The sequence below is a fragment of the Gymnoscopelus braueri genome (genome assembly GCF_963280865.1).
Source record: "Gymnoscopelus braueri genome assembly, chromosome: 23".
In the NCBI taxonomy this organism is placed as follows: Eukaryota; Metazoa; Chordata; class Actinopteri; order Myctophiformes; family Myctophidae; genus Gymnoscopelus; species Gymnoscopelus braueri.
Window position 1 is genome coordinate 1,455,866 of NC_137625.1, and position 144,179 is coordinate 1,600,044.

Here is a 144,179-nt window from a genome sequence, read left to right on the forward strand (position 1 = left end):
TGTCAGAGAGAGGTTTATAACATGTTAGAACTCTCTCTAACGCTCTGGACCACAGCTACTGTATGTCAGAGAGAGGTTTATAACATGTTAGAACTCTCTCTAACGCTCTGGACCACAGCTACTGTATGTCAGAGAGAGGTTTATAACATGTTAGAACTCTCTCTAACGCTATGGACCACAGCTACTGTATGTCAGAGAGAGGTTTATAACATGTTAGAACTCTCTCTAACGCTCTGGACCACAGCTACTGTATGTCAGAGAGAGGTTTATAACATGTTAGAACTCTCTCTAACGCTCTGGACCACAGCTACTGTATGTCAGAGAGAGGTTTATAACATGTTAGAACTCTCTCTAACGCTCTGGACCACAGCTCCAAACATGTCACATTGCATGTTAGTTGACTGTGGTTGAAGTCTGCTATGGTAATTATTGTTTGTTGTTGGAAGAGACTAAAACATTGTTTGTTGTTGAAGAGACTCAAACAGTCTTATAGTTTACATGGAGAAAGAAGACATTAGTGGATTTACTGTGACTGACTAGTCAGTGTGATCATTGTGTGATGTCATCATGTGTGTTTGGAGCTCTTTCTCTCGGTGGCATGGCGGAGGATTGACTGTGTGACAAGAAATTAACCCATTACGACCTGAGGCTGATTCTACAAATGCCTCCTAAATTAGCAGTTCTCACATTTCAAGATCCTTAAAAAAAAAAAAAAAACAAGCTCGGCAGTGCGGCACGAAGTGACGCACTGTGAGCTTGTATATCTGCTATTTTTTAATAGCCAACGCTAAGCTGACACAGATGCTTTCCCGTTTTTTCCTTAATTTTTTTATTGTTCAACTAAACCGTAATTTGCATTGTCTTTGTGTCATCACTCATCATTAAAGGAGTAGTTCACCCAAAAAATTACTTTCTATCCATTACACACCCCATGAAGCCTTGAATTCATGGAGATTATTAGTTTTTGTCTCATTCCTGAGACGATAATTGGATGACCGGTGGAGTCTCCTACTGTAAACTCCGCCGGTCATCAAATTCTTGTCTCAGGAATGAGACGAAAACATCTCCATGAATTCAATGCTTCATGGGGTGTATAATTGATAGTAAACAAGTCATTTTTTGGGTGAACTACTCCTTTAAACCTAGTGGGGCGAGAGAGAGAGAGAGAGAGAGAGGGGGTGTGTGTTTACTTATTTACCAGGAACAACACACATCAATCAGCATTTCAGTTTTCACATCAGCCTGTGAAACAATGTGTTGGACATACTACTTATAGCTAATTATACATATTATAATTATTATATTATTATAATTATACTAATTATATAGAGCTACTTATATCCTATAGCCTTGACGAGCATGCAGGCTTATGGAAAGGCTAAAATGTCATTTAGATGACATTCATTTGTAGATCTGGCATCCTATAGTTCAGTGGGTCTCAGGTCAACCCTGTAAATTACTTTTTCATCCAAGGCCCCCCTGAACTACATTGTTGCTTTATAGAACGTTACATTTATGTCATGTTACGGTACGTAAATATGTAAATATTTCCCCCTAAGATACAGTATGTGTCACGAGGACAACTTTAGAGAAAAGTAGTTTCCATTACGACAGACTGAAAAGAACTTCATAACCACTTAAACCCCAGCATCCCTATTCTGGGGGGAACATTCACCAAAAATAGCAGATCTACAAGCTCACAACGCGTCACAACGTGACACGCTGTGAGCTTGTATATTTGGCTATTTTTGGCAAGGAGGTTTGGTGGTCTGTCTTAATGAGTATAGAGGGTTTAAGTGGTTAATAATAATAATAATAATAATAATAATAATAATAATAATAATACATTTGATTTATAACGCACTTTACATTCTCACGAATCTCAGAGTGCTACAATTAAAAGCAAGGCATACAAACAGCATAGGCAACAAAACAATGACAATAGACCCAACTAGGCTAAACTAAAGGGCCAACATTTAGAAATTAAAACTCAGTACGAAAAACAAACAAAGTCCATGAAAATTAGAAAAATGCTTTTTTTAAAAGGTAGGTTTTTAGCCCATTTTTCAAAGCATCAGTGGACTGTGGTGCTCTCAGGTGGTCTGGGAGGGCATTCCACAGACATGGGGCTGTATGACAGAAGGCCCGGTCGCCCATGGTGCGGAGGTTGGTGTCAGGGACAACAAGAAGGTTGGTGTTGTTGGAGCGGAGGCTTCGGGTGGCGGGTTTTTGGGGTGAGGAGTTATTTTAAACTGAAGTTATATTGATAAATCCCAAATATTTTTAAGTATTCTGCGGCACCCCTGGACTTGTGCCACGGCACCTACTTTGAGAAACCCTGCTATAGTTAATAGTTTCAATGTAGGCCCTACTCATTATTTATGTTTCTATATACATAATAATAAATACATAATTACACTGAGGATTTTACTGTGAAGATTGGGACTCCAGAGATTAAAACATAAATAAAATGAAAATCTCTTTTAGAAAGGCTACTTTTAACAAAGGAAAAAACACAATGCTTTATTGCAGTGGTTCTCAAAGTGTGGTCAGGGGACCCCCGGGGGTCCTTGAAGAGGTTCTAGGGGGTCCCCAGCAGAAATTGTAAAATAGTTGAACCACCTTAACCTTGTTTTATTACTTTGTCTTTTTGAACAACAGAGCTGATGAGACGCCTTGAGGGCTTGTAGATCTGCTATTCTGCTAGGTTGCTGGTGTACTGGTGTTGTTGAACTTGTAGATCTGCTATTCTGCTAGATTGGTGGTGTACTGGTGTTGTGTTCGTCACCAGAGCTTTGTTGACAGTGTGTGCCCCCCCCCCCCCCCCCCCCCCCCCCCACACACACACACACACACACACACACACGCGAAAATGACACAACGGGCATTCGTGAAATGACAGGTATATGGTCATATAGCTCCAATTCCACTTGTCATATGAATAGCCATTGTCTACAAAATGGCGGAATACCGTTTGAATCAATTTGGCATCCACAAGAGCACCATCTATAAATGAGCATAGCATCTCTACGACACACACACACACACACACACACACACACACACACACACACACACACACACACACACACACACACACACACACACACACACACACACACACACACACAGTGTCGTGTCAGACTAGGAGAATGTTCAGAATGTAGGAGTGACTCAAACCTACTCAGTGACACCGTTGTCACGGCACAGAAAATACAGATGTACAAACTCACAGCATGTTGTGCTGTGAGGAGTTTGTAGCTTGTAGATCAGCTATTTCTGTTGTGCTGAGAATGTTTGGTACGCAACCACGATGAGACGATAAACGTGCCCTGGGCACGGCATGGCAGCACTGTGTGTGTGTGTGTGTGTGTGTGTGTGTGTGTGTGTGTGTGTGTGTGTGTGACTATACTTGTGAGGTCCAAATGTCCCCACAAGTATAGTAGAATTGAGAAATAGACATTGTTAGGACCATTTTCCTGGAAAAAATGATTTATGATTAAAAAAGTTTTTTCAGTTAGACTTACATTAGATAAAGATTCAGGTTGGGGTTAAAGGTTAAGGTAAGGGTTTAGGGGTTAAAGGTTAGAGTTTGTTGTTGTTTATTATTTGCACACACAGACTAAAATAAATATTAGTATTTGAAATGCTAGTAGAGATATGAAACCCTAGAAAAAGAGTAAATAAATCAAATCAGTTCAACCTGTACAAAAACAACACAAAAACAACAACTAAGACATAAGTAAGAGACATAAATACGATGACAATAAAGAACGATAATAATAAAAGAGTCTTTTATTTCGTTTAAATGAAATCAAACGTATCAACGCATGTTGTCAGGTGTTCCAGAGGCTTGGTATCTTAACTGTAAAGTGTCCTTGTGTCCTAAAATAAAGCCACGTAAAGATCAGAAGATATTCTACAAGGATAGTTGTGTACCTGATCAGAGTTATGTCTGATTCATATGTATAGCTGATCTACAAGCTCACAACACGTGGCAGAGTGAGGACAGGGTTAGATGAGGACAGGAGGAGATCAGGTTGTACCAGTGATGAAGGAGAACAGGTTCTATGTTGATGAGAGAGTCTTAGACCAGGAGTAGGTGTGATGTAATGATGTTAATCTAACAATGAGAACAGATTAATGAGGGTATGACAGCTTTTAAAGGAATGCAGTGACTCTATGGTTTGATTTTAGGTGTGTTCGGATATACAGCACTGAGCACACTGGCCAGTCGTGGAAAAAGTACTCAGATATTTTACTTAAGTTAAAGTATCAATACTGCAATATAGAAATACTCCATTACAAGTAAAAGTCCGGAATTCAAAATTTACTTGAGTAAAAGTAAAAAAGTATTGGTATCAAAATGTACCAAAAGTAAAAGTACTAAAATGTTTGAAAATAGCAGATCTACAAGCTCACAACGCGTCGCGATGCGACGCGTCGTGAGCTTGTAGATCTGCTATTTTCAAATAGCCTATGTATAAAATAGGGCTAAAGTGGTTAATGTATGTTTTATAATGTAATATATTTATATCGGCAAAGTAACTAGTAACTAAAGTAGTGGAGTAAAAGTATAATATTTGCCTCTGAGATGTAGTGGAGTAGAAGTAAAAGTACTGACAATTGGAAATACTCCAGAAAAGTAAAAGTACCTCAAAATTGTACTTAAGTACAGTACTTGAGTAAATGTACTTAGTTACTTTACACCACTGGCACTGGCCAATACAAACTAATACGTGAGTGCACTCCCGGTGCGCATTTCTGAACTCACCCGTAATGATATTAATCTAACAATGACAACACATTCATGATGGTATGACAGCTTTTAAAGGAATGCAGTGTCTCTATAGTTTTATGCCAGGACTCCGGTTTTGGCTTATTTTTTATACATTTTTTAGCTGTTTTTTTTTTATACCCCGCCAAAATGGACCACCCAGAAACCTGTTAGGAGCACGTTTCAGGCCATTTGGAGTCGATTGGTGGTACTTTGTAGTGACACTATTTTGAGTCTCCAGCCAGCTGCAGGCACACTTAAAATTTTGTAGGAATTTTGTTTCTAGTTATTATTATTATTATTATTATTATTATTATTATTATTATTATTATTATTATTATTATTATTATTATTGGATGGAGGGTTTCCAAAGATTGTTAATATTGTTAATATTGGACATTATTGGAATCAGTCTCTCAGCTGATGAAAATCATTTATCTTCCTGTTCTGTCTCCTTTGTCTTGATCTCAACAGATGACATCACATCTGTTTGATCTTTTGAAGCATTTTTCCCTGTGGTAATTTTCTTTTCTCACACTGTTGATCCATGTCTTATTTTTATTTCTTTTTTTAAGTGAATTAATGCAGATATTATTAGTATGTAGGAGTTCCACACATGTTGTTTCAGGAGCAGTGAGGGGTTCAGTGTCTTGCTCAAGGTCACTTGAGACAACACTGACTAACATAGGGGGAGCTGGGGATTGAACCGGTAACCTCTGCCTCCTGAACCACTGCCAACATATCACTGAAAATACACACACACACACACACACACACACACACACACACACACACACACACACACACACACACACACACACACACACACACACACACACACACACACACACACACACACATAATGATCTTTATTTTTTTCTTTATTTATGATCTTGATTTAGTACTTTTTCCACCACTGCCCATTACGAATGGGAGGGACAGACTTCAGACTTCACGTGAACGCGCTCCAATCAGTCAGTGAGTCTGTAAGGGAGCGGATTGGAATCGGGCCAATTGCTAGTCTCTGGTCCCGCTCCACCCACAGACCAATCAGAATCCTTGGCTCCTGGGAGTCATGAACCGATCCATTCACATGAATGGCTCGTGAATCTACGGGGGGGGAGGGGGGGGCACGTTCTAGCGTGCACGTGTGTGAAAGTGTGTGCACTGTACCGTACCGTAACTTGCACGTGAAAAATCACTGTCCACGCCGTCCTACTATAGCCTCCATGACACACTGCTTGCTGCCAAGCAGCACTCCTTGGTTTGGTATGCTGTGTGCTGCTCCTACTGTATGCAGTAGTTATAGTTTAGTATGCTGTGTGCTGCTGTGTTCCACATCAAAGTGTTCCTACTGTATATGCAGTAGTTAAGTAGCTGTAGGGAGGGCCCATACGGATGATGTGGTAATAAGGTAATACGTACACCGCACTGGTGGAAAGTAACTAAGTACATTTACTCAAGGACTGTACTTAAGTACAATTTTGAGGTATTTATACTTTACTCGAGTATTTCTAATTTCCAATACTTTTACTACTCCACTATATCTCAGAGGCAAATAGTGTACTTTTACTCCACTACAATTATTTGAAATCTTTAGTTACTAGTTACTTTGTAGAGTTTGATTATTATCACAAAACATACATTAACCACTTCAGTCCTATATACATTTCGGTCATTTGAAAATAGACGATCTACAAGCTCACAATGCGTCGCATTGTGAGCTTGTAGATCTGCTATTTTCCAATTTTTTTTTTTATACATTTCAAAACTTGTGAAATAGGACATTTTGCATCACGACTACTTTTACTTTTTGCATTTTTACATTTTGAATTCCGGTCTTTTACTTACAGAGTATTTCTACATTGCAGTATTGATACTTTTACTTAATTACAAAAATTTACTACTTTTTCCACCACTGGTCCACCGTCGATATTAAAATCCCAAATGTCAGCATCATTCATGCACACTTTTCCATGACACAACTGGTCAATAGATACAAGATTAAGATCTACAGTAGCTACAACTTGAGACATTAAAACATTAACATTTGACTCGAGATGTATGTATAATTAAAAACTAAAATAATGAAAGCCATGAAAAGTCCCGTAGGAGATGAGTCAAACTTCAATAAGCTTCCCATCTCTTCAACAGTAAGAGGTGGTCTCTATCTACAGTAGGTGGTACAGTAGCAAGACCCTCAACGTCTCAACGTCACAACACCAGAGGGATGATACAGTATGTCATGTTTCATATCAGTAAAATGCATAGTTATGGGTTAATCACAATTTTTCAGTGAATCATACCCTTATTTTCACTGCTAATGTGTTGTATAAGTTTCCTGCTGGTCTTCCCTACACGGGCAAGGCATTGTGCACAGTGTTAAAGGACCACTTCAGCCATTTTCAAACTATCTTTATAATATACATCTCGGCTACATTGAAAATGAGGGCCTGTCCCTCAACAGTTGCTCATTATAATATGGTACCATTTGTGTCTATTCTGTCTGTGTCTCAGGGGACAGCTGTGAACAGTTCAGAAACCCTACCAGTGACATCATCAGTATAGGTAGGTTCGGTCATTTCAAACAAGATTAAAAAAAAAGTTTGTTTATTTTATATTTATACAAGAACAATGGCTTCTATTATAGCATGCTAACTTTCAGAAAGAGAAAGTGTGCTGTGTGTCTTCCATTAGCTTGCAATCACCACTGAGGATGTCATTGGTAGGCAGGTTGCTGAATTAGGCAGGTTTGTGTGAGAGTAATCGTGGCTTCCATTGTGGTGACTCACATTGAGAGACATTCACCAAAGAGGGCTTGTCCCTTTAACACACTCACTGCCAAAGGGGAGAATTCTCCCCTTTTCAGTCAATGGTGTTTACTGCCAAAGGGGAGAATTCTCCCCTTTTTGTCATTTTTTTAAATTTTGTTTTTAAATTTCTAAAATGTTTCTCTAATTTTTGAGTATTAATTTTTTTTCGTTATTCACAACGAATTAGGAGATATAAAAAACAAAAAAACAAAACAAAAAAACATTCACTTCAATATAAAAAAATAAACGGACAAATAATTCACATTTTTTTCTATAAAAAAAACATTAAAAACGCTGGCAGTGGGTGAGTACATTATGAATAAATTCTGGCTGGCAGTCAATGATGAGCGGGGGTTAAGGGAATATAACCACTTCTGGTTCCGGGTTAATGTTGTTGTTATTAGTGCTGCCTGCAGTGAATGAATGAATGTATGTACCTACGGTGAAGTTTAAGTAAACTACCTCGACTTGCCTACGTCTCCTGTCTCGCTGTTTCTTCCTCCACATTGGTGACCCTGTGAATAACAAACATGTTTGACAACAACGACGCCCCTGCAGCGGACGCAGCAGCGCCCGCACCGAACGGGGCTAACAACGCAGCTAACATACAGGCTAACATCAACGCCTGCTCGATTTTTGGCAGCATAACTCACGGCTGCGGTTTCAACACATCGAAGCCCAATTCCAGCTGAGAGGAATAACACAGGATGTAACAAAATACCATGTAGTGGCGGCGTTGGATGCTTCGACGATGGCACGAGCGATGATGCTGTTGGAGGATCCACCAGCGGCCAGCAAGTACGATGCACTAAATACATTCCTTCTGAAACTTTACGAACTGTCAGAACTGGAGAAAGCGGACCGCTTGCTGTCTCTCAACGGCCTCGGCGATCGCAGACCGTCAGAGTTAATGGAGAATATGCTAGCTATGCTGCGATCAGCTGATCCCTCCTTTCTGTTTACACAACTTTTCCTGCGGCAGCTTTCAGTGCCGGTGCGCACAGCACTAGCCAGTTCCCCCCCCTCTCCTCCACCAAGGACTATCGCGGTCTGGCTGCAGAAGCAGACAGGGTTTTCCTGGCCAACCGGCAGCAGTTTGTCCATCAGAATCAGAATCAGAATCAGTTTTATTGTCACATCACAGGTTTACAAGGTAAAAAAGTGGGTGAAATTCTTTTTTGTACATCGTTCCCATCGCAACGTTAGTTTCCATAGAAAGAAGAGGGGGGGGGGGGGAGAAGAAGAGGGTGGGGGGCAGGTGGGAAGGAGATCAAAAACAAGAGAGCAACAGAAGGCCAGACAAGTTATCTACATATTTACAAATTACCTGAGATAATAAAAAAAAACTAAAAAAACTAAACTAAGGTGCCTGAGCATAGCAGCAATGTATTGTATACTGTGCATGTTATACTTATACTGTGCATGATAGACAATGGACGTTAAGGTGCTTAGAGGAAAAGGAGCACAATAAAAAAGACCCAAAAAAAGTCAGTGCGTTATACAAGGGATTAAGGTGCAAAAGGTCAGTGCGTGTCCACCTAGAGTGGACTGACCCTAGTATAATCCGCATGTAGCTCCATGAGGGAGTGCAACAAAAAGTCATTTGTACCTGGTGTAGTCCACAGGTGTGTCCGAGGGGGGGCTAAAGTCCAAGTCATTGTCCCTGGTATAATCCACAGGTGTGTTCAGGAAGAGCCAGAAAAGTCTGCGCCGCCTGCTGTCAGGCTGCTGAACTCATCCAGGCTTATGCCCCATTCAGCATTCTGACAGCGGCTGGATTGAAACTACACCAAAATCTGGTGGTGGAACTCTTGATACTGCGGTAGAGCCCCTTGCCCGGTCGCGGTCGTTGTAGGGGGTTGAACAGTCTGTGACTTGGGTGGTGCTTGTCCTTGATGATGCGCTTGGCTTTGACCACGCACCGCTTTTTGTACAGTTCCTGGAGCGCTGGGAGCTCGATTCCCATTATCCGCTCTGCCGATCGCACTACTCGTTGTAGGCTGACCTTTTCTCGGGCAGTGCAGTTCCCGTACCAGGCCGTGACACAGCCTGTTAGGATGCCTTCAACAGAACTGTTGTAGTACAGCCTGAGGATGCGACGTCCTACTCCGAGCTTCTTCAGGCGGCGGAGCCAGTACAGTCGCTGCTGAGCCTTTTTCCTCACGTGTGTGGAGTGCGTCTCCCATTTGAGGTCCTCCTCGATGTGTACTCCGAGGAACTTGAACTCGCTGACCCTTTCCACTGCAGCACCGTCGATGAGGATGGGCGCATGGTCTCTCCGCGGCCTCCTGAAGTCCACGATCAGTTCTTTGGTCTTGTCGACGTTAAGAGAGAGGTTGTTCTCGCGGCACCAGTGTGCCAGTGATTTGATCTCCTCTCTGTAGTCAGACTCGTCGTTGTTGACGATTCGGCCTATCACTGTCGTGTCGTCCGCGTACTTTATGATGGTGTTGGAGACATGTGTGGCTATGCAGTCATACGTGTACAGGGAGTAGAGGAGAGGGCTCAGCACGCATCCCTGGGGTGCTCCGGTGTTGAGGGTCAGGGGGTCGGATGTGATGCTGCCCATTCTCACCACCTGATGTCGGTTGGACAAGAAGTCCTGTATCCAGTCGCACATGCTTGGGTGTAGCCCTAGGTGTCAAGTATTGCTGGGACAATGGTGTTGAATGCTGAGCTGTAGTCCACGAACAGCATACGTACATATTTGTCCTTCAGCAGCTTGTTGTCCATGTGCGAGAGGACGGTGTGGAGAGCCATGGCAATAGCGTCGTCGGTGGATCTGTTTTTGCGGTATGCATACTGCCACGGATCCAGCGAGGCAGGTAGCGTGGAGCTGATGTATTCCCTCACCAGTTTCTCGAAACACTTGCTGACGATCGGGGTGAGAGCAACAGGTCTCCAGTCGTTCAGGCATGTCACTTTGGCCTTTTTCGGAATGGGCACAATGGTTGACATTTTGAACCCTGCAGGGACCACAGCCAGGGAGAGGGAGAGGTTAAAGATGTCAGCGAAGACACCCGCCAGCTGGTCTGCACATGTCTTAAGGACCCGGCCTGGAATCCCATCAGGTCCGGCTGCCTTGTGGATGTTGACCCGTGTGAAGGCTGTACGCACTTCTCTCTCCGAGATGGTTAGAGGAGGGTTCTCCTCTGCTGGTGCTGCTGATGGCCCCGCTTGGCTGCCGCGGTTGGAGCTGATCTCAAACCGGCCGTAGAAAGTGTTCAGTTCGTTGGGGAGGGAGGCAGGCGGGTTCACCTCGCTTCTGGTTCTTGTTTTGCAGTCTGTCAAGGTGTGTACTGCCTGCCATGTGCTCCTGATGTCGCCACTGCTGAGTTTGTCTTGCATCTTTTTTGTGTAGGCCTTTTTCGCCTTCCTGATGGCGCTGTTTAGGGCCGCGCGCGTCGTGTTGCGCGTTTCCACGTCGCCAGATTTGAAACCAGCGTCCCGTTCATGCAGATGTGCACGTACTCCGCTGTCCATCCATGGTTTCTGATTGGGATAGATCCGAACTGTCTTTTTTGGGACTATGTCATCTATGCACTTGCTGATAAAGCCAGTGACTGAGTCATGCGCTGCTGCCCCACCAGGACACCTCAACAACACCCCTGGAGGACTATACGGACACAGCGGCTGCGGTGACAGCCCGACGCCAACCCGACGACGGGCTCTGTTATTACCATGCCAGGTTTGGGGCCAAGGCCAAGCAGTGTCGCAAGCCATGCAGTTTCAGGGGGCAGGGAAACGCCAGGGCCAGCGCTCATTAGTGGCTATGGGCGCTGGCAAGCTGTTGTTCAGCACCAACTCCGTGTCTGGCTTGCGGCTGCTGGTTGACTCAGGAGCTCAACGCAGCATCTTGCCAGCACAGGCCGTGGACACCATCGCCGGCGGACATGGACGCCGCTAACGGCACGCCCATACGTACTTATGGCACCAGGTATGTGGAGGTGTGTTTTGGCGGGCGACGTTTCGGCTGGGACTTCGTTATGGCTGCTGTGTCCACGCCACTCCTGGTCGCGGACTTCCTCTGTGCTTACAGCCTGCTGGTTGATGTTAAGAACTGTCGCCTGATCGATGCCCTCTCCTTCGCTTCGTACCGCTGTACGCTAGGGGGTGCCGGAGCTCTATGCCTGTTAAACACGCTTGCCACCGGGAATCCATATCAACGCCTGCTCGCCGGGTTCCCTGACCTCACCACACCCACGTTCTCGTCGGCGGTGGCTAAGCACGGCGTGGAACACCATATTACCACAAGGGCCCTCCAGTCTTTGCCCGTGCCTGGTGCCTCGACTCGGCCATGCTGGCAATCGCCAAAGGGGAGTTTTCCACCATGGAGCGCCTCGGCATTGTGCGCCGCTCGAACAGCCCTTGGGCTTCTCCCCTACACATGGTTGATAAGGCTGGCGGGGGGTGGCGCCCCTAGGGTGATTTCCGTCGCCTAAATAACGCCACAACCCCCGACCGGTACCCCGTCCCGCACATACCGGACTTCTCTGCCCACTTTCCGGGCCCATCATCCTCTCCAAGGTGGACCTGGTGCGCGGGTACCACCAGGTGCTGCTCCATCCACGTGACGTGCCTAAAACAGCTGTCATCCCACCCTTTGGCCTTTTCGAGTTCCTGCGGATGCCTTTTGGCCTCATGGGGGTGGCGCAGACGTTTCAGCGCCTGATGGACTCTGTGCTCTGAGACATGCCGTTCTTGTTCGTATACCTAGATGACATTCTCGTAGCTCACCTCCTCACCATGGTGGACGGGATGAAGATCCACCGCACTACAGCGTACAACCCGCTGGGCAACGGACTCTGCGAGCGGTTCCATGAAGGCCGCTCTTCGGGCCGGCCTTACGGATAGTGACTGGGTTGACCACTTCCCGTAGGTCATGCTCGGTCTTCGCTCTGCCCCCAAAGAGGACCTCCAGGCCTCATCCGCCGAGCTGGTGTACGGCCAGCCATTGCGGGTCCCGGGGGAGTTTCTTCCGGAGGCCACAGCTCCCTGATTGGCCGCCTCGCATCGTACTGTGTCCCGGGGTGTCGCCGATGCCCTTATTCCCATTCCGTCATCTCGCCACTGCCTCCCCCAGTCCTACGTCCCCAGGGACCTGCCATCAGCGAAGTATGTCTTCATCCGGCACGACAGCCATCGGACTCCGCTGCAGGCCCCCTATGACGGGTCACTTGGACAAGGATGAGCCAGTTCAGTTGGCCCTACCCCTGCGGCAAGGGCGCCCCCCGCTTTCGGCCCCGACCTCTGACCCTGTCCCGGCCCCTACCGTGGCGCGGCCTCGGGTCCCACTTAATTCCCCTCCTGTTGAGCGCAGTCGCTTCGGCCGCTTGATCAGTCCCCTACCCCACGTTGACTTTAGAGTTTGTTCACTGAGGGACTGTGCTGTTGGACTCTTTACTGACTAATTATTTGGTTGCACTTTTTGTATTGGTGAATTCTGGGGGGGCCTGTGTGGTGACCCACATTGAGAGACATTCACCAAAGAGGGCTTGTAACTTTAAGAGCGGTGGTTAAGGGAATATAACCACTTCCAGTTCCGGGTTAATGTTGTTGTTATTAGTGCTGCCCGCAGTGAATGCATGAATGTGCCTACGAAGCAGGCAGGTGAACATTCTGTCCATTTTAAAGGATAACAGATGCAACCAAACAGAAATGTTCTTCTGTGTGGCCGCTCCTGTGGCCTGGGGATGACTGAAGAGACAGAGCATGGACATAGCAGGTCTTTTATAGTCTTTGGGGAGACAATGGCCAGGTGTCTCCCCTTCCCCTGATTGTCTCCGACTCCACCCTCCAACCCAGCACTGCAACACACATGATTAGGCAGCAGACACACACACACACACACACACACACACACACACACACACACACACACACACACACACACACACACACACACACACACACACACACACACACACCAGACAAAACCCTGGCAAAGGCCCCAGGGCCCCAAAACTAGTGCCTATAAATAAATGAATGAATATATTATGAAGGTGGACTTACAGAAATGAACCCCACTGAAAGCAGCTCACATCTCCATCATGCTTCAGCCTCACCTCCCATCAGCACCTGGTACCTGGAAGTCTTTAAGAGAGGGGTTAAGACATAAGAACTGGTACCTGGAAGCCTTTAAGAGAGGGGTTAAGACATAAGAACTGGTACCTGGACGCCTTTAAGAGAGGGGTTAAGACATAAGAACTGGTACCTGGAAGCCTTTAAGAGAGTGGTTAAGACATAAGAACTGGTACCTGGAAGCCTTTCAGAGAGTGGTTAAGACATAAGAACTGGTGCCTGGAAGCCTTTAAGAGAGTGGTTAAGACATAAGTAAAACGGATAATGTGACCACAGAATTAATTACATGGGGCCCTAAACAAAGCATCCGCACTATGCTCTTTCTAATGAATGTAACAATGGATGCATGTATGTATTGCCAGCAGATAAGTACTGTACGTGTATGTGATTAATTGGTTGCTTTATATGGAAAGATTTCATATTTGCCTATTATTGCTGCTCTCTAGATTTGAATCTTTGGTGGTTCTGTCCTTTGGTGAGAGATGGCAGCCCGGGATAGAGAGACAATTGACGATGGAAGTCTGGAGAACTGGAAAGAGCTGGGCTCAGGGGGCTTTGGATGTGTCTATAAGGCCAGCCACAAGGACTGGGGCTTTGACGTTGCCATCAAGCTGCTTCATTTTGGGTATGATGAATATGATAAAAAAAAAATATATATTTTATAGGAATGTTGCATAGCAACATGGTTGATTCTTTCACACTAATCAATGACATATTTCATGATCTTCAGTCCTATCAAAGTCAGCCTCACATAACTGGATTCTAACTGCTGTCTTTCTCCTCCTAAACTGTCTCCTTCCATACTGCAGCTCTGACACCTTGTCCACCGCTCTGGGGCGAGAGGCTGGTTACATGGACTCTGCTGCGTTTGTGCCCAAGGTCTATGGGATGTACCGGGGCATTCCCCCTGTCCCTAAGCTGGGCTGTATCATCGAGAGGCATGGTATAGTAATGGAGCTGATGGAGAGAGGCTCCCTGCTGTCCCTTCTGAAGGCCCTGTCTGGGCCTCCACCCTGGGCCCTGGCTTTCTGTCTGGCCAACCAGGTGGCCGTGGCCATGAACTTCCTTCACAGCAAGAAGCCACCGGTTGTGCACTCGGACCTGAAACCGGACAATGTACTACTGGATGCCCACTTAGATGCCAAGGTATGCGCACACACACACACACACACACACACACACACACACACACACACACACACACACACACACACACACACACACACACACACACACACACACGTGTGCGTGGGTGCGCACGCCCACGTGTGAATCCATTCAGGTCACTTTTGAATTGATTTATATCAATAAAGAAAATTGGCAGGAAAAAATCTAGAGGTCAAAAATACCTATTCTATGTTTCCTGGAACCCCTTTCTGAATTACTTGAAAAATATGAATATTCCCCCCAATCAATAGACTGAAAGGGTTCCTTGTTTACTGAGGGCTAAACATTTCTTTACTTCTCTCTATCTTTCCCCCCTTTGAACGATCTTTGAATAACCTTTTTGTACTATAATATCTGTCTCTGTTACTATGGGAGCTTATATTTAGGGCATATCCAGGTTTCTATGGTTGCCAAGCAAGAAACACATAGGCCATGAGCTTTTCATTCATTCAGCCTTTATTTAAGATTCTCGGAGAGATCATTGAGATTTTCAAATGTGATTTCAGTAATTTAGACCACACACTACTGATATATAGGCTACAAGAAAAAACTATTTTCAAGCGACAGAAACAAACGGATTTAGCCAAGAACTAAAACCTCCCGTTGTGAATATGATAATTTCCCTGACATCTCTGATTATGATTATGACTATTAGTATTATTATTATTATTACTATGCTTTATTATATCTATCATATAAAGCCGCGACCACATTTGTGTAAAATGCTGATTCTGAAAAACAATTAAAACAATATTTTAAAGCGCCCACTTTGCTCAACGTAACCTCAAGGGTTTGATTCAGATTTCAGACCATGATGCATATTGCCATGCCATTTGCCCTCACTGCTTCTCTTCACTGGGCTTCAATCAAAGCAGGAAGCCCTAAAATGCTCTGTTATCCTCTTTCTTTTAACAGATAGCCGATTTTGGCCTCTCTATGGTGTCCACCAGTGTTTTGAATACCAGCAACAAAGGTGCAAAAAATGGAAATGTGAGTAATGAAGTTAAAATTGTGATAAAGAAACTCAGGCTTTATCAGTTTATTCATGGTTGGAAATGGGTTTCAATACTTTTGTCCTTAAATGTAATCAGTACTCTAATATGTGTATAATGCCATTGCTCCAGGACTCGGTGAACATACAGGAGGAGTGTGTACGACCACCAGGTACGTAACTTAATATAGACAGCAAAAGATATTATTTAATTGTATAAATTATAATCATGTAATTAATTATATTTATTATATTTTCAATTACGCAGACCTAGCCTAGTGACACAGTGAGCTATCGGTGTCACTTTAGTGTCTGGGTACTCAGTCGGTAGAGTACTCTTTGGACCCTAAGGTCCTGGATTCAATCATGGGCACCGCCTACTCAGTTTATGAGTAGCAGATAACTAAGTACTGGGAGTACTGGGGGATACTGTAGGTGTTGCAATCCATCTCCCTGGGGGTCTAGTACAATGAAAAGGGGATAGAAACCCTGGTTCTTACTTACTTACAAATATACATAATTGTACAATTATGCAATTAATCATGTAATTACATGAATTATATTTCATATGGTATAATACGTGTGTGCTGCACAGAGTGGAGATATTATGTGATATTGTGGATAATGGCTAAATTAATTCACATTGCTTAAAGGGGAGAAAAGGCAATGTTGTCCATTTCTCTTGTAACCATGAGGTTGTCTCACATCATTTTAATTTCCTGGTAGCAGTTAGTTATTTGCCAGCATTTTGCGTGCTGTATATTCACATTATGTTTTTTAAGTGTCATTTAATTAAATGATATAGACTTGTTTGTCAATAGTAGTCATTGGAACTACTATTGACAAACAAGTACATTTTTAAATCTCTGTACTGTATGTCCAGGTCATGCAACCACAAAAGCAACAGAAGACAGACCTCCAACCAAACCAGTTCCACAGACAGATACACCTGTTCCACTGACAGATAAACCAGGTCCACAGACAGATACACCAGTTCCACAGACAGATACACCAGTTCCACAGACAGATACACCAGTTCCACAGACAGATACACACGTTCCACAGACAGATACACACGTTCCACAGACAGATACACACGTTCCACAGACAGATACACCTGTTCCACAGACAGATACACCAGTTCCACAGACAGATACACCTGTTCCACAGACGGATAATGTGACCACAGAATTAATTACATGGGGCCCTAAACAAAGCATCCGCACTATGCTCTTTCTAATGAATGTAACAATGGATGCATGTATGTATTGCCAGCAGATAAGTACTGTACGTGTATGTGATTAATTGGTTGCTTTATATGGAAAGATTTCATATTTGCCTATTATTGCTGCTCTCTAGATTTGAATCTTTGGTGGTTCTGTCCTTTGGTGAGAGATGGCAGCCCGGGATAGAGAGACAATTGACGATGGAAGTCTGGAGAACTGGAAAGAGCTGGGCTCAGGGGGCTTTGGATGTGTCTATAAGGCCAGCCACAAGGACTGGGGCTTTGACGTTGCCATCAAGCTGCTTCATTTTGGGTATGATGAATATGATAAAAAAAATATATATATTTTATAGGAATGTTGCATAGCAACATGGTTGATTCTTTCACACTAATCAATGACATATTTCATGATCTTCAGTCCTATCAAAGTCAGCCTCACATAACTGGATTCTAACTGCTGTCTTTCTCCTCCTAAACTGTCTCCTTCCATACTGCAGCTCTGACACCTTGTCCACCGCTCTGGGGCGAGAGGCTGGTTACATGGACTCTGCTGCGTTTGTGCCCAAGGTCTATGGGATGTACCGGGGCATTCCCCCTGTCCCTAAGCTGGGCTGTATCATCGAGAGGCATGGTATAGTAATGGAGCTGATGGAGAGAGGCTCCCTGCTGTCCCTTCTGAAGGCCCTGTCTGGGCCTCCACCCTGGGCCCTGGCTTTCTGTCTGGCCAACCAGGTGGCCGTGGCCATGAACTTCCTTCACAGCAAGAAGCCACCGGTTGTGCACTCGGACCTGAAACCGGACAATGTACTACTGGATGCCCACTTAGATGCCAAGGTATGCGCACACACACACACACACACACACACACACACACACACACACACACACACACACACACACACACACACACACACACACACACACACACACACACACACACACACACACACACACACACGTGTGCGTGGGTGCGCACGCCCACGTGTGAATCCATTCAGGTCACTTTTGAATTGATTTATATCAATAAAGAAAATTGGCAGGAAAAAATCTAGAGGTCAAAAATACCTATTCTATGTTTCCTGGAACCCCTTTCTGAATTACTTGAAAAATATGAATATTCCCCCCAATCAATAGACTGAAAGGGTTCCTTGTTTACTGAGGGCTAAACATTTCTTTACTTCTCTCTATCTTTCCCCCCTTTGAACGATCTTTGAATAACCTTTTTGTACTATAATATCTGTCTCTGTTACTATGGGAGCTTATATTTAGGGCATATCCAGGTTTCTATGGTTGCCAAGCAAGAAACACATAGGCCATGAGCTTTTCATTCATTCAGCCTTTATTTAAGATTCTCGGAGAGATCATTGAGATTTTCAAATGTGATTTCAGTAATTTAGACCACACACTACTGATATATAGGCTACAAGAAAAAACTATTTTCAAGCGACAGAAACAAACGGATTTAGCCAAGAACTAAAACCTCCCGTTGTGAATATGATAATTTCCCTGACATCTCTGATTATGATTATGACTATTAGTATTATTATTATTATTACTATGCTTTATTATATCTATCATATAAAGCCGCGACCACATTTGTGTAAAATGCTGATTCTGAAAAACAATTAAAACAATATTTTAAAGCGCCCACTTTGCTCAACGTAACCTCAAGGGTTTGATTCAGATTTCAGACCATGATGCATATTGCCATGCCATTTGCCCTCACTGCTTCTCTTCACTGGGCTTCAATCAAAGCAGGAAGCCCTAAAATGCTCTGTTATCCTCTTTCTTTTAACAGATAGCCGATTTTGGCCTCTCTATGGTGTCCACCAGTGTTTTGAATACCAGCAACAAAGGTGATGAAGGAGGCACTCTGTTCTACACTCCCCCAGAGGCCTTTGAACAGCACTACCGTCCTGTCCGCTCTTATGATATTTACAGGTAAACTCTTGAAGGAATGCTGTTGATATAGTCATTACATGTATTTATTATGTGAAAACAGTTTCAAACCTTTTTTAACATGTTTTTATTTAGTTACGGCATGCTCCTCTGGACCCTTCTTACTGGAAAGGAGCCCTATCTAGCAGGTAAACTATCCACTGTTTCATGTCAATGTATACAGCAGCACACATACAGTAAGTATGAAATGAATGGAGTTTGAACTAAGTGGTTGTAGAAAAAGGAATTTCAATCAACATGCTTGATTTGTGATATTTGGTAATGAGCCTTTCAACTATCTGTTTTTATTTGTCATATTTGCTGTGTAAAGCAATGTGTACGTTTTGAGAAAAGTGCTAAACAAATACAAGTATTATTATTATTATTTATACCACTATGTACATAACCACTATGTACTCATTCATAACTATGTATTCACATTTCGAACCTTACGCACGCATGTACGTGCACACGCACAGTCGCACGCACACACAAATATCTGTTTTGTATTTTTTGTAGGGGTAAATCGTGATGTGCTGATATTCAGGATTACTTATAAGGGAGAGAGACCTGATCTTCACAAAATTGATCAGAGCAAAGCAGATGGATTAGATGGAACATTCAGAGGTGAATTTACGTTCTTACACAGCGAGCAGGATTCAAGCGGGATATTGATTTGTTTTTGTCGCCAAATATATATCTAAAATACTTTGTCAAAATGATTTATACAGTAGTGTCCAAATTGTACTTTCTAAACTGATTTTTAAATTTTCATACATGTAATTCATGTGAAGGAATTAGACCTAGGGTATATTATAACTTGTTATGTACGCACAACATTAACGCTGCTACAGAGGTACATCATTCTGGTCATTTACATTGTCAAATGACTAAATATCTTTGTCCTGTCATGGTGGTTTTCCTTTCAGAATGCACAGAAGTGACAGGTCGTGTTTTTTCAAAGCATAAGAAGGGAATCAGAGCTGCTGTCAATGAAACCTTGACAACGTTGGTAGGTACACATTTTTCTAGCTTTGTTTTCAAACTCAGAACAACTTTTAGTAGTTTATTGATGGAAGCCCACTATAACATTTGAGTTTATGATTTATACATCTCAGAAACATTTGCATATTTTTCTTGCAATTGCCTTCCAACAAAAAATGGAAATGTGAGTAATGAAGTTAAAATTGTGATAAAGAAACTCAGGCTTTATCAGTTTATTCATGGTTGGAAATGGGTTTCAATACTTTTGTCCTTAAATGTAATCAGTACTCTAATATGTGTATAATGCCATTGCTCCAGGACTCGGTGAACATACAGGAGGAGTGTGTACGACCACCAGGTACGTAACTTAATATAGACAGCAAAAGATATTATTTAATTGTATAAATTATAATCATGTAATTAATTATATTTATTATATTTTCAATTACGCAGACCTAGCCTAGTGACACAGTGAGCTATCGGTGTCACTTTAGTGTCTGGGTACTCAGTCGGTAGAGTACTCTTTGGACCCTAAGGTCCTGGATTCAATCATGGGCACCGCCTACTCAGTTTATGAGTAGCAGATAACTAAGTACTGGGAGTACTGGGGGATACTGTAGGTGTTGCAATCCATCTCCCTGGGGGTCTAGTACAATGAAAAGGGGATAGAAACCCTGGTTCTTACTTACTTACAAATATACATAATTGTACAATTATGCAATTAATCATGTAATTACATGAATTATATTTCATATGGTATAATACGTGTGTGCTGCACAGAGTGGAGATATTATGTGATATTGTGGATAATGGCTAAATTAATTCACATTGCTTAAAGGGGAGAAAAGGCAATGTTGTCCATTTCTCTTGTAACCATGAGGTTGTCTCACATCATTTTAATTTCCTGGTAGCAGTTAGTTATTTGCCAGCATTTTGCGTGCTGTATATTCACATTATGTTTTTTAAGTGTCATTTAATTAAATGATATAGACTTGTTTGTCAATAGTAGTCATTGGAACTACTATTGACAAACAAGTACATTTTTAAATCTCTGTACTGTATGTCCAGGTCATGCAACCACAAAAGCAACAGAAGACAGACCTCCAACCAAACCAGTTCCACAGACAGATACACCTGTTCCACTGACAGATAAACCAGGTCCACAGACAGATACACCAGTTCCACAGACAGATACACCAGTTCCACAGACAGATACACCAGTTCCACAGACAGATACACACGTTCCACAGACAGATACACACGTTCCACAGACAGATACACACGTTCCACAGACAGATACACCTGTTCCACAGACAGATACACCAGTTCCACAGACAGATACACCTGTTCCACAGACAGATACACACGTTCCACAGACAGATACACCAGTCCCACAGGCAGATAAACCAGGTCCACAGACAGATACACCAGTCCCACAGGCAGATAAACCAGTTCCACAGACAGATACACAAGTTCCACAGACAGATAGACCAGTTCCACAGACAGATACACCAGTCCCACAGGCAGATAAACCAGGACCACAGACAGATTCTCCATCTACTACAGGCAGAGGTTCTACAGACCCTGCAACCACAGCTCTTCTCCATCCCACAACAGCTCCAAGTATGTTTATTTCTATTTACATTTGAATGTTGATCTGAAGCCTGAACAATACATTTCAAAACACAGTACTGTAATTACTCGTGCATATTTTTCATTTTGTCATTTGTTTTGCTCACAACTCACATGAATGAATACACATGATCTCTGAAGTCATGTGGTCCAGATGTATCCAGATGTTTGCATATTCCATTCTGATTAGCTACGATTGCTTAAAGTTAAAACTTTCAGGGCTGTTGGTAGAGCATTCCATTGTGTTGAACATCACATTGAATAACATCGAGGGGCCTCTAAAACAATGGTCGACCTTGAACTGGTTTTGAAACATTTAGAAACATCTTGAAAATATGAGTTTTTAATAATTTAGCAACGATTCTTCTCTTTTTGGGTCCCTGGCAAAAAATCTTTTCAGATAGACACCGTTGCCAAATAGAAATCAATTTGGGGGCCATTAAAATGTTTGAGAACCACTGCTCTAAACAATGCAGAGCCAAAAGTGATTTCATTTACCCTACTTACTTACCCTTACTACTTACTTAGCACACATGCTACAAATGGGGCCGGAGAGAGCAAGGGGCCAGCTTTTGAGTTGTATTGAGTCTATATAGGAAATGACAGTTCATATGAATGGCCTTTAGTTTAGCTGTTTTACCCCTGCTGGTGTCAGAAAGAATTTCTCTCCATTCAACTGGGTGGGTTTTTGCTGAACTTTAGATTAGATTTTATTACCTTAATAAACATTGTCATAAATACTATATGCTTCCAGTCGCTAGTTTAAAGTCTTCTTTCAATCACCATGATATGCTTTTTGGTAAATTATTGTCCCATTTATTTTAAAATTGATGATAAAGTAGGGTATGCTGTAGGAGGGGCGTGGCTACCATGATTTGATTGACAAGCTACACAACCAATAGCATTTATTCCCCACCCCCGCTCTGGTCCTAACCGCGACATACTAAAGCCTATACAACTTGTGCTATAACCAAGCCCCCCTTCTGTGGCCAACACGGAAGTGCCTCTGCACTTCTGTGGGCTATTGTTAAAACCTGTATAGTTTTTGACCGCGACGGAGGCGCGCCGTCTCAAGCGAACTTGAGCCATGTGAGGCACCACCGAGCGAGCTAAAGCGAGCGAGTCGCCGTGCCGAACGTTGCGAAGTTCGCTTGAGCCGACTCAGCGCGTTCGAGTTATGTACCGATAGAGTTATGTACCGATAGAGTTATGTACAGATAGAGTTATGTACCGATAGAGTTATGTACAGATAGAGTTATGTACAGATAGAGTTATGTACCGATAGAGTTATGTACAGATAGAGTTATGTACAGATAGAGTTATGTACAGATAGAGTTATGTACAGATAGAGTTATGTACCGATAGAGTTATGTACAGATAGAGTTATGTACCGATAGAGTTATGTACAGATAGAGTTATGTACCGATAGAGTTATGTACAGATAGAGTTATGTACAGATAGAGTTATGTACCGATAGAGTTATGTACAGATAGAGTTATGTACCGATAGAGTTATGTACAGATAGAGTTATGTACAGATAGAGTTATGTACAGATAGAGTTATGTACAGATAGAGTTATGTACAGATAGAGTTATGTACAGATAGAGTTATGTACCGATAGAGTTATGTACAGATAGAGTTATGTACAGATAGAGTTATGTACAGATAGAGTTATGTACAGATAGAGTTATGTACCGATAGAGTTATGTACAGATAGAGTTATGTACCGATAGAGTTATGTACAGATAGAGTTATGTACAGATAGAGTTATGTACAGATAGAGTTATGTACAGATAGAGTTATGTACAGATAGAGTTATGTACAGATAGAGTTATGTACAGATAGAGTTATGTACCGATAGAGTTATGTACCGATAGAGTTATGTACTGATAGAGTTATGTACAGATAGAGTTATGTACAGATAGAGTTATGTACAGATAGAGTTATGTACCGATAGAGTTATGTACCGATAGAGTTATGTACCGATAGAGTTATGTACAGATAGAGTTATGTACCGATAGAGTTATGTACCGATAGAGTTATGTACCAATAGAGTTATGTACAGATAGAGTTATGTACAGATAGAGTTATGTACAGATAGAGTTATGTACAGATAGAGTTATGTACCGATAGAGTTATGTACCGATAGAGTTATGTACAGATAGAGTTATGTACAGATAGAGTTATGTACCGATAGAGTTATGTACCGATAGAGTTATGTACAGATAGAGTTATGTACCGATAGAGTTATGTACCAATAGAGTTATGTACAGATAGAGTTATGTACAGATAGAGTTATGTACAGATAGAGTTATGTACCAATAGAGTTATGTACCGATAGAGTTATGTACAGATAGAGTTATGTACCGATAGAGTTATGTACAGATAGAGTTATGTACCGATAGAGTTATGTACAGATAGAGTTATGTACAGATAGAGTTATGTACAGATAGAGTTATGTACAGATAGAGTTATGTACAGATAGAGTTATGTACCGATAGAGTTATGTACCGATAGAGTTATGTACAGATAGAGTTATGTACAGATAGAGTTATGTACAGATAGAGTTATGTACAGATAGAGTTATGTACCGATAGAGTTATGTACCAATAGAGTTATGTACAGATAGAGTTATGTACCGATAGAGTTATGTACAGATAGAGTTATGTACAGATAGAGTTATGTACAGATAGAGTTATGTACCGATAGAGTTATGTACAGATAGAGTTATGTACAGATAGAGTTATGTACAGATAGAGTTATGTACAGATAGTTATGTACAGATAGAGTTATGTACAGATAGAGTTATGTACAGATAGGGATAGAATAGTAAATCATGTTTTGGCGAGAGAGTTTGCCCCAACTGCCACTCAAAGTACTCCTTGCACAAGTGTATCGGCCAATCACAGCGCGTCCTTGCACAAGTGGTATAGGTTTTGGGATGACGCGTCCTAACCAATAGCATTAATTTCCGGTTGCATAGGATATGACACGATATGATGTGATATAGAAAGATGGAGGATTTGCAATTGCTGAAAAATAGGCTTCATTTACGGTCTGTAGAGTCTATGGGCATAACTTTCTCCATTCTTTTTTACAGTCTATGGTACAGAGTGGCAATTAGTGAGCAACGCCATTGGCTGACGATCCATGGTCAATAAATCGAAATAATTGTAATGTTACAAACTGGTGTATTCATGCCCCACAGAGCCTTTAAAGGTGCTATGGCATGGCCCCAAAATATCATAATATGATACTGTACGTCATGTGTCTCTCTGAAAACTGTCTGAAAACAGGGCGGGACGTATCACAGATTGATTGGCATTTGCTCTGAGTTCACCTCTCGCACTCCCATCAAATAGACCAGCAAAATGAGGAAGTGACCTCAACATAACATGTCTATTATTTGTCATTTGTTGTATATAAAATAAATATTCCCCCTCAAATCTCTTAGTTACACCAACATCGTTCATGTGAAGTAGTTTGTTTATGCTTATTTATTGAAATGATAAAAGATTTTGTGCGCTGGGTGTCCGGCGGGGTAAGCCTGAACTCTGTCCGGGCTCAGGGCATCTCAGAGGGGACACAGAGGCTCTTGCTGACCGGGGAGAAATGCGGGACTGCCGCAGCGTGTTTCTAAACAAACTATTCATTTGAGCCAATAAATAGTTGACATAGTAGTTCAACATTGATTATTATAGACAGGGCAAAAACTATAACGATTTGGACGCTGTATGGGTCTCCGTCTCTCCGAGGGGGCTCTCAGAGCGGCTATGGACTCCATAAGTAGTTAGTTATAAGTAATAAAACAAAAGATCTACAAGCTCACAACGCATCGCAATGTGACACGGTGTGAGCTTGTAGAGCTGCTATTTTCAAATAGCCAATGTATAGGTTTCAACTGGTTACACTGATTTTGATACTAAACTAATTTTGCTGTGGACCCTCTGGAACCCCCTCTGAAACCCCAGAGGGTCCCCAGACCCCAGTTTGACAACCACTGCTCTAGAGCATTTTGTAAACAACTGGGAAGGGCCATGGGCAGTCCTTTCATGAGGAGGAGGAGGGACTAGGACAGGTGGGTGGTGCTAATGTGAAAACCAGATACTTAATGAGCTGGTGGGTGTGTCCACATGAAAACATAATGTTCACCTTCTGTTCACATTTTTGAAAATCCTCCTAGTACAATCATAATACCTGATGATCATGTTTTAAGGGAGGGGGGAGGGGAGATCACGGCACCCCATCTTTAAAAGAAAATAACAGATCTACAAGCTTGCAATGCCTCACAATGTGAGGCGTTGTGAGCTTGTAGATCATCTTGTTCTAATTACGTTATTATAGGTGGAAATGAGTTGCAAGCTTGTAGATATGAACAAAAAAGTTATTAAATAAATATTTAATTAAAATATTACAAACATTTTGTACATATTTTGTACACTTTAGCAGACAAGACATTTTTTGTAATATTTTAAGGTTTCCTTCCTCTCCTTCAAGAGAATGATCTGGCCATCAACTACGACTACAAACAGGATAGTCATACTTAGTTATAGGAACCCAGTTCAACATGAACAAAACACAACAGTAGCTTTCCAATGATCCTGCATTGCAATTCTGTCAACTTGTGGTCAACTTGACGAGCATCCACTGGGGAAAAAAAACCTAAATGACTTTAAGTTATAAAGTTAATAAAACAACGTAATAAGACAGCTGCAGTGGGCGTGTTCCATTCCAGTGACTAAAATGTGTACTTTTTAGTGTAGTAGATATTCAGGCGACCTTAAAAGGAGCACTTCACCCAGTTTCAACCCCATCATAATTGATCCACACTAATGCTCAAACAAAGCCAACAAGTTCAACCAATCATTTGATTTTGTAGGCAGTGGTTCCAGTAGGAGACACAAAGGAGACTATTTGTGTCTCCTGCCGGAACCGCTGCCGGTCATCAAATTATTGGTTTTAGGCTATATTGTGTACATGTTATTCAAATTTTAAAATGTTATTTTTTGTGGAAAAGAAAGCCAGATTCAATGGTCTCTGATATCGCCATGCCGGCACTTTATGTAGCTCAAAGAGGGCAGGATTCAAGCAGGATATTGTTTTGTCGCCAAAATATATCTAAAATACTTTGTCAAAACGATTTATACAGTAGTATCCAAATTGTACTTTCTAAACTTAAATTTGTCCAATTTTCATACATGTAATTCATGTGAAAGAATTATACCTAGTGTATATTGTAACTTGTTATGTAAGCACAACATTCACGCTGGTACAGAGGTACATCATTCTGGTCATTTACATTGTCAAATGACTAAATATCTTTATCCTGTCATGGTGGTTTTCCTTTCAGGATGCACTGAAGTGACAGGTCGTGTTTTCTCAAAGCATCAGAAGGGAATCAAAGCTGCTGTCAATGAAACCTTGACAAAGTTGGTAGGTACACATTTTTCTAGCTGTGTTTTCAAACTCAGAACAACTTTTAGTAGTTTATTGATGGAAGCCCACTATAACATTTTATGAAAAAGGCCTTACTTGTGACTTTATGATTTGTAACTGTACATCTCAGAAACACTTGTATAGTTTTTCTTGCCAACATACCAACACAAATTGAAAGTGTGAGTTGTGAAGTTAAAATTGTGATAAAAAAAACTCAGGCTTTATCAGTTTATTCGAAATGTGTTTCTGTACTTGTGTCCTTAAATGTAATCAGTACTCTAATATGTGTATAATGCCATTACTCCAGGACTCGGTGAACAGACAGGAGGAGTGTGTACGACCACCAGGTACGTAAACTATCTATTTAACTCCCATCCAAGGTTCCTGTAAACATCACAGAACACTATGGGCTCATTATAAGGATGGTTATTCCACAATCCATGATGTGATTCTTTACTTTAGTTTGTGTATAATGACTACATTAATTCACATTGCTTAACCCATTCAATCCTGGAACGATCTGTCATTTTAGATTTATTTGGCTATTCAAAAATAGCAGATATACAAGCTCATAGCGCGGCACCGAGTGCCGCGCTATGAGCTTGTAGATCTGCTATTTTTGAAAAACCGTGAACATTTGTGGAAATCTTTAAATATATATATTTTTAAAGCAAACATTTGTAAAATATTTAGTTCCAGGGACCCCCCAGAAACAAAAGATTTGAATTACAAATGTTCACTTAAAAATGTATATTCAAAGATTTGCTCAAATTGTCATGATTTGAAAAACAAATAGCATATCTACAAGCGCGCTATGAGCTTGTAGATCTGCTATTATTAGCTATTATTAGAATAGCCAAAGACATCTTAAAATGACACAGATGCGTTTCCTTCCCGGTCTTAATGGGTTAAAGAGGAGAAAAGGCTCTGTTGTCCATTTACCTTGTAACCTGTTGGCCTAAAATCATTTTAATTTCCTTAAACCAGGACCAATGCAGACAGATTCTCCATCTACTACAGGCAGAGGTTCTACAGACCCTGCAACCACAGCTCTTCTCCATCCCACAACAGCTCCAAGTATGTTTATTTCTATTTAAATGTTGATGTTGATCTGAAGCCTGGACGATTCATTTCAAAACACAGTACTTACTTGTGCATATTTTTTATTTTGTCATTTGTTTTGCTCAAAACTCACATGAATGAATACACATGATCTCTGGAGTCATGTGATCCAGATGTATCAATCAGATTTTTGCATATTCCATTCCGATAGTGTGTATTTCCAAACGCACTAATTTATGCATACTTTGTAGATTAGATCATGATATCAAATGACTGTGTCTGTGTTTACAGAGTCTGCAGTCAACAACTCACCATCAGTGCCTCCAGGGAGCACAAACAGGAAGGACTATTTAAAACGTGAGTACATGGTGATCAGTAAACTGCTTTTACACAAACCCTTCATACAGTGACATTGTTTGGATACCAGTAGACCAGTGGTGGGGTTTTGGGACCCCCAGGGGTCCTTGAAGGGGTTCCAGGGTGTACCCCTCCTCTCCTCTCCTCTCCTCTCCTCTCCTCTCCTCTCCCCTCCCCTCCCCTCCCCTCCCCTCCCCTCCCCTCCCCTCCTCTCCTCTCCTCTCCTCTCCTCCCCTCCTTAAGGTTTTTGGCATTTCTTAATACGTGAACATTCATGGAAAATATCTACAAGCTCACAACGCATCATGTTATGACGTGTTGTGAGCTTGTAGATCTTTTATTTTTGACAAAGAGATTTGTAGTATAGAGGGAAAACTGTAGTATAGAGCAGTGGTTCTCAACCTTTTCAGACCCGTGACCCCCCAAAATGATCATATTTGAACCTGGGGACCCCACAAAATGATCATATTTGAACCTGGGGACCCCACAAAATGATCATATTTGAACTGGGGACCCCCACCCTGACAAGCACTTAGAATCTTAGGAGTTGAGGCATTACATTTAGTTTGACTCGGTTCCACAGATAAATATTGTGAAAATAGCAGATCTACAAGTCCACAACGCCTCACAATGATCGGCTATTTTCACAATTCTAGGTATTAAAAAGTTATTAACTCTTACCCTGCCAGAGTTTTTTCAAAAAGTCTGTAGCCTCTGCCAGGGTTTTGACCGATTTTGGTACCTTTTCGCATAGCCACAGAATATTTTTCTCCAGTATGATTGATCCCAGATAATTTCTAATCACAGATGAGATTCAGGTGTGGTTTCACAAATGTCAACGAGGTCAATTTGACCTTGTTGTCATGTGTTGTTTGATGTTTGAAAATAGCTCAAAACCAGTAGTTTCAAACCAAAAAACATTGTGAATTGTTTGTCCGTTTCAATTTTAACATTGAAGTGGATGGAGCAGCAAATCTTTGGGAATTGTTATCTCCTTATTCGTTTGGAATATCGAAAAGGTGTCAATCTTAAATAATTAGAGAATTTTTTTTAAAGACGTTTTTAAACGTCTTTGGCAGGCAATAGCTGAAGGCCCAAAGACGTTTATAAACGTCTTTGGCAGTTATAGAGTTAAAATTCCTTAAATTGTCACTTCACTGTCATCTGGGGACCCCCCCAAAATCATGTGGGGACCCCCCCCAAATCATGTGGGGACCCCCCTGTTAATTAATAATAAATAATAACTACATTGGATCAGTTTCTTTTTCCTGTAAAGTAACAGTCTGGACTTAAAAGGTTTCTACCTGACAGACTATGTGTTGGAATAAGTACTCAGATTGTTTACAGGTAAAAGTATTAATACCAAAATGTAGAAATACTCTGTTAAGGTAAAAGTCCTATATTCAACAATTTACGAGTAAAAGTAAAACTATTGCCATCAGAATACACAAAAATAGTTTATTTTTCTACTTTCTACTTCTACTCCACTACATCTCAGAGGCAGATATTATACTTTTTTTTACTTCACTATAATTATTAATTTAGTTACTTTACATTTAGATTATTGTTACAAAACATGTATTAACCACTTCAACCCTATTTCATACTTCAGCCTTCAGCTATTCTAAAATAGCTGATCTACAAGCTCACAATGCATCACATTGTGAGCTTGTAGATCTGCTTTATTCAAAATACTTTGACACATTTTGAAAACTTCTGGAAAAATAGAAGTTGTGAAATGAGTACTTTTACTTTTAATACTTTAAGTATATGTTGATTACTTTCACTCAAAGAAAAAGACTGTAACTTTTAAGATTTATTTGGGCTATTCAAAAATAGCTGATATACAAGCTCATAGCACGGCACCGAGTGAGCTTGTAGATCTGCTATTTTTGAAAAATCGTGAAGATTTGTGCAAATCTTTGAATATATATATATTTTTAAAGCGAACATTTCTGTAACTCAAATCTTTGCTTCTGGGGGATTCTACAAATGTCTCCTAAATCCTAACAGTTTTCTGAAAAACTTATGTTGCTATAATATCAGTGGTTCTCAAACTTTTTCATATCCCCAAAATTATATGTATTTGGCCGTGGACCCCCATCCCAAAATATTTTGTTCCAGGGACCCCCATGAAGCAAAGATTTGAGTTACAAATGTTCCCTTTAAAAATATATATATTTTCAAATATTTGCACAAAATGTTGAGGATTTTTCAAAAATAGCAGATCTACAAGCTCATAGCGCGGCACTCGGTGCTGCGCTATGAGCTTGTAGATCTGCTATTTTTGAATAGCCAAAGACATCTAAAATGACACAGCTGCGTTCCAGGCTTTAATGGGTTAAAATGATTAAAAAGGGTGGGGGGGGGATCATGGTAGTTTTTTCTCTCTGTTTGTTGTGAGGATTTTACAGTTGCAATGATAAAATGCCTGTTCTGTTATATGCCCCCCCACCTCACACACACACACACACACACACACACACACACACACACACACACACACACACACACACACACACACACACACACACACACACACACACACACACAGAGGCTAAATGACCTCACTCACTGTGTCTTCATTAAAATTTGCTGTGGCAAAAGGATTACCCCAAGCCGTTTGCATTGCCTACGTTGCATTAGCTAGCATGCTAGCTGATAGAAGGCTCTGTGTGTGTGTGTGTGTGTGTGTGTGTGTGTGTGTGTGTGTGTGTGTGTGTGTGTGTGTGTGTGTGTGTGTGTGTGTGTGTCACTCAGTGAATGATGTATTTAATGTTTATTGTGTTATTTTCTCATCAGATTTCTCTCATCTCAAACTGGACACAAACACAGCACGCAGCACCCTCTCTCTGTCTGAGAACAACATGGTGGTGACATATGACCCATGGAGGATAGGTCCTCCTCCTCCTGATCATACTGACAGGTTTGATGTGTCACAGGTTCTGTGTACAGAGGGTCTGACTGGACCCTGTTACTGGGAGGTAGAGAGGAATGGATGGGTTTCTATAGCAGTGACTTATGGAGGAATCAGTAGGAAAGGAGGTGGTTATGACTCTCTGCTTGGATGGAATGATAAGTCCTGGAGTCTGATCTGTGATGATGACAGTTACAGAGTCACACACAATAGTAAGGAGACTGTCCTCCCTGTCCGTCCCTCTAGGCTCTCTTGGTACTCTAGGCGCTCCAAAAGAGTAGCAGTGTATCTGGACTGTCCGTTAGGGAATCTGTCCTTTTATGAGGTCTGCTCAGACTCACTGACTCACCTGTACACCTTCACCTTCCACAACACATCCTCTGAACCGCTCTATGCTGGGTTCAGGTTACACTCCCCCTGGTCCTCCTCCTCAGTACGTCTGTGTGAGCAGAGATAGAGTCTCTATGTGAGGAGGACACCAGGTCTCCATGGTTACTCCACATGTTAGTGACTCTAGGGTTGATATGTTTAACTCTTTCCTCTCCTACTGCTGTGAGCATGTTGTTGGTTGATTACTTTACTCTCATGCTGTGGTGGGAAAAGTACTACATTTGTTTACTTAAGTAAAAGTATCACTACTGCAGTGGTGGAAAAAGTACTCCATTTCTTTACTTAAGTAAAAGTATCAATACTGCAGTATAGAAATACTCTGTTAAGTAAAAGTCCAGAATCCAAAATTTACTTCAAAATGTATTGAAAGTACCAAAAGTAAAAGTATAATGTTTGAAAATAGCACATCTACAAGCTCACAACGTGTCGCGTATTGAAAAATGTAAATACTCCACTAAAGTAAAAAATCCTAAAATGTGTACTTGAGTACAGTACTTGAGTAAATGTACTTAGTTACTTTCCACCACTGCAATACTCCGATGTAGAAATACTCTGTTACAAGTAAAAGTTTGGAATTCAAAAATGTACTTGAGTAAATGTACCAAAAGTAAATGCAGAATGTCCCATCTAAAATGTGTAAAAGTATTTTAAAAATAGCCGATCTACAAGCTCACAACGCGTCGCTCTGCGACGCGTTGTGAGCTTGTAGATCTGCTATTTTCAAATAGCCAAAGTTTAAATAGAGCTGAAGTGGTAAATGTATGTTTTGTAATAATAATCAAAATCTACAAAGTAACTAGTAACTAAAGTTTTCATATCATTGTAGTGGAGTAAAAGTACAATATTTGCCTCTGAGATGTAAGAAGTAAAAGTATTGAATAATTTAAATACTCCACTAAAGTAAAAAAAATCCTAAAATGTGTACTTGAGTACAGTACTTGAGTAAATGTACTTAGTTACTTTCCACCACTGCTCTCATGTTGAACTTTGTAAATCACTCTGGATTCAAACATCTACTAAATGTCTGCATTCATTCATTAATGACATTCAAATCATTCATTGTTCATCTATTGATTCATTATTACATCATTATGTTGTTGTTTTATTTGCATATTCATTCCATATTATTCTCATTCTTCGTTGTGTTATTGTATGATCATCTGATGTTTAATTGTTTAATAAATGGATTCTTAAAAGTCTGATATTGTTCTATATATAATATAATATTCATAGTGTTGTCATGACAACATGGCCTCAGCTCATTGGTCATGGTTGTTATTTCATGATTACAAATGTAGAGTAATCCATTACTGGTTGATTACAAATATAATGTAATCAATACTATTATTCAGGGGATATTAGCAGAAAGATTTCCAATCTTGGAATAAATTCCTTACCAAAAAAAATCTTCACCAATGTGTTTGTAAAGGTGTCTAGTAACACATCTCACAAAAACTGAAATTCAGTTTCCCTAGGAGAATTTTTGACAGCTGCTGAAAGTTGGGGTACCCACCATTTCCATGCAGGGCAAAAAAAAAAAAAAAGGTAGGGTGTTTTTATGATTCTGAATCCATTGCAAGCATTTGTTTTGCACCAAAACCACTCCTTGGGCTACAAACGGCCATAGCCATCCTTGTCCAGGTATACTTTTTGTGTAAAAAGCCCATTGAGATTGGGCTGTTTTTAGCCCAAGGAGTGGTTTTGGTGCAAAACAAATGCTTTTGCAAGTACTTTTACTTTGATTTTGAAGTTCACTATTGACTCATTTTGTCCACACGGGGGCGACAAAAGACCGTTGAATAAAACAGATCTATAGACCCCTGAGAACCAATGCTCTAGAGAGCACTGGTTCCCAAGCCGGGGCTCGGTATCCACAGGGGGGTCCCCAAATTATGTTGGGGGGTCCCCAGATGATTGGCTTAAAGGAGCAATTCACCCAAAAATATGACTTTTTTTTTTTTACTATTGTAAAAAGTACTCAAATGTTTTACTTAAGTAAAAGTAGCAATACTGCAAAAGTCCAGAATTCAAAATTGACTTGAGTAAAAGTACCAAAGTATCAAAATGTACTTAAAGTACCAAAAGTAGAAAGTACTAAAATGTTTGAAAATAGCAGATCTACAAGCTCACAACGCGTCACGATGCGACGCGTTGTGAGCTTGTAGATCTGCTATTTTCAAATAGCCTATGTATAAAATAGGTCTAAAGTGGTTAATGTATGTTTTATAATGTAATCATTTATATCTGAAAAGTAACTAGTAACTAAAGTTTTCAAATAATTGTAGTGGAGTAAAAGTACAATATTTGCCTCTGAGATGTAGTGGAGTAGAAGTAAAAGTACTGAAAACTGGAAATTCTCTAAGAAAGTAAAAGTACCTCAAAATTGTACTTAAGTACAGAACTTGAGTAAATGTATTTAGTTACTTTACACCACTGGTCCCCAGATGATTAGCTTAAAGGAGTAGTTCTCCCAAAATATGACTTATTTTCTACCAGTTTATCACACACCCCGTGAAGCATTGAATTCAAGGCGATTCTTTTTCCTCTTTTTTTTTTGACACATTCCTGGGACAGTAATTTGATGAGCGGGTGTATTTCCGGTAGGAGACTCAAAGAGACTCCTTTGTGTCTCCTACCGGAATGAGACAAAAACTAAAAAAATCTCCATGAATTCAATGCTTCATGGGGTGTGTAATTGATAGAAAATAATGTCATATTTTGGGTGAACTATCCCTTTAATGTCTAACATAGTTTTGTCACTCAACAGTAAACAGATATACAGTATTAAGTGTATATTCAGGGTATCTGCACATTTATAAAGATACTATTTCATGACTTTTAAGACCCTTTTAATTCCTCTACAATGAAAACAAAAATAAACTAATGAGAATATTACTACGTCAAAAGAAACCAACAAACGTTACTATATAAAGGAGATTCAAACATTGGCTAAATTGTCTCAGCCTCAGCCAAAAGCCTCAGCCTTTTCCAGATTGAATTTGACTTGAGACACTGGCATTGCAAACATGTTTACTTTCTCCACTTGTGCTGCATTACAGTGCAGCTTTCAGACAAATGCCAATCAAGTTGCTCCTGGGTCTGGGGCACATGATGCCAGCAGCCCACCTAGTGAACCTGGGGGGCTACAGGGTTACATCGCCAGTGTGGATTTAGACCCAAGACAACATGGTTAACCCATTTAGACATCTGTGTCACTTTTTTGGATTTGAGCTAAAAAAAAAAAGCATTATTTTTTTGGCTATTTAAAAATAGCAGATCTACAAGCTTATAGCGCGGCACCGAGTGCAGTGCTATGAGCTTGTAGATCTGCTATTTTTGAAAAAATCTTTGCTTCTGGGGGGTCTCTGGAGGTAAGTATTTTGAGATGGGGGTCCGCGGTCAAATACATATCATTTTGAGGGTCTTTGACATGAAAAAGTTTGAGCACCACTGATATAGAAACATAATTTTTCTTCAGAATACTGTTGGGATTTAGAAGACATTTGTAGAATGGGCTTCAGGTCTTAAAGGGTTAAGGCCAGTTATACCTTTTCCCTTCCACTTTGGCAGATGTTAGTTGTCGGTGATAAGCCATGACGCACTGTTTCTAAATTCCTGTGTTCCTGTGTTTGATGCCAGCCTGACAGGTACAACAAAGGAACAAGGAACAATGTGAACTGGTAGATGTGCCAATTTCACTATTTGTGAACATATCTGACAGTTTCGGACAAATTCTGAAAATGTACTTGGTAATTTGTCATTTTGAATACTTGAGTATTTATTTGAGTACAGTATATACTGTACTTTGCCCACCACTGCCTGAGGGTGGCTCTAGTCTACTAGAGGAAAGGCCATATGGTTACCAAAACCGGCTGAGTTCCCCATTCAGGGAGAAGGAAGGTTCACAGCAAATGCCATGGCATTAGCAACAGCAATATTTCTATATATATATATATATATATATATATATATATATATATATATATATATATATATATATATATATATATATATATATATATGCGTGGGTTGTATTCCTGTCACCATGCACTGGTTTTAATGTATTTCTCTCATGAAATATCCATCTAATAAAGGCTTTTTAAAAAACCTTTTCACCAGAAGAGTGCCTTGGTTTTTCCTTTGTTGTACCGTTTGAGTCCCCAAGCAAAGAGCACCTTCATGACACTGTTTTGGGGACTTCCGAGTCACTCCAGAGACTTTTTCTTTTAGTTTGTTGTTAGGGACCAACATATTGTGTGCAATAAATACAACAGTGGTTCTCAATGTGTGGCCCGGTGACCCACAGGGGTGCTTGAGGGGGGTCCAGGGGGCCCCCAGCAAAATGAGTTAATATAGCATCAACATCAGCTTAACCACTTTAAACCTGAACCCATTTAGACCAGGAACGCATCTGTGTCATTTTTATGTCTTTGGCTATTCAGAAATAGCAGATCTACAAGCTCATAGCGCGGCACCGAGTGCCGCGCTATGAGCTTGTAGATCTGCTATTTTAGAAAAATCATGAACATTTGAATATTCTAAAGCGAACATTTGTAACTCAAATCTTTGCTTCTGGGGATTCTATAAAGGTCTTGTAAATCTTTATCTATATCTGTATTTAAAACATAAATAAAAAATAACTTATGTTGCTATTTATCGGTGGTTCTTAACCTTTTTCATGTCAAGGACCCCCAAAATGATATGTATTTGTGAAAATATTTTGTATCAGGGACCCCCAGAAGCAAAGATTTGAGTTAAAAAAAATGAAGAAAATAGCAGATCTACAAGCTCATAGCGCGGCACTTGGTGCGGCGATATGAGCTTGTAGATCTGCTATTTTTTAATAGTCCAAAGAAATCTTAAAATGACACGGATGTGTTCCTGGTCTTAATGGGTTAAGTACATCCTCACCATCTTGAAAAAAGTGCAGATTTTGAACTACACAAATCTTGTATGGGGGTCCCTGGCACAACATCTTTTCTGATGGGGGTCCACGGTCAAAAACATATTCATTTGGGGGTCCTTGCACAGTTTGAGAATGGCTGTAATAGAGCTATAGTGTTTTTTAAACACTACACATGTTTTAATGTAAACATTTCAAAAATGAAAACAGAAAATGTTTTCAAACATGTTTAAAAAGAATTTCAGAATAATAGTTAAAAAAAAGTCCATACATTTAAGCGGGTCTACAAGCTCACAACGCAGCACATATAGCGATCTTGTAGATCTGCTATTTTCACTATTTCTAAAATAGGACTTGAGTGACTATAATGTATTTTGTCTAATAAGGTTGGGGACCACTGTACTGTAAGAAACAATAATAAAAATGTCTCAAAGTAAAAGAGCCATAAAGTCGTCATAGAAATGATGACGCACGACACACGTGTATGAGTCAGGAGATTTGTGATGCTATGACACAGTGACCTGTATCTTGCGTCATGACCCACATTTTACCAGTGGTGGAAGTATTCACATATTTTGCTTAAGTAAAAGTAGAATAACCACAATATAAAAATACTCTGTTACAAGTAAAAGGCCTGTGTTCAAAATGTTACTTGGGTAAAAGTACAAAAGTATTGGATTCAATACGGGCAGGCAGGCAGGCAGGCAGGCAGGCAGGCAGGCAGGCACACGCACGCACGCACGCACGCACGCACGCACGCACGCACGCACGCACGCACGCACGCACGCACGCACGCACGCACGCACGCACGCACGCACGCACACACACACACACACACAGTTTGCAGTGCTAAAGTCATTATTCAAGGTGGAGAATACATACGCCCTGTTTCCAGATGAATCCCACTCCCTGAAATCACTGAAGAAACCAAATGAACGTATTTGCTGCATAAATCCAGGGGGCGGCTGTCAGAAACTGCAAGCTTCATTCCCCCTCCGCTCCACAAGGAGGCGCCACAATGGGGTTCAGTGGTACCTGTGGTGGTGACCTCACTTCCTCCCACTATAAAAGCAGGACTGGATTCCCGTTCTCCCCTTGTCCTTTGTCTCCAAACACATGCAGCCGGCCTGTGTGTGTGCCGTGTGCTGCTGATGTACTGATGTTTTCCATGCGTCTGTTAAAGCTGCTATAATGTAAGTTCCAGTGTTTTACTTCTAGTGATGTGGATTATATTTAACCCATTGAGAAATGAAGCCGATTCTACATGTCTCCTAAATCTCAACAGTATTCTGAAAAACGTATGTTTCTATATCAGTAGTGCTCAATCTTTTTCATGTTTTTGGCCGCGGACCCCCGTCAAAATATTTTGTTCCAGGGACCCCCAGAGGCAAAGATTTGAGTTAAAAATGTTCGCTTTAAAAATATATATATTCAGATGATTTGCACACATTTTCACGATTTTTCAAAAATAGTGGATCTACAAGCTCATAGCGCGCAGCACTCGGTGCCGCGCTATGAGCTTGTATATCTGCTATTTTTGAATAGCCCAAAGTGTAAAATAATGCTTTTTTTTAGCTCAAATCTAAAAATAACACAGTTCCAGGTTAAGAAGCTTAATGGGTTAAGAATTGATGAACTTGAGTTATAAGGATATTTAGACGTGTTTAATATTATTATTATGAAGTAAATACTTGGCCAATTATTATTTAGATGATATACAATACCTTCATGTATAATATGATTTAAAGGCCATATTTGTGTTTCATATTTTATCTGGCATGATATTATAACTTGTTTCTTTGTGTCTTTGTCTAGAACCATGGCAATCATCATGAAACCCAATGTCGACAGTATACATCATTATCCGGCTAAATAAACTGGATATTTGATTGCAACCTTTGTTTCCTGGTGGTTTGTGGCTCCAGTTTGAACTTTAAATCCACACACACACACACACACACACACACACACACACACACACACACACACACACACACACACACACACACACACACACACACACACACACACACACACACACACACACACACACACACACACACACACACACACACACACTCTCTTGTGAGAGTTGAACAGAACTGGTGTGTCACTGCTGTCGTGATTTGCTTTGTCGTGATTTGCCACAGGCTTGTTCTTGGAAAAACAGATCAGCAGTTGAATACGAGGTCAAAGGGCATCAATTTGAAAACAAAGTGACGAGGTGATTTCTTTACAAGCCCTCAGTCGGCAGTGTTGCCAGATTTTGAGAGAAATGAGAAACCAGGTCTAGGAAAACAAGCCCAAAAAGAAGCAACTATACTGTAGATCACATGAACGCTTTAAACCCATATACATCGGCTATTTGAAGATAGCCGATCTACAAGCTGATAACAAGCTTTTATTTTCTTCCCTTTTCTCCTTTGTACATAATAGTTGTTTGTATGTATTAATGTCTTAATATGCTACAGTATGCCATGTTGATGAATTGAATACATAGGACCACAATGGGAACACGTCTACAGGACTTCTTTGTGTTATCCTTTTAGCCTAAATGTTTTACTGTAGCCTACCTCTGTGTGATCTACATTTATGACTAATAAAGTATTGCTTGTAGTACCTCTAATAAAACTACTTAGTTACTTTGAGAACCGCTGCAGTCAGTGGTGGAAAAAGTACTCAAATGTTTTACGTAAAAGTATCAATACTGCAATGTAGAAGTACTGTTACAAGTGCAAGTCCAGAACAAAAAATGTACTTGAGTAAAAGTACAAAAGTATTGGTATCAAAATGTACTTAAAGTACCAAAAGTAAAAGTACTAAAATATTTGAAAATGGCAGATCTACAAGCTCACAACGAGTCTCGATGCGACGAGTTGTGAGCTTGTAGATCGGCTATTTTCAAATAGCCTAGGTATAAAAAGGACAAGGTGGTTAATGTATGTTTCATAATGTAGTAATTTATATCTGGAAAGTAACTAGTAACTAAAGTTTTCAAATAATTGTAGTGGAGTAAAAGTACAATGTTTGCCTCTGAGATGTAGTGGAGTAGAAGTAAAGACAATTGGAAATACTCCAGGAAAGTAAAAGTACCTTTGACTAATTCTCTATCCAGGACGAAATACCCGAAAATTACCACGCCCTTTTAAAAATGACCATAACCGGTGAACTATTTCCAACATGGTAAACCGTTGGAGCTACAGATTTACTGAGATGCTCAAAATGATCAGAATACTTATGTTTAGGGAAACATAGTAAAGTGTAACATTTCTAATTGGATATTTTATGACAGAACAGCTAAAAGAAACCGCTAAAAACGTATTGCAGTCCAGGGCCATAGTTGCGCGAATCAATCTAAAAGCACTACATTTGTCCCTGATGTAACCCAGGGCATGCTCTAATGATTTAGCAAGGGTGCCCGAGCCAACGACCTTCGGGGTCATCATAGTGGCCAAATCCAATATGGCTGCCACCTGCCAAAGTCTTTGGCTATAACGTTTGAACCTAAAGCCAGATTCCAAACCCGAAAATCTCGGCCACTCGCTCACTCCCACTCGGTCACTCCGACTCCAAACCGGATGTGCTAAATTCCAATTACTCAGTTGCTTCTTGGAGGAGGCGAGTGGAGTCGAGTGGAGGAGCCGAGGAGGCTCTCTACTTCCGCATTTAGCGAGTGTACATCAAGTGTAGGCTCGACCACTCTCCACAGCTCCTCCGCGGCAGACTTCCGCATCACGTGTACACGTTTTTTTTGTTTTTTCCCTTCTCCCGTGACGTATACATGGTCCTCCTCCACATGTGGCCACACAAACAATGCTTGAAACCCAAAACCATGCCCTGAAAACACCGGCTGCCCCCCCTCGCCCCCGCCGATCACTCGTTGCCCATCTCTCTCACACACACACACACACACACACACACACACACACACACACACACACACACACACACACACAGTGTAAATTAACTGAAAAGACGCAACAAACCACTGGCTTTATTGCTTTGTATGATATAAAGTATAATACAATTATATACATTGTAATATATTGTGCACACTTATACTGTCTCAAAAGCTGATGCCTCAATGCAGTGCATGGACTACTAGCTATAAATTACTTTGACAAAGATTATGTTTAAAATAATGTATTGTATTTATATATAGACTGTATATAGGGTGACTATATTCTGAATTCCCCAAAAAGAGGACACTTTACGCTATTTAACTATAGCCGTACTCATTCAATTCTGAACCGATTCTTAAATTTTAAAATTCTCTATTAGCTGTGAAGGGTCTTCTTTCATGTATATCAGTCATGATTTATTTCGCTATCAAACAATATCAAGCAAAATCACAAAATCGTCTGAGTTTTATTCTTTTTTCTTCGTCCCAGAAGTGGGGAGGATATCACCCAAACTCTCAAAACCCCGGACATTTGAAGGATTTTATAAAACCCCCCCAGACAGCCCCCCAAAAGAAGATATGTCCGGGTAAAAGAGGACGTATGGCCACCCTGCATGAATGATGTAATTCAGAGTCAGACATACTCTGTAATATACGGTGGCTGTTATAAGCAGCAGTGCCGTGCGGGACTGCTGCGGGGGGTGGGGGGTCTGGGGACTGTACGAGCAAAAAGAGGGACGGGTCAGTCAGGATTTAATTCATAAATGTAAGTTTGCTCATCCTGGCGCTTCGTTCACTATTTCAGGAATAAATGGCTTTGCACAAAATGTTAACTATAAAGATAACAATGTGGCCATCCACATTGATGAATTGTCTATTCTTATATTCTGTATTATTCTATACCTGCATATTATTCTATGCATATATATTATTTTCATGGCAATGACAAGCGATCGGCTCGGTTGCCTGTGTTGGCTGTGTTCCAGTGATCCAGCTGTGTGAGACGTCATAACTAAGTGATCGCGGAATTAGCCGTCGCTTTGAAATGACGCGCTAAGTGCAGTCCGATCCTTTGAAGCCAGCTGGTCGGCCACTCGTCCTCGCAAATAATCCTCGGCTCCTCGCAGGGGCGGGGCTTAGGCGCGAGTGGAGGAAGCGAGGAGAGTGAGCGAGTGACCGAACTTTGGGGAATGGAATCTGGCTATAGACGCCTCCTTCGGCTCTCAGGCATTGGTATCTCGGGCGCCATTTTAGCGTAGGAAAGCTTCCCTGAAGCTTCCGCGTGTGTCACAGAAGGGGGCGTTCGGTAGGCCAATCAGAGGCAGGTGGGGGCGGGACAACTAGATTCCAGACAAGTCTTAGAAAAGACACACTGTGATTGGCCAGTAGTCAACGCGCTGTGAGCGCTGTGATTGGCCAGTAGTCACTTTGAGTGTCCGTTTGCCTACGCGAAAATGGCGGCCGCGATACGAGTTGCTCCAACGAACTGCAGAGGCCAATGAGGTATCTAGGTTTCTATATCTATGGTTTGAACCACATGAGCTACGAATGCCAACTTGGTGTCTAAATCATGTTTTTTGACAATTAGAAACATGTTTGAATGCTTATCTTTATGATGTAATCTATCTAGAGGACACTCATTTGATTATCACAAATATGTGATATATATGCCACTATGTTATGAAACAACCAATGCATCCTACAATGTAATTTTATTGAAACAATATAATGATTTAACTCAATAGAATGAGTAGAACTCATTCCTAATGATACAGCTAGTACAGTATGTGCAACAATGCTCAGCATAAAATGTAATACTATATAGTATTACTATTCTATACACCATTGACTAGTATGATATCATACTAGTCAAAGGTGTATAGAATTGTTTATAATATGTTTATATCACATTATGGTCTTGGTGTTACAACAGCAACAGCTTTAATGGCACCTGCAAGATCCAGTAAGGTTCACAAGTCTTAGTAATGGAGTCCCAGTACCACCCCAACCTATTGAAATCTGGGATATTTTGTTGGACGGAGGTTGTCTGATCCAATAGAAGCTGGTCTGAAGCAGGTTTTACATGCTGAATCAGTGCAGCTTGGGTGAGAGGAATGTTCGTGAGGGACTGAGAAAAGCCACTGTCAGGATTCATCTACTCTGCTGTGGCCACAGCTCTTGCTGTATATGATGATGACCATACACTCCAATCTTTGGACATGGACATTGGAGTTGATCTTTTCAGGCTCCAAGGTGAGGGTGACCAGGGTTTCTTTGAGATACCTGTACTCCTTTTCCCATAGTCAGGGAAGGCTGATGTTGGTCAAATGGTACCAAGTGTCAGAACCTGGGAACCTTGCTGGACCCATCTTGCAGATGCCAGTAAAGCGTGCGCTATCGTCCTCCTCTGTGGCTGCAAAGGTCATTTGGTGGTGCAGTACTGTATGTATCAGTTATTGCAGAGCTGTTCTGTTGTTGTAGTAGACAAATTCCTAGCAACCATAAGTTGTTTAGCAATTAACTTTTCTGATTCTAATTTAAACATATTGTTCAAATTCCATACACCTTTGACTATTATGATAGTGTTCAATGTATGCTGAGCAATGATGTGCATAGTGTACTGGCTGTTGCTGTGTATACTTTGGGTTCTATAGTCATATTATTATTATTATTGAAATTATTGTTTCAATAAAATGACATTGTTTTCTCCAGTTTGATCTTAATTTGATCTCATTTCTCTACTGTATACACTCAATCTGGATGAAACGTTATGTTACATAACATGTTTGGTATAGTGGCCATATTTGTAATAAGCAAGTCAGAGTGATCTAGATGGATTCAATCATAAATATGAGCATTCCAATGTGTTTCTAATGCTCAAAAAGCATAGAGTAGACACCAAGTTTGCCAAAAATGACAAAGATTAAGGTAAGTAAAACACATTTTCAAAACTAATATTCCTTAGAAATATGTAAAGTAGAGTCCAGCCACATCCAGTCATAAAGATACGCATTCCAACATGTTTCTAATTGTCAAAAAACATGATTTAAACACCAAGTTTGCATTTATAGCTCATCTGGTTCAAAGGTTATAGCCAAAACCGTTTTTTAGCTGTTCTGTCATAACATTTCAAATTAGAAATATTACACTTTTCTATGTTTCCCTAAACATAAGTATTCTGAACATTTTGAGCACCTCAGTAAATCTGTAGCTCCAACGGTTTAGCAGATGTTGGAAGTAGTGCACCGGTTATGGTCTTTTTCGGGTATTTCGTCCCGGATAGAGAATTAGTCAAAGGTCCTAAGTTGTTCCCTGGGGTCATATTAGCCAAGAACAGTTGAGATATTCTCTCCTAAATTAAGTGCCTACATATCTTAGCCAGGTCCTCTACTATTGGGAACCCATGCAGATTACAGCTGGTTTTCATTCTAGCCCACGAATCAGGGACTACTTTAGTCCTGGGATACCAGATGAATGCATTTTACTAGTAACAGGGCCTTTGTTCAGAGCGACTGGCCTAAAGTATTATGAAAACCTTCCTTTCATCACACATACATTGAGAAGTAAACTCCAGTCGAATAGTTAAATCACAGTTCATTTATTTTTTTGTTTATTCAATTCATGATTTTCCTTTCTCTCTTTTTTGTCTAAAGCACTTTGAATTACATACATTGTATGTATGAAAGGTACTATATAAATAAATATATGATCACATACATAATAATAATACAAGTGTACATTTTGACAGAGAGTCATCGAATGTCTTAAACATTGCAGATAGAATTCTCTCTCTCCTCTCTTTCATTCTACCTACTCAGTCAATCCATCCATCCATCCATCCATCCATCCATCCATCCATCCATGTGTTGATTTTTTTTTTTATTGTCTTTTGAATAAAATTCAATTTAGTTTGAGTCATATTTTAGTCATCTGAAATGTTTTAGTTTTTGTCTAGTTTTAGTCGACGAAATATCATAAGGTTATAGTCGACTGAATCTACAGTTGATTTAGTCGACTAAAATGTATTTTGGTGGTGCCTTGATGGCGTCGTAATCAGTGTTGGAAAAGTTACTCAAAACCAGTAATATATTACTTACTACATATTACTTGTTTAAAAAGTAATATCTTTACTTTACATATTAATCCCTGCCAAAAGTAACTAGTTACTTATTACTTTACTTTACTTTTTTTTCTCGCCCCCAGTAATTGCATCCTTTCTCCCAAAAGTCTGACTTTGCATTTTCAACATTAGCAGTTGTTTTTTTCTCTTTTCTGCAGCTTACATTGTAAAATCCTCATTGTTGATTTAACTCTAAAAAGTGTTCTGTACACATGACATGATGGGTCCATTTGGTTCCATTTGTACACTCATTTGAATTTAATTAACGCTAAGACTTTTACTGTGACTATGAATTGAATACTAAAGACCTCAATGGAAGGAAGGGCCTTTTAGACAAAGTATTTTAGATGTGTGTGAACGATAATTCACACACAGACAAGTGCGCACCGTTTCCGTATCCACTCTAGAGTGTAGACTTAAGGCGGTTACACACCGGCGAATGTGCGAATATACGCAAAATTCGGACTCGTTCCGAATAATTAAAAGACGCTTTTTCGCTTCGCTTTTCCGCTTTTTCGCGCCATGTACGCTTGCATTGACTTTATAAGGTTTTTAAAAAAAGCGTATTATTCGCACGAAAAAATCGCCCCGGTGTGTAAGGACCTTTAGACCGGATCAGCAGCCTGCAAAGCAACTCCATCCCATTCCCAACCAGTCTACCGTTATATCAATGGACCAAAAACAACACAGGATCAAATAAACACACTCAAGCCCAGAGTACCACCAAGGCTCGTGAAAGTAATTAGTTACTTTACTAGTTACTGGAAAATAGTAATAATATTACTTTAGTTACTTTCCAACACTGGTCGTAATGGCTGATTTTACACTTGGTTGCATGCGGAAAATAGCCGATCTACAAGCTCAAAACGCGTTGCGCTGCGACGTGTTGTGAGCTTGTAGATCTGCTATTTTCAGAGCACAACACCCGAGCGCAATTAAACCAAATGACTTGTCTTTTAGTTCTACTGGATCTCTTCTCCACTAGTTCCCTCACTAGCATTTTAGTCTAGTTTTTATTTGTTGACGAAATATATTTGTTGTCAATATATTTAGTCTTAGTTTTAGTCATCATAGCTTTGTTTTTATTTAGTTTTTGTCAGTGAAAAAAGGTAGTCGACCAACATTTTTCGTCAGAGTTTTAGTCGACGAAATCAACACTGCATCCATCCATCCATCCATCCATCCATCCATCCATCCATCTGTTCATCCATTCATCCTTGTCTTTTGGGAGTGAGGGAGGGAGGGAGGGGGGGGGGGGGGGGTTCTCCTGGCTCTCAGCATCCGCGCTCGGGGACGATGCGACACTTGAGGATCTTCAGGTAGTTTTGTACCTTGTCCGAGTCACGGCGGAAGCAGTAGAGGAGGTCGTAGTCGCTCATGAGGCGCCACTCGCCGCTGTTCCACAAGGGGACCAGGGGGGCGCCGGGCGCCGCCAGGCCGTTCTCTGAGGTGCCAAGAATTCCCAGGTTCTGCATCTGTGGGAAAAGATAGTAATTGGTCATTTACACAGGGTAAGAAACAACAAAGCTGATTTGGCTTCCCCCTCCCTCATGTGACATTCTGTTTTGGGTTGTGCGTAGCGTACACGATCTCTGAACGCTATACAGGGAACTACTGTACATCCTAGTGTTGATTTTGACGGCACATTTTGATTCAGTTTTAGTCATAGTCGTTTCAATCCCATTCCATTTAGTTTTAGTCATATTTTAGTCATCTGAAATGTTTTACCGTTAGACTAGTTTCAGTCGACTAAATATCATAAGATTATAGTCGACTAAATCAACTGTAGATTTAGTCGTAAAATGTATGTTGGCGGTGTCTTGATGGTGTCATTATGGCTGATTTTACACTCGGTTGCATGCTGAAAATAGCAGATCTTGTAGCAGAAAACTTGTAGATCTGCTATTTTCACCATGCACACCCCAGCGCAACCGAACATAAAATGACTTGTCTTTTAGTTCTACTGGATCTCTTCTCCACTAGATCCCTCACTAACATTTTAGTCTAGTTTTTATTTGTTGAGTGTTGACGAAATTGTCAATATATTTAGTCTTAGTTTTAGTCATCATAGCTTAGTTTTTATTTCGTTTTTATTTAGTTTTCAGCAGTGAAAAAAGGTAGTCGACCAACATTTTTCGTCATAGTTTTAGTCGACGAAATCAACACTGGTACGTCCCCTGAAAGACGATTCCGGCGGAAGCTGTCATCTGTTCGTAATGTCCGTTCACGAAAATATATCTTTAAAATATATCTTTAAAATATATCTTTTGATTTTCCATTTCTGATAAGCAGCCAGCTACGTATATATGCTTAAAATGTATGCAACTGCCAAGACGAAACGGAAGCAGGGGGAAGCGGGACATCCGCTCTCCTCCCCCGATCGTTTTCAGTGCTTCTGTTGTAGGCTACAGACTGTACGACGCGGGAGCATCTGAAAAGTGTGAGTCAACAGTCTGGCTCCAGTGACTACACCGTCAGCAGCAGAGAACAATACATCCTTCATGGGTTAGCAGTCCACTTAGACGTCATTTAGATACTACGCGATTTTACGCAAGTCTTCTCTTAACCCGTTGAGTGCCATAACCGTAGATCTACGGGAGGAGATTTTTTTCTTTTTTTTTTCTCCACATGGGGCGCTCTAACGCAACTTTGGAATGATCCGCGGACCCTGTAAAATGGAATGGACGGATGTGAATCCTGGCCAAAAAACCTACCTCCCGTCCACTCCCATTATAGGATCTTGAGAAAAAGCTCCATATTTCCATATCTTTTTACCGCGGTGAAAACGAGCCATTTTCTACGGGCGATCACTCTGCAATGGCGGATCGCGTTAGAAATTGTATTGTTCCAGTACTTAGTCGGGACCCGCCTCGACCATCGCGCACGCAGCCTTCTGGGTCTGGGTGCTCATCTGGGCGCGGTCTGGGCCCAGCCTATGCTAGGGTTCTGGCTACGCCACTGCTGTACAGCTTGAGTACCTTTTTGGACACTTTCTCCACACCCCTGCGTAGCTGGTGCACCATGTCGCTCATCTCCAGGGCCTTGTCGGAGCTGAAGCTGTTGGAGTTGTGTTGGTGGGCCATGTTCTGGTGCAAGTGCCACAGAGGATCCTTCCATGCCAAAACCCAAAAGTAGCCGTAGAATAACCTCTGTCAGCTCTCCTCTCTGTGGGGAAGCCCATACAGAAAGTTTTTTTTTATAATGAATCCATCTCTATGGAAACTGTAAGTCAGTGATACTCAAACTCAGGCCCGCGGCACAATTTTTACTGGCCCGCCAATCAATCAACCTGTCTGTCATTTAATATCACTATAAATTGAGTACAAAGGACCACAATTGTATTATTATTGTCGCATTCCTAAGACAATAATTTGATGACCGGTAGCGGTTCCAGTAGGAGACACAAAGAGTCTCCTTTGTGTCTCCTACTGGAATCATCAAATTATTGGCTTAGGAATGCGACAAAAACAAAAAAAATATCCATGAATTCAAGTCTCCATGGGGTGACTAATAGATTTTTTTTTGGTGAACTATCCCTTTAACGTTGTCATTTTATCAACTGGCCCCTGGCCCCTTGCCAGTTTTTGTAACGTGGCCCACAGGTTCAGCTATTTGAGTATCCCTGCTGTAAGTCATATATTACACGTTTGGGAACTTTAATGGTCAATTATTGTTTGTGTTTGTCTTTGAGTCATTCACTTGACTCACTCCCCAGACCCTCTCAGTGACATGCTTTCCTCCGGCGATGTCGGCCAGGTTTGTTGGCACGCTAATCTTTTTCTCTATGCCATTGGTTCTCAAAGTGGGGTCTGGGGACCCCCAGGGGTCCTTGACGGAGTTCCATGGGGTCCCCAGCTGAATGATAGATTAGGAACCAAATATACCTTTATGGGTGATTTTCTTTGGTTAAAATAAGTGATCATTCTTCAATGATCTGGTCTGGTTATCTGCCAAAGTGGTTACCGTAGTAGTGTAGACTCTACCAGTCAACATCTATGTATTGTGTTCATTAGTTTAATGATGCAATGACTGCAGTGTGTATCTCTTTATTTTCTATATTTGACAGGCTCGTTTAAGATCCGGGGAGTGGCCAATCAGTTTGCCAGGAGAGAGAAAGGCGTCCACTTTGTCACCATGTCTGCAGGGAACTATGGGAAGTCTTTTGCGTACGCCTCAAAGCACTACGGCTCCAAAGGCAAAGTGGTGATGCCAGAAACAGCTCCAACATCCAGATCCTCTCTCATACAGGTCAGGGGTTAGACTTGATCTACTGGTAAAATGTAAACTGTGACAGGGACACTGTTTTGTCCGGTAGGTCAGTCGGTAGAGCACTAGCCTTTGGATCACTAGGTTCGTAGCCTCGGAAACCCATGCCTTTTTTTTTTGTTTCAAAAGAAAAAAAGGCTGGGAGAACCTTGCAGGAACGCTGGTCTTAGGACCTTGTTATCTCCTAACCAATCAGAGTGCAGAGGGGCGTCGCTCTCAATTTGGTGACGTCAGCTTAGGGTGACCACCTCCAAACAGGCCCATTGAGGGACAGATTAACCCGTTTCGCGGGACATCGCGGGACGCATGCATGCGTGCGCATTTCTTTGCGGTTCTGGGCGGATTGGGTTCGTTTTTTTCGCGGTTCTGGGCGGATTGGGTTCGTTTTTTTTCCAGTTTTTGGTTTCTTTATTTTGGTTTTAGGGTTAGGATTAGGAGTTAGGTTAGGGTTATGTTATTTAATTCATATTTTTGCCTGATTTTACCAATTTATTATCACAAAAAAACAATTTCTGCCTAATAAAATATTCAAACAAAATGGGTTTATACTAATGTATTTTGTGGATTATATTAGACAACAACTAGACCGTTTCTCAAATACTAATCATTGTTTATTATAACAAACAACAACTGGAGTGTTTTTCAAAACATCACATTGTTACAGATCGCCATAGAATAAAGTAGCCTACAGTAGCCTACTGAGAGAGAGAGAAAGCGAGTGAGTGAGTCAGCGAGAGAGAGGGGGGAGACTCACCAGATCTGTATGATAAGCCATGCTGCATGTTATGGTAGACACTGGTTACCTCCGCTGCGGTGACTTTATCTGTGTTGCTGTCTTTTTGTGTTGAAAAATTGCTTGTCAAGCTAGTGTTGGCCTTTCTTTGCTGTAAATTTTTCTTGTCAGCTTCACCGTCACCATGCCTCTTAATATCATTCTCTCCTCCATGGGTGATAGTGAAGTTCCGACGACAAATCATACACTCTTCCTTGTTTGGGTCGTTTGACACAGATATCAACCATGTATATTTACTCTCCCAGTCTGAGCAGAGCCTTTTTTTCTTAGCAGCAGGAGTTTCCACTGTTTCCTCCATTTTCGCTTTGTATTTTTGCCGCACAGCGATGACACTAGTCCGCACTGTTGTACCTGTGTGTGCGTGAGCTGCCTGTCAGCTGTGACCTGTGGAGTGTGGACGCAGAGTCGCGGATGTCCCCCCCAACCAATGGCGTTCCACAAATACATACAGCATTGACCAATTACATTTATCCAAGAATAGTATTTCACAGACATAAGAGGGTATTGCAAGTTAACTTAAAAATGTAATTATTATTATTTATTTTTTTATAAAATAAAAATATTTTTAAATGTTTTTTTCCCCATAACTTTGATTTTCGGGACATTGCCCTGCTTGTGCGGGACGCGGGACAGAGGGTCCAATTTCGGGACTGTCCCGCGAATTTCGGGACGGGTGGTCACCCATTGTGTATGTGTGTGTGTGTGTGTGTGTGTGTGTGTGTGTGTGTGTGTGTGTGTGTAATCTCGGCATCATTGTAAATGAGGGTCTCCCTCAATGATCTCTCCGAGAATCTTAATTAAAGGTTGAATGAATTTGCCATTAGGCAATTAACTTAAAGTAATTTTTTAATGAGATTGTGTTTGTGTGAAACTCCTCAGAGTTTCGGGGTGGAGGTGGAGAGAGTGCCCACGTCGTGTCTGATGGATACGGTGAACTGCTGTGTTCAGGGGAACAACATGACCTTCCTCCACTCCTACGATGACCTGGACCTGATAGCAGGTCATGCCAGATAGGGTCACTACAACCACAATCTCATACTGTTGGCCTCTGAGCAGCTCCACTGGAGCGTTTAGGGGTTCAGTGCCTTGCTTAAGGGCAGGTCTACAGTGTTGAGAGGGAAGGGTGACACTAGTGTTGGTCATTCGCTACCTCACACAGATTGTTCCTGCTGGTCCGGAGATTGAATTGGGAACCTTTTGGCTACTCTAACCTTTTTAGGCCGCTGCTACCCTACATGTTTGTTTCTTAAAACTGTTGTGTGTTAACACATTGAATGCCAAAAACGGTCCGGACCGTTTTTGAGGGTCCAAACGAGAAGTGCCGAAAACGGTCCGGACCGTTTTTGACCCAATTCTATTTTTATACATGTGGGCCACGTGGGGCGCTAAAACGAAACTTTGACATCACCCAAGGAGTTTCTGAGAAGAAGAGGCTGGATGAGGCTCCATGTCAAAAATCCTTCCGGTCGGCGTTTTCAATGTTATCTCCTTGACTAAAAGCTTAATAACTCCATTTCTTTTTAATGTGGTGGAAACTAGCCGTTTCCGATCGGCGATCACGCTGCAATGGAGGATCGCGTTGGAAATATTATTGTTCCAGGCGTTAGTCGGGACCCTCCGCCGTCTCGCACGCACGCTTTGTTTACATGCACTTCCGCGTCGGGGCTTCTGCAGCACGAAACGTATAACGCAAGTGGATGGAAGAAATGCAGGCACTCAACGTATAATATTTTAATAAACCTCTGGCACCCAATGTGTTAAAGCTCTTTTCAACATCGTACGACGGAGCATATAGCCCACTGGAATTTCATTCCAGTGCGCACTTGATAGCTCGGCTGTGTTGATGAGACGGTGCCTCTAACTCAAAGCGCTGCTACTGGGACTATTTAATGTCTCAGTGAAAAACTCTTCTCTTTACAGGGAAACGGATAATAGCGAAACATTTTTATTATGAATTGCTCCACAATATGAATACATTTGGATGTGTTTTTTTGATAACTGTTGTATAATCGCAATATTACACTCGAGGGTGTGCTTTACCTTACATTATTGTCACTTCTGTGATGCGGACGCGGAACTCGGCTGCGCCTCGTTCCTGACCGCATCACAGGCGTGACAATAATGACGGTAAAGCACACCCTCTCGTGTAATATTGCTTAATTAAATGGGGGTCCGTAGCCTAATGCATGTCAAACTGGCGGTCCTTGAAATTAAAATGGTTGAGAATCACTGCTAGAGCCGTATTATGGGGGTCCGTAGCTGGCATATCATTTCAAATGGGGGTCCGTGGGCTAATAAGTGTCAATTTGGGGGTCCTTGACATGACAAAGTTTGAGAACCCACTGCATTAGACACAACATCCATTCTGTTCTACCCTCAGCTTATTACTGTAGTATTGTTTTACACAATAATGGGAATGACTTGAATATTGTTGCCACCAGTAACCACCATCCACAGTGGAAATGTACAGTATGTGAAGTCAATACTGAGCCCTGTTTTCATGGATTTTATATTCATGTTGGCCTACCTCTGTCCTTTGAGTGTGCCTTTCTTTGTTTTAATTCTCTTATATTGCACCCACAACAAGTGTCATTTTAATTTATGCTCTTAATGCAAAGATTGACTGAATTAACGTTTATGCTTTATGTTCATGTTAGAAGTTAAGAATACATTACTTTGTGTTTTAATTTGAAGGAGACTGTCAGACTGATGATTCATCTTTAATTTTGAAACATTGTAAGAATGACAAACCGGAACACATTATACAGTAGACTGTACATTAGACATGACATCCATTCAGGCACTTGACAGACAGTATTCTATACATTAGACACAACATGCATCCATCCTTTGGGAACTGAATAGACCTCAATGAAGGTTTCCTCATTCACACCTGGAAGGGAGGGAGCAATTGGTGGAAGTAAACGGCACCCAGTCCCCCCCCCTCCCTGTGACTTGTGGTGTCCCACAAGGAAGTATACTAGGACCTTTACTGTTCCTGATATATGTGAATGACATGTCATCGGCCTGCGACTGCAAGCTGTTCCTGTTCGCAGATGACTCGGCCCTGCTAGTCTCGGACAGGGACAGGCTGCAGGTTGAGAAAACTCTCAGCTCCGAACTCAACAAGATCTGCATCTGGCTCTCTGACAACAAACTTTCATTACACCTGGGTAAAACTGAATCCATCCTCTTTGGGTCCAGTCCTAACCTTAGCAAGGCAGAGAGTTTCACGATCAAAGTGGGTGATGATGTCATCAAAAGAAAGGATGAAATTACCTACCTGGGCTCCATCTTGGAGGCAAACCTCTCTGGTAACAAAAACGCAGAAAAAGTGATCAAAAATGTCAACCGAACAACACGCTATTTGTGGAGGATTGATCGCCTAGTCAGTAAGAATACTCTGAAGATTCTTGCAGGGGCCCTCATTCAAGGTCATTATGATTATGCATGCACTTCATGGTATCACAACACCTCCAAGGCCTTAAAAACAAGGCTCCAAACATCCCAAAACAAACTTGTAAGGCTACTTCTTGGCCTCAATCACAGAACCCATCTAACCCCTGCTCATTTTGCTAGGATTGGATGGCTTAGGGTTGAGGACAGAGTACAGCAACTTGCTATGGGCCTGGTCTTCAAGATACACCACAACATTGGGATCCCCCTGTATTTGTCAAAATACTTCAAAAATGTTAATGAAGTCCATGATCATAACACCAGAGGCAGCTCCACTGATCATGTTCAACCCAGATTTGGCTCAACTAAGGGTATGAACTCGTTCTCATGCTATTCATCAAAAATGTGGAATGCCCTACCAAAAGGAGTAAAGGAGTGTAAAACCCTACTCACTTTCAAAACTGCCCTAAAGATACACCTTCAGGAGGCTGCAATTCGAAAATGGCCCCTGTCTAAGTCTTAACCTACCCCTCCCTACCCCCCCCCCCCTCCTTCATTTTCCTCTTTTGTATATATATATATATATATATATTATTTTTTTTCTCTCGTCATACCAGTAACCTGAAAGCTGATTGTATGACATTCTGTATAGTAGTGTGTATATCTGCCTGCCTCTTATATTTCATCACGATTTGTGTGCATGGGGTTCTCATCTTAAACAAGCGTAATGCTTAATGAGGGTTTCCAGTTTAGTAGACCTTGTATTGTGAATTTGTACTTCCATGTACTGTTATGTACTGTCATGTACTATTCTCATGTCTTTCTAAATAAACTACATCAATCAATCAATCAAACACAGTACACAATACATTAGACACGACATCCAGTCAGACAGGAGGCTATACATACATATATCCCTCTATCACAACTAACTCTAAATGCCTTTGCAGACAGGGTGCGATTAGTCAATCAGTTTTTACCGCATGCGAATAGACGCACGAATCACACTGGGTTCCATTGAAAAAAATAAACCGCATCGCTTCAGCCACTTGCCGCACGGCAAATTCGGAGCCGGTGTGCATGAGGTCATAGAGAACCATGTGTTCATTTAAAAAAAGATATTGTTCGTTTTTTTCGTGCAAAAAATCGCCTTAGGCCTTAAATGTAATGAGTTTAAATGTATGTACCAACAATGTGCACCTGTAAAACTGTCAAATATTAACAAAGTTCTGCTTCTTCTGAATGAGGAGAACCAATAAGCCATACAATGAACATTGTGTTCATGTTATTTGTTTTTGAGAACTAAACTGACTGTAATCATTGTGTAGAAGAATAAATCCCATGTGGAACTGTCTTAAAATAATACTTAGTGTTTAAGTAGTGCTAATAGTGCTTCAGAGGGGGCATGCACATCAAATAAATTTTCAATTTCCAGGAACATGTACAGTATATCAACTAAAGAACAGGGAAAACTGTTGCGCCATTCTTTGTCCTTTGGTTAGGGTTGGTCTCAAAAACATAAAGGAAAACTGGCAGAAAAAGACTCGCTCACTGCATAAAAATGAAGGAAAACTCCTTTGACAGACTTAAAGGGCCATTTCACCCCTGGACGTCTTTTAATGAAGTTTAGGAGTCAAGAAACAAGATCCTGTTTTTTTTGTGTGAATAATCTGTGTTTTTTAGTAATCTTCGCAAACGTTGTGACGTTATTTGCGTCATGAGAGATAGGTCTCATTCCTTTCCGCACTACATGTCTCGGCGTGTCTCAGTCAGACCAGCTCAAAAGACAGCCCCAATGGTGTGTCCGTAACACTTTGTTCAACCTTCTTTCCCCACTCGGCCACTCCCATTAGCTGTGGCCAGCGGGCAACCCCCCTTGCAGAGTGTGGCATTACTTTACCTGAGTTATCTTCTGATAGTTGTACTTGAATGTTGACATGAAATAATAATCCTGTGTAGTGTTTCATAAGCGCAAGCTTGAAAAAAAAAATACAGCGTGGAGTGGCAGCGCTGGTAAACAAACACCGTCACGAAAGGCTAGGATCATAATACCAAGGATGTGACAGTGATGTCAATACTATGCGACACGGAAGTGAAACTGCATAAAGATACTAAGGATTTGCAGGGATATGACATCACTAACGAATCCTTGGACATATATGTAACTAGTTGAACGTGTGCGAGGACAGCCAGTGTTGCCAGATATTGTGAGAGAAATAAGCAGCCAGGTCTATGAAAACAAGCCCAAAAGAAAAATAACTATGCCAAGAGCACTTTACCTAGACATGGGATATTATATATTTGAAAATTGCTGATCTACAAGCTCACAACGCTTCGCAACCCATTGTGAGCTTGTAGATCTGCTATTTACAAAAAAATCTTGAGGGGGAAAAAGTCCAAAATGTGGATTTTTTTTTTGCAAAATATTTTTATTTGCTTTTCAAAATGTGGAATATTTTGGACACATATTTGTTAGGGGCTCCCTGCCACAAATTATAATTTCAGATGGGGGTCTGTGGAAAAATACATGAACATGTTTGAGAACCACTGGTTTAAACAGCAATCAAAACATTTGGAAACAAGCCCAAATATCAACTACATTTTAGAAAGAAGCCGCTTATAATAAGCAGACATGGCAACACTGGCATGCTGTTTGGATGTTATTGTTGGAGATCACACCCACATGCCACCTCCCCTGCCACAAGGAGGTGCAGTGCACCAAAGCATTATGGTCATTGTAGTAATGCAGCAGTCCAGTCAAACCCTAGTCAAACACACAGATTTCATAATTCTTCTGGCCATAGGTTGCAAATTTTAAATTGCGCTACTGTTATCTACTACAAATACTATTACCATTGAGTGATTGCAGTTTCTTCCAGGGGTGAAATGCTCCTTTAAGAAAATATACTTTATTTTATATAATGCTTGTGTGTTCGGTGCTCAAAGTGATTTAAAAAAGCACTATGAGCATTATAGCACTGACGAAGGTCCTAGGACTGAAACGTTTGCTTTTTTAAATCACTATGAGCACCGAGCACACTATGAGCATTATATTAAATAAAGTATATTTTCTTAAGTCTGTCTAAGGAGTTTTCCTTCATTTTTATGCAGTGAGTGAGTCTTTTTCTGCCAGTTTTCCAGTTATATTCACTATAAATGTTGAGATAGAGCAGTGGTCCTTAAGGTGGGGTTCAGGGACCCTTAGGGTTCTTTGAGGGGGGTCCAAATGGATCCTTGCATCTCCTAAACCTGAGAATACATATCATGTGACCAAGTTACATCTGTACATTCTCAGAGTTATGGAGGTCCTTGAAATCAAAAAATCTCACCCTGTGTGAAGTGGGCGGTGTCTTGCTAGCTAATCACAATACTGAATGGAGTCAACCAATCATGTACAAAAAATAAATACATTTATTGAAACACTCTTTATGATGGAAGAAACCATAACTTGAAAAAAACAAATTTATGGTTTCTTATATAGGGCTATGCACATGTGTCATGTGACACTGGCCAATCACAGTCCTGAATAGACTGTGATTGGCCAATCACGGTGCAGGGTTTGTTGTACAAATATTCAAACCTCACTTGTACATTTTTGGCCAATCACAGCGCAGGATTTGTTGTACAAATATCCAAACCTCACTTAAAAATGTGAGAACCATGGTATAGAGAGGAACATGCCTGCAGTGAACAGGTATCAACATTTAACCTCTTGAATAAAATATATTTGCCTCTTTGTTCTTGTCCAATGTGTGAAGAGAAAAACAACTCAACCAAATACAATAGATGAAAAACATACCTACATACCTACCTGTAACATGTATCCCCCCTCATACTGTATGTGTGTGTGTCCAGCATTTTCAGTAAAACTGATTGATTAGATTTTCTGCATGACATAAATTTAACAGTAGCTACAAAGTTGCACACTGTATGCGAGAGATTCATTGCAAGAGATTGGACATGATTCACGTTGACACTTTGTAGCCTGTAATTTGTTAACAGATTATGTCATTGTGACACACAAAAGACAAGAATATGATAAATAATCGCGTAATTCCACAGTCCACACCCTCTTCTTCTGAAGAACCTGTAGAATGCGTTTCACTTTGCAGGTTGCAGATCCGCTCTGGGTCTACAGCAGATATTGCAGCAGATACGGAAACATTGAGTACATGTACATCAGTGGGATCAATACCATTTTCGGGGTTTCTGATCCAAACAGGGATGACATAGCTTCCACTACCACCATCAAAAGGATAAAGTGAAACTGGATAGGTCACACCCTTATAGGAACGACACAAATAACATCACGTCCTTGTCCTGAATACAAATTGTCACTTTATAGCCACATAATATTCACATTCTGTGTGACTCAAGTCTGCAAAATATGCACATAAGATATGAAAAAAGAGCTTAAGCTTTTTAATCATGGCACTTTACTTCACTGTGAAGCTTTTGGGGCTCCTACGATGGCAATGTCAGTAGGTTCAAACAACATTGGTTTGGTTGGGTGTGAAGGAACAGCATCGCCTCAGCATTAGTGAGGGTTTAAAACTCTTTTAACTGGCCTTTATATCTTGCAATGCCTTTTATACCTTATATAAAGCACTTTGAATTGCCTGTGTTCTATACAAATAACCTTGCCTTTCATGTGTAAAAACGTACAGTTTTTCTTCTAAATGAGCATGGCATTAATGTTTCCAGCTGCTAGAACAACCAAGGACTGCTAGAACAACCAATTCATTACATTTTAACTAGAAAATGACTTCAGCCAGCCATAGACATAGCTCTGTTGTCTGGCTCTGATACCAACACTACTCAGTGCTTGCAGGGAATCAATAAACCCCTTAACAGACGACGTCACACTGATAAGAACCAGTATGCACGCGCAGGCCGGCACCAAATGAAACCCATTCTGTCAGGTCTCGCTAGGACGCGCCTCACTAGCCAACACACAAGAGGAGGTTGAATGAACTGAAACCAGCGAAACCCCGAAACAATATGGAATTGATTGCATGAAACAATCATCTATGCACGTGCAGTCTCAATGTTGGTAAACAAATAGTCCTCTGCTGGAGAGATGGGGATGTTGCACTATAATACACCTGATTTCCAAGCATCTTCCAGTGTGACTGAAGGTTAGACCGTCTAAAATGTAAACCAGAAAAGTTCTGCATCTCCAGGACTTTAGACATTTGAACACAGACTCATTTAGACACATTACCCTATTCAACAGAAGACATGGCATAGGGTCTATCAGGTAAACATCAAACCTAGCATCTGTCTCTAAACTATCTAAGTAGCCTAATGTTGTGGTCAAGAAAGTTGCCTTGATGGCGTCATAATGAAAATAGCCGATCTACAAGCTCATTGTCTTTCAGTTCTACTGGATCTCTTCTCCACTAGTCCTTCCCTGAAATTATCAATATATTTTGTCATAGTTTTAGTCATCATATCTTAGTTTATATTTAGTTTCTTTGTAGTCAGTGAAAAACGGTAGTCGACGAACATTCTTCGTCATAGTTTTAGTTGATGAAATCAACACTGCGCTGTAGCTGGAGTCTGGAGCTACAGTGATGGGAGAGCTCACAGACCCCCATCTGTGACCTGAGATAGATGGGGGCAGAGGCAGCATTTCAGAAAAAAATTGAAGGTGGGAACAAAAAAAAAGTAAACACTTAAGCCTTACTTTTAACCAGTTTAAACACCATGCATGTACTTTGTTGACCGGAGTCCCCCATGAGTTTATACTACTGTCTAAATCAGACAGATCTGCAAAACATAATGATGGGGAAAATATTTATAAAGGAACAGAATTTGAGGTTAATGAGACACACCTGGGACCCCAAATGTTGCCTCTGTATGGATATCTGTGGTACAAGGTGCACTAATGATGAAATCAGCTGTGGTAGTATGAATCCCAGAATACACTTGGATGTCCATGGCACATAGTTTCATGTAGGTCAGTGGCTATAGAGGGATGCCTATTAGAGAACATGCAGTTGTTATTATTAGACGAGCAGAGGCTAAGGCTGAATACACCTGCATGGACCACCTTAAACCACACCAAACACATGTAAACTTGCTGATATGTGTCCTACGCACGCGCACACAAACAGACAAACAAACAGGCTACTGTTGGTCTTAACTTTGTCACTGGACATTAACTGTGGACAGTGATAGATCTACAGCAGGCTATAATATGTTGCTCCAGGACTGTACCTGCTGTTCCTGTTTTGTCTTTTATTTATATGAGCACCAGCTATCATTCACCAGTGTAAACACACTACACACTGTAAAAGATCCATGAGTCCCTTAGGAATTGTGACAGTGTGACCACACACTGTCACTGTTTGGACATGGCCTGTCAATGGTGCACACTTGTAGGGTTATGGACAAACAGAAAAACCACAACAGCAGAGTTTAAAGTTCTTTATTTAAACAAATCATTCTCTCTCTCACCGTGGCTCTACTGGATCCTAAAAGAGTCAGGGTGGGGTTCAAATTGATTTATAGGTTTGTCAGGAGACACACCTGCAGCCACTCATTGGGACCAAATTGGACCAAACCATTTGGCCTTGGGAGCAGGAGTGTGTTGCCTGTGTCAAAGTAGGACACGGAATATTGCATTGAAGGCAAAAGCAGAGATCTACTGGTTTGGAAAAACCAGAGATCTACAAGTTGAAATTGAATTATGCATTGTGTTTCATGTCTGTTGATAGCATAAACGGAGAAGTGACTGTATCCAAAATCACCCTGAATGTTTGGTTCACTCTGGTGGGAGGAGCCATGGGGCTACATAGGGGTGAGCTCCTCACTCCCTGTCAGTCTGCTTCTGTTGTCTGCTGGGAGAGGTGTTCAGCTTGAGGAGGTTTCGAGTCTCTAAGGAGACGATTGTCTCCTTTTGTTATTGCCATTCTCACTTGTACACATGACCCTTTGGGGGAAATAAACCTTGTTAAAACTTGCCCATCTGCGTGCTTTGCCATCCTTGATGAACATGTCTGAAAGTACTTGAAGTACAAGGGTTACTTACTACCCTCACCCAGTCTGGGGTGTGACATTTGGTGGCAGTGGTGGGATGGCAAGCCGCAGAGGTAAAACGAATAAAGCTGGCAAAGTTCGAACAAAGTTTGGTTTAAGATCTCAAGTGTCGGAGGTGGCAATTACAGAGGAGACTGAGGAGGGAGCCATTGGCGGGGCCGTGACGATGGCGTTCGACGGGGCGGCCGTGGCAGAGGAGCCTGAGGGAGTCGGGTGGTACACAGAGGAAGAGGAGAAGGGTTATGAGGGCTTTGGGGCTAGACCAAAACACTATAGAAAGGGGCACGGTAAAGCGCCAGGTGAACCTTCACTGGCATCCATGTTCAAAGACTTTTTGATTAGTCAGCAACAAAGGGAAGACATTTTGTGCCGTGAACTCCAGCAGTTAAAAGCTGCCATTACAGTGCCTGGTAATAACACCGTCCCCTCACAATACAATCTAGGTGAGGTTGGCCAAAACACTGTCCCTCCCCTTACCCCGAATCCTCCATCTGCTCAGTCAAGTAGCTCCTTGCAGCCTGTAGCCAACATGCACCTGCGAAAAGGCCCAAAGATGCTCCCTTTCCAAAATGGGGAGGACCTAGAAAATTTCCTTGTGCGCTTTGAGCGTATCGCTCGCACCTGGGGCTGGCCGCAGTCTGAATGGGCCTGTAGACTAGTTCCACTCTTATCTGGGAAAGCCCTTGAGGCCTACTCCGCAATGGAGGAAGATGCGTCAAACATCTATGCTAACCTTAAAGAAGCCCTCCTTGCAAAGTTTGATATCTCTCCGGAGACTTACAGACTCCAGTTCCGATCAACACATATTCCCCTTGGTGAATCTCCCAAGGAGACTTATAATCGACTCAAAGGACTCTATAGACGATGGATGAAACCAGAGCAGCGTTCCAAAGACGAAATTACTGAGCGGATCATTCTTGAGCAAATGCTTCGCATGCTTCCCACCGAAATGAAGACCTGGGTCAAGGAGCACGAGCCAGAAGATGGACTTACTGCCGCTAAACTTGCGGCCCAGTACCTCAATGCTCGCAAAGGTCTGAGGCAAGGCAACCGGTCTGAGCCAAGGCAACCGAACAGGGTAGGAACCCAAGATGCAGCTGACCTGCCACGCAGAGGAGGGGATCACAGAGCAGGTGGTCCAGTGGGTGGTCAAGGCACCTCGGGGGAGACGAGAGGGTTCTCCAGAACAGGTCCAGCGAAGGATCTCATATGCTACCACTGTCAACAGCCAGGGCACCGGGCCTCAGTCTGTCCCTTGAAAGGGCCCAAACTGTCCAGTTTCTGCCATGTTCCACATCCATCCGTCCCAGCATCAGTTGTGGCACCTGCCCTAGCACCAGATCCTGATCCTGACTTAGAACCTGACACTGAGCCAATTATGATGCCAGCTCGTGTTAATGGTCATCAAGTGCAAGCACTGTTGGACACAGGTAGCTCTATGACACTCCTTAACCATTCCTTTGTCTCTCTTGGCAATCTTGATTATAAGCATGCTACAGCTATCCAGTGTGTTCATGGTGATCAAAAACGTTATCCGGTGACTGATGTGACCATCGTCATTGAAGACCAGGCTTTCTTGCTCCGTGTTGGGGTCCTTGACAATATGCCACATGACCTGATCTTGGGTAGAGACTTGCCCATTCTGAATGATCTTATTCGTCAGGCCCAACAGCAGCGAGGGAAGAAGTCCGGTTCAACCACAGCCAAACAAGAGGCTTATGCAGTACTTACCCGTTCCCAGACAGCCAAGCTAGGACTGGAGCCCCTTCCGGACTTGGATCCTTCTTTATGCCAGGGTGGACAGAAGGGACCTCAGAAAAGCAAGCGCCAGCGCCGCCTGGAGAAGATCCAGGGTACTCCACTGTTAGGTGATCTTTCTAACTTGAAACCTGATGAAGAGTGGCAGGTACCTGAAGATATTCGAGAACTACAAAAAGCTGACGCCTCACTGGCACCCCTGTTGGCGAAGATGAAAGATGGCACTGTCACAGTTCAACCCGACCAGAGTGAGAAGTATCTCCTGGAGGATGGAGTCCTGTATGTAGCGGCTCAGCCAGAGAATCGCTTGGTTGTTCCTACCAGGTATAGGCCTATTGTACTCCATCTTGCTCATTCCATTCCCTGGGCTGGTCATCTTGGGCAAGAGAAGACTCTCGCTCGAGTCAAAGCTCGTTTCTTTTGGCCTTTAATGGTCAAAGATGTCCTTGAGTACTGTCAAACTTGTCCACAGTGCCAGAAGACCTCTCCGAGACGACCTGAAAGAGTTCCACTACTTCCTCTTCCTGTCATTGATGTTCCCTTCCGGAGGATTGCAATGGATATCGTTGGACCACTGGAGAAAAGCAGTGCAGGCCATGAAAATATCCTTGTTCTCTGTGACTATGCAACCAGGTTTCCAGAGGCCTTCCCACTGAGGAGTATCAAGACACCTAAAATAATCAATTCACTTGTCCAGTTCTTTTCACGAGTCGGTATTCCTGACGAACTTATTACGGATCAAGGCACTAACTTTACCTCGACACTTATGAAGCAGCTCCACAAACAATTGGGCATTACTGGCATTCGCACCACCCCCTATCATCCACAAACTGACGGATTGGTGGAACGTTTTAACCAAACGCTGAAGTCCATGCTACGGAAGTTTGTAGATGACACTGGTCGAGACTGGGATAAATGGCTTCCCTTTGTGCTCTTTGCCTATCGAGAGGTACCCCAAGCCTCTACTGGATTTTCGCCCTTTGAGCTTCTTTATGGGTTCCCTGTTCAAGGTCCCCTTGACCTCTTGAAGAAATCCTGGACATCCAAACAACCCGCACCACAAGGTGTTCTTTCTTATGTGCTGCAGATGCGAGACCGGCTAGAGCAATACAGAGCTGAGGCAAGACAAAATCTTGGAAAAGCCCAGTTGAAACAGAAAACCTGGTATGATCAGAAGGCACGACACAGGGTGCTACAGCCAGGTCAACAGGTGATGCTGCTGCTTCCAACCTCAAGCCATAAATTGCTAGCCCAATGGCAGGGTCCTTACTCTGTGGTCAGACAAGTTGGTCCTGTCACATATGAGGTCTCACATCCGGATAAAGGAAAGGCATCCCAAGTGTACCACATCAATCTTCTAAAGGAGTGGAAGGAAAGGAAATGCGCTGTGGAAGGAACTGATGTCCAGGCCATTCAAGTACCTACTCTAAACAAGGAGTTGCAAGTGGAAAAGGTTATGCTGGCACGGGAAGTGGAAATGGAGGATGCCGTAGAGGAGACCGATCTGTCCATGCTCACTACTACACAGCGACCTGATGTGAGTCACTTGTCTGCACAATCAGCCTTTGAACTCATGCAGATGTGTGAGGACTTCCCGGAACTGTTCAGTGGAAAACCAGGGAACACACCCCTAATTGAGCATGTCATTCGGTTAAAGAATCATACCCCTATCCGTCAACGTCCATACAGAGTGCCTGAGCGAATGGTGGAGCTTCTCAACAATGAGATTCAAACCATGCTGGACCTAGGAGTGATCGAACCCTCAAACAGTGAGTGGTGTAATCCCATTGTTCTCGTTCCTAAAAAAGACAACACTATACGACTATGTAATGACCTACGCAAAGTAAATGCAGTTTCAAAATTCGATGCTTACCCTATGCCACGAATTGATGAACTTCTTGAGAAGCTTGGCAAAGCTGTGTTCATAACCACCCTGGATCTATGCAAGGGATATTGGCAAGTGCCTTTGGAGAAGGAATCAAGGGAGTACACTGCCTTCCGTGGCCCAAAGGGTCTCTATCATTACACTGTTATGCCGTTTGGACTCCACGGAGCCCCTGCCACATTTCAACGGTTGATGGATCGAGCTCTTCAGGGATGTCCACAGTTCTGTGCTGCCTATCTTGATGACGTGGTGGTCTTTAGCACTTCTTGGGAAGACCATCTTTCTCACTTGCGCCAGGTCCTGCACCGGATCCATTCTGCTGGACTCACGCTTAACACCCAGAAGTGTGAGTGGGCCAAAAGGGAGGTTTGCTACCTCGGATACCATCTTGGAAATGGGAAAATCCGTCCTCAGGTGGACAAGGTGAAGGCTATCAGAGACAGTCCTAGACCACGGACAAAGAAGCAGGTCCGGTCATTCTTAGGCCTTTCTGGGTGGTACAGAAGATTTGTGCCCCACTTCTCTACCATCACTGCTCCTCTTGTCGATCTGACTACCAAAATCTCCCCTAATCCAGTGAAATGGACAGAAAAGTGTGAAATTGCTTTCACAAATCTCAAGACTATTTTGTGCTCTTCCCCTGTCTTACAAAGTCCTGACTTTAACCAAAGATTCCTTGTTCAAGTTGATGCCTCGGGTGTGGGCCTTGGAGCCGTCCTAGCACAGGGAAAGGAGGGCAAGGAACAACCACTTCTCTATTTGAGCCGTAAATTGCAGCCCAGAGAAACGAGGTATTCGGCCATTGAAAAGGAATGCCTTGCCATCAAGTGGGCTTTGGACAGCCTTCGGTATTACCTTCTTGGGAGGACCTTTGATCTGGAAACTGACCACCGGGCATTGAGCTGGATCAACTCCATGAGGGATAAGAACTCCCGGGTCACAAGATGGTATTTGGCGCTACAGCCGTATTGCTTCAATATTACACATAGAGCTGGAAAATCTAACCTGCTAGCTGATTATCTCTCTCGTCTCCCTGAGCTTGCAGTGGCTGGAGAGGAGGGAGGTAATGTGACAGTGTGACCACACACTGTCACTGTTTGGACATGGCCTGTCAATGGTGCACACTTGTAGGGTTATGGACAAACAGAAAAACCACAACAGCAGAGTTTAAAGTTCTTTATTTAAACAAATCATTCTCTCTCTCACCGTGGCTCTACTGGATCCTAAAAGAGTCAGGGTGGGGTTCAAATTGATTTATAGGTTTGTCAGGAGACACACCTGCAGCCACTCATTGGGACCAAATTGGACCAAACCATTTGGCCTTGGGAGCAGGAGTGTGTTGCCTGTGTCAAAGTAGGACACGGAATATTGCATTGAAGGCAAAAGCAGAGATCTACTGGTTTGGAAAAACCAGAGATCTACAAGTTGAAATTGAATTATGCATTGTGTTTCATGTCTGTTGATAGCATAAACGGAGAAGTGACTGTATCCAAAATCACCCTGAATGTTTGGTTCACTCTGGTGGGAGGAGCCATGGGGCTACATAGGGGTGAGCTCCTCACTCCCTGTCAGTCTGCTTCTGTTGTCTGCTGGGAGAGGTGTTCAGCTTGAGGAGGTTTCGAGTCTCTAAGGAGACGATTGTCTCCTTTTGTTATTGCCATTCTCACTTGTACACATGACCCTTTGGGGGAAATAAACCTTGTTAAAACTTGCCCATCTGCGTGCTTTGCCATCCTTGATGAACATGTCTGAAAGTACTTGAAGTACAAGGGTTACTTACTACCCTCACCCAGTCTGGGGTGTGACAGGAATATAGCCTACCCCACAGAGCATTACATTTTGCTGTGTGCTATGAGTTTCCAGGGGGTTTGAGGAAAAGGAGATGCTGCATCTCAAGGGGCTCATCCTCTGGTGAAACGTTAAAATAAATACATGAGTATGTGCATGATGAGTTCTGTTCTGTGGATCATCATTGTCCTGTTGATCCTAAAATACACGTGCACATTCTTATCAAGAGTTTATTGTTGTAATGAACTCTTATAACCGATCTACAAGCTAGAGACACGTTGTTAGCTTGTAGATCGTTTTTTTTTGTGTGTGTGTGTGTGTGTGTGTGTGTGTGTGTGTGTGTGTGTGTGTGTGTGCTTGTGTGTGTGTGTGTGTGTGTGTGTGTGTGTGTGTGTGTGTGTGTGTGTGTGTGTGTGTGTGTGTGTGCGCGTGTGCGTGTGTGTGTGTGAGAGATGAGCTCTACCGTCAGCACGCTCAACCGGGCTGACTAGGCTGGATTTTGATACAAGGAATCACTACCATTATGTAATAATTTAGCAGTGAAAAGGAGGGGCAGCTTGTCACCTATACAGATATAATGTAAAGCTAAAATACTGAGCATACTGTATCAGCACCCAAAATAATGGATAACCTTATTATTGCATTGTATTATAATTATACATTACATGTCATCATACTTAACAGTTAGCCAATAGCCATCAGATTATCATCAGAGTCTGAATGTGGTCAAAGATGATCCATTTATCTTTTTCTTTGTCGGCATGCTTTCAGGTAAACACAGATAGCTTAGCTTCTTGATTGGATAATGTGCATTTAAAATGCTAATTAATGGACTTTACTCCAAAAACCTTTCATTTATCAAATAAGCTTAACTGTAGGCCTAAAGCTGATCACTGTATTCCTGTACAACGTATTTTCCTTTTACCATGTGGGTTCTGTACAGCATTATAAAAACAAATAATAATAAAAAACAGTTTTAATCCGTTTTTTTATTACCTAAAGTGTCATTAAATGAAAATACTGAGAATCAGCAGCCTGGTCTGAGCATTGTTGACCCTCATAACCACAGTAGCCTACCATTCACCACAGACTGAAATGAACAGTGGTGGACAAAGTATTTTTACTTAAGTAAACGTATCAATACTTCAATGTAGAAACACTCTGTTACAAGTAAAAGTCCAGAATTCCAAATTCCAAATTGGTTGAAATCTGTAAAATAAATGGAAATCAATCAATTTGAGGTTAATGAGACACACCTGGGACCCCAAATGTTGCCTCTGTATGGATATCTGTGGTACAAGGTGCACTAATGATGAAATCAGCTGTGGTAGTGTGAATCCCAGAATACACTTGGATGTCCATGGCACATAGTTTCATGTAGGTCAGTGGCTATAGAGGGATGCCTATTAGAGAACATGCAGTTATTAATAGACCAGCAGAGGCTAAGGCTGAATACACCTGCATGGACCTCCTTAAACCACACCAAACACATGTAAACTTGCTGATATGTGTCCTACGCACGCGCGCACACACACACACACACACACACACACACACACACACACACACACACACACACACACACACAGACAAACAAACAGGCTACTGTTGGTCTTAACTTTGTCACTGGACATTAACTGTGGACAGTGATAGATCTACAGCAGGTAATATGTTGCTCCAGGACTGTACCTGCTGTTCCTGTTTTGTCTTTTATTTATATGAGCACCAGCTATCATTCACCAGTGTAAACACACTACACACTGTAAAAGATCCATGAGTACTCATGGATCTTTTACAGGGACTAGTCCCTTAGGAATATAGCCTACCCCACAGAGCATTACATTTTGCTGTGTGCTATGACTTTCCAGGGGGTTTGAGGAAAAGGAGATGCTGCATCTCAAGGGGCTCATCCTCTGGTGAAACGTTAAAATAAATACATGAGTATGTGCATGATGAGTTCTGTTCTGTGGATCATCATTGTCCTGTTGATCCTAAAATACACGTGCACATTCTTATCAAGAGTTTATTGCTATTGTAAAACGGTTGCTCAAACGATTATGATCTTAATGACTCTACTGAGTCTGGATAACTTGCTCTAATGAGCTGTCTGGATGACTTTTGACTGACTTTTTGGATGGCTTTTTAACCACTTAAACCAGGTGTCTTCAACAGGGGGTCCGGGACCCCTAGAGGGTCCTAAGAGTTACTACAGGGGGTCCGCCAAATCTTAAGTGTGATAGATTTTTTTTTTTTACATTAACCACTTGAACCCTAGCATCCCTTTTCTGAGGAGAACTTTAGCCAAAAATAGCAGATCTACAAGCTCTCAACGCCTCGCGCTGCCTGTTATTCACCTGTTTGTAGGCTGTGTGTTTTCCACTAACTGTCGATTTGATCCAATGAAATCCAATGAAACTTGTCAGATGACCATAGCCTGGTAAACCCTCCCTCCGGAAATCTCATTTCTATTTGATTCCAGGAGTGAGTCTGGCCTTATCGCCCATTCTGCAATATTGGCTGCAGGCTGAGTTGGGCGGAAGTAATACCGTTGACTGACAACCCCTTCAGCCAATGATATTTTTTCCCCTTCAGCCAATCAGCAGTTCACCAGTCTAATGTGACGCAACGGGACTTTTGAGACAGCCATGGCCAAAATGGGTTGCCTTATTCGGATACATGGGTGTCACTGCCCACCCCTACCGGTTCTCTAAATTTTTATTTTTAAATAGGCTTTGTCATGATTAATTGACCACATATATGAAGTTAAACAACTAAATTCTATCCAAACGATATATTATAAGTAAATTCCGTGCCTCAAAATAGAAGTTAGAGAGCTTTTTGAAGTAAAAAAATAGCGGAGATTATAGCGGACAAGAAAAAGATGGCTGCCGTTCGTGTTTTGGGCTCACTCGAACTCGCCACCTGATTGGCCAACGTAAGCTGTCAATCACAGAACAATGAGCGATGACGCTGATAGGCTCGGTTAGCTGGTAATTCCACTAGAAACCCCCACAAAGGGCTATCAGGCCAGACTCACTCCTGGAATCAAATAGAAATGAGATTTCCGGAGGGAGGGTTTACCAGGCTAAGATGACCAATGATATCCAATGAAATTGACAGGAAGTGGAAAACACACAGCCTAGGAAACAGGTGAATAGGTGCGTTGGTCCGATGCGGTGGTCCGATGGGTGGGCCACGAACGCTTTTCGAGATTTTCAAGTGGGCCCTGATCCATAAAGAGGTTGGGAACCATTTCTGTAGCAGATTGTGTGTGTGTGTGTGTGTGTGTGTGTGTGTGTGTATGTGTGTGTGTGTGTGTGTGTGTGTGTGTGTGTGTGTGTGTGTGTGTGTGTGTGTGTGTGTGTGTGTGTGTGAGATGAGCTCTACCGTCAGCACGCTCAATCGGGCTGACTAGGCTGGATTTTGAACAGAAATGACCCTGTAACTACGTTGTTGTGTACATACAAGGAATCACTACCATTAGCAGTGAAAAGGAGGGGCAGCTTGTCACCTATACAGATATAATGTAAAGCAAAAATACTGAGCATACTGTATCAGCCCCCAAAATAATGGATAACCTTATTATTGCATTGTGCTATAAATATACATTACATGTCATCATGTTTAACAGTTAGCCAATAGCCATCAGATTATCATCAGAGTCTGAATCTGGTCAAAGATTTTTTTCTTTGTCGGCATGCTTTCAGGTAAACACAGATAGCTTTAGCTTCTTGATTGGATAATGTGCATTTAAAATGCTAATTAATGGACTTTGCTCTAAAAAACCTTTCATTTATCAAATACGCTTAACTGTAGGCCTAAAGCTGATCACTGTATTCTTATTTTCCTTTTACCATGTGGGTTCTGTACAGCATTATAAAAACAAATAATACTATAAAACAGTTTTAATCCGTGTTTTTATTACCTCAAGTGTCATTAAATGAAAATACAGGCACCTCTACATTACCACAGCATGTCAATGTCAGTTTGGCTGCAACCGTCACATATTATTTGAAAATGGCTGATCTACAAGCTCACAACGCGTCGCATCATAGATCTGCTATTTTCAAACATTTTAGTACTTTTACTTTTGGTACTTTAAGCACATTTTGATACCAATACTTTTGTACTTTTATTCAAGTGCATTTTTTATTCCGGACTTTAACTTGTAACTGTACTGTACTTCTACATTGCAGTATTGATACTTTTACTTAAGTAAAACATTTGAGTACTTTTTCCACCACTGCTTTTTGCAAAGTGGTCTTCAATTATTCTGTGGATACAGATGAGTGAACACTGCACACAGCTATAGGCTGCATTGCTGATAGTTAGCCTACAATCTAATGTTGTGACAACCTGTAGTTGTGTATGTATATTAGGTATGTTTAACTTTGATTAAACTTTCCCTTTTCTGTTTTAGTGTTGCTTTATACTCTTGGCTACTATTTTCAGAAGGCGGAGGTCTGCGCCTCTGCGGACAAATATTAATTTGGGGGTCCTTGCCATGAACATTTTTGAGAACAACTGGTTCAAACAACATTAGGAAACAAGGCCAAAAAAGCAACTACACTTTCAAGCAACTTTACAGAAAAATAATCCCAAAGTCGCTTATAATAAGCGGACATGGCAACGCTGTCACTGACTTCAGCGCACTTGACGTGCGAGAGAGAGAGGGAGAGAGAGGGGGAGAGGGAGAGAGAGAGAGAGAGAGAGAGAGAGAGAGAGAGAGAGAGAGAGAGAGAGAGAGAGAGAGAGAGAGAGAGAGAGAGAGAGAGAGAGAGAAAAACAGTGGAATAACCCTCTTCTTTAAAATGTCCATTTTGTACAAACTGAATGTAAACAAAGATAGTTTTTTGGGGGGGAGGGGCATAGGAAGAGACGTACAGCAACTCAAGGAAACAGTGGCCTTTTTTTCCGGCCTTGTCATTTTGATAGTGTCCATTATTTAGCAGGGCATTTTTTTAAATGTTAAATCAAATGACCTTTTATGTATTACTTTAATTCTGTCATAGAATGAGCACACCTGAACATTAAATGTAAATGCTATTGCATTATATATTCATTTCTGTCTCAAAAAATGACCTGTGAGTGCAGTTCTACAAGCTCACAACACGTCGCTATGCGACGCGTTGTGAGCTTGTAGATCGGCTATTTTCAAAGAGCCTAGGTATAAAGTTGGGCTAAAGTGGTTAATGTATGTTTTATAATGTTATAATTTATATCTGCACACATGTATATCCCCCCCACACACACACACACACACACACACACACACACACACACACACACACACACACACACACACACACACACAGTGACAAACACTTAGTTAGACTTGGTCCCACAGATAAACTCGAGGCGTTGTGAGCTTGTAGATCAGCCATTTTCACAGTTGTTCCCTCTTTCTTACACTATTTGACAATGTGCCAATATGTTTGACCAGTTTTTATAGTATAGTTTGTTGATCACTCTTGATGCAGTAATGGTCTTTTTCTTTTCTTTCTTTATTTTTGTTTGAGGTATTAAAAGGATCTTAAAAGTCCTTAATTTGCCACTTCACTGTCATATGGGGGACCCCCACAAAAAGATATGTGGGGACCCCCCCGGGGGTGGTCCTGACCCACAGGTTGAGAACCACTGATACACATTATGAAAACTTTTCTGCTATTTGTCCCAAAGGTTTTATTCAAAGTGAAGTGAAAGCAAAAACTTACATAAACAAATATTAATGCCATTTGTTTCAAATGTTTTTCCCAAGCTAACTTTTCCTACTTGGATGTATAACTTATTTCTGACAGAAAATGCACAATTTGACTGGTTTTGTAAGATAGTTTTCTATAAGTTGCATTGTAACACAGCTCTGTTTACACACGTCTTTATTCTTTGTTATAATTGTACCGACGTAGTTTTCTTTTTATTGTTGTGTTCCACGAGAGAAAGAGAGAGAAAACGTGTGGTGATGCGACGCATTGTGAGCTTGTAGATCGACTATTTTGAATTAGCCTAGGTATAAAATATGGCGGTTAATGTATATTTTATAATGTAATAATAAAGTTATAAAGTAACTACTAACTAAAGTTTTCAAATAATTGTAGTGGAGTAAAAGTACTATATTTTCCTCTGATGTAGTGGAGTAGAAGTAAAAGTATAGTACTGGCCTTTGATCAATGTGATTGTCAGAGAACTGTAAATGATTGAATCAAAGAGAAAGAGAGAGCAGCACATACAGTATAAATAGCAGATCATGAACCTCAGTTCAGACATTGAGGCTTGAGGACTTGACCGAACGGGTGAGCTGTTATAATTACTACAAAAGTTACTTTTGAGAAGCTGTTAGATTCTTCTACCCAGCCGCTGTTGGATATCCTACTCAAGATAAGTCAAGTAAGTAAGAAGAATTGTCTTCGGTTTTTCCTTTTGCCATTTAAGTGATTGTTTATATATATATATATATATATATATATATATATATATATATATATATATATATATATATATATATATATATATACGCAAACTTAAGGTGGCTTACAATGACGCTCTCAGGATTCTCCTGAGGAAGCCTAGGGGTGGCAGTGCTAGTCAGCTTTTTTGTGACTCGGGTCTAACCACCTTTCAGGCTCTCCTGAGAAACCTTATTTATAGTTTTAAGTGTAGACTTGATGGGTCTCTTAATGAGGTGATTATCAATATGATAAATCCAAGGCATAGCTCAGTAAGATACCGCTCCCAAATGTGGAAGCATTGGTACAAGTGCATTTTATAATGTTGTGTTTTACTGTGCTTTTTAGTTGTTTTATATATTAACTTTTAATTTTTTGTATGTCCCTTATTGGCTTCGGCTGTAATAAAGATTGATTGATTGATATATATATATATATATATATATATATATATATATATATATATATATATATATATATATATATATATATATATATATATATTATACACCTTGTGTTACAATGTAGTGAATGATGAATGGCAACATTGTATGCTAGCTAAGCCGCTCTGTCAACTCTTCCTTAACTCTTTATCCTACTGATAAAGGCTGCTCAGTGAACATGTATTTCATTCAATAGTTATTTAATGTAAGTAAATGTAGAGCTTCACTGTAGGCTTTGCTTCATATTGTTTTTGGTCTGAAATACAAACTAAACATTGTCGCTACAATAGACTCTTGTCTCATGCCTTTGGCAATATTGTACTTTTTACTCCACTACACTTATTTGAAAACTTGAATTAAAAGTCACTTTTTAGCTTTATTATTACAGATCTTCAAGCTCACAATGCCTCATGATGTGACTCATTGTGAGTTTGTAGATCTGCAACTTTTGAAAGATGTTGACCAATTGTGAAAACGTTCTAAATGAGTACTTTTACTTTTGGTACTTTTGATGCCAATACTTTTGTACTAGTATTTAATATTTCTACATTGTGGTATTGCTACTTTTACTTAAAGGGAAAGTTCACCCAAAAATGACTTTTCTTCTATCGATTAGTCACCCCATGGAGACCACACCCCCATTGTCTCATTCCTAAGCCAATCATTTGATGACCGGCTGCGGTTCCGGTAGGAGACACAAAGAGTCTCCTTTGTGTCTCCTACCGGAACCGCTGCCTACCGGTCCACTGGTCATCAAATTATTGTCTTAGGAATGAGACAAAAACTAAACAATATCCATGAATTCAAGTCTCCATGGGGTGACTGATCCATAGAACAAAAGATTTGTTTTGGGTGAACTATCCCTTTAAATGTAGGATAAGTGGTATGTTGTGGTTAAAACAAAACATTTCTTGTTAAAAGGTTAAAGCACTAAATTCTGATCATTGCTTTCAAGTGTTTGTTCAGTGACATGAGTCTTCTTGTCTCTCCAGCTCTTAGATAAACAGAAAATACATTTTCAGGTACGTAACACTTCAGACATCTTTAAAATACAGTGATTTACTTTTTAATCAGGTTACAATGACATCATCACCTAATGACCCAATCATCAATCAATTTACAATGACAATGACACACCTCATCATCCAAGGATCCAATCACTGATTTGATTGGCTTTGCTGCCATGTTGAGACTTGTTATCAAGCACACTGACAATGCATACTGAACACACGCACGCACGCACGCACGCACGCACGCACGCACGCACGCACGCACGCACACAGACACACACACACACACACACACACACACACACACACACACACACACACACGCACACACACACACACACACACACACACACCGTTTACAACACACACACACACACACACACACACACACACACACACACACACACACACACACACACACACACACACACACACACACACACACACACACACACACACACACACACACACACACAGGGTGTGTGTGTGTGTGTGTGTGTGTGTGTGTGTGTGTGTGTGTGTGTGTGTGTGTGTGTGTGTGTGTGTGTGTGGGTCAAAACCCTTTTGTGGGTCAAAAGCCTATAAATGAATGAATGAATATATTGCGAAGGTGGACTTGTAACCTGGAAGCCTTTAAGAGAGCGGTTAAGACATAATAACTGGTACCTGGAAGCCTTTAAGAGAGCGGTTAAGACATAAGAACTGGTACCTGGAAGCCTTTAAGAGAGCGGTTAAGACATAAGAACTGGTACCTGGAAGCCTTTAAGAGAGCGGTTAAGACATAAGAACTGGTACCTGGAAGCCTTTAAGAGAGCGGTTAATGTGACCACAGAGTTAACCCATTAAGACCGGGAACGCATCTGTGTACCACTTTAACCCACAACAACATATTTTGAGATGGGGGTCCGTGGCAAAATCATATCATTTTGGGGGTCCTTGACATGAAAAAGTTCGAGTTCCACTGATTATAGCAAGTAAAAAAAAAAAAAACTGTGTAGAATCGACCAGAAGCAAAGATTTGGGTTACAAAGGTTTAGCTTTAAAAACATATATATGTATTCAAAGATTTGTACACATTTTCACGATTTTTCAAAGAATAGCAGATCTACAAGCTCATAGCGCGGCACTCGGTGCCACGCTATGAGCTTGTAGATCTGCTATTTTTGAATAGTCAAAGAAATCTAAAACGACAGAGATGCGTCCCCTGATTGAATGGGTTGACAAAGCATCAGCACTATGCAACCCTATCGCCAGAGGAAACGTTGTCATTGAACGCTTCATTGTCAGCAGACAAGTACTGTACGTGTATGTGATTAATTGGTTGCTTCAGTATGGAAAGATGTCATATTAATTTGCCTATACCTTACTGCCCTCTAGATTTGAATCTTTGGTGGTTCCGTCCTTTGGTGAGAGATGGCAGCCCAGGACAGAGAGACGATTGGCGATGAAAGTCTGGAGAACTGGACTGAGCTGGGCTCAGGGGGCTTTGCATGTGTCTACAAGGCCAGCCACAAGGACTGGGGCTTTGACGTTGCCATCAAGCTGCTTCATGCTGGGTATGATGGATATGATATGGATATGATATTAAAAATGATATAAAAAAAGCAATTATTACAGGACTTTTATCAGCAACATGGTTGATTCTTTCACACTAATCAATCACATATTTCATAATATTCAGTCCTATCAAAGTCAGCCTCACATAACTGGATTCTAACCAGTGGTGAAAAAAGTACTCAAATTCTTTACTTAAGTAAAAGTATCAATACTGCAATATAGAAATACTCTGTTACAAGTAAAGGTCCAGAATAAAAAAATTACTTGAGTAAAAGTACCAAAAGTAAAAGTACAAAAATGTTTGAAAATAGCCGATCTACAAGCTCACAACGCGTCGCGTAGATCTGCTATTTTCAAATAGCCTAGGTATAAAATAGGGCTGAAGTGGTTAATGTATGTTTTATAACGTAATAATGTGTATCTGCAAAGTAACTAAAGTTTTCAAATAATTGTAGTGGAGTAAAAGTACAATATTTGCCTCTGAGATGTAGTGGAGTAGAAGTAAAACTATAGACAATTGAAAATACCCCAGTAAAGTAAAAGTGCCTAAAAATGTACTTAAGTACAGTACTTGAGTAAATGTACTTAGTTACTTTACACCACTGATTCTAACTGCTGTCTTTCTCGTCCTAAACTGTAGCTCTGACACCTTGTCCACCGCTCTGGGGCGAGAGGCTGGTCACATGGACACTGCTGCGTTTGTGCCCAAGGTCTATGGGATATACCAGGGCATTCCCCCTGTCCCTAAGCTGGGCTGTATGGAGAGGCATGGTATAGTAATGGAGCTGATGCAGAGAGGCTCCCTGCTGTCCCTCCTGAAGGCCCTGTCTGGGCCTCCACCCTGGCCCTTGGCTTTCCGTCTTGCCAACCAGGTGGCCGTGGCCATGAACTTCCTTCACAGCAAGAAGACACCGGTTGTGCACTCGGACCTGAAACCAGACAATGTACTACTGGATGCCTACTTAGATGTCAAGGTATGCACACACACACACACACACACACACACACACACACACACACACACACACACGCATGCACCCACGCACAGACACACACACACACACACACACACACACACACACACACACACACACACACACACACACACACACACACACACACACACGCATGCACCCACACACACACACACACACACACACACACACACACACACACACACACACACACACACACACACACACACACACACACACACACACACACACACACACACACACACACGTACAGAGCTCACTTTTGTATTCAAATTAATCATGGATCACCCCATTTTCTATATCAATTATCGTTATTGTAATTATTATTATTACATATTGTCATGTATCAGCAGGTACATGACAACATAACTGCAAGGGTTTGATTTATCGTCTTTCTTTTAACAGATAGCTGATTTTGGCTTGTCTATGGTGTCCACCAGTGTTTTGAATACCAGCAAAAAAGGTGATGAAGGAGGCAGTCTGTTCTACACTCCCCCAGAGGCCTTTGAACAGGACAACTACCGTCCTGTCCGCTCTTATGATATTTACAGGTGAAATCTTGAAGAAATGTTGTTGATATACAGTAGAGTCATCAAATAATGTAAAAACCTTTCAAATATTTGTTTTAACTTTTAACCTTTTTTTTTATTAGTTATGGTATACTCCTTTGGACCATTCTTACTGGAAAGGAGCCCTATCCAGCAGGTAAATTATTCATTATTTCATTTCAATGTATACAGCGGCACACATATGCTGTGTACAATACATATCATTAGAGAATGGAGTTTGAACTTAAGTGGTTGTAGATGAGACTGTATCTCTCACAAGTTCCAACGTGGGATAGGACAAGTAGTTTTGCGATCAGCCTTTCGGCTATATCTGTCATATTTAATGTGTAAAGCAATGTGTAAGCTTTTAGAAAAATGCAAATAAATATAAGTTTATTATTATTATTATTATTATTATTATTATTATTATTATTATTATTATTATTATTATTATTACCCTTATTATATTAATACCACTATGTACCTAACATAAGAGTTATACCTATGCATTCATACTTAACACAAACGCACACACAAATATTTGTTCTGTATTTGTCGTAGGGGTGAATCATCACGTGCTGACCTTCAGGATTATTCAGGGAGACAGACCTGATCTTCACAAAATTGATCAGAGCAAAGCAGATGGATTAGACGAGCTAGTTGACCTCATGAAGAAGTGCTGGGACAAGGATCCCACTAAGAGGCCCACATTCAGAGGTGAATTTACATTCTTACACAGATATAATGTTATACACATTGTAAAATGCTATTTTTTGTGGTAAAGTAAGCCAGATACAATGGTCTCTGAGATCGCCTACCGGCATGTTACAATATGTAGCTGAAAGAGGGTGGGATTAAAATGGGATATTGGTAAAATGTATCTAAAATAATTAAAATACTTTATACAGTAGTATCCAAATTGTACTTTCTAAACTGATTTTCAAATGTGTCCAATTTTCATATATGTAATGTGAAAGAATTAGATCTACCGTATATTTTAACTTGTTATGTATGCACAACATTCACGCTGGTACAGAGGTACATCATTCTGGTCATTTACATCTTTGTCCTGTCATGGTGGTTTTCCTATCAGGATGCACAGAAGTGACCCGCCGTGTTTTTTCAAAGCATAAGAAGGGAATCAATGCTGCTGTCTATGAAACCTTGACAAAGTTGGTAGGTACACATATTTCTAGCTTTGAAACTCAGAACAACTTTTAGTAGTTTATTGAGGGGCGGCCATAGCTGAGTGGTTAGTGAGCCCGCCTAGGGAGCCAGAGGCCCTGGTTGCCCCAGGTACGATTCCAGGCCACGCCAGCATATGTGTCGATGACATGAAATTTGTCCCTGGGCAAGACTCTTAACCCCTAATTGCTCACAGGCCCTCATTGGAAACAAGCCCGCAAGGACTTTCATGAACGTCCTGTTAAAAGGAATTATCCTTATCCTTGATGGAAGCCCACTATAACATTTTATGAAAAAGGCCTTAATTGTGAGTTTATGATTTTTAACTGTACATCTCAGAAACATTTGTATATTTTTCTTGCCAATTGCCTACCTACAGAAATTGGAAATGTGAGTAATGAAGTTAAAATTGTGATAAAGAAACTCAGGCTTTATCAGTTTATTCATTGTTGGAAATGTGTTTCTGTACTTGTGTCCTTAAATGTAATCAGTACTCTAATATGTGTATAATGCCATTACTCCAGGACTCGGTGAACAGACAGGAGGAGTGTGTACGACCACCAGGTACGTAAATTAATTCAAGAAATATCTATTTAACCTCCATCCAAGGTTCATGTAAACAGCACAGAGCACTATGGACTCATAATAGGGATGGCTATTCCACAATCCATGTGATTTTTTACATTATTTTGTGAATACTGACTAAATGAATTCAAGTTGCTTAAAGAGGAGAATAGGATATGGGCTATGTTGTCCATTTATCTTGCAACCATGAGGTTACACGATACAAGAAATCATGTCAATATCCTGGAAGCAGTTAGTTATTTGCCAGCAAATTGCATGCTGTATGTTCACATTATGTTCTTAAGTGATCACAGCATTGGAACTACTAATGACAAACAAGTACACTTTTTTAATAGATAGGATATCAAACCACTGGGTTTGGAAATGTCAATGGGAAAAATGCATTGACTATTTTGGAGTGGAACCAGAAAATGGCCGCCACTGCTATGCCCTATACTCAGTGTGTATTTCCAAACGCACCCACTTATTTATGCATACTTTGTAGATTAGATCATGATATCAAATGACTTCTTGTGTTTACAGTGTCTCCACTACCTGCCTCACTACCATCAGTGTCTCCAGTCAATGACTCACTACCATCAGTGCCTCCAGTCAATGACTCACTACCATCAGTGCCTCCAGTCAATAACTCACTACCATCAGTGCCTCCAGTCAATGACTCACTACCATCAGTGTCTCCAGTCAATGACTCACTACCATCAGTGCCTCCAGTCAATGACTCACTACCATCAGTGCCTCCAGTCAATGACTCACTACCATCAGTGCCTCCAGTCAATGACTCACTACCATCAGTGCCTCCAGTCAATGACTCACTAGTAGTGACCCACTACCACCCCCTGGATGGTAGTGAGTCACTACCATCAGTGCCTCCAGGGAGCACAAACAGGAAGGACTATTTAAAACGTGAGTACATGGTGATCAGTAAACTGCTTTTACACAAACCCTTCATACAGTGACATTGTTTGGATACCAGTAGACCAGTGGTGGGGTTTTGAGACCCCCAGGGGTCCTTGAAGGGGTTCCAGGGTGTACTCCCCTCCCCTCCTCTCCTCTCCTCTCCTCTCCTCTCCTCTCCTCTCCTCTCCTCTCCCCTCCCCTCCCCTCCCCTCCCCTCCTCTCCTCTCCTCTCCCCTCCTCTCCCCTCCTCTCCTCTCCTCTCCTCTCCTCTCCTCTCATCCTTAAGGTTTTTGGCATTTCTTAATACGTGAACATTCATGGAAAATATCTACAAGCTCACAACGCATCATGTTATGACGTGTTGTGAGCTTGTAGATCTTTTATTTTTGACAAAGAGATTTCTAGTATAGAGGGAAAACTGTAGTATAGAGCAGTGGTTCTCAACCTTTTCAGACCGTGACCCCCCAAAATAATCATATTTGAACCTGGGGACCCCACAAAATGATCATATTTGAACTGGGGACCCCACAAAATGATCATATTTGAACTGGGGACCCCACAAAATAATCATATTTGAACTGGGGACCCCCCACCCTGACAAGCACTTAGAATCTTAGGAGTTGAGGCATTACATTTAGTTTGACTCGGTTCCACAGATAAATATTGTGAAAATAGCAGATCTACAAGTCCACAACGCCTCACAATGATCGGCTATTTTCAATTTTATTTTCAATTTTAGGTATTAAAAAGGTATTAAAATTCCTTAAATTGTCACTTCACTGTCATCTGGGGACCCCCCCAAAATCATGTGGGGACCCCCCCAAAATCATGTGGGGATAATTAATCATAAATAATAACTACATTGGATCAGTTTCTTTTTCCTGTAAAGTAACAGTCTGGACTTACAAGGTTTCTACCTGACAGACTATGTGTTGGAATAAGTACTCAGATTGTTTACAGGTAAAAGTATTAATACCAAAATGTAGAAATACTCTGTTAAGGTAAAAGTCCTATATTCAACAATTTACTTGAGTAAAAGTTAAACTATTGCCATCAGAATACACAAAAATAGTTTATTTTACTACGTTCTACTTCTACTCCACTACATCTCAGAGGCAGATATTATACTTTTTTACTTCACTATAATTATTAATTTAGTTACTTACATTTAGATTATTGTTACAAAACATGTATTAACCACTTCAACCCTATTTCATACATCAGCCTTCAGCTATTCTAAAATAGCTGATCTACAAGCTCACAATGCATCACATTGTGAGCTTGTAGATCTGCTTTATTCAAAATATTTTGACACATTTTGAAAACTTCTGGAAAAATAGAAGTTGTGAAATGAGTACTTTTACTTTTAATACTTTAAGTATATGTTGATTACTTTCACTCAAAGAAAAAGACTGTAACTTTTAAGATTTATTTGGGCTATTCAAAAATAGCTGATATACAAGCTCATAGCACGGCACCGAGTGAGCTTGTAGATCTGCTATTTTTGAAAAATCGTGAAGATTTGTGCAAATCTTTGAATATATATATATTTTTAAAGCGAACATTTCTGTAACTAAAATCTATGCTTCTGGGGGATTCTACAAATGTCTCCTAAATCCTAACAGTTTTCTGAAAAACTTATGTTGCTATAATATCAGTGGTTCTCAAACTTTTTCATATCCCCAAAATTATATGTATTTGGCCGTGGACCCCCCATCCCAAAATATTTTGTTCCAGGGACCCCCATGAAGCAAAGATTTGAGTTACAAATGTTCCCTTTAAAAATATATATATTTTCAAATATTTGCACAAAATGTTGAGGATTTTTCAAAAATAGCAGATCTACAAGCTCATAGCGCGGCACTCGGTGCCGCGCTATGAGCTTGTAGATCTGCTATTTTTTAATAGCCAAAGACATCTAAAATGACACAGCTGCGTTCCAGGCTTTAATGGGTTAAAATGATTAAAAAGGGTGGGGGGGGGATCATGGTAGTTTTTTCTCTCTGTTTGTTGTGAGGATTTTACAGTTGCAATAAAATAAAATAAAATAAAATAATAATAAAATGCCTGTTCTGTTATATGCCCCCCCTCTCTCACACACACACACACACACACACACACACACACACACACACACACACACACACACACACACACACACACACACAGAGGCTAAATGACCTCACTCACTGTGTCTTCATTAAAATTTGCTGTGGCAAAAGGATTACCCCAAGCCGTTTGCATTGCCTACGTTGCATTAGCTAGCATGCTAGCTGATAGAAGGCTCTCTCTCTCTGTGTGTGTGTGTGTGTGTGTGTGTGTGTGTGTGTGTGTGTGTGTGTGTGTGTGTGTGTGTGTGTGTCACTCAGTGAATGATGTGTTTAATGTTTATTGTGTTATTTTCTCATCAGATTTCTCTCATCTCAAACTGAACACAAACACAGCATCCAGCCTCCTCTCTCTGTCTGAGAACAACATGGTGGTGACAGGGAGGAGGACAGGTCCTCCTCCTCCTGATCATCCTGACAGGTTTGATGTATGGGCTCAGGTTCTGTGTACAGAGGGTCTGACTGGACCCTGTTACTGGGAGGTAGAGAGGAATGGAGCGGTTTATATAGCAGTGACTTATGGAGGAATCAGTAGGAAAGGAGGTAGTGCTAACTCTCTGCTTGGATACAATGATAAGTCCTGGAGTCTGTACTGTGATGATGACAGTTACATTTACTATGTCAGACACAATAGTAAGGACACTCTCCTCCCTGTCCGTCGCTCTAGGCGCTCCAAAAGAGTAGCAGTGTATCTGGACTGTCCGTTAGGGAATCTGTCCTTTTATGAGGTCTGCTCAGACTCACTGACTCACCTGTACACCTTCACCTTCCACAACACATTCTCTGAACCGCTCTATGCTGGGTTCTGGTTAGTCTCCTCCTCCTCAGTACGTCTGTGTGAGCAGAGATAGAGTCTCTATGTGAGGAGGACACCAGGTCTCCATGGTTACTCCACATGTTAGTGACTCTAGGGTTGATATGTTTAACTCTTTCCTCTCCTACTGCTGTGAGCATGTTGTTGGTTGATTACTTTACTCTCATGCTGTGGTGGGAAAAGTACTACATTTGTTTACTTAAGTAAAAGTATCACTACTGCAGTGGTGGAAAAAGTACTCCATTTCTTTACTTAAGTAAAAGTATCAATACTGCAGTATAGAAATACTCTGTTAAGTAAAAGTCCAGAATCCAAAATTTACTTAAGTAAAAGTACAAAAGTATTGGCATCAAAATGTATTGAAAGTACCAAAAGTGAAAGTATAATGTTTGAAAATAGCACATCTACAAGCTCACAACATGTCGCGTATTGAAAAATGTAAATACTCCACTAAAGTAAAAAATCCTAAAATGTGTACTTGAGTACAGTACTTGAGTAAATGTACTTAGTTACTTTCCACCACTGCAATACTCCGATGTAGAAATACTCTGTTACAAGTAAAAGTTTGGAATTCAAAAATGTACTTGAGTAAATGTACCAAAAGTAAATGCAGAATGTCCCATCTAAAATGTGTAAAAGTATTTTAAAAATAGCCGATCTACAAGCTCACAACGCGTCGCTCTGCGACGCGTTGTGAGCTTGTAGATCTGCTATTTTCAAATAGCCAAAGTTTAAATAGAGCTGAAGTGGTAAATGTATGTTTTGTAATAATAATCAAAATCTACAAAGTAACTAGTAACTAAAGTTTTCATATCATTGTAGTGGAGTAAAAGTACAATATTTGCCTCTGAGATGTAAGAAGTAAAAGTATTGAATAATTTAAATACTCCACTAAAGTAAAAAAAATCCTAAAATGTGTACTTGAGTACAGTACTTGAGTAAATGTACTTAGTTACTTTCCACCACTGCTCTCATGTTGAACTTTGTAAATCACTCTGGATTCAAACATCTACTAAATGTCTGCATTCATTCATTAATGACATTCAAATCATTCATTGTTCATCTATTGATTCATTATTACATCATTATGTTGTTGTTTTATTTGCATATTCATTCCATATTATTCTCATTCTTCGTTGTGTTATTGTATGATCATCTGATGTTTAATTGTTTAATAAATGGATTCTTAAAAGTCTGATATTGTTCTATATATAATATAATATTCATAGTGTTGTCATGACAACATGGCCTCAGCTCATTGGTCATGGTTGTTATTTCATGATTACAAATGTAGAGTAATCCATTACTGGTTGATTACAAATATAATGTAATCAATACTATTATTCAGGGGATATTAGCAGAAAGATTTCCAATCTTGGAATAAATTCCTTACCAAAAGAAATCTTCACCAATGTGTTTGTAAAGGTGTCTAGTAACACATCTCACAAAAACTGAAATTCAGTTTCCCTAGGAGAATTTTTGACAGCTGCTGAAAGTTGGAGTACCCACCATTTCCATGCAGGGCAAAAAAAAATCAAATTTTAATTCTGTTTTAAGTAGCATGTGAGGGGTCAAACCAGGGTGTTTTTATGATTCTGAATCCATTGCAAGCATTTGTTTTGCACCAAAACCACTCCTTGGGCTACAAACGGCCATAGCCATCCTTGTCCAGGTATACTTTTTGTGTAAAAAGCCCATTGAGATTGGGCTGTTTTTAGCCCAAGGAGTGGTTTTGGTGCAAAACAAATGCTTTTGCAAGTACTTTTACTTTGATTTTGAAGTTCACTATTGACTCATTTTGTCCACACGGGGGCGACAAAAGACCGTTGAATAAAACAGATCTATAGACCCCTGAGAACCAATGCTCTAGAGAGCACTGGTTCCCAAGCCGGGGCTCGGTATCCACAGGGGGGTCCCCAAATTATGTTGGGGGGTCCCCAGATGATTGGCTTAAAGGAGCAATTCACCCAAAAATATGACTTATTTTCAGTGGTGTAAAAAGTACTCAAATGTTTTACTTAAGTAAAAGTAGCAATACTGCAAAAGTCCAGAATTCAAAATTGACTTGAGTAAAAAAAAAAAAATTGACAAAAGTAGAAAGTACTAAAATGTTTGAAAATAGCAGATCTACAAGCTCACAACGCGTCACGATGCGACGCGTTGTGAGCTTGTAGATCTGCTATTTTCAAATAGCCTATGTATAAAATAGGTCTAAAGTGGTTAATGTATGTTTTATAATGTAATCATTTATATCTGAAAAGTAACTAGTAACTAAAGTTTTCAAATAATTGTAGTGGAGTAAAAGTACAATATTTGCCTCTGAGATGTAGTGGAGTAGAAGTAAAAGTACTGAAAACTGGAAATTCTCTAAGAAAGTAAAAGTACCTCAAAATTGTACTTAAGTACAGAACTTGAGTAAATGTATTTAGTTACTTTACACCACTGGTCCCCAGATGATTAGCTTAAAGGAGTAGTTCTCCCAAAATATGACTTATTTTCTACCAGTTTATCACACACCCCGTGAAGCATTGAATTCAAGGCGATTCTTTTTCCTCTTTTTTTTTTGACACATTCCTGGGACAGTAATTTGATGAGCGGGTGTATTTCCGGTAGGAGACTCAAAGAGACTCCTTTGTGTCTCCTACCGGAATGAGACAAAAACTAAAAAAATCTCCATGAATTCAATGCTTCATGGGGTGTGTAATTGATAGAAAATAATGTCATATTTTGGGTGAACTATCCCTTTAATGTCCAACATAGTTCTCTCACTCAACAGTAAACAGACCAACATACAGTATAAGTGTATATTCAGGGTATCTGCACATTTGTAAAGATACTATTTCATGACTTCTAAGACCCTTTTAATTCCTCTACAATGAAAACAAAAATAAACTAATGAGAATATTACTACGTCAAAAGAAACCAACAAACGTTACTATATAAAGAGACTATATAAAAAGATAAAGAGATTCAAACATTGGCTAAATTGTCTCAGCCTCAGCCAAAAGCAGTGGTGGAAAAAGTACTCAAATTCTTTACTTAAATAAAAGTACCAATACTGCAATATAAAAATACTCTGTTACAAGTAAAAGTCCAGAATTAAAAATGTACTTGAGTAAAAGTACAAAAGTATTGGCATCAAAATGTACTTAAAGTAACAAAAGTAAAAGTACTAAATATTTGAAAATAGCCGATCTACAAGCTCACAACGCGTCGCGATGCGACGCGTTGTGAGCTTGTAGATCTGCTATTTTCAAATAGCCTAGGTATAAAATAGGTTTAAAGTGGTTAATGTATATTTCATCATATCATAATTTATATCTGAAAAGTAACTAGTAACTAAAGTTTTCAAGTAAATGTAGTGGAGTAAAAGTACAATATTTGCCTCTGAGATGTAGTGGAGTAGAAGTAAAAGTATTGGAAATTGGAAATACTCAAGTAAAGTACAAATACCTCAAAATTGTACTTAAGTAAATGTACTTTGTTACTTTCCACCACTGGCCAAAAGCCTCAGCCTTTTCCAGATAACTGAATTTGACTTGAGACACTGGCATTGCAAACATGTTTACTTTCTCCACTTGTGCTGCATTACAGTGCAGCTTTCAGACAAATGCCAATCAAGTTGCTCCTGGGTCTGGGGCACATGATGCCAGCAGCCCACCTAGTGAACCTGGGGGGCTACAGGGTTACATCGCCAGTGTGGATTTAGACCCAGGGCAACATGGTTAACCCATTTAGACATCTGTGTCACTTTTTTGGATTTGAGCCCCAAAAAAAAGCATTATTTTACACTTTGGCTATTTAAAAATAGCAGATATACAAGCTCATAGCGCGGCACCGAGTGCCGCGCTATGAGCTTGTAGATCTGCTATTTTTGAAAAAATCTTTGCTTCTGGGGGGTCTCTGGAAGTAAATATTTTGAGATGGGGGTCCGCGGTCAAATACATATCATTTTGAGGGTCTTTGACATGAAAAAGTTTGAGCACCACTGATATAGAAACATACGTTTTTTTCAGAATACTGTTGGGATTTAGAAGACATTTGTAGAATGGGCTTCAGGTCTTAAAGGGTTAAGGCCAGTTATACCTTTTCCCTTTCACTTTGGCAGATGTTAGTTGTCGGTGATAAGCCATGACGCACTGTTTCTAAATTCCTGTGTTCCTGTGTTTGATGCCAGCCTGACAGGTACAACAAAGGAACAAGGAACAATGTGAACTGGTAGATGTGCCAATTTCACTATTTGTGAACATATCTGACAGTTTCGGACAAATTCTGTAAATGTACTTCGTAATTTGTCATTTTGAATACTTGAGTATTTATTTGAGTACAGTATATACTGTACTTTGCCCACCACTGCCTGAGGGTGGCTTTAGTCTACTAGAGGAAAGGCCATATGGTTACCAAAACCGGCTGAGTTCCCCATTCAGGGAGAACCACAGGGGTGCTTGAGGGGGGGTCCAGGGGGCCCCCAGCAAAATGAGTTAATATAGCATAAACTTAACCACTTTAAACCTGAACCCATTTAAACCGGGAACGCATCTGTGTCATTTTTACATTTCTTTGACTATTCAAAAATAGCAGATCTACAAGCTCATAGCGCGGCACCGAGTGCCGCGCTATGAGCTTGTAGATCTGCTATTTTAGAAAAATTAATGAACATTTGAATATTTTAAAGCGAACATTTGTAACTCAAATCTTTGCTTCTGGGGATCCTATAAAGGTCTTGTAAATCTTTATTTAAAATAAAAATAAAAAATAACTTATGTTGCTATTTATCGGTGGTTCTTAAACTTTTTCATGTCAAGGACCCCCAAAATGATATGTATTTGTGAAAATATTTTGTACCAGGGACCCCTAGAAGCAAAGTTTTGAGTTTTAAAAAAAGAGGAAAATAGCAGATCTACAAGCTCATAGCGCGGCACTTGGTGCTCATATGAGCTTGTAGATCTGCTATTTTGTAATAGTCCAAAGAAATCTTAAAATGACACGGATGTGTTCCTGGTCTTAATGGGTTAAGTACATCCTCACCATCTTGAAAAATGTGCAGATTTTGAACTACACAAATCTTGTATGGGGGTCCCTGGCACAACATCTTTTCTGATGGGGGTCCACGGTCAAAAACATATTCATTTGGGGGTCCTTGCACAGTTTGAGAATGGCTGTAATAGAGCTGTAGTGTTTTTTTAAACACTACACATGTTTTAATGTAAACATTTCAGAAAATGTTTTCAAACATGTTTAAAAATAATTTCAGAATAATAGTAAAAAAAAAGTCCATACATTTAAGCGGATCTACAAGCTCACAACGCAGCACATATAGCGATCTTGTAGATCTGCTATTTTCACAATTTCTAAAATAGGACTTGAGTGACTATAATGTATTTTGTCTAATAAGGTTGGGGACCACTGTACTGTAAGAAACAATAATAAAAATGTCTCAAAGTAAAAGAGCCATAAGTCGTCATAGAAATGATGACGCACGACACACGTGTATGAGTCAGGAGATTTGTGATGCTATGACACAGTGACCTGTATCTTGCGTCATGACTCACATTTTACCAGTGGTGGAAGTATTCACATATTTTGCTTAAGTAAAAGTAGAATAACCACAATATAAAAATACTCTGTTACAAGTAAAAGGCCTGTGTTCAAAATGTTACTTGGGTAAAAGTACAAAAGTATTGGATTCAATACAGGCAGGCAGGCAGGCAGGCAGGCAGGCAGGCAGGCAGGCAGGCAGGCAGGAACGCACGCACGCACACACACACACACACACACACACACACACACACACACACACACACACACACACACACACACACACACACACACACACACACACACACACACACACAACCTACCCTGGAAAGGATAGAAACGTTTGCAGTGCTAAAGTCATTATTCAAGGTGGAGAATACGCCCTGTTTCCAGATGAATCCCACTCCCTGAAATCACTGAAGAAACCAAATGAACGTATTTGCTGCATAAATCCAGGGGGCGGCTGTCAGAAACTGCAAGCTTCATTCCCCCTCCGCTCCACAAGGAGGCGCCACAATGGGGTTCAGTGGTACCTGTGGCGGTGACCTCACTTCCTCCCGCTATAAAAGCAGGACTGGATTCCCGTTTTCCCCTTGTCCTTTGTCTCCAAACACATGCAGCCGGCCTGTGTGTGTGCTGCTGATGTACTCCATGCGTCTGTTAAAGCTGCTATAATGTAAGTTCCAGTGTTTTACTTCTAGTGATGTGGATTATATTTAACCCATTGAGAAATGAAGCCGATTCTACATGTCTCCTAAATCTCAACAGTATTCTGAAAAACGTATGTTTCTATATCAGTGGTGCTCAATCTTTTTCATGTTTTTGGCCGCGGACCCCCGTCAAAATATTTTGTTCCAGGGACCCCCAGAGGCAAAGATTTGAGTTAAAAATGTTCGCTTTAAAAATATATATATTCAGATGATTTGCACACATTTTCACGATTTTTCAAAAATAGTGGATCTACAAGCTCATAGCGCGCAGCACTCGGTGCCGCGCTATGAGCTTGTATATCTGCTATTTTTGAATAGCCCAAAGTGTAAAATAATGCTTTTTTTTAGCTCAAATCTAAAAATAACACAGTTCCAGGTTAAGAAGCTTAATGGGTTAAGAATTGATGAACTTGAGTTATAAGGATATTTAGACGTGTTTAATATTATTATTATGAAGTAAATACTTGGCCAATTATTATTTAGATGATATACAATACCTTCATGTATAATATGATTTAAAGGCCATATTTGTGTTTCATATTTTATCTGGCATGATATTATAACTTGTTTCTTTGTGTCTTTGTCTAGAACCATGGCAATCATCATGAAACCCAATGTCGACAGTATACATCATTATCCGGCTAAATAAACTGGATATTTGATTGCAACCTTTGTTTCCTGGTGGTTTGTGGCTCCAGTTTGAACTTTAAATCCACACACACACACACACACACACACACACACACACACACACACACACACACACACACACACACACACACACACACACACTCTTGTGAGAGTTGAACAGAACTGGTGTGTCACTGCTGTCGTGATTTGCTTTGTCGTGATTTGCCACAGGCTTGTTCTTGGAAAAACAGATCAGCAGTTGAATACGAGGTCAAAGGGCATCAATTTGAAAACAAAGTGACGAGGTGATTTCTTTACAAGCCCTCAGTCGGCAGTGTTGCCAGATTTTGAGAGAAATGAGAAACCAGGTCTAGGAAAACAAGCCCAAAAAGAAGTAACTATACTGTAGATCACATGAACGCTTTAAACCCATATACATCGGCTATTTGAAGATAGCCGATCTACAAGCTGATAACAAGCTTTTATTTTCTTCCCTTTTCTCCTTTGTACATAATAGTTGTTTGTATGTATTAATGTCTTAATATGCTACAGTATGCCATGTTGATGAATTGAATACATAGGACCACAATGGGAACACGTCTACAGGACTTCTTTGTGTTATCCTTTTAGCCTAAATGTTTTACTGTAGCCTACCTCTGTGTGATCTACATTTATGACTAATAAAGTATTGCTTGTAGTACCTCTAATAAAACTACTTAGTTACTTTGAGAACCGCTGCAGTCAGTGGTGGAAAAAGTACTCAAATGTTTTACGTAAAAGTATCAATACTGCAATGTAGAAGTACTGTTACAAGTGCAAGTCCAGAACAAAAAATGTACTTGAGTAAAAGTACAAAAGTATTGGTATCAAAATGTACTTAAAGTACCAAAAGTAAAAGTACTAAAATATTTGAAAATGGCAGATCTACAAGCTCACAACGAGTCTCGATGCGACGAGTTGTGAGCTTGTAGATCGGCTATTTTCAAATAGCCTAGGTATAAAAAGGACAAGGTGGTTAATGTATGTTTCATAATGTAGTAATTTATATCTGGAAAGTAACTAGTAACTAAAGTTTTCAAATAATTGTAGTGGAGTAAAAGTACAATGTTTGCCTCTGAGATGTAGTGGAGTAGAAGTAAAGACAATTGGAAATACTCCAGGAAAGTAAAAGTACCTTTGACTAATTCTCTATCCAGGACGAAATACCCGAAAATGACCACGCCCTTTTAAAAATGACCATAACCGGTGAACTATTTCCAACATGGTAAACCGTTGGAGCTACAGATTTACTGAGATGCTCAAAATGATCAGAATACTTATGTTTAGGGAAACATAGTAAAGTGTAACATTTCTAATTGGATATTTTATGACAGAACAGCTAAAAGAAACCGCTAAAAACGTATTGCAGTCCAGGGCCATAGTTGCGCGAATCAATCTAAAAGCACTACATTTGTCCCTGATGTAACCCAGGGCATGCTCTAATGATTTAGCAAGGGTGCCCGAGCCAACGACCTTCGGGGTCATCATAGTGGCCAAATCCAATATGGCTGCCACCTGCCAAAGTCTTTGGCTATAACGTTTGAACCTAAAGCCAGATTCCAAACCCGAAAATCTCGGCCACTCGCTCACTCCCACTCGGTCACTCCGACTCCAAACCGGATGTGCTAAATTCCAATTACTCAGTTGCTTCTTGGAGGAGGCGAGTGGAGTCGAGTGGAGGAGCCGAGGAGGCTCTCTACTTCCGCATTTAGCGAGTGTACATCAAGTGTAGGCTCGACCACTCTCCACAGCTCCTCCGCGGCAGACTTCCGCATCACGTGTACACGTTTTTTTTGTTTTTTCCCTTCTCCCGTGACGTATACATGGTCCTCCTCCACATGTGGCCACACAAACAATGCTTGAAACCCGAAACCATGCCCTGAAAACACCGGCTGCCCCCCCTCGCCCCCGCCGATCACTCGTTGCCCATCTCTCTCACACACACACACACACACACACACACACACACACACACACACACACACACACACACACACACACACACACACAGTGTAAATTAACTGAAAAGACGCAACAAACCACTGGCTTTATTGCTTTGTATGATATAAAGTATAATACAATTATATACATTGTAATATATTGTGCACACTTATACTGTCTCAAAAGCTGATGCCTCAATGCAGTGCATGGACTACTAGCTATAAATTACTTTGACAAAGATTATGTTTAAAATAATGTATTGTATTTATATATAGACTGTATATAGGGTGACTATATTCTGAATTCCCCAAAAAGAGGACACTTTACGCTATTTAACTATAGCCGTACTCATTCAATTCTGAACCGATTCTTAAATTTTAAAATTCTCTATTTGCTTTGAAGGGTCTTCTTTCATGTATATCAGTCATGATTTATTTCGCTATCAAACAATATCAAGCAAAATCACAAAATCGTCTGAGTTTTATTCTTTTTTCTTCGTCCCAGAAGTGGGGAGGATATCACCCAAACTCTCAAAACCCCGGACATTTGAAGGATTTTATAAAACCCCCCCAGACAGCCCCCCAAAAGAAGATATGTCCGGGTAAAAGAGGACGTATGGCCACCCTGCATGAATGATGTAATTCAGAGTCAGACATACTCTGTAATATACGGTGGCTGTTATAAGCAGCAGTGCCGTGCGGGACTGCTGCGGGGGGTGGGGGGTCTGGGGACTGTACGAGCAAAAAGAGGGACGGGTCAGTCAGGATTTAATTCATAAATGTAAGTTTGCTCATCCTGGCGCTTCGTTCACTATTTCAGGAATAAATGGCTTTGCACAAAATGTTAACTATAAAGATAACAATGTGGCCATCCACATTGATGAATTGTCTATTCTTATATTCTGTATTATTCTATACCTGCATATTATTCTATGCATATATATTATTTTCATGGCAATGACAAGCGATCGGCTCGGTTGGCTGTGTTGGCTGTGTTCCAGTGATCCAGCTGTGTGAGACGTCATAAGTGATCGCGGAATTAGCCGTCGCTTTGAAATGACGCGCTAAGTGCAGTCCGATCCTTTGAAGCCAGCTGGTCGGCCACTCGTCCTCGCAAATAATCCTCGGCTCCTCGCAGGGGCGGGGCTTAGGCGCGAGTGGAGGAAGCGAGGAGAGTGAGCGAGTGACCGAACTTTGGGGAATGGAATCTGGCTATAGACGCCTCCTTCGGCTCTCAGGCATTGGTATCTCGGGCGCCATTTTAGCGTAGGAAAGCTTCCCTGAAGCTTCCGCGTGTGTCACAGAAGGGGGCGTTCGGTAGGCCAATCAGAGGCAGGTGGGGGCGGGACAACTAGATTCCAGACAAGTCTTAGAAAAGACACACTGTGATTGGCCAGTAGTCAACGCGCTGTGAGCGCTGTGATTGGCCAGTAGTCACTTTGAGTGTCCGTTTGCCTACGCGAAAATGGCGGCCGCGATACGAGTTGCTCCAACGAACTGCAGAGGCCAATGAGGTATCTAGGTTTCTATATCTATGGTTTGAACCACATGAGCTACGAATGCCAACTTGGTGTCTAAATCATGTTTTTTGACAATTAGAAACATGTTTGAATGCTTATCTTTATGATGTAATCTATCTAGAGGACACTCATTTGATTATCACAAATATGTGATATATATGCCACTATGTTATGAAACAACCAATGCATCCTACAATGTAATTTTATTGAAACAATATAATGATTTAACTCAATAGAATGAGTAGAACTCATTCCTAATGATACAGCTAGTACAGTATGTGCAACAATGCTCAGCATAAAATGTAATACTATATAGTATTACTATTCTATACACCATTGACTAGTATGATATCATACTAGTCAAAGGTGTATAGAATTGTTTATAATATGTTTATATCACATTATGGTCTTGGTGTTACAACAGCAACAGCTTTACTGGCACCTGCAAGATCCAGTAAGGTTCACAAGTCTTAGTAATGGAGTCCCAGTACCACCCCAACCTATTGAAATCTGGGATATTTTGTTGGACGGAGGTTGTCTGATCCAATAGAAGCTGGTCTGAAGCAGGTTTTACATGCTGAATCAGTGCAGCTTGGGTGAGAGGAATGTTTGTGAGGGACTGAGAAAAGCCACTGTCAGGATTCATCTACTCTGCTGTGGCCACAGCTCTTGCTGTATATGATGATGACCATACACTCCAATCTTTGGACATGGACATTGGAGTTGATCTTTTCAGGCTCCAAGGTGAGGGTGACCAGGGTTTCTTTGAGATACCTGTACTCCTTTTCCCATAGTCAGGGAAGGCTGATGTTGGTCAAATGGTACCAAGTGTCAGAACCTGGGAACCTTGCTGGACCCATCTTGCAGATGCCAGTAAAGCGTGCGCTATCGTCCTCCTCTGTGGCTGCAAAGGTCATTTGGTGGTGCAGTACTGTATGTATCAGTTATTGCAGAGCTGTTCTGTTGTTGTAGTAGACAAATTCCTAGCAACCATTTGTTGTTTAGCAATTAACTTTTCTGATTCTAATTTAAACATATTGTTCAAATTCCATACACCTTTGACTATTATGATAGTGTTCAATGTATGCTGAGCAATGATGTGCATAGTGTACTGGCTGTTGCTGTGTATACTTTGGGTTCTATAGTCATATTATTATTATTATTGAAATTATTGTTTCAATAAAATGACATTGTTTTCTCCAGTTTGATCTTAATTTGATCTCATTTCTCTACTGTATACACTCAATCTGGATGAAACGTTATGTTACATAACATGTTTGGTATAGTGGCCATATTTGTAATAAGCAAGTCAGAGTGATCTAGATGGATTCAATCATAAATATGAGCATTCCAATGTGTTTCTAATGCTCAAAAAGCATAGAGTAGACACCAAGTTTGCCAAAAATGACAAAGATTAAGGTAAGTAAAACACATTTTCAAAACTAATATTCCTTAGAAATATGTAAAGTAGAGTCCAGCCACATCCAGTCATAAAGATACGCATTCCAACATGTTTCTAATTGTCAAAAAACATGATTTAAACACCAAGTTTGCATTTATAGCTCATCTGGTTCAAAGGTTATAGCCAAAACCGTTTTTAGCTGTTCTGTCATAACATTTCAAATTAGAAATATTACACTTTTCTATGTTTCCCTAAACATAAGTATTCTGAACATTTTGAGCACCTCAGTAAATCTGTAGCTCCAACGGTTTAGCAGATGTTGGAAGTAGTGCACCGGTTATGGTCTTTTTCGGATATTTCGTCCCGGATAGAGAATTAGTCAAAGTTCCTAAGTTGTTCCCTGGGGTCATATTAGCCAAGAACAGTTGAGATATTCTCTCCTAAATTAAGTGCCTACATATCTTAGCCAGGTCCTCTACTATTGGGAACCCATGCAGATTACAGCTGGTTTTCATTCTAGCCCACGAATCAGGGACTACTTTAGTCCTGGGATACCAGATGAATGCATTTTACTAGTAACAGGGCCTTTGTTCAGAGCGACTGGCCTAAAGTATTATGAAAACCTTCCTTTCATCACACATACATTGAGAAGTAAACTCCAGTCGAATAGTTAAATCACAGTTCATTTATTTTTTTGTTTATTCAATTCATGATTTTCCTTTCTCTCTTTTTTGTCTAAAGCACTTTGAATTACATACATTGTATGTATGAAAGGTACTATATAAATAAATATATTATCACATACATAATAATAATACAAGTGTACATTTTGACAGAGAGTCATCGAATGTCTTAAACATTGCAGATAGAATTCTCTCTCTCCTCTCTTTCATTCTACCTACTCAGTCAATCCATCCATCCATCCATCCATCCATCCATCCATCCATCCATGTGTTGATTTTTTTTTTATTGTCTTTTGAATAAAATTCAATTTAGTTTGAGTCATATTTTAGTCATCTGAAATGTTTTAGTTTTTGTCTAGTTTTAGTCGACGAAATATCATAAGGTTATAGTCGACTGAATCTACAGTTGATTTAGTCGACTAAAATGTATTTTGGCGGTGCCTTGATGGCGTCGTAATCAGTGTTGGAAAAGTTACTCAAAACCAGTAATATATTACTTACTACATATTACTTGTTTAAAAAGTAATATCTTTACTTTACATATTACTCCCTGCCAAAAGTAACTAGTTACTTATTACTTTACTTTTTTTTCTCGCCCCCAGTAATTGCATCCTTTCTCCCCAAAAGTCTGACTTTGCATTTTCAACATTAGCAGTTGTTTTTTTCTCTTTTCTGCAGCCTACATTGTAAAATCCTCATTGCTGATTTAACTCTAAAAAGTGTTCTGTACACATGACATGATGGGTCCATTTGGTTCCATTTGTACACTCATTTGAATTTAATTAACGCTAAGACTTTTACTGTGTTTGAATTCATAACTTACACTAAATGACTAAATGAAAACCATTTGACTATGAATTGAATACTAAAGACCTCAATGGAAGGAAGGGCCTTTTAGACAATGTATTTTAAATGTGTGTGAACGATAATTCACACACAGACAAGTGCGCACCGTTTCCGTATCCACTCTAGAGTGTAGACTTAGACCGGATCAGCAGCCTGCAAAGCAACTCCATCCCATTCCCAACCAGTCTACCATTATATCAATGGACCAAAAACAACACAGGATCTAATAAACACACTCAAGCCCAGAGTACCACCAAGGCTCGTGAAAGTAATTAGTTACTTTACTAGTTACTGGAAAATAGTAATAATATTACTTTAAGTTACATATTACTTTAGTTACTTTCCAACACTGGTCGTAATGGCTGATTTTACACTTGGTTGCATGCGGAAAATAGCCGATCTACAAGCTCAAAACGCGTTGCGCTGCGAAGTGTTGTGAGCTTGTAGATCTGCTATTTTCAGAGCGCAACACCCGAGCGCAATTAAACCAAATGACTTGTCTTTTAGTTCTACTGGATCTCTTCTCCACTAGTTCCCTCATTAACATTTTAGTCTAGTTTTTATTTGTTGACGAAATATATTTGTTGTCAATATATTTAGTCTTAGTTTTAGTCATCATAGCTTTGTTTTTATTTAGTTTTTGTCAGTGAAAAAAGGTAGTCGACCAACATTTTTCGTCAGAGTTTTAGTCGACGAAATCAACACTGCATCCATCCATCCATCCATCCATCTGTTCATCCATTCATCCATCCATCCATCTGTTCATCCATTCATCCTTGTCTTTTGGGAGTGAGGGAGGGAGGGGGGGGGGTTCTCCTGGCTCTCAGCATCCGCGCTCGGGGACGATGCGACACTTGAGGATCTTCAGGTAGTTTTGTACCTTGTCCGAGTCACGGCGGAAGCAGTAGAGGAGGTCGTAGTCGCTCATGAGGCGCCACTCGCCGCTGTTCCACAAGGGGACCAGGGGGGCGCCGGGCGCCGCCAGGCCGTTCTCTGAGGTGCCAAGAATTCCCAGGTTCTGCATCTGTGGGAAAAGATAGTAATTGGTCATTTACACAGGGTAAGAAACAACAAAGCTGATTTGGCTTCCCCCTCCCTCATGTGACATTCTGTTTTGGGTTGTGCTTGGGTAGTGTTGATTTTGACGGCACATTTTGATTCAGTTTTAGTCATAGTCGTTTCAATCCAATTCCATTTAGTTTTAGTCATATTTTAGTCATCTGAAATGTTTTACCGTTAGACTAGTTTCAGTCGACTAAATATCATAAGATTATAGTCGACTAAATCAACTGTAGATTTAGTCGTAAAATGTATGTTGGCGGTGTCTTGATGGTGTCATTATGGCTGATTTTACACTCGGTTGCATGCTGAAAATAGCAGATCTACAAGCTCACAACGCGTCGCAGCGCGACACGTTGTGAGCTTGTAGATCTGCTATTTTCACCAACACACCCCAGCGCAACCGAACATAAAATGACTTGTCTTTTAGTTCTACTGGATCTCTTCTCCACTAGATCCCTCACTAACATTTTAGTCTAGTTTTTATTTGTTAAGTGTTGACGAAATTGTCAATATATTTAGTCATAGTTTTAGTCATCATAGCTTAGTTTTTATTTCGTTTTTATTTAGTTTTCAGCAGTGAAAAAAGGTAGTCGACCAACATTTTTCGTCATAGTTTTAGTCGACGAAATCAACACTGGTACGTCCCCTGAAAGCCGATTCCGGCGGAAGCTGTCATCTGTTCGTAATGTCCGTTCATGAAAATATATCTTTAAAATATATCTTTAAAATATATCTTTTGATTTTCCATTTCTGATAAGCAGCCAGCTACGTATATATGCTTAAAATGTATGCAACTGCCAAGACGAAACGGAAGCAGGGGGAAGCGGGACATCCGCTCTCCTCCCCCGATCGTTTTCAGTGCTTCTGTTGTAGGCTACAGACTGTACGACGCGGGAGCATCTGAAAAGTGTGAGTCAACAGTCTGGCTCCAGTGACTACACTGTCAGCAGCAGAGAACAATACATCCTTCATGGGTTAGCAGTCCACTTAGACGTCATTTAGATACTACGCAATTTTACGCAAGTCTTCTCTTAACCCGTTGAGTGCCATAACCGTAGATCTACGGGAGGAGATTTTTTTCTTTTTTTTTTCTCCACATGGGGCGCTCTAACGCAACTTTGGAATGATCCGCGACGGGCGATCACTCTGCAATGGCGGATGGCGTTAGAAATTGTATTGTTCCAGTACTTAGTCGGGACCCGCCTCGACCATCGCGCACGCAGCCTTCTGGGTCTGGGTGCTCATCTGGGCGCGGTCTGGGCCCAGCCTATGCTAGGGTTCTGGCTACGCCACTGCTGTACAGCTTGAGTACCTTTTTGGCCACTTTCTCCACACCCCTGCGTAGCTGGTGCACCATGTCGCTCATCTCCAGGGCCTTGTCGGAGCTGAAGCTGTTGGAGTTGTGTTGGTGGGCCATGTTCTGGTGCAAGTGCCACAGAGGATCCTGCATGCCAAAACCCAAAAGTAGCCGTAGAATAACCTCTGTCAGCTCTCCTCTCTGTGGGGAAGCCCATACAGAAAGTTTTTTTTTATAATGAATCCATCTCTATGGAAACTGTAAGTCAGTGATACTCAAACTCAGGCCCGCGGCACAATTTTTACTGGCCCGCCAATCAATCAACCTGTCTGTCATTTAATACCACTATAAATTGAGTACAAAGGACCACAATTGTATTATTATTGTCGCATTCCTAAGACAATAATTTGATGACCGGTAGCGGTTCCAGTAGGAGACACAAAGAGTCTCCTTTGTGTCTCCTACTGGAATCATCAAATTATTGGCTTAGGAATGCGACAAAAACAAAAAAAATATCCATGAATTCAAGTCTCCATGGGGTGACTAATTGATTTTTTTTTGGTGAACTATCCCTTTAACGTTGTCATTTTATCAACTGGCCCCTGGCCCCTTGCCAGTTTTTGTAACGTGGCCCTCAGGTTCAGCTATTTGAGTATCCCTGCTGTAAGTCATATTACACGTTTGGGAACTTTAATGATCAATTATTGTTTGTGTTTGTCTTTGACTCATTCGCTTGACTCACTCCCCAGACCCTCTCAGTGACATGCTTTCCTCCGGTGATGTCGGCCAGGTTTGTTGGCACGCTAATCTTTTTTTTTATGCCATTGGTTCTCAAAGTGGGGTCCGGGGACCCCCAGGGGTCCTTGACGGAGTTCCATGGGGTCCCCAGCTGAATGATAGATTAGGAACTAGGGCTGTCAGTTGTACTGTAAAATGCCATTCGAATTTCAAAGCCTTATTATTTTTAATATTCGAATATTTTCGAATATTATATCGCGCGTGCATGTTCCCGTGCGCGCGCGCGCTTTTCGGGCGGATTCGGGTACTTTATTCCCGTCTAAAAATGTATTTCGGTTCTAGGGTTAGGGTTATACAGTACAACGAACATCGATGTGGTTAATCATGCACGTTATGTCCACTAGACGGCGCCCCATCCAAACGCCAAAGCTATTTTTTCAACACAACAACACTGATGTCGCTTGCATGTAATAATGATAGGCAGGCACAAAATGTATAACGTTGGATACGTTGTATTTTATTGAGTACAGCACAGATTGATATCTAATGCACTTCACTTGTGCACTCAGTAGACTCAATATGAAACGAGGAAGGAACAGTCTTTAACAGCAGGACAAGTCCAGTTTCTCTCTCTTCTTTTTTTTTAAACAATGAATAGGCTCCTATCATGACATGAACACATTGTGTTCATGTACACTGAACAGTCCCAATAAGTCCAGCAATGAAAGTGAAATAAGCCAACATAGCTACATTGCAACTGTAGTGTAAATCTGTTAAGTTATCTTGTCAACTTTGACCAAACAAAACCACTGTTCCAAACGAATAAAATAATATGAAAATAATAAAGTGCTCAGCGTTCAGCAGCATCAAATAAAAACAAAACAAAACAACAACATTGGCGAGACTTCAAGGTTGTTAGCCAAAAACACAAGGCGATCCACATTTTCTGGATCTAATGCAGAGCGTTTTATATTTACGATTATCCCGGTGGTGGAGAAAACCCTCTCTGCTCTAACCGAAGTACCCGGGATGCACAAATAGCGCCGTGCCAGCTGGGCAAGGTGGGTTCAGGTTCTGGAAAGTTCTGGTTCCAGCTCCGTAGTGGAAAAGGGGCATATGTCTGGTATGGGAATAATAGAGAAAAGCATGTTAAGGCACCAAAGGGTTCAGGGGGGGTTGGTATTTGTGTTAAATGTGACTTATTAAGTTCATATAAAATTAAAGTGATCAGTAAAGAGGTGGATGGAATTCTTGGTTTACATTTTATTAGCTTGAGTTCACAATATTGTTTTGTTGTTTTTTCATGCTACCTTCCCCCTGAGACATCCCCGTGGGGAAGAGATGCATCCGTTTTTTTTTGGTCATTTACTGAGTCACATGTATTTATATTCCGATGTGGATGCCATTTATGTTTGTGGTGATGTAAATGGTAGAACTGGTAACCTAGAGGACTATGTGAGGGAAATTGATGATGTGCCAATGAGAGTTGTTCTAGATGAGGGGGTAAATAAACACGGAGAATCATTGATAGAATTTCTTAAAGACTCCAAAATGTGTATTGTAAATGGCAGAATATGTCCACTAAATGACAACTACACCTCAGTATCTATAAAAGGAAAAGCAGTTGTAGATTATATAGCAACTCCTTATGAGTGTTTGAAAACATGTACATTGTTCAAAGTGATAACTTCTAATCAAATGGTAGAATTAACTGGTTGCATGCATCTCATTGGAGAACGTAGTAAAGTGCCTGACCATTCCCTGTTAGTAATGGATTTTACAGTAGGTTATGGAACTAAGATAGATGTAGATTTAGCGAGGGAAAGTGACCAACAATTTAAACCTTATAAAATAAGTGTAAGCAGAAAACTACCAAATGATTTTTTGTGTTCTAATATGAGATGCAAAGCATTGATAGACCTGGTGGATAGACAGCAGGCTTGTTTTACTACACAGGAGATGTTAGATAGTTGGTATGGTGATCTATGTAAATTAGTCCATGATGAAATGGGAAAATACTCCCAGGACAAGCCATATACTACTAAAACAAAGAGAATTAAGCAAAGCAAACCATACTGGAATAAAGAGTTGCAGGATCTGTGGTACTCTATGCATAGTTCAGAACGATTGTTTTTAAGATGTAAAGGAGCTATAGGGGACAGGCAGAAACTGTTAGATAATTTCAGACAATGTCAGCATGCATTTGATAAGAGATACCGTTTCTTTAAACGGAGATACCAAAGAGGTCAGCTATTGTATCTGGAAGAAATCCAATCATCAAGCCCCCAGCACTTCTGGAGTGAAATTAATAAGTTAGGACCAAGACGTAAAAAAATAATTCCAATGGAAGTATGGGGAGAAGGGGGAAATCTGATAAGAGAGGCTTCACAAGTGTTGTCTAAATGGGAAAAAGATTTTGCCACTCTATTTGAAAATGATGCAATAGGCTTTGATGATGATTTCTTTCAGGAAATGTGTCGATTAAAAAACAACTGGGAAAAAGAAATGCAAGAAGTAACATTTCAAAGTAATGGGGACCTTAATAGGGAGATTTCTATGGGGGAAGTGCTAAAGGTTATTGATAAAGCTAAAATAGGAAAAGCTACAGGTATAGAAGACCTACCAAATGAAATTCTAAAATCACCTAAGATTGCCCAAATTTTGTTTAATTTGTTTTACAATTGTTTTGAACACAGTAGAATACCATCAATATGGTCTAAGTCCATCATAAGCCCCATACCAAAATCACAGAAAAATGATCCTAGAGTTCCCCTTAATTATAGGGGAATTAGTTTGATGAGCACAGTTTATAAATTGTATTCATCTTTACTTAATGAGAGATTGATGGATTTTTTAGAGAAAGAACAGCTTCTGGTAGAGGAGCAGAATGGCTTTCGTAAAGCCAGGGCTTGTATTGACCACATTTATACAGTATGTGCCATAGTAAGAAATAGACTGAAGGTAAACAAATCAACATACGCGTGCTTTATTGACTTCCAAAAAGCTGATTTTGTCAATAGAGACCTTCTTGCCTATAGATTGATTAAGACTGGTGTAGATGGAACGTTTTATCAGGCAATTAGCTCACTTTATAGTGCACCACAAGCATGTGTAAAGGTAAATGATGCTTGTACCAACTGGTTTCCCACACAATCAGGAGTGAAACAGGGGGACGCTTTGTCCCCTACCTTGTTCGCTGTATTTATTAATGATTTAGCTAATCAAATCAAACCACTAAATTGTGTAGTCAAATATGGAAGTGAATATGTCAGCATTTTAATGTATGCTGACGACATTATCTTAATAGCAGAGACAGTTGACTTACAAAGAATGCTAACATGTGCAAGTAACTGGTGTAAAAAATGGAGACTTTTGATAAATGAAAAGAAAACTGAAATCATGCATTTTAAAAACCCTGCCATGCGCACAAGTGACTTCCAATTCCAATTTGGGGGATCAAAGTTGAATGATACAAAGTTCTATAAATATCTGGGCTTTTATTTGGATGAGCATATGCATTTTATAAAAGGAACCACTTTATTGACAGAATCAGCAAATAGAGCACTAGGAGGAGTCATAGCTAAAACAAAGATCCTGAGGGATATGGGTTTCTCTACCTACTCCAAACTATACCAGGCTTGTGTGTGTCCAGTGTTGGATTACGTAGCAGGAGTGTGGGGATTTAAACAATATCCTAAAAGTGAGGCTGTCCACAATAGAGCAATGCGGTACTTCTTGGGAGTACACAAATTTACGCCAACCCTGGCCATCATGGGAGATATGGGGTGGGAACCCAATGAGGTACGGTGGAGTGAGCACATGGTACGTTTGTGGAATAGAATACTGGGGCTGAACACCAATAGAATTGTAAGAAAGGTCTTCTAGTGGGACATTTTGATCAAGGGCGCATGGGCTACGGACATGTATGACATTCTTTTGAGAGCAGGGTATGAAGATCATTTTTATAATAAAGAAAAAGTAGAGACTATGGTAATAAAATAATCTATTTTTCAACAAATAAAGGACAGATGGGCTCTGGATATATGGTGTAAACCAAAGCTCCGTACTTATTGTGAGATAAAGCATGTCTATTGTCCAGAAAAATATGTATTGTATCATTTGTCAAAAAATAAACAAAGCCTATGTGCTCAAATCAGGGCTGGCATACTTGGTCTTCATATTGAGACGGGTAGATATGTAGGCACGGTTGAGGAGGATAGATTATGTGGTTTGTGTGATCTTAATGAAATTGAAAATGAAATGCATTTTGTTTTGTATTGTCCATTCTACAACTCTATCAGGCAGAGACTTTTTAATAAGGTAGATCCTAAATATGAACTTGTGTGGTTGGAGGATTCAGAGAAACTGAAATGTCTCTTTCAACATGATATTCTTTCATTTGCTTCATTTCTTGACAAGGCCTGGTCAATGAGGAGGAGAGCCATTTATATGTAAAATGGCATTGTCTTTTTTTGTTCTTATTTTGTTCATATAAGTACTATACGCATGTTTTTATTTAAGTGGTATGAGGAAGGACGTAATATGAACAGGAAGGACTGTTAATGGACTGTTAATGTCTTGTTTTCTTTTTGTGTAATGTGTCATATAATCCCATATGGGATGGGCCAAAATGGTGGCATGACACGAAAATAAAATTTCATTCATTCATTCATATAGCAGGTCATGCCAGGTAGGGTCACTACAACCACAATCTCATACTGTTGGCAGCTCCACTGGAGCGGTTAGGGGTTCAGTGCCTTGCTTAAGGGCAGGTCTACAGTGTTGAGAGGGAAGGGAGACAGTGTCGGTCATTCGCTACCTCACACAGATTGTTCCTGCTGGTCCGGAGGATTGAACTGGGAACCTTTTGGCTACTCTAACCTTTTTAGGCCACTGCTACCCTACATGTTTGTTGCTTAAAACTGTTGTGTGTTAAAGCTCTTTTCAACAAGTTGAAGCAATGTCACACTTGAGGTCAGAGCATGTGAGCGGAGTGGAGCGAGAGCGGAGCGGAGCGTGGAGCTGGTTTATCAAAAGGTTGGAGCGCTACTCGGAGCGAGGACCGCCTGCCGCTCCAAGCCGCTCCGGCGGGGGCCGCGCACCTAATGTTTGAGCATGCCCGGTCGCACGGACTCAGACACACAGACATCCAGCAGTGCACAGCGCTCGTCCTTGATCAAGATTTCAGTCAAATTTCAACTTTTTTTACTGTTGAGCGGCCCGGTTTGAGCAGAGCATGGAGCGAGAGCAAAATCAACATGAGTGACGGGGAGCGGAGCGCACGGGGGGGGGGGGGGGGGGGGGTCAACATGAGTGAATAGCGAGCGTGAAACCAGCCCCCTGGAGCGCCGAGCGGCATTTCCACCCGCTCTGCTCACATGCTCTGCTTGAGGTCATACTGTTATACTGTATACAGCAGGGGTCTTCAACTGTTTTCAGGCCAAGGACCCCTTAGCTGAGAGAGAGATGAACCAGGGACCCCCACTATATACTGTATGAAATGATGTTGCAGATTGAATTTATTCATAGATTACATAGATAGCTTCATAGACTTGTTTGACAGCACTATCATCAGTGTTGAGTAAATTAACATTTGTTTTTGTTTATTTCAGACATTTAACCATTTAAACCCTCAATACTTAGTAAACTTGACCTTTGGCTCTGTACTTGGTTTGCTCCTTTTTCCCTCTACACACAGGGTTCAAGTCGTTAATGTAAAAAAAAAAGAAACTCTGAAGACCCCTGGTATACAGTATCAGCACAGCTGTGATTCCGTCATAGAAGATAATCAGTGCAGTGCTGATATACAACATGTGAAACATACTGTATGTAAATTATACAGGCGGGTGACACATTAAAGGAAAAACCAACAGTGATGTGTTACAGTAAATTGTTCCAGTGTTGTTATACTGTAGATCAGCACTCCTGAAATGTTCCTCTTGTTCAGTCAGATTACTCAACTTGAACGTAACTTAGATTTAGAACTAAAGCTTAGATTTATAAATGTATTAAAACCCATTTAGACCTGAGGCTGAGGCTAATAACGCCTTCTAAATCCTGACTTAAGTTTTTCAGAAAAACTTCAAATATCTATTAAAAAATTACAACAAATGTATGTTGCTATATACTGTACATATCAAAAGGGTTCCCGTCCTGAGGGTAGAACAGAATGGATGTAGTGTCTAATGCAGTGGTTTTTCATGTCAAGGACCCCCAAATTGACACTCATTAGCCCGTGGACCCCCATTGGAAAAGATATGCCAGCTACGGACCCCCATAAGAGAAGCTTTTTACGGCTCTAGCAGTGATTCTCAACTATTTTAATTTCAAGGACCCCCAGTTTGATATGCATTAGGCTACGGACCCCCATTTAATGGCATTTATATCGCTGGGACCCCAATTTACATTGTAAAAACAATGTTAATTTAACTCTGAGAGTATAAAAATGTGTAGGTATAGTTACAAATAGGGGTTCCCGGTATAGTTACAAATAGGGGTACAAATAAATAGGGGTACAAATATGTAGTTATAGTTACAAATAGGGGTTCCTGCCTTAAATGGGTTAAAATAATGTGAAAATAAAACTGTAAGGAACATATTACTACTGCTGTTTGAAGACCTAAATGGTCAATGGACTCTGTGTCCACTGATTGTTTACTGACAATCCCCAGCCTTAGAGAAGATGTGTGAGCCTGATGTAGTCGTGGTGTGTGGTGATACATGTGTGTGTCCAGTCTAGGTTTTGAGGTTCTGGAGAAGATGGGTGAACCTGACGTAGTCGTGGTGTGTTGTGGAGGTGGAGGCCTGCTGGCTGGTGTTGCTGCAGCTATCAAACTGTCAGGTCGTCATCAGACCAGGATCTATGGAGTAGAACCAGAAGGAGGTACAATTACCATACATAATACTGCGCTCACTCAGTATATTTAGAATTATTATGCATTTGTTGATAAAGGTGTTGTGAGGGATTCGGATGATTTAATGTGCGGAAATGTTCTATTTTGATACAGCGTGCATCATGCACAGAAGCTTCATTGAGAATCAGCCAGTGGGTATGGACACCAAAAGCATCACCTCAGGACTAGCACCACCTTTTGCAGGTACCCGTATTACCTCTGTCTGCAGTGGAAGTGATTGGTGAAGTACTTTATGTCTCTCTCTCTGTCTCTCTCAGAGACAATTAAAAAACCACACCTGTGATATCACAGGACTATGACTTTTTATGGTGTGGTGAGTCCAGCCATCTGCAAGAGGGTCGGTCTGTGTATCTGTCTGTGTTAATCTCGTAAACCGCTAGCCTGGTTCCAGCCGAATCTGCCTTTGCAAAATCGCATCGCACTTTAGCCCTCGGCAGATTAGGTCTGGCCCCCCTCCATAGAGATTCCATTTCTCTCCCTCCGCAGTGGTGTGGAGCCAACCAGGGCCCAGTATCCAAATGTGGGCGGGCTTATCACCTTATTTGGAGCAATGACGTACAAGGAAGCACTGCTCTGATTAGTTCGTGAACAAGGAAGCACTGCTCTGATTGGTTTAGGTCTAACCAATAGAGTCCGTTTGGATCTTTTTGTAACCGCCCCTTGGAAAAAAATCTATCGTTGATAGGGACCAGACTAATATCCACGCAGTGTGTCGTGTGATATTGTCTGGCCACGCGAGGCTAGTAAACCGCTGGACTGATCAGTGCCAGATATCTTGTGCACAATGGCAGTAAGGCCACAGAAGTGCCTCCATTATTGTTTTTCACATAATGTTTTACACTTTTCACTTTATGATGGAAGTCAATGGGCCTGTGATCGCACTGAAACCTTGCCCAAATTTGACATCTATGATGTCATAGACGACTGACATCATAGATGACTGATATCACACTATCCGCACTCATGAACAAAGTTTAAAAGTCTTCAATAAGCCGCAGCAGCAATTAATGACAGACACATTTCAACCTGTTGGCCTTCGTCAGCATTTCACTGTGAAATGCTCAGAAGGTCACCGTGATATTGGAGAGATTTTCCAATTGGTCTTCAGAAACGGGCACATTTTCAGTGACGTCATCATTTGCAACTATTTTGTCACCATTGCTTCACTTAATTCATAGTTTGTGTGTTTTATCCAGGCGCCCTCCCCTATGAGCTGTGTAAACGCTTCGTGGAGGCCATCGTCCTGGTGAGCGACGAAGAGCTCAAGGCGGCGGTGTCCACACTCTACAAGTCAGGTCTAGTGGTAGAACCGTCAGGTTCTGCTGCGTTCGCTGCCATCGTTAACAACAAGATACCCAACATGGAGAACAAGAATGTAGTGTGCATCCTCAGCGGAGGGAACATTGGCAAAGATGAACTCACTCATTTCCCTGATTGACAAACCTAGTGCTTATATTCACCTATCTGCCTTTTATGTTTTTATGTACCTTATCCTAGTTTAATAGCAGAAATTATTTTTCTATCACATCCTGTGTATTAGTTAACATGATTAATCTATGAACGGACACAACATCCATTCAGACAGTAGACTAATATACTATACATTAGACGTGGCATCCATTCTGACAGTAGATTATACATTATACACGATCCATTCAGACAGTACACTGTACATTAGACCATTGGTTCTCAAAGTGGGGTGCGGGGACCCCCAGGGGTCCTTGAGGGAGTTCCAAGAGGTTCCCAGCTAAATGATGGATAGTTTGGAACCAAATGGACCCTTATGGGTCTAACTCTCAGAGTTAAATTAACAGAGTTAAATTAACATTGATTTTACAATATAAATTGGGGTCCCAGCGATAGAAATGCCATTAAATGGGGGTCCGTAGCCTAATGCATATCAAACTGGGGGTCCTTGAAATTAAAATGGTTGAGAATCACTGCTAGAGCCGTATTATGGGGGTCCGTAGCTGGCATATCTTTTGAAATGGGGGTCCGCGGGCTAATAAGTGTCAATTTGGGGGTCCTTGACATGAAAAAGTTTGAGAACCACTGCATTAGACACAACATCCATTCTGTTCTACCCTCAGCTTATTACTGTAGTATTGTTTTACACAATGATGGGAATGACTTGAATATTGTTGCCACCAGTAACCACCATCCACAGGAAATGTACAGTATGTGAAGTCAATACTGAGCCCTGTTTTCTTGGATTTTATATTCATGTTGGCCTACCTCTGTCCTTTGCGTGTGCCTTTCTTTGTTTTAATTCTCTTATATTGCACCCACAACAAGTGTCATTTGAATTTATGCTCTTAATGCAAAGATTGATTGAATTAACATTTATGCTTTATGTTCATGTTAGTAAGTTTAGTAAACATTACTTGTGTTTTAATTTGAAAGAGACTGTCAGACTGATGATTCACCTTTTATTTTGAAACATTGTAAGAATGACAAACCGGAACACATTATACAGTAGACTGTACATTAGACATGACATCCATTCAGGCACTTGACAGACAGTATTCTATACATTAGACACAACATGCATCCATCCATTGGGAACTGAATAGACCTCAATGAAGGTTTCCTCATTCACACAGTACACAATACATTAGACACGACATCCAGTCAGACAGAGGGATATATGTATCCCTCTATCACAACTAACTCTAAATGTAATGAGTTTAAATGTATGTACCAATGTGACCTGTAAAACTGTCAAATAATAACAAAGTTCTGCTTCTTCTGAATGAGGAGAAGTGGAGAACCAATTAAGCCATACATGAACATTGTGTTCATGTTATTTGTTTTCGAGAACTAAACTGACTGTAATCATTGCGTAGAAGAATAAATCCCATGTGGAACTGTCTTAAAATAATAATTAGTGCTTATAAGTAGTGCTAATAGTGCTTCAAAGGGGGCATGTACATCAAATACATTTTCAATTTCCAGGAACATGTACAGTATATTAACTAAAGAACAGGGAAAACTATTGTGCCCTTCTTTGTCCTTTGGTTAGGGTTGGTCTCAAAAACATAAAGGAAAACTGGCAGAAAAAGACTCGTTCACTGCATAAAAATGAAGGGAAATTCCTTTGACAGACTTAAGAAAATAGACTTTATTTTATATAATGCTTGTGTGTTCGGTGCTCAAAGTGATTTAAAAAAGCACTATGAGCATTATAGCACTGACGAAGGTCCTAGGACTGAAACGTTTGCTTTTTTAAATCACTATGAGCACCGAGCACACTATGAGCATTATATTAAATAAAGTATATTTTCTTAAGTCTGTCTAAGGAGTTTTCCTTCATTTTTATGCAGTGAGTGAGTCTTTTTCTGCCAATCTTCCAGTATATTCACTATAAATGTTGAGATAGAGCAGTGGTCCTTAAAGTGGGGTTCAGGGACCCTTAGGGTTCTTTGAGGGGGGTCCAAATGGATCCTTGCATCTCCTAAACCTGAGAATACATATCATGTGACCAAGTTTGGTTACATCTGTACATTCTCAGAGTTATGGGGGTCCTTGAAATTAAAAAATGTGAGAACCATGGTATAGAGAGGAACATGCCCGCAGTGAGCAGGTATCAACATTTAACCTCTGAATAAAATACATTTTCCTCTTTATTCTTTGTTCTTGTCCAATGTGTGAAGAGAAAAACAACTCAACCAAATACAATAGATGAAAAACATACATAACATGTATCCCCCCCTCATACTGTACAGTATGTGTGTCCAGCATTTTATTTTACATTGACAGTAAAACTGATTGATTTGATTTTCTGTATGACATAAATTTCAACAGTAGCTACAAAGTTGCACACTGTATGCGAGAGATTCATTGCAAGAGATTGGACATGATTCACGTTGACACTTTGTAGCCTGTAATTTGTTAACAGATTATGTCATTGTGACACACAAAAGACAAGAATATGATAAATAATCGCGTAATTCCACAGTCCACACCCTCTTCTTCTGAAGAACCTGTAGAATGCGTTTCACTTTGCAGGTTGCAGATCCGCTCTGGGTCTACAGCAGATATTGCAGCAGATACGGAAACATTGAGTACATATACATCAGTGGGATCAATATCATTTTCGGGGTTTCTGATCCAAACAGGGATGATATAGCTTCCACTACCACCATCAAAAGGATAAAGTGAAACTGGATAGGTCAAACCCTTATAGGAACGACACAAATAACATCACATCCTTGTCCTGAATACAAATTGTCACTTTATCGCCACCTAATATTCACATTCTGTGTGACTCAAGTCTGCAAAATATGCACATAAGATATGTAAAAAAGAATGGGCTGATTGCCATGCCACTTGTATTCATACTCCCAGGGAACATTGACTGACCGCACGACCCCTTTCCTCTAGCGCCAGCCTTATGCGCCAAATCTCCATGTTTTCTGTGATTTAAACACACTTAAGCTTTTTAATCATGGCACTTTACTTCACTGTGAAGCTTTTGGGGCTCCTACGATGGCAATGTCAGTAGGTTCAAACAACATTGGTATGTTGGGTGTGAAGGAACAGCACTGCCTCAGCATTAGTGAGGGTTTAAAACTCTTTTAAATGGCCTTTATATCTTGCAATGCCTTTTATACCTTATATAAAGCACTTTGAATTGCCTGTGTTCTATACAAATAACCTTGCCTTTCATGTGTAAAAACGTACAGTTTTTCTGTAAATGAGCATGGCATTAATGTTTCCCATTAATTAAATTGTAACTAGAAAATGACTTCAGCCAGCCATAGACATAGCTCTGTTGTCTGGCTCTGATACCAACACTACTCAGTGCTTGCAGGGAATCAATAGACCCATAAATAACACGACTACAAAGGTTCCAATCTTTCGGCCATTACAGAGGAATGCACTGAAATCCATCCTTGAATAATGTAAATGTGTGCAATTTAGTAGCTACTTTGTTACATGTCAGTCAAAGTCCAGAATTAAACAAACAACACAAAATGAAGGAAAACATTGCATTGTATTATGGGGTTTATAGCCGAGGCTAATTTGCACCTAATACCTATAAGACCTAATAAAAAAATCATTTACAGAAGGACATGCATGCTCTAATCTAAACAAGTACGAAAAAATAACATTCCCAAATTGCATTCATGAAAGCAGCGAATTCAACAAGTGTATCCCTTTTTTTATAAGCACTTTATATTTGAAATCCGAACGTTTATGTAGATGTAGGGCTGTAAATGGAGAAAGTGCAAAAAACAGGTTGAAGTTTCGTCATGACTGTCATAATATGACCATGATGTAATGCTGCTTTACATTTAGTAGTAGCAAGCGAACTATAGTAACTTGTAAACAACCCAGTGACAAACCTATATTATTATTATTCATAATAATAATATTCACATTATTGTCTGAGCGTAAAGCTCTCATTCTATCAGCTGTCCACGTCGCTGACAAACGCGTCTCCTCTCCTCCTCCCGCTCCCTCAGTGCAACAAGTGAACACAATGCTATGTTCCACAAATGTGCTCAATCCTGCGCAAAATATCTGATCTTCAAGCATAAAACAGTTGCTGCGTGACAAGCTGTATGCTTGTAGATCCTATCTTTTTCCACCGCTTTGCAGTGAAATGGAAAGTGAAAAATGGGTCGCCAAATTTTGCGAGAGAAATAAGTCAGGTCTATGAAAATGTTACTGCATGCGTCGTTGTGCCCTGAGAAAACAGTTAGGCATGAATGGGGTAATAGCCGAGGCTAATTTGCAACACCAGTCCCTGGTTAGACCTTTCTATATAAATATATACCTATTAAAAATGCATGAAGCTCTAATCTAAACAAGTATGAAAATATATTTATATCTGCAAAGTAACTAGTAACTAAAGTTTTCAAATAATTGTAGTGGAGTAAAAGTACAAGATTTGCCTCTGAGCTGTAGTGGAGTAGAAAAGTATTACCATTATAATGTAATTATATATATAATTATAATATTAATAATAATAGAAAGACGCGAAAAACAAGCCCAAAGTCGCTTATAATAAGCAGACATGGCAACATGGAGTCGCTGCTGCGTAGGCAGTCTGCTCGTCTACGGGCCGCTCTGCGGGGGGTCTAGAGGTGTCAACTGCTCTTCCCTGGGGGAGAGAGAGGGAGAGCGGTCAATTTAGCCGAAATATAACGGTTGGGATGGTATATATGGTATATATTTCATATTTATAATACGTTTCAGAAGAAAAAAAAAACGGAGATGATTTGAAACAAATATTTAGGAAAAGTCATGAAAGGGGAACTTTCTCAGAGCTTCATGAGAGAAGATAATCCACTTTAAATTCTCAAAATCGGTCATATTGATAGCTTAGTCATGCAAGTGTTAACAGACGACGTCACACTGATAAGAACCAGTATGCACGTGCAGGCCGGCACCAAATGAAACCCATTCTGTTAGGTCTCGCTAGGACGCGCCTCACTAGCCAACACACAAGAGGAGGTTGAATGAACTGAAACCAGCGAAACCCCGAAACAATATGGAATTGATTGCATGAAACAATCATCTATGCGCGGGCAGTCTCAATGTTGGTAAACAAATAGTCCTCTGCTGGAGAGATGGGGATGTTGCACTATAATACACCTGATTTCCAAGCATCTTCCAGTGTGACTGAAGGTTAGACCGTCTAAAATATAAACCAGAAAAGTCCTGCATCTCCAGGACTTTAGACATTTGAACACAGACTCATTTAGACACATTACCCTATTCAACAGAAGACATGGCATAGGGTCTATCAGGTAAACATCAAACCTAGCATCTGTCTCTAAACTATCTAAGTAGCCTAATGTTGTGGTCAAGAAAGCAGTAGGCTATATGTCTATACATACAGTAACATACATAGCATACTGTATGTCTATCTACATACAGTAACATACATAGCATACTGTATGTCTATCTACATACAGTAACATACATAGCATATGTCAACAAATAACCAAGTTATGTGAAGTGAGTGCTGGTGGGGGGGGGGGGGGGGGGAGGTAGCCCCATCTGTGACCTAACCCATCGCTGTAGCACTGTTGATTTTGACAGCAAATTTTGATTTAGTTTTAGTCATAGTCTTTTGAATAGAATTCTGTTTAGTTTGAGTCATATTGTAGTCACCTGAAATGTTTACTTTTAGTCTAGTTATAGTCGACTAAATCTACAGTTGATTTAGTCGACTAAAATGTATGTTGGCGGTGCCTTGATGGCGTCATAATGAAAATAGCCGATCTACAAGCTCATTGTCTTTCAGTTCTACTGGATCTCTTCTCCACTAGTCCTTCCCTAACATTTTAGTCTAGTTTTTATTTGTTGACAAAATTATCAATATATTTTGTCATAGTTTTAGTCATCATATCTTAGTTTATATTTAGTTTCTTTGTAGTCAGTGAAAAACGGTAGTCGACGAACATTTTTCGTCATAGTTTTAGTTGATTAAATCAACACTGCGCTGTAGCTGGAGTCTGGAGCTACAGTGATGGGAGAGCTCACAGACCCCCATCTGTGACCTGAGATAGATGGGGGCAGAGGCAGCATTTCAGAAAAAAATAGAAGGTGGCAAAAAAAAAAGTAAACACTTAAGCCCTACTTTTAACCAGTTTAAACCCCATGCATGTACTTTGTTGACCGGAGTCCCCCATGAGTTTATACTACTGTCTAAATCAGACAGATCTGCAAAACATAATGATGGGGAAAATATTTATAAAGGCACAGAATTTGAGGTTAATGAGACACACCTGGGACCCCAAATGTTGCCTCTGTATGGATATCTGTGGTACAAGGTGCACTAATGATGAAATCAGCTGTGGTAGTATGAATCCCAGAATACACTTGGATGTCCATGGCACATAGTTTCATGTAGGTCAGTGGCTATAGAGGGATGCCTATTAGAGAACATGCAGTTATTATTAGACCAGCAGAGGCTACGGCTGAATACACCTGCATGGACCACCTTAAACCACACCAAACACATGTAAACTTGCTGATATGTGTCCTACACACACACACACACACACACACACACACACACACACACACACACACACACACACACACACACACACACACACACACACACACACACACACACACACACACACACACACACACACACACACACAGACAAACAAACAGGCTACTGTTGGTCTTAACTTTGTCACTGGACATTAACTGTGGACAGTGATAGATCTACAGCAGGCTATAATATGTTGCTCCAGGACTGTACCTGCTGTTCCTGTTTTGTCTTTTATTGATATGAGCACCAGCTATCATTCACCAGTGTAAACACACTACACACTGTAAAAGATCCATGAGTCCCTTAGGAATATAGCCTACCCCACAGAGCATTACATTTTGCTGTGTGCTATGAGTTTCCAGGGGGTTTGAGGAAAAGGAGATGCTGCATCTCAAGGGGCTCATCCTCTGGTGAAACTAAAATAAATACATGAGTATGTGCATGATGAGTTCTGTTCTGTGGATCATCATTGTCCTGTTGATCCTAAAATACACGTGGACATTCTTATCAAGAGTTCATTGCTGTAATGAACTCTTATAACCTATATCTACAAGCTAGAGACACGTTGTTAGCTTGTAGATCGTTTGTGTGTGTGTGTGTGTGTGTGTGTGTGTGTGTGTGTGTGTGTGTGTGTGTGCTTGTGTGTGTGTGTGTGTGTGTGTGTGTGTGTGTGTGTGTGTGTGTGTGTGTGTGTGTGTGTGTGTGTGTGTGTGTGTGTGTGCGTGTGCGTGCGTGCGTGTGCGTGTGTGAGAGATGAGCTCTACCGTCAGCACGCTCAACCGGGCTGACTAGGCTGGATTTTGAACAGAAATGACCCTGTAACTACGTTGTTGTTTACATACAAGGAATCACTACCATTATGTAATGATTTAGCAGTGAAAAGGAGGGGCAGCTTGTCACCTATACAGATATAATGTAAAGCAAAAATACTGAGCATACTGTATCAGCACCCAAAATAATGGATAACCTTATTATTGCATTGTACTATAAATATACATTACATGTCATCATACTTAACAGTTAGCCAATAGCCATCAGATTATCATCTGAATGTGGTCAAAGATGATCCATTTATCTTTTTCTTTGTCGGCATGCTTTCAGGTAAACACAGATAGCTTTAGCTTCTTGACAGGATAATGTGCATTTAAAATGCTAATTAATGGACTTTACTCCAAAAACCTTTCATTTATCAAATAAGCTTATATAGGCCTAAAGCTGATCACTGTATTCCTGTACAACGTATTTTCCTTTTACCATGTGGGTTCTGTACAGCCTTATAAAAACAAATAATAATAAAAAACAGTTTTAATCCGTTTTTTTTATTACCTAAAGTGTCATTAAATGAAAATACTGAGAATCAGCAGCCTGGTCTGAGCATTGTTGACCCTCATAATTATTAATATTGGTAAGTGTTGTCGAGTGATCCTAATGTGGGTCATGTTTTCAAGGAGCCCCCCATCTTTGCGCACAAACGTGCCAAAAATGTTAGGGACTCTTTAGTGAGGGCAGACTGTCATGTTCCACCGCAACATTTTATGTCCGATTTGCCTACGGGCAACTTCCCGTGTTTTAACTGTGTTCTATGCAATGCAATGATCAGAGGGAATCATGTATTACATCCACATTCAGGAGAAAAAATGTTAAAAGCATCATCACTTTGTGGCCTTTGTTATGTGGGTAAAACCAAAAGAGAACTTAAAGTTAGAATTTCAGAACATAAAAGTAATATTAGAAACAAGGATGAAAAATGGCCTGTGGCTAGACATTTTAATGCGGTGGGACATGAAGTCTGTTCTTTAAGGTTTCAGGGTATTGAGGCAGTACAGGGGGGATCGTGAAAAACTTGTATTACAACGAGAGGCATGGTGGATACACTCTCTCCAAACAGAACACCCTAAAGGCCTGAACAAATAACTTTTACTTGGTTGTTTCTTTTAGAATGTATTGTTTTTGAAACAGAAAGAGTATACCACTATAGAGTGAAATGATTTTTTCAGAGCAATGAATTGATGATGTGACAAATAAGTGGTTAATGCCTCTCATTTTGAGGGACATTATGTATACTTCTTTTCTTTTTTTTTTATGTATTTTGCAGTCTTTTTTACAAATATGTAATTCTTTAATGAAATCTGAGTCTGTCTTTATGAAGGGGTACTGAGGGACTCGCGCAGACAAAGGTTTTAAAAATGGTTCTATACTGCTAAACAAATGTTTCTATGTATTTGTCTTTATATGCATTTTTCTCTGTTTTATGGTGACCCTCTTGTTAAAAAGTGACGTTCTTATTTTGTTGTTACCCGGACCGCTCTGTGCGTGGCACCAAGGTCCCTTTATAAGGGACACAAAAACAGTGTTTTGTCATTAAACGCTGAGGAAGGCCTTTGAGCCGAAACGTCCGGTTGACGCTGCTGCTGGGGAGCAGTTAAGAGCCTAAATGGACTTAAGTGAGTGCTGGTATTCCTTTCTGTGACTTACAAAGCTGACTATTATTTTAAATATTATTTCATGCAATTATTTATATAGTATTTGCATAATATTAAATATTATGCAAATACTACAGTAATATAATTTGCACACATGAAAATAAAACCAAACTCTGCGTCTGTGTTAAAACAGATTAAAATGACAGTTACAAGAGATTGTTGAAACCTCAACAAAGGACAATATAAAGTATAAGTCTATGAATACAACTCAAGTAGTGCGTTTGTAAGCCCCACCTGATCTACCCGTCGTGGGTAGCGAGTAGGGGCTTCATCCAAGGCCTGTTTTAAGTCATGAAATGCCTTGTCAGTCCAGTCCAGTCCAGTCCAGTCCAGTCCCTATAACACTCGGGTCATGTTGATGAATACTTCTACTAAACATGTCTGTGAGAGAGGGATTTGCCCCCTACTGTGATCACATGTCCCCAATACATTCACTCTTGTTGTACACACTGCAGTTTTGACAAACTAATCTTGACCATTATCAGCGAGGTGCTTCAGAAGCATCACAGTGTCAGTTCTGCAGGCCTCCTCTGAGGAGCCATGCCAGACCATAAGTTGTCAAGACCGGCAAAGTGTAGACCCCGCGGATAGGTCCAGACTCATGGGTTCTCCACGAGCTCACTGTGAAACACCTGGAGATTCGCATGATTCTCCGACCTGATCAGATTTATCGGATGCCTCAATCGGAAACGAAAAAACCTGTCATTGGTCAACTTGACCACAGAAAAATGCGTCGTGACGGGCGGAATTTGAGTTAAAATAGTGTGAGGGTTCGCAACCTGTGTGGCACACGGTTTGTGCTACACAGCCTGCACATTCCACACAACCGCAATTCCGTAGGTGCACCTCTGAAAGTTGTGGATTGGTGTCTAGACTGTGTGAAATCCCACTTCTCTATAGGCCTTTAAAAACTGTACCGGTACCAAACCTGTGAAACCTGTGACCTGTCATTGTTGACCCAGCAATGTGTGCCCAAATCCTTCCAGCCTTTGGTGTGTCTCTTCTCTAAGAGAGATGAGCAGCATACTCCCCTCCAATAATTTGCCTTGAGAATCAGATAGAGAGAGAGAGGCAGCAGCACAATCCAAGGACTAGTAAACATTGAGCTTAACGTTTATTTATTGTATAGTTAATTTGCACTTGTGTGTCTGTACCATGTAATGAATTAGGACTCCTACAGTAAATGACCTTGCTTGTGTGCATCAAGTCTGAGCAAATGTTGTTCATCCTGTGATAGGCCAACAGTGTTTTCTTCTTTTTCTAACCACCATTGGTACACATAACAACTGACTCTGTATTGAACTATTTGGGCCACCTCAGACCAGGGTCTTGTGGTCACCTCCACCCCATCAGGGGCAGATATTAGTACAATTCCCTACCTGCACATTAACTTAAGCCCCTTCTCATGATATCAACTGGAAATATTGTAAACAGCTGTCTGTCTGTCTGTCTGTCTGTCTGTCTGTCTGTCTGTCTGTCTGTCTGTCTGTCTGTCTGTCTGTCTGTCTGTCTGTCTGGATATTTAAAAAATAGCTGCTCTTCAAAGCTCTCAATGTGTCATATCACAATGCATTGTCAGCCATGGTAGCTCTGAAAATGTGAGTTTGTCTCAGCAACTGGCTGAAAGAGAAGAAGCAGAAGAAGTAGGCTTAGAGGTATCCTGAGGCCAATGGGCTTGTTGTCACTAAAATGTTGATCAAACGGTTATGGCCTATGTTTTGCAACAGAGATATTTTTCCTCAGGATATTGGAAGAATACGAGGGATTGAGGTCAATCACTGGCACTTATTTATTTGACCATTTTAGATGGTACTAATGGCACTTTATGTTGAGATATTCTAATGGTCAGGGTTTACACTGTTCTGAATGTACTTGAAAGTGTTGTTTTACTTTATAAAAATAGAAAGTTGGAAGTGTTGAGTTTACAGAAGGTCCTTGAATGTATACAGGCTACCTGAATCTCTGAAATGTATCCTACATGTGCTGCACTTTATGGAAAAAATTGCACTGATCTGTTGGTCATGGTTAAGTACCACTGTTGCGTGTGGCCATGACATCATCCTCAATCAATCACTAACCCTCACTGTCTCTCCTCTCACTCAGGCTGGCACACCTGCAGCTGATCAGGAATTGCTGCCGCCCCAATCACAAGCAACTATAAAAGCCAGATTCAGTTCCACTTCAGACACAGTGGCGGTAATGCACCAAAAACTGGTTGCCAACCGCCGTTAAACAAAAAGAAGAAGAAGAAGAAGAAGAAGACGAAGAAGACTTCAGACACAGACACAGACCCAGCAACAGCTCAGAACCCACGCCATTGTTTGCTGAGGCTAGAAAGCCTTTTCTTGAAGTTATTGTCTCCGCCAGGCCGAAGGCATGGCGAGAGAGTATGTTCTGCACCCTGTCCGTCCGTCCTTCTGTCTGTGAACAGCTCATCTCCGGCACTGTAGGCCTCATCGCAGCAAAACTTTGCACACACACTCCCTGGATGCCAATTCAGAACCTCTGCCCCAAATCTTTCACATTTTTCACATGGGCTTGTTATGGCGCCACCAGGTGGCCGATTCTACCTGACCTGACGGAGAACTTCTAGTTTAGTTTACTTTAGTTTGGCCTGGAGATGGCCGGTAGTTCCCTCTTTTCGTTCAGTTTTTAATTCAGTACAACTTGGTTTTGAGTCCCCCCCTCCATTCTGTTTAGTTTGCCGGCATCGCCAGGCCTCCTTTTGAGTTCCTTCATTTGGTAAAGTATTTGCATTAAGTTTTCATTATGTTTGTTCCCCCATATTCATGTTTTTGTTAATAAAAACTGTTTAAACCTTTGCCAATGTTTGTGGTGTCCATTTTATGTTGGGGTCTCCAATTCCAGCCATTGGTTTTTGTATTATTGTTTGGAGACCGTAACATAATGGGGGCTCGTCAAAACATATATTTTTTTCTCCCTAATTATTGAGTAAGATTCACTACTGGGGACTCACTAATGGGGTTCCCCAAGGCTCGGTTGTGGGTCCTCTTCTTTTCTCTCTCTACACTACATCTCTTGGTGCTGTCATCCACTCCCATGGCTTTTACTACCACTGCTATGCCGATGAGACCCAGCTAATCCTCTCATTCCCCCCCTCTGACACCCAAGTGGAGGCACGCATTGCTGCTTGTCTGGCTGACATCTCGGAGTGGATGTCGACGCACCACCTGAAACTCAACCTGGACAAGACCGAGCTGATGTTCCTCCCGGGGAAGGGCTGTCCGCACCGAGACATGGCCATCACCATTGATAATGCTGTGGTGACCTCAACTCGGACTGCGAAGAATCTGGGTGTGACCCTGGACGATCAACTGTCGTTCTCGGCAAACATCGCATCAGTGACAAGGTCCTGCAGATTCCTCCTCTACAACATCAGGAGGATTCGCCCCTTCCTCACGGAGAAGGCAGCCCAGGCGCTCATCCAGGCTCTTGTCATCTCCCGCCTGGACTACTGCAACTCCCTCCTTGCTGGTGCTCCGGCATCTGCCATCAGACCTCTGGAGCTTGTTCAGAAAGCTGCGGCTCGTCTGGTGTTCAACCGCCCCAAGTTCTCCCACACAGCTATCCTTCTCCGTTCTCTACACTGGCTCCCCGTAACGGCTCGCATCCAGTTTAAAACCCTGGTGCTAGCTATAGGGCAGTGAAAGGAACCTCCGGGCTATGGTCGATGCCTACACCCCTGCCCGACCACTTCGGTCTGCCACCTCGGGGCGACTGATTGCCTCATCACTCAAGGGTCCTTCTGGCCGATCCACACGGTCACAACTTTTTTCTGTTCTGGCCCCACAGTGGTGGAATGAACTTCCCACTGATGTCAGGACAGCAGAGTCACTGCCCATCTTTCGCTGCAGGCTGAAAACCCACCTCTTCAGGAAACACTACCCATCCTCTCTGCCTGGCCTACTTGTTGTTAACTAGTTGTACGAACGCTTGTTTTATTGTTGTATTGTTTTATTGGATCTTGTTTAGTCGATACACTTATTTGTTTTAGCTCCTGCTCATTTGATTTTGCTATTTTTGTCTCATCTGTCTAAGGAAATAGGTAGCTGATATAATGCACTTTTACCTTAGCGCTAGGTATACTCTTGGTTGCTTGTTTTTGCAGAAAATGCACTTAAGACTTCTGGTGATTAGTAGTTTTCGTTCCCTACCTATGTTGAATGCACTTATTGTAAGTCGCTTTGGATAAAAGCGTCTGCTAAATGACTGTAATGTAATGTAATGTAATGTAATGTAATGTAATGTAATGTAATGTAATGTAAGATTAGATATATTTTGTTGGTGTGCTCATTTAAAAAAAAAAAAAGTTGCTTAAGCTTATATATTCACCATTCATTGATTCACTCGTATACCAAAATCCATTTGAAAAAAAAATCTCACTGTTCTCAGGTCAAATATTTGTATGTGATTAATATATATATATATATACACACACACACACACACACACACACACACACACACACACACACACACACACACACACACACACACACACACACTCACACAGTATAGTTTGAGAGCATTTATAAATAACAGATAATGAATAAATGACTCCAGTTAATCATAGGACATTGTTATTTCTGCATACTGCTATCTGTCTCTCTCAGTTTGACCAACAGCCAGATGTAATCAAGGTAAAAGCCTTTGATCAGGCAGGCTGCATTGTCAAAGGACTGTGAATCAGAACGTTGTGCTCTATGAAAGAGAGGGTATTGTTGTCATGTCACAGCTCTAACTCATTACATTTATGTGTTTTAGTGTCAAAATATTAGTGAGACTCCATCATCTTGCATCATGCTGGAAGGATGATGTTTCTCTAGGGATCCTTATTCAATGAAATGCTCTCATCATATCTTGTTTTCTCACTCTTGTGATCTTATTTGAAGATTATAAGTACGTTTTGCCATAACATCATATAGTATATACACAGTAGATACCAGTGGTGTAAAATAACTAAGTACATTTACTCAAGTACTGTACTTATGTACAATTTTGAGGTATTATTTATTTATTTCCAGTTTTCAGTAATTTTACTTCTCCTCCACTACATCTCAGAGGCAAATATTGTACTTTTACTCCACTACACTTATTTGAAAACTTTAGTTACTAGTTACTTTGTAGACTGTGATTATTATTGCAAAACATACGCTAACCACTTCAGCCCTATATATATATATATATATATATATATATATATATATATATATATATATATATATATATATATATATATATATATATATATATATATATATATATATATATATATAAATATATCGGCCGTTTGAAAATAGCAGATCTACAAGCTCACAATGTGTCGCATAGTGAGCAGGTAGATCTGCTATTTTCAAACGATATTTCCAAACATTTTGAACTTCTGAAATGGGACATTCTGCACAATGAGTACTTTTACTTTTGTTTCTTTAAGTACATTTTTGATACCAATAATTCTGGACTCTTACTTGTAACAGAGTATTTCTGCATTGCAGTATTGATAATTTTACTTAAGTTTCCACCACTGGTAGATGCTCTGTGTGTGTGTGTGTGTGTGTGTGTGTGTGTGTGTGTGTGTGTGTGTGTGTGTGTGTGTGTGTGTGTGTGTGTGTGTGTGTGTGTGTGTGTGTGTGTGTGTGTGTGTGTGTGTGTGTGTGTGTGTCTCTGAGTGAGTGAGTGAGTGAGTGTGTGTGTGTGTGTGTAATGTGTTCAAATCAAAACTAGCGGATTATGCAAGAACCCTGGGGGTCCCTGCAGGTTCCGGGGGGTGGGGGGGTTCCAGGGGTCCCTGCAAGGCCCCCCTTTCAGAACCACTGACAAAGGACCATTCCTGCCATTTTAACATGTGGGTCCTTTGTCATTGTTATTTTGATAGGATTTCATTTCTCAAAACCATAGCAGAGCTGCTCTTAGATGACGTTTCTATTCAGTTCAATGAGAGCTTTGAGAGTACAATTAATATCAGTGTTTAGCGACACCTAATTAACATTATGGAGTCATTTGATGAACAGTATAAAAGAACATTTTAAAGGTGTTCTAAGTGATATTTCTTGGTTAAAAACGAAGCAAAAAAAAAGTTGTTTGTTAAATGGTTAAAAGTATATTCTGATTGATAGAGTTAATCTTGTTGATTATAATTTGTCTAGTGTCATAAACTGCTTTAAATGTCAAATGAATATATTGGTGTCATTTTGGCCTATTCCTAAGTCATGTACTCTATTCTCCTGTCTCTTTATGCAAGGTCAAGCAGCTGGCTACAGGCTTTCTGTGGCTATCTGTTGGCTCCTCGAGTTATGTCAATATTGAATGATTTTAGAACACTACATCTCAGTGTTCTTCTCCAATGCATAACAATTCTTCCAGTGCCACTGAAGTGACCACTGACCAGTGACCGGTCAAAAGCCAAAGTCAAAGTGTTGATCCAGACACTTTGGCGCGGGTCATCTTCATCATCTACCATCATCATACCATCATCATCTTCATCTGACTTTATCAACTCATCATCACTCTCCACCAATGGCAGGATTACACCGCCGATGGCTGGACGCTCGATTTGTATTCCATGATTTCATATGTTTATGTTAACGGGTGCTGTTAAAACCCAGTGCTTTCTCTGTTCTCATTGTGAGAGACGACGACCGATGATGCGTGAAATACCTGTGATACTGTAACCTTCCCTTGTTCTCTCATGTCTGACTAAAATATAATATAATCGTTATACCCAATGGCTGAATTTTCTTGTCGCCTTTGTGAAAGTTACCGGTACTATATAGGGGTGATAAGGAAAGACAGCTCCATCACTGATAATCATTGATATAGAACAGGGGTGTCAAACTCATTTTGGGGTAAAGGGCCACATTGGCCGAAAGGTGACTTGATGAAGACTGTGCACCGGCTTCGAATGCTATCAATGCATTGAATGGGAGATTATCACGTTTTATCAGACCGTTGAATGGGCGAGTAGGCGACGAGTAGGCGATATACGGCCCTACCCGCGATTTGTCAGACCATTCATTGGGCGTAATCAGGAGCTACTGACCTACTTGGAGGCGGAGCAGTCCCCACAACAATATTTACGATTCTGTGCCTATCGGTACATAACTCCAACGGTATAACTCCAAGTCAGTATGTCTTGATAACACCCAATGAATGGTCTGATAAATCGCGGGAAGGTCAGTATGTCGCCTACTTCGCCCATTCAATGGTCTAATAAAAGGTGATAATGTCCCATTCAATGCATTGATAGCATCCGAATCAGGTGGACTGTGACCAGTTGCAGACATGCATGTTTTACGCGTTTTACTTCCACAGCTGTCACTTGGCTTTGTTTTTCAGCCTGTTTTCTCCGTCACCGCTACAGCTGCCTTTACAATTTGTATTTATTATTACGAATTGTATGATTGGTATTACAGTTGTAGGCTACAATACATGTTGTAAGAGAGGTGGAGAAAAAAACATGCTATTTCTGTTTAAGGAGCCCCAATAAACCATTTGAAAATAGAATAATTACATTTGAAATACTGTCTCTGCTACGAATCTATAAATGGGTACACAACCTTTTTTATGCAGGCCTGCTTCTAACAATCAAACTCAGTCTTTTTTGACAATGAATCACCATTATGTCTAAATGCTTCCTAGAAATAACAACTTTTTGAAAAGTTAAAAAACAACAACCTTTTTAATGATTATTTTATCAAAAATAGCCAAAATGGCAATTTTACATGGGGTAGCCAGCATGAAATTTCATCTCAGTCGCTTGCTGCTTCCAGACACCTGAACTCTCTTTTTGCATTAACCAACCTGTCAATGTCAGCGACCAGTTTCTGAGCAGTTATGTTCATAATATCATTTGTCATCTGTGAATGAGTCCAGATTCATATATAACCAAATATTGTTTTGCATTTCTAGCAATGCTGGCATCTCATTCTTGTGTGTGCGTGTGCATGTGGGCGTGTGCGTGTGCGTGTGTGAGAGAGATTACATTTGAGATTAAAAGTTGTGAACTCTAGAGAACGTAGTGTAGACAACTTTCTACAATGCTCTTCTTAAATGGGAAAAACATCCAGAATATTCCTCACTCTGTAAGGGAAATGAAACTCACTTTTGAGCTGTAGCTAAAATATGGTTTATTAGCATTGCTATGTCCATATTAGGCCTATTCCTGTGAGAGCAACACCTTCAAAGAGTGGACACAACTCATAGTAGTTGAGTAGACTATGAATGGCCAATCAGGGACTCATTGTCCACAGCTGAGGACAGACAGAGCCTCTTTACAGCCATTAATTAACGGGCCATCAGCGGGGCAGTTGGGGGGGAGGGGGGCTGAGCCAACAATAGCAGATCTACAAGCTCACAACAGAGCTCGTAGATCGGCTATTTTCAAAGAGCCTAGGTATAAAGTTGGGCTAAAGTGGTTAATGTATGTTTTATAATGTTATAATTTATATCTGCACCCCCCCCCCCACACACACACACACACACAGTGACAAACACTTAGTTAGACTTGGTCCCACAGATAAACTCGAGGCGTTGTGAGCTTGTAGATCAGCCATTTTCACAGTTGTTCCCTCTTTCTTACACTATTTGACAATGTGCCAATATGTTTGACCAGTTTTTATAGTATAGTTTGTTGATCACTCTTGATGCAGTAATGGTCTTTTTCTTTTCTTTCTTTATTTTTGTTTGAGGTATTAAAAGGATCTTAAAAGTCCTTAATTTGCCACTTCACTGTCGTATGGGGGACCCCCACAAAAAGATATGTGGGGACCCCCCCGGGGGTGGTCCTGACCCACAGGTTGAGAACCACTGATACACATTATGAAAACTTTTCTGCTATTTGTCCCAAAGGTTTTATTCAAAATGAAGTGAAAGCAAAACTTACATAAACAAATATTAATGCCATTTGTTTCAAATGTTTTTCCCAAGCTAACTTTTCCTACTTGGATGTATAACTTTTTTCTGACAGAAAATGCACAATTTGACTGATTTTGTAAGATAGTTTTCTATAAGTTGCATTGTAACACAGCTCTGTTTACACAGAGCTGTGTTATCTGTCTTTATTCTTTGTTATAATTGTACCGACGTAGTTTTCTTTTTATTGTTGTGTTCCACGAGAGAAAGAGAGAGAAAACGTGTTGTGATGCGACGCATTGTGAGCTTGTAGATCGACTATTTTGAATTAGCCTAGGTATAAAATATGGCGGTTAATGTATATTTTATAATGTAATAATAAAGTTATAAAGTAACTACTAACTTAAGTTTTCAAATAATTGTAGTGGAGTAAAAATACCATATTTTCCTCTGATGTAGTGGAGTAGAAGTAAAAGTATAGTGGCCTTTGATCAATGTGATTGTCAGAGAACTGTAAATGATTGAATCAAAGAGAAAGAGAGAGCAGCACATATAAACAGTATAAATAGCAGATCATGAACCTCAGTTCAGACATTGAGGCTTGAGGACTTGACCGAACGGGTGAGCTGTTATAATTACTACAAAAGTTACTTTTGAGAAGCTGTTAGTTTCTTCTACCCAGCCGCTGTTGGATATCCTACTCAAGATAAGTCAAGTAAGTAAGAAGAATTGTCTTCGGTTTTTCCTTTTGCCATTTAAGTGATTGTTTATATATATATATATATATATATATATATATATATATATATATATACATACACCATTCATCATTCATAGTGAATGATGAATGGCAACATTGTATGCTAGCTAAGCCGCTCTGTCAACTCTTCCTTAACTCTTTATCCTACTGATAAAGGCTGCTCAGTGAACTTGTATTTCATTCAATAGTTATTTAATGTAAGTAAATGTAGAGCTTCACTGTAGGCTTTGCTTCATATTGTTTTTGGTCTGAAATACAAACTAAACATTGTCGCTACAATAGACTCTTGTCTCATGCCTTTGGCAATATTGTACTTTTTACTCCACTACACTTATTTGAAAACTTTAATTAAAAGTAACTTTTTAGCTTTATTATTACAGATCTTCAAGCTCACAATGCCTCGTGATGTGACTCATTGTGAGCTTGTTGAGTTTTGAAAGATTTTGACCAATTGTGAAAATGTTCTAAATGAGTACTTTTACTTTTGGTACTTTTGATGCCAATACTTTTGTACTAGTATTTAATATTTCTACATTGTGGTATTGCTACTTTTACTTAAAGGGAAAGTTCACCCCCAAAATGACTTTTCTTCTATCGATTAGTCACCCCATGGAGACCACACCCCCATTGTCTCATTCCTAAGCCAATCATTTGATGACCGGCTGCGGTTCCGGTAGGCGACACAAAGAGTCTCCTTTGTGTCTCCTACCGGAACCGCTGCCTACCGGTCCACTGGTCATCAAATTATTGGCTTAGGAATGAGACAAAAACTAAACAATATCCATGAATTCAAGTCTCCATGGGGTGACTGATCCATAGAACAAAAGATTTGTTTTGGGTGAACTATCCCTTTAAATGTAGGATAAGTGGTATGTTGTGGTTAAAACAAAACATTTCTTGTTAAAAGGTTAAAGCACTAAATTCTGATCATTGCTTTCAAGTGTTTGTTCAGTGACATGAGTCTTCTTGTCTCTCCAGCTCTTAGATAAACAGAAAATACATTTTCAGGTACGTAACATTTCAGACATCTTTAAAATACAGTGATTTACTTTTTAATCAGGTTACAATGACATCATCACCTAATGACCCAATCATCAATCAGTTTACAATGACAATGACACACCTCATCATCCAAGGATCCAATCACTGATTTGATTGGCTTTGCTGCCATGTTGAGACTTGTTATCAAGCACACTGACAATGCATACTGAACACACGCACGCACGCACGCACGCACGCACGCACGCACGCGCGCACGCACGCACACACCGTTTACAACACACACACACACACACACACACACACACACACACACACACACACACACACACACACACACACCGTTTACAACACACACACACACACACACACACACACACACACACACACACACACACACACACACACACACACACACACAGGGTGTGTGTGTGTGTGTGTGTGTGTGTGTGTGTGTGTGTGTGTGTGTGTGTGTGTGTGTGTGTGGGTCAAAACCCTGGCAAAGGCCCCAGGGCCCCAAAAACTAGTGCCTATAAATGAATGAATGAATATATTGCGAAGGTGGACTTGTAACCTGGAAGCCTTTAAGAGAGCGGTTAAGACATAATAACTGGTACCTGGAAGCCTTTAAGAGAGCGGTTAAGACATAAGAACTGGTACCTGGAAGCCTTTAAGAGAGCGGTTAAGAAAAACGGATAATGTGACCACAGAGTTAACCCATTAAGACCGGGAACGCATCTGTGTACCACTTTAACCCACAACAACATATTTTGAGATGGGGGTCCGTGGCAAAATCATATCATTTTGGGGCTCCTTGACATGAAAAAGTTCGAGTTCCACTGATTATAGCAAGTAAAAAAAAAAAAACTGTGTAGAATCGACCAGAAGCAAAGATTTGGGTTACAAAGGTTTAGCTTTAAAAACATATATATGTATTCAAATATTTGTACACATTTTCACGATTTTTCAAAGAATAGCAGATCTACAAGCTCATAGCGCGGCACTCGGTGCCACGCTATGAGCTTGTAGATCTGCTATTTTTGAATAGTCAAAGAAATCTAAAACGACAGAGATGCGTCCCCGGATTGAATGGGTTGACAAAGCATCAGCACTATGCAACCCTATTGCCAGAGGAAACGTTGTCATTGAACGCTTCATTGTCAGCAGACAAGTACTGTACGTGTATGTGATTAATTGGTTGCTTCAGTATGGAAAGATGTCATATTAATTTGCCTATACCTTACTGCCCTCTAGATTTGAATCTTTGGTGGTTCCGTCCTTTGGTGAGAGATGGCAGCCCAGGACAGAGAGACGATTGGCGATGAAAGTCTGGAGAACTGGAAAGAGCTGGGCTCAGGGGGCTTTGCATGTGTCTACAAGGCCAGCCACAAGGACTGGGGCTTTGACGTTGCCATCAAGCTGCTTCATGTTGGGTATGATGGATATGATAAAAAAGCAATTATTACAGGACTTTTATCAGCAACATGGTTGATTCTTTCACACTAATCAATCACATATTTCATAATATTCAGTCCTATCAAAGCCAGCCTCACATAAACGGGAGTGTCGCGCCTGTCACTCACTTTCAGGAGCCTCCCCGTAGCCCGCACCGCCTGTGCCTGCTGCCTTGAGCACCATGTTGCTTCCTGAGTCTTGAGACGGTCCGCCTTCGACTCACCTGATTGGACAGAGGGAGAAAATCAGCGCCTGCCTCCAGCAGTTTTATGCTTACTCGCGGAGAGCAGATAAACGCAAGGTCTGCACGACTAGCGGAAAAATCTGCTCTTGCGTGAATCAACGCATTTGCATTGACAATGCATTGGCAGATTCTGCAAACAGCGGCCAGCCAACTCTTGGTGGGAGCGCGCCCTTCGATTTTTCCGCTTGTCGCGCAGACCTTGCGTTTATCTGCTCTCCGCGACTAAGCAGAAAACTGCTGGAGGCAGGCGCTGATTTTCTCCCTCTGTCCAATCAGGTGAGTCGAAGGCGGACCGTCCCAAGATTCAGGAAGCACCATGGTGCTCAAGGCATCAGGCGGTGCGGGCTACGGGGACGATCTTGAGTGTGAGTTACAGGTGCGTCACAGCGTTTTTTAGAATCCGCTGGGTGCAAAAAACTGTGGCCTCGCACAACCTGCGTTTAACAGCGGCCAGCCAACTCTTGGTGGGAGCGCGGCACTTTTATTTTACCTCTGGGGCAGAATCTGCCAATGCTTTGTCAATGCAAATGCGTGGATTCATGGTCTTGCGGATTTCTTCCAGGAATCCACGCATTTGCATTGACAAAGCATTGGCAGATTCTGCCCCAGAGGTAAAATAAAAGTGCGGTGGGAGCGCGCCCTTACAAGTAAAAGTCCAGAATAAAAAAATTACTTGAGTAAAAGTACAAAAGTATTGGCATCAAAATGTACTTAACACATTGGGTGCCAGAGGTTTATTAAAATATTATACGTTGAGTGCCAGCATTTCTTCCATCCACTTGCGTTATACATTTCGTGCTGTGAGAAGCCCCGACGCGGAAATGCATGTAAACAAAGCGTGCGTGCGAGACGGCGGAGGGTCCCGACTAACGCCTGGAACAATAATATTTCCAACGCGACCCTCCATTGCAGCGTGATCGCCGATCGAAAACGGCTCGTTTCCACCACATTAAAAAGAAATGGAGATATTAAGCTTTTAATCAAGGAGATAACATTGAAAACGCCGACCGGAAGGATTTTTGACATGGAGCCACATCCAGCCTCTTCTTCTCAGAAACTGCTTGGGTGATGTCAAAGTTTCGTTTTAGCGCCCCACGTGGCCCACATGTATAAAAATAGAATTGGGTCAAAAACGGTCCGGACCGTTTTCGGCACTTCTCGTTTGGACCCTCAAAAACGGTCCGGACCGTTTTTGGCATTCAATGTGTTAAAGTACCAAAAGTAAAAGTACAAAAATGTTTGAAAACAGCCGATCTACAAGCTCACAACGCGTCTACTGTATACAATAAGAGGAAGCGAGGTTATGAGGATGACGACCATGTGGCTAAAGAACCACGCATAGCAGAGGAGGAATGGACGGATGAAGATTTGTGAAGACAAAGCATTAAAGAAGAAGACATGTTTGTTTAAACATTTAAAACATGTATTAAAGAACACATGTCCACTGTCAGTGACGCGTTGTGAGCTTGTAGATCTGCTATTTTCAAATAGCCTAGGTATAAAATAGGGCTGAAGTGGTTAATGTATGTTATATAACGTAATCATTTATATCGGCAAAGTAACTAAAGTTTTCAAATGATTGTAGTGGAGTAAAAGTACAATATTTACCTCTGAGATGTAGTGGAGTAGAAGTAGAACAATAGACAATTGAAAATACCCCAGTAAAGTAAAAGTGCCTAAAAATGTACTTAAGTACAGTGCTTGAGTAAATGTACTTAGTTACTTTACACCACTGATTCTAACTGCTGTCTTTCTCCTCCTAAACTGTAGCTCTGGCACCTTTTCCACCGCTCTGGGGCGAGAGGCTCGTCACATGGACACTGCTGCGTTTGTGCCCAAGGTCTATGGGATGTACCAGGGCATTCCCCCTGTCCCTAAGCTGGGCTATATGGAGAGGCAGGGTATAGTAATGGAGCTGATGGAGAGAGGCTCCCTGCTGTCCCTCCTGAAGGCCCTGTCTGGGCCTCCACCCTGGGCCCTGGCTTTCCGTCTGGCCAACCAGGTGGCCGTGGCCATGAACTTCCTTCACAGCAAGAAGACACCGGTTGTGCACTTGGACCTGAAACCAGACAATGTACTACTGGATGCCTACTTAGATGCCAAGGTATGCACACACACACACACACACACACACACACACACACACACACACACACACACACACACACACACACACACACACACACACACACACACACACACACACACTCGCATGCACCCACGCACAGACACACACACACACATACACACACATACACACACACACACACACAAACGTGCGTGGGTGCGCACGCCCACGTGTGTATCCATTCAGGTCCCTTTTGAATTGATTTATATCAATAAAGAAAATTGGCAAAAGCAGGAAAAAATCTAGAGGTCAAAAAGACCATTCTATGTTTCCTGGAACCCCTTTCTGAATTACTTGAAAAATATGAATATTGCCCAAATAAATAGAATGAAAGGGTTCCTTGTTTACTGAGGGCTAAACATGTCTCTATCTTTCCCCCCTTTGAACGATCTTTGAATAACCTTTTTGTATTATAATATCTGTCTCTGTTACTATGGGAGCTTATATTTAGGGCATATACAGGTTTCTATGGTTGCCAAGCAAGAAACACATTTAACACACACACTTAAAGGAGGAGTTCACCCAAAAAAATCACTTATTTTCTATCAATTGCACACCCTATGAAGCCTTGAATCCATGGATTCTTTTTTGTTTTTGTCGCATTCCTAAGCTAATAATTTGATTCCTGTCTCCTACCGGCTAATGTATCCGGTAGGAGACGCAAAGTAGATTATTTGTGTCTCCTACCGGAAATACACACGGTCATCAAATTATTGTCTTAGGAATGCCACAAAAACAAAAATAAATCCATGAAATCAAGGCTTCATGGGGTGTGTAATTGATAGAAAATAAGTAATTTTGTGGGTGAACTCCTCCTTTAAATTTCGCCCTAGACGTTTCCTAACCTTTATTTGAGGTTGTTATCTTGTCATAAGTGTGGTCCGGGACCCCCAGTTCATAACGAGTGATGTTATGATATCGGGGACCCCGCCCCCCGCAGCTCAGAACAGGAGTTTTTATTTCTTGTCGCTCAAAAACAGTTTTTTCTTGTATATATCTGTAGTGTGTGGTCCGTCTGATGTCGCTAGAATGCTATTGCTACACGGGTGCCGCCATTACTGTTTACAAATCAGTTTTACTGAAATTACGTTTGAAATCTCGTCTCGCGATACTTCCGCCCGCCATTGGTCCGGACGGAAGGCGGAAGTATCGCGAGACGAGATTTCAAACGTGATTTCAGTAAAAATGTGATTTGTAAACAGTAATGGCGGCGCCCGTGTAGCAATAGCATAGCACCGACTTCAGACGGACCACACACTACAGATATATACAAGAAAAAACTATTTCCAGAGACAGAAATAACCCGATTTAGCCAAGAACTAAAAACTCCTGTTCTGTGCTGTGGGGGGCGGGGTCCCCGAAATCATAACATCACTCGTTATGAACTGGGGGTCCCGGACCACACGTATGATTACAACCTCAAATAAAGGTAAGGAAACGCCTAGGGCAGAATTCTCCTTTAATAGGTCTACTGCATAATACATGAACTGTAATTATGTAATTACTATTATTATGTATTTATTATGACATGTATTTATTATTATTATTATTATTATTATTATGTAATTACTGTGGCTGATCAATGTCAATTTATCTCTTTTTACATATTGTTGTGAATATGATAATTGGGTTAATCCCCATTATATTATTATTATTATTTATGATTTCATTGTTTTCTCCCTGACAACTCTGATTATGATGATGACTATTATTATTATTACTATGCCTTATTATATCTATCATGTAAAGCCGCGACCACATTTGTGTAAAATGGTGATTCTGAAAAACAATGATTTAAATAAAAAACTAATTGAGCACCCACTTTTCTCTATCAATTAACAACGTAACCTCAAGGGTTTGATTCAGATTTCAGACCATGATGCATATTGCCATGCCATTTGCCCTCACTGCTTCTCTTCACTGGGCTTAAATCAAAGCAGGAAGGCCTAAAATGCTCTTTTATCCTCTTTCTTTTAACAGATAGCTGATTTTGGCTTGTCTATGGTGTACCATATACAAGCCAGTGTACATACCAGCAACAAAGGTGATGAAGGAGGCAGTCTGGCCTACACTCCCCCAGAGGCCTTTGAACAGGACGACTACCGTCCTGTCCGCTCTTATGACGTTTACAGGTAAACTCTTGAAGGAATGCTGTTGATATAGTCAGTACATTTATTTATTATGTGAAAACAGTTTCAAACCTTTTTTTAACATATTTGTATTTAGTTACGGCATGCTCCTCTGGACCATTCTCACTGGAAATTGGGAGCCCTATCCAGCAGGTAAATGATCCACTATTTCATGTGAATGGAGTTTGAACTAAGTGGTTGTAGAAAAAGGAATTTCATTTGTGATATTTGGTAATGAGCCTTTCAACTATCTTAACTATTTTATTTGTAATATTTGCTGTGTAAAGCAATGTGTAAGCTTTGAGAAAAGTGCTAAACAAATACATTTATTATTATTATTATTTATACCACTATGTACATAACAACCACTATGTACTCATTCATAACTATGTATTCACATTTCAAACCTTACGCACGCATGTACGTGCACACGCACAGTCGCACGCACGCACAAATATCTGTTCTGTATTTGTTGTAGGGGTAAATCGTGATGTGCTGATATTCAGGATTATTATTAAGGGACAGAGACCTGATCTTCACAAAATTGATCAGAGCAAAGCAGATGGATTAGAGGAGCTAGTTGACCTCATGCAGAGGTGCTGGGACAAGGATCCCACTAAGAGGCCCACATTCAAAGGTGAATTTACATTCTTATACATTCTACGGATATAACGTTTTTAGGGAAAGTCATGAAATGGGAGCACACTACGAGCTTCCTGCTCAATGTTAATTGACTTCAAACTCTTCAATAATGTGTCCAAAATATATTTCTGTCATGTTTTGTACATTTAAAAACTTCAAATATACTGTATGATATAAACACAAACAAGTATATTGTGTACACGTTATACAAATTATAAAATGTAATTTGTTTGGTAGAAAAGAAAGCCAGATTCAGATTCTCTGAGATCGCCATGCCGGCACTTTATGTAGCTGAAAGAGAGCAGGATTCAAGCAGGATATTGTTTCGTCGCCAAAATATCTAAAATACTTTGTCAATATGATTTATACAGTCCAATTGTACTTTCTAAACAGATTTAAAAAAAATCATACATGTAATTCATGTGAAGGAATTAGACCTAGTGTATATTGTAACTTGTTATGTAAACACAACATTCACGCTGGTACAGAGGTACATCATTCTGGTCATTTACATCTTTGTCCTGTCATGGTGGTTTTCTTTTCAGGATGCACTGAAGTGACAGGTCGTGTTTTCTCAAATCATCAGAAGGGAATCAAAGCTGCTGTCAATGAAACCTTGACAAAGTTGGTAGGTACACATTTTTCTAGCTCTGTTTTCAAACTAACAACTTTTAGTAGTTCATTGATGGAAGCCCACTATAACATTTTATGAAAAAGGCCTTACTTGTGACTTTATGATTTTTAACTGTACATCTCAGAAACACTTATACGTATATTTTTTCTTGCCAACATACCAACACAAGTTGGAAGTGTGAGTTGTGAAGTTAAAATTGTGATAAAGAGACTCAGGCTTTATCAGTTTATTCATTGTTGGAAATGAGTTTCTGTACTTGTGTCCTTAAATGTAATCAGTACTCTAATATGTGTTTAATGCCATTACTCCAGGACTCTGTGAACAGACAGGAGGAGTGTGTACGACCACCAGGTACGTAAATTAATGCAAAAACTATCTATTTAACTCCCATCCAAGGTTCCTGTAAACATCACAGAACACTATGGGCTCATAATAGGGATATAATAATAATAATTATTATTATAGGGATGGTTCCATGACTGTGATTCTTTACTTTAGTTTGTGTATAATGACTAAATTAATTCACATTGCTTAACCCATTCAATCCTGGAACGATCTGTCATTTTAGATTTATTTGGCTATTCAAAAATAGCAGATATACAAGCTCATAGCGCGGCACCGAGTGCCACGCTATGAGCTTGTAGATCTGCTATTTTTTGAAAAATTGTGGAAATCTTTGAATATATATATTTTTAAAGCAAACATTTGTAAAATATTTAGTTCCAGGGACCCCCCAAAAGCAAAAGATTTGAGTTACAAATGTTTACTTTAAAAAAATGTATATTCAAAGATTTGCACAAATTGTCATGATTTTTCAAAAAAATAGCAGATCTACAAGCTCATAGCGCGGCACTCGGTGCCGCGCTATGAGCTTGTAGATCTGCTATTATTAGCTATTATTAGAATAGCCAAAGACATCTTAAAATGACACAGATGCGTTTCCTTCCCGGTCTTAATGGGTTAAAGAGGAGAAAAGGCTCTGTTGTCCATTTATCTTGTAACCGGTTGGCCTAAACCATACATGGGCAACTGACGGCCCGGGGGCCACATGCGGCCCCCACCTTCACTTAATGCGGCCCACAGGTTAATATCAGAATACTGATATATTATTGATTTCAGCTGTTACAATTCCTAACATGCAAACATGACCCGCGTTAATTACTTCAGTCTATATTAGTAGCTTAATGACTAGTATTAAAACTCTATTGTCTTTTTTATATCCAATGTATTTGTATTTAAGTTCATAAAGTTAACATAAGTATGAAAACAGCAAAGAAAAAAAAAATCAGGATTCCAATTCAAAAATAGCAAAAATATCAGATCTACAAGCTCAAAACGTGTCGCACTGCAACGCGTTTTGAGCTTGTAGATCGGCTAGTTTTGCTACTTTTGTGCGAATGGCCCGTGAGTGTGGAAATGGAGTGGCCCTCTACATCATCAAAGTTGCATCACCCCTGGCCTAAATCAATTTAATTTCCTGAGAGCAGTTAAATATTTGCCAGCATGTTACATGCTGTATATTCACATTATGTTCTTAAGTTCTTAACTATATAATTTAATTAAATTATATAGACATCAAAGCATTGGAACTACTCATGACAAACAAATACACTTTTTTAATAGATCTGAAACTACTGGTTATATTTTAAATTAAGCAAATAAAATAGTTGGACAACTGAAGGCATTTTAATCTCTGTATGTCCAGGTCATGCTGCCACTAAAGCAACAGAAGACAGACCTCCAACCAAACCAGTTCCACAGGCAGATACAGTAGGACAAATGATGACCAGAGTTTTCTACAGTCTCACAGCTCTTCTCCATACAACAACAGCTCCAAGTATGTTTATTTCTATTTAAATGTTGATGTTGATCAGAAGCCTGGACAATTCATTTCAAAACACAGTACTTGCTCGTGCATATTCTTTATTTTCAGTCATTTGTTTTCTTCAAAACTCACATGAATGAATACACATGATCTCTGGAGTCATGTGATCCAGATGTATCAATCAGATTTTTGCATATTCCATTCCGATAGTGTGTATTTCCAAACGCACTAATTTATGCATACTTTGTAGATTAGATCATGATATCAAATTACTTCTTGTGTTTACAGAGTCTGCAGTCAATAACTCACCATCAGTGCCTCCAGGGAGCACAAACAGGAAGGACTATTTAAAACGTGAGTACATGGTGATCAATAAACTGCTTTTACACAAACCCTTCATACAGTGACATTGTTTGGATACCAGTAGACCAGTGGTGGGGTTTTGGGACCCTCAGGGGTCCTTGAAGGGGTTCCAGGGTGTACTCCTCTCCTCTCCTCTCCTCTCCTCTCCTCTCCTCTCCTCTCCTCTCCTCTCCTCTCCTCTCCTCTCCTCTCCTCTCCCCTCCCCTCCCCTCCTCTCTTCTCCTCTCCTCTCCTCCCCTCCTTAAGGTTTTTGGCATTTCTTAATACTTGAACATTCATGGAAAACATCTACAAGCTCACAACGCATCATGTTATGACGTGTTGTGAGCTTGTAGATCTTTTATTTTTGACAAAGAGATTTGGAGTATAGAGGGAGAAACTGTAGTATAGAGCAGTGGTTCTCAACCTTTTCAGGCCGTGAGCCCCCAAAATGATCATATTTGAACCTGGGGACCCCACAAAATGATCATATTTGAACTGGGGACCCTACAAAATGATCATATTTGAACTGGGGACCCTACAAAATGATCATATTTGAACTGGGGACCCCCCACCCTGACAAGCACTTAGAATATTAGGAGTTGAGGCATTACATTTAGTTTGACTCGGTTCCACAGATAAATATTGTGAAAATAGCAGATCTACAAGTCCACAACGTGCACAATGATCGGCTATTTTCACAATTTTAGGTATTAAAAAGGTATTAAAATTACTTAAATTGTCACTTCACTGTCATCTGGGGACCCCCCCAAAATCATGTGGGGACCCCCCTGTTAATGAATAATAAATAATAACTACATTGGATCAGTTTCTTTTTCCTGTAAAGTAACAGTCTGGACAAACAAGGTTTCTACCTGACAGACTATGTGTTGGAAGAAGTACTCAGATTGTTTACATAGGTAAAAGTATTAATACCAAAATGGAGAAATACTCTGTTAAGGTAAAAGTCCTATATTCAACAATTTAGTGAGTAAAAGTAAAACTATTGCCATCAGAATACACAAAAAAAGTTTATTTTACTACTTTCTACTTGTACTCCACTACATCTCAGAGGCAGATATTATACTTTTTTACTTCACTATAATTATTAATTTAGTTACTTTACATTTAGATTATTGTTACAAAACATGTATTAACCACTTCAACCCTATTTCATACTTCAGCCTTCAGCTATTCTAAAATAGCTGATCTACAAGCTCACAATGCATTGTGAGCTTGTAGATCTGCTTGTAGATCTGCTTTATTCAAAATACTTTGACACATTTTGAAAACTTCTGGAAAAATAGAAGTTGTGAAATGAGTACTTTTACTTTTAATACTTTAAGTATATGTTGATTACTTTCACTCAAAGAAAAAGACTGTAACTTTTAAGATTTATTTGGGCTATTCAAAAATAGCAGATATACAAGCTCATAGCGCGGCACCGAGTGCCGCGCTATGAGCTTGTATATCTGCTATTTTTGAAAAATCGTGAAGATTTGTGCAAATCTTTGAATATATATATATTTTTAAAGCGAACATTTCTGTAACTCAAATCTTTGCTTCTGGGGGATTCTACAAATGTCTCCTAAATCCTAACAGTTTTCTGAAAAACTTATGTTGCTATAATATCACTGGTTCTCAAACTTTTTCATATCCCCAAAATTATATTTATTTGGCCGTGGACCCCCCATCCCAAAATATTTTGTTCCAGGGACCCCCATGAAGCAAAGATTTGAGTTACAAATGTTCCCTTTAAAAATATATATATTTTCAAATATTTGCAAAAAAAATTGAGGATTTTTCGAAAATAGTAGATCTACAAGCTCATAGCACGGCACTCGGTGCCGCGCTATGAGCTTGTAGATCTGCTATTTTTGAATAGCCAAAGACATCTAAAATGACACAGCTGCGTTCCAGGCTTTAATGGGTTAAAATGATTAAAAAGGGTGGGGGGGATCATGGTAGTTTTTTCTCTCTGTTTGTTGTGAGGATTTTACAGTTGCAATGATAAAATGCCTGTTCTGTTATATGCCCCCCCCCACACACACACACACACACACACACACACACACACACACACACACACACACACACACACACACACACACACACACACACACACACACACACACACACACACACACACACACACAGGCTAAATTACCTCACTCAATGTGTCTTCATTAAAATTTGTTGTGGCAAAAGAATTACCCCAAGCCAAGCCGTTTCCATTGCCTACGTTGCATTACCTAGCATGCTAGCTGATAGAGAGTGTGTGTGTGTGTGTGTGTGTGTGTGTGTGTGTGTGTGTGTGTGTGTGTGTGTGTGTGTGTGTGTGTGTGTGTGTGTGTGTGTGTGTGTGTGTGTGTGTGTGTGTGTGTGTGTCACTCAGTGAATGATGTGTTTAATGTTTATTGTGTTATTTTCTCATCAGATTTCTCTCATCTCAAACTGGACACAAACACAGCACACAGAAGACTCTCTCTGTCTGAGAACAACATGGTGGTGACAGCGGGGAGGACAGGTCCTCCTCCTCCTGATCATCCTGACAGGTTTGATTACTGGGCTCAGGTTCTGTGTACAGAGGGTCTGACTGGACCCTGTTACTGGGAGGTAGAGAGGAATGGAGATGTTTCTATAGCAGTGACTTATGGAGGAATCAGTAGGAAAGGATATGGTGACTCTCTGCTTGGAGCCAATGATAAGTCCTGGAGTCTGTTCTGTTATGATAACAGTTACAGAGTCATACACAATAGTAAGGTGACTGTCCTCCCTGTCCGTCGCTCTGGGCGCTCCAAAAGAGTAGCAGTGTATCTGGACTGTCCGTTAGGGAATCTGTCCTTTTATGAGGTCTGCTCAGACTCACTGACTCACCTGTACACCTTCACCTTCCACAACACATTCTCTGAACCGCTCTATGCTGGGTTCATGTTATACTTCTCCTCCTCAGTACGTCTGTGTGACAGACGTCCACAGACAGATACACCCGTTCCACAAACAGATACACCAGTTCCACTGACAGATAAACCAGTTCCACAGACAGATACACCCGTTCCACAAACAGATACACCAGTTCCACAGACAGATACACCAGTTCCACAGACAGATAAACCAGTTCCACAGACAGATACACTAGTTCCACAGACAAATAAACCAGTTCCACAGACGGATACACCAGTTCCACAGACAGATAAACCAGTTCCACAGACAGATTCTCCATCTACTACAGGCAGAGGTTCTACAGACCCTGCAACCACAGCTCTTCTCCATCCCACAACAGCTCCAAGTATGTTTATTTCTATTTACATTTTAATGTTGATATGAAGCCTGGACAATTCATTTTAAAACACAGTGCTGTAATTACGTGTGCATATTTTTCATTTTGTCGTTCGTTTTGTTCAAAACTCACATGAATGAATACACATGATCTCTGGAGTCATGTGATACAGATGTATCAATCAGATTTTTGCATATTCCATTACGATTAGCTACGATTGCTTTTAGGTCAGACTCAAATTGTAATGGGTAAGTTAAAACATTCAGGGCTGTTGGTAGAGCATTCCACTGTGTTGAACATCACATTGAATAACATTGAGGGGCCTCTAAAACAATGGTCGACTGTGTACTGTTTTTGAAAAATTTAGAAAAACCTTGAAAATATGTGAACATTATTGAATAATTTCTCTTCTGGGGTCCCTGGTACAAAAAAAATTTGAGATAGACACCGTTGCCAAATAGAAATCAATTTGGGGGTCCATGAAAATGTTTGAGAACCACTGCTCTGAACAATGCAGAGCCAAAAGTGATTTCATTTACCCCAATTACTTTCACAAATGCTGAAAATTAGTGAGCAACGCCATTGGCTGACGATCCATGGTGAATAAATCAATAATTGTAATGTTACAACCTCTTCTATTCATGCCCCACAGAGCCTTTAAAGGTGCTATGGCATGGCCCGAGAATATCATATATGATAGTGTACGTCACATGGTCTCTCTGAAAACAGGGCGGGACGTATCACAGATTGATTGGCATTTGCTCTGAGTTCGCCTCTCGCACTCCCATCAAATAGACCAGCAAAATGAGGAAGTGACCTCAACATAATATGTCTATTATTTGTCATTTGTTGTATATAAAATAAATATCCCCCTTCAAATCTCTTAGTTACACCAACATCGTTCATGTGAAGTAGTTTGTTTATGCTTATTTATTGAAATGATGAAAATCGTGATCGCGATTTTGTGCGCTGGGTGTCAGCCTAAATGTAAGCCTGAACTCTGTCCGGGCTCAGGGCATCTCAGAGGGGAAACAGAGGCTCTTGCTGACCGGGGAGAAATGCGGGACTGCCGCAGCGTGTTTCTAAACAAACTATTCATTTGAGCCAATAAATAGATCACATAGTAGTTCAACATTGATTATTATAGACAGGGCAAAAACTATAACGATTTGGACGCTGTATGGGTCTCCGTCTCTCCGAGGGGGCTCTCAGAGCGGCTATGAGGACTCCTCATAGCCACTCTGTGTCCACGGCGCTCCCCGCTGGCCGGGGACACAGTCGGCTTCGTCCCTCCCCCAGCTGAATCTCATGACAGTAGTAGCTCTATGGGCCAGCCCCGCAGAGCTAACCCGGGTCTGAAAACCGGCTCTGAAAACATGCATCGATGGGTTGTAACAACCTTTTAAACCGGGTTGTTTTTGTCAGCATGCACTGAATTAACATGGAGGCTAGTTCCTTATTGTGAGCGCGGCTCCATCTTAACCTGTTAAGACCGGGAACGCATCTGTGTCATTTTAAGATTTCTTTGGCTATTTTTAACTCAAATCTTTGCTTCTGGTGGGTCCCTGGAACACAATATTTTGGCGACCAAATACATATAATTTTGGGTGGTCCTTGACATGAAAAACAATTGAGAATCACTGATATTATATTATATTACTGATATTTTGTTTTTAAACTGTTAGGATTTAGAAGACATTTGTAGAATCCCCCAGAAGCAAAGATTTGAGTTACAAATGTTTGCTTTAGAAAATATATATATTCAAAGATTTAATGATTAAACAAAAAAAAAATATCAAAATTTTCAAAAAACTGGAACACATCTGTGTAATTGTATCTGTGTCGAGTGCCGCGCTATGAGCTTGTAGATCTGCTATTTTTTTAATAGACTAAGAAATCAAAAATGACACAGATGCGTTCCCGGTCTTAACGGGTTAAACACCCATGCGTGTTACCGACTAGGAGCGTCTCTAGGTAAATTCAAGTAGGGCCGGCTCTAGGCAATATTTTTCCTGCCTCTGTTCAAAACGTTGTTTCAACACATCCATTCATTGTTAGACTGTCGGAACTACAGACATATATATGTAGGATACCGCGACTACCTTTACATTTCTCATATGATGTTCAGAAAAATAAAGGAATTGGACATTTGCGCCTGCCGGACCTTATCAACACGGGACCATGGAACCCTTGAGTTGCTGTATCATTTGAAACAGCATTTCTAAGTTAAGGGGATGTTCAAATACATACTGTATAGTTCAATGGGAATGTAAGGTTGAAGGTATATGCCCTATACCATACATGGGCAACTGGTGGCCCGGGGGCCACATGCGGCCCCCTCCTTCACTTAATGCGGCCCGCAGGTTAATAAAGAATAGTGATATATTATTGATTTCAGCTGTTATGATTCTAAACATGCAAACATGACCCGCTTTAATTACTTCAGTCTATAATAGTAGCTTAATGACTAGTATTAACATTCTATTGTCTTTTTTTATGTCCAATGTATTTGTGTTCATAAAGTTCATAAGGTTAACATGAGTATAACTAAATGCATTTGAAATTAAATAAAAATGTTACTTTTCAGGATTCCAATAAAAAAAATAGCACCAAAACAAATCTGGATCCCAATAAAAAAAGTTGCAAAAATAGCAGATCTACAAGCTCAAAACGCACTGCAACGCGTTTTGAGCTTTTAGATCGGCTATTTTTGCTACTTTTGTGTGACATAACATTTTTAAAAGTTAAAATACGAAGATATGAGGTGTCTGCCCGACAATATATGAGTCCACACATAGTCCAGTTGTTCTCAAACCTTTTCATGTCAAGTACCCCCAAATTAAAATGTAGTTATAATAAAACAAAAGATCTACAAGCTCACAACGTGTCGCAATGTGACACGGTGTGAGCTTGTAGAGCTGCTATTTTCAAATAGCCAATGTATAGGTTTCAACTGGTTACTCTAAACTAATGTTGCTTTGGACCCTCTGGAACCCCCTCTGAAACCCCTGGGGGTCCCCAGACCCCAGTTTGACAACCACTGCTCTAGAGCATTTTGTAAACAACTGGGAAGGGCCATGGGCAGTCCTTTCATGAGGAGGAGGAGGGACTAGGACAGGTGGGTGGTGCTAATGTGAAAACCAGATACTTCATGAGCTGGTGGGTGTGTCCACATGAAAACATAATGTTCACTCTCTGTACACGTTTTTTTAAATCCTCCTAGTATAATAATAATACCTGATGATCATGTTTTAAGGGAGGGGGGGAGATCACGGCACCCCATCTTTAAAAGAAAATAACAGATCTACAAGCTTGCAATGCCTCGCAATGTGAGGCGTTGCGAGCTTGTAGATCATCTTGTAGATAAGCTTTGTTTAAAAGAAAAATTGCAGATTTATAAGCTCGCTGAAAATAACAGATCTACAAGCTCGCAACGCCTCGCATCGTGAGGCGTTGTGAGCTTGTACTATCATCTTGTACTGTATATAAGCTTTATTTAAATTAAATAAAAAAATCGCAGATCTACAAGCTCAAAACGCCTATCATCATGTGACGTTGTGAGCTTGTAGATCATCTCGTAGATCAGATAGCAAAAAGTCATTTAATTAACATTTGGATATTGTCAGGCTGAAGATTGTAATCAACGTTGATGTCAGAAATTTAAAATAACATTGAAAGTGCTCGCTATGATCAACATGGAAATAACATGGAATTTTCAATCAATCCCGACAATGAATCAACCTTGATTCAACGAGATATGATCAACATTGAAAGAATGTAAAATTGCATCAACATTGATTCAACTGTATATTATTCATTGCATTATATATTGAAACAATGTTATTATTAAAGGTTCATTTCAGCACTTTTAAATCTTCGTATGTATATTTTTAATATGCCTCATTCAAGCCAAAATGAATCACTTTATACTCTATTTGGTGTATAGTTCCACAGGGAGCATGGCAAAGTTGTCTACTAGTGACATCACTGCCATGATATGCCTGAATAGCAGTGATGTCACTAATAAGCAAGTTTGAAGTAACGCCTGAAGAACTTTAAAACACCAAATAGAGTTAAGTGATTATTTTAAACTTAAATGAGGCATATTAAAAACACTTAAAAGTGTTGAAATGGTCCATTAAGTATCCTTTACTGCAGTGGTTCTCAACCTTTTTTATACAAAGACCCCCATACTTAATTCTAATTACGTTATTATAGGTGGAAATGAGTTGCAAGCTTGTAGATATGAACAAAAAAGTTATTAAATCAATATTTAATTAAAATATTACACACATTTTGTACATATTTTGTACACTTTGGCAGACAAGACATTTTTTGTCATCTTTTAAGGTTTCCTTCCTCTCCTTCAAGAGAATGATCTGGCCATCAACTGCGACTACAAACAGGATAGTTATAGGACCCCAGTTCAACATGAACAAAACACAACAGTAGCTTTCCAATGATCCTGCATTGCAATTCTGTCAACTTGACGAGCAGCCACTGGAAAAAAAAACTAAATGACTTGTTATAAAGTTATACAATAAAACAACGTAATAAGACAGCTGCAGTGGGCGTGTTCCATTCCAGTGACTAAAATGTGTACTTTTTAGTGTAGTAGATATTCAGGTGGAAGGAGCACTTCACCCAGTTTCAACCCCGTCATAATTGATCCACACTAATGCTCAAACAAAGCCAACAAGTTCAACCAATCATTTGATTTTGTAGGCAGTGGTTCCAGTAGGAGACACAAAGGAGACTATTTGTGTCTCCTGCCGGAACCGCTGCCGGTCATCAAATTATTGGTTTTAGGCTATATTGTGTACATGTTATACAAATTGTA

General features: G+C 40.6%; 4 protein-coding genes across 4 annotated transcripts in view; 3 read left to right on the forward strand and 1 right to left on the reverse strand.

Moving 5' to 3' along the window:
• LOC308079720 (receptor-interacting serine/threonine-protein kinase 4-like) overlaps positions 1-16,201 on the forward strand; it is an 18,778-nt gene extending 2,577 nt beyond the window's left edge. The window contains exons 2-5 of the mRNA XM_080421293.1: positions 14,118-14,296; positions 14,481-14,817; positions 15,754-15,828; positions 15,963-16,201. Coding sequence (XP_080277419.1) covers positions 14,154-14,296; positions 14,481-14,817; positions 15,754-15,828; positions 15,963-16,010 — 603 coding nt within the window. The 5' untranslated portion in view covers positions 14,118-14,153 and the 3' untranslated portion in view covers positions 16,011-16,201. The remainder of the gene's footprint in view (positions 1-14,117; positions 14,297-14,480; positions 14,818-15,753; positions 15,829-15,962) is intronic.
• A 483-nt stretch (positions 16,202-16,684) lies between these two features.
• On the forward strand, positions 16,685-32,969 carry LOC308079714 (uncharacterized protein). The gene is made up of 13 exons (XM_080421287.1): positions 16,685-17,367; positions 17,552-17,888; positions 18,853-18,995; positions 19,089-19,141; positions 19,512-19,619; positions 19,922-20,004; positions 20,295-20,334; positions 21,045-21,599; positions 26,959-27,041; positions 27,352-27,391; positions 28,032-28,121; positions 28,398-28,463; positions 31,266-32,969. Exons 1-13 carry the CDS (start codon positions 17,225-17,227, stop codon positions 31,835-31,837), a joined length of 2,313 nt encoding a protein of 770 aa, XP_080277413.1. The 5' UTR covers positions 16,685-17,224; the 3' UTR covers positions 31,838-32,969.
• A 15,613-nt stretch (positions 32,970-48,582) lies between these two features.
• On the forward strand, positions 48,583-107,221 carry LOC308079204 (phenylserine dehydratase-like; the record flags this gene model as incomplete). The annotated part of the gene is made up of 6 exons (XM_080420582.1): positions 48,583-48,586; positions 48,761-48,942; positions 50,633-50,763; positions 105,349-105,497; positions 105,622-105,711; positions 106,725-107,221. 6 exons carry the CDS (start codon positions 48,583-48,585, stop codon positions 106,964-106,966), a joined length of 798 nt encoding a protein of 265 aa, XP_080276708.1. The 3' UTR covers positions 106,967-107,221.
• Positions 96,341-98,029, reverse strand: LOC308079159 (prolactin-like; the record flags this gene model as incomplete). The annotated part of the gene is made up of 2 exons (XM_080420539.1): positions 96,341-96,541; positions 97,892-98,029. The coding sequence occupies 2 exons, from the start codon at positions 98,027-98,029 to the stop codon at positions 96,341-96,343; spliced, it is 339 nt and encodes a 112-aa protein (XP_080276665.1).
• Positions 107,222-144,179: the final 36,958 nt, after the last annotated feature.

Coding starts and splice junctions, on each gene's coding strand:
- LOC308079714 (XM_080421287.1), top strand. CDS start 17,225: ATGGCAGCCCGGGATAGAGAGACAATTGACGATGGAAGTCTGGAGAAC. Junction 18,996..19,088: donor CGCTCTTATGATATTTACAG/GTAAACTCTTGA, acceptor GTTTTTATTTAG/TTACGGCATGCTCCTCTGGA. Junction 19,142..19,511: donor AAAGGAGCCCTATCTAGCAG/GTAAACTATCCA, acceptor TATTTTTTGTAG/GGGTAAATCGTGATGTGCTG.